This window comes from Pseudophryne corroboree, chromosome 4, assembly GCF_028390025.1.
Source record: "Pseudophryne corroboree isolate aPseCor3 chromosome 4, aPseCor3.hap2, whole genome shotgun sequence".
Lineage (NCBI taxonomy): Eukaryota > Metazoa > Chordata > Amphibia > Anura > Myobatrachidae > Pseudophryne > Pseudophryne corroboree.
The window spans coordinates 929,868,606-930,012,784 of NC_086447.1; the positions used below are offsets into that span (position 1 = coordinate 929,868,606).

Genomic DNA, 144,179 nt, shown 5'->3' on the forward strand with positions numbered 1-144,179 from the left:
CTAGCAACTGCTTAGTCATTTAACAACCAATCACAAAAAGTTGATCGCTTATATGGCCTCAGGCTTATGCAGCCTTCAGCTTATCTAAGCCGCTCATAACTTTATTGTGATTACATAAACCTTTTACTTAAGCTAGCTTATCACTAAATAAAACCACACCACACACTGAAATAAAGACACGGACACAGTAGCTGGAGTTAAAGGTCAGACGATGTTTATTAATCGCTGACCAACTCTTTAAACTAATAATTGAGGCCGAATTAGAATTGAATTGAATATATATTAACTTTAGTTTGGAGGATGGCAAACAGAAAACCGCTGCCAAACACCAGCACCCGTCACCTAGATGACAAACCACCAAACCAAGGAGGGGAGTACACATACCCCGCCTCCTTCCCGCATAACCCGCATTGTGCTGGCCTTACCCCTCTTTCTCTGGCAAACGTTCGGTTCCCGCAGGGGAACGTCTAAATGTCCAACCGCAAGAAAAGGACACACCTGCCGTCCATTTAAAGAGGGAGCCCCACAATGACCACTTATGCCTGTGTGACAGCTGGTTGGCAGCGATTTCCCGCCACCAAGGTTTTCCAAACCGCCACCGCCATCCGCAAACAGAACCTTAACCAACCAGAAACTAACTAGCTCTAACGAAAAAGACCGAAAATATCTTCCAGAAAAAACTGCACTCCTTCCGGAGAAAGGTGAACCCCATCGTCTCTATAGAACTGCCTGTTCCGCAGCACCAGCAGAGGATGCTTAATTGCCACTCCGCCTATGGCCTTGACAAACAGAGACACCGTCGAGTTCACCTTTTTGCGTGCTTTCTCCAGCGCCGAGAAACGCACCGCACCACGCCAATGGAAACGGGGCACCATTTCCGACCAGACAATGCATACCCCAGGCCAGTGACAACGTATCGCCACCACATCCGCCTTTATAGACAAAATCAAGTCTATGCCTTTAACTCGGCCCAGATCATTACCACCCAGATGAATGATAATACAACTGGGGCGACCCCAGCGGCGCTCCCTAGAAAAAAGGACGCGCAACAAATCACCCCATAACATGCCCCTAACACCTAACCATCTAAATTGCCGGGACCCAAAAATCTCAGTCGCCCTAGATGCCATGGGATGTTTCTCCGCCCAAAAAACATATGAATGACCAACCATCCATATGTGGTCTCCAAAATTGCTGACAGCTGTAAAAGAAAATATCCTAATGTCAGATTATGCACATAATCTGTAACTTAAACACAACGTAACCAATAAAACCCAAGTGAAGGAGAAAACTCAAAAAACCTCCCGTGGACCTTGGTAGAACAGCCAATTGAAATTAGGCCCCCTCGGAGGAAAAATGTTAAAAATTCGCTTCACACCCTCGATTCCTGAACGGTAAGCGTTCAAAAACCGACGAGTAAACACGTTTTTGGGTTAGCGCAACAGGCGCACTTATAACTTATCTATACGGACATAGGACTTATAGGAGGCCGACTTCCAGCGACCCAACTCCCGAATAGCCGCTGGTGATGAACCAGCGGCCGCCGCATGGGTAGCCGCCCCAATCCGAAAGGAATGAGTACCGAAGTCCGCCTCCTGCAAGCCCAACGCCGTCAAACATTTCTTGAACACCGATGAGAACTGAAACTTTGTCAGAGGGTCCAACTGCGCGTGCACCAGCAACTGGTTGCCCCCCGGAGGTCTTAACCGCACATACTCTTGCGTCAACCGCAGCGGGCAAACGCCCATACCTCCCTGAGCCTCCAAGGACAACCAGCGACCCCGACCTGTTTGATCTGTCTTGGACCGCACAATCCCACAGAGCAACAGGCCCTCCTGCAAGCGCACATTCTCGTAGAGCAGACCCGATTCCCGGGACGCCTTGCTGCTCGCCACTAGCTCGCTCACCCGAAAAGCCCCGAAAAAGGCCAGGGCATACGCGCTACTAAACAATGCCACCTCAAATTCAGAGGACGCAATCCGAGGTAGCACACGCAGCAATTCCGCTAGCAGCTGCAACGTTATAGGCCTACGTGAATCCGCAGGCGCCGGGTGCAACCTAGCCCAACCTTTCAGCGCTCTGGAAAGGACAAACGACCCCGTGGGGTCCGTTGTCCCGTGGAGTCGCGAGTGAAAGGCGATGCCCGCAAGGGCAGTAGCCATGGCCGCTTTTGACCTACCGTTTTGGTAATGCTCCCAAACAAAGGTCAACAGGGCGTCGGCCGAGGACTCACCTGCTACCCCGTACCTACTCTGAAAGGCTGACCAATCCCGCCATGCAGCATCATATGCTCGTAGCGTAGAGGGAGCCAGTGCACACCTGGCCAACGCCGTTAGACCGCTTCGACCATCTGCCAGACAGAAGGTGGGCACTGTAACCCCTCTGCCTCCGCTCCCGGAACCAACGTCCTGAATTTGTCAAACTGGAACCGGGACAATGCATCCGCAATTCCATTGTCAACTCCAGGTACGTGGCGAGCCCTAAAATTAATATTGCGCTGCAAACAAACCAACACTAAATGCCTTAGCAATCGCAGCGCCTGCGGAGATGAGGAACGCTGGTTATTAATCGCATGCACTACCCCTAAGTTGTCGCAAAGAAACAAAATGTCCCTATTTGCGAACCGTCCGGCCCATAACTCAAGCGCCACTAAGATCGGGAACAATTCCAGCAGAAGCAGGTTCTTGGTAAACCCACGCGTTACCCAAGATGCCGGCCAGGCCGCAGCGCACCATGAGCCAGCGAAGAACGCGCCGAAACCTCGACTGCCTGAAGCATCCGTGAACAACTGCAGCTGCTTACTGGAACAACAAGGAGCGGGCCACAACACTTCCCTGTTGAAGGACACCAGGAACGAGACCCAAATCCGCAAATCATCCTTGATCTCGCGGGAAAGGTACACGGAGTGATTCTGTCGAACCGTCCCCGCGGTGGCCCGCTCAAGTTTGCGACAGAAAATCCTACCCATGGGGATAATCCGACACGCAAAATTGAGAGAACCAAGCAAGGACTGCACCTGTTTAAGCCGAACCCTGCGTTTTCCTAAACAGTCTGTAATCAAACCCAATAGTTTCCGCACCTTATCCTCGGGCAAGCGACAGCACCCCCCTACCGTGTCAATCTCGATACCTAAATAGCTAAGACAAGTGCAAGGACCCTCGCACTTATCCTGCGCAACCGGTACCCCTAAAGCGCAGAATAACGACCTGGCCACCGAGAGAATGTCCCCACAGACCGAACTGTCTCCGGGGCCTACAAAAAGAAAGTCATCCAGGTAGTGAGCCACCCCCATCTGCCCGGAGGCGGTCTGGACGCACCAGTGCAAAAACGTGCTAAAGCACTCAAAGTAGGCGCAGGAGACAGAGCAACCCATGGGGAGACACCGATCGACGTAGAATTCGCCCCCTATTTTGAAACCCAGAAACCGCAGGGAATCTGGGTGTAGCGGGAGTAGCCGAAAGGCCGACTCCACGTCCAATTTTGCCAACAGACTCCCCGGACCACAATCCCGCACTAATCGCAGCGCGTCGTCAAACGACTGATATCGAACTCTGCATTGGGCTTCCGGGATAGCGTCGTTGACCGACAGCCCCGGCGGGTGCGACAAGTGCTGTATCAAACGAAACTTACCTATGGCCTTCTTGGGCACTACCCCTACTGGGGAAATGCACAAGGAGGGCAACGGGGAAAGGGCGTAGGGCCCAGCCATGCGCCCCAGCCCAATCTCCCCGTCAACCTTCCGCCGGACTTCCTGCGGGAATTCCCGAGCCGATCTCAAATTCTGGCGTGCAACCACATACACCGAATCCGGGATTGGCAAACGAAAACCGTGCTGAAAGCCCTGCAAGAGAAACGATGCCGCCGACTCATCGGGGTACAAGGTAAGCCAGCGCTGCAACTCGGGAACTATAATCGGGGAGAAGGCCTTACTTGCCAATTCCACCGGCCTCGGTGGAAGCGGCAGGCTTACCGCCTGTCGCCGCGGTGCATTCCTTGGCCGGGTGACTGGCTCCGCACAACCTGCATGAGTGGCGAAAACGACAGCCCGTTCCTTTGCCGCATTTGCCGTCGTTGTAGGCAAAGCACTTGCCTTTTCCCGTCAATCGAGAAGCCACCGCCCCGGCCGCCCCGGGCTTCTTGGCCGTGACGTCCGGGGTGGGTTTGACCTGCTGCGTGACCTCCAACCACACCTCAACATCCTTAAAACCCGCGGGCAGGGTGGGGTTGCCATCCTGATTGCGACGAAACTTCTCGTCGTAATCCCGCCACGCGGAACCCTTGGATTTTAAGTACATATCGTGTACTAAAAACAAATATTTCACCAAGTTGGCATACTCCGCGGGACGCGATTCCGTGTAGCAAGCCATGAACACCAAAAACCCACGCAGCCACTGGTGAAAATTGCGAAACGCATTTTCCCCAATACCACCCGGTTTCTTGGCCGCGTCAAAACCCTGCCGCATTTCCTCTGTAAGGGTGAATATGTCTACATACTTCCCCTTACGTATTTTTTCCCGCATGCGCTTACGAACCCCTCTTGTCACTGCCGTGTTGGCGCAATGTACCATCTCGCCGTAACGGGGAGGGTCGGAGGGGACCACCTGCGCAGGAGCGGCCACCTTGTGCGCCTCCTTGGCCATTCGCCGCGCGATGAGCCTAGCTAATTTACGCGGGCGCCGCGGAGAGCCGGATGATACGCTGCTAGAAGACGAGGAACTACAAGTTGAAACGTGTAAAGGAATATTTAGCTCACCGGAGTTTGAAGGACCCGGAACCGCGTCGTCCGCTGCACCCGCCTCCGCTGATGGCCGTACCTCCACGTTCGCAGTCGCGCTTGTCCGTGACCTTCGCCTCGTGACGGGCGTAGCCCCTGAATTAGACGGAACCTGCAAGGGAGAAAAAGAGGGGACAACCGGCACCGGGGGAACCAGAACATCATTAACACTTGTCCGCAAATGCGGAGGCGGAGAGCCCGTCCCCCCGTTCCGTGGCGGATGGCCGCCCAGCAGCTGCAGGGAGGGGGCCCCCGCCGAGGTGTACCCGATCGACTGCGTAAAGGCTGACCCGCTCACTGCACCGAAACTCGCGGGATAAGACGGCCGCCACGCCGTATGCGGCGGGCAGCCGCCCGCCCCCGCCCATCCGTATGACGCCGGAAGGAACTGAGGGGGCGCCGCGAGAGGGGGCCAACTCTGTGCCACCTGATACCCACCGCCCGGTGCTTGCCCTGACTGCAGGCCCGCAAAGGCCGGCAAGGGCACCGCGACTCGGGGGCCACCGACCGACCACGTGGACTGCACGCCGGCGCCCGCGCTGGCCCCGTGCGGGGAAAACTGTGTGCCGGACACCGTCATGAAGCCCATGGAAGGCATGCTGGCGGCTAAGGGGAATGCTGGAGCCGGAGGCCACGCAAAACCCCCGGGGAAGGACTGGCTCCCCGCGAAGCCTTGCTGCGCTGCTACCGAAAGCGCCCCGCCGGGCGTCATATAAGCCGCCGAGACGGATGTCTGTGTGGACCCAAACTGAAAAGGACCGGGAAGGGCGTGGAGAGGGGTTTGAAAACCGACGAGCGGGGGCGCCGTTAATGGCGTCGGGGCGTCTGACACCCAGGAGGAGCCCGAGCAGGCCACCGAGGCCGGGGGAAAACCCTGCCATGTGACTGCCGCCGGGGCGGGTGTGGCGGCCGCCGCTGCCACGTCCCCCGCCCCGGCGACACTAGGCCCAAACGGCCCAATATTATTTAAATTGAGGTGCGGTGTGCTAAACCCCCCGCTGGAGGGGGGTAGTATGGGGCCCTGTATTGTCCCGGGGACAGCGGGAGCCGCTACCCGCTGCCCTGGGCTCATATCCCCCAGCTGCATATTGACCCCCCCCTCGCCCCCCGCAGCTCTGCCGCGGCCGTCCGGCACAGCTTGTGCCCCCAGGACGCCGCCGAGAGCCGACCGCGGGGATGGAGGAGGAGGGCCGGAGGCACTTATGGAAGGAGGGAGGGAAGTCGTTTCGCCCGCGGGAGACGCCGGGGAGCACGGCCCAGCCGGACCGCGCGCACCCGTGCCACGTGCAGAGCGGCCGCCGGCCGCCGGAGGGGAAGTGCTGCAGACGCCCGAGGCAGGAGGGAGAGGAGAGGCCCGTCCCGCTGCGAGCGCCGGGACGCGCGGCCCGGCCGAGCCGCGCGCATCGGCACCACGTGACGAGCGGCCGCTGGCCGCCCGTCTCCGTGCGGCAGGGGAGCGGGCTGTAACTGCCCGTCCCCGCCGCCTGTCTGAAACAGGGGGAAGTCCTCTCTGTGGCGCAACGCTCGGGGAGCGGGAGCGGAAGGCGCTCCCCGCATCCGCGAGGCGCCGGGGGGGGGGAGCTGCACGTTTTGGACGAGGCATGGCAGAGGGGGGAGAATCTGCAAAAGTATACAATGACACGCATAGAGGGGGCACAGCACTGTATAATGCCCTAGAGAAGGCAAATGAAATTCAAAAAAAACAAAACAAAAACAATTTACAGGCAGTGAAAATAAGCAATAGTACTTATCCTTCCTGGGGCATAAACTGAAAGGCAAGAGGGAGTCTAGCAAGATGGCCACCCCCTATATACTAACCTAAGACCCTCCTCTTCATCCTGATGCACAACCCCTTAAACCAATAGGAAAAAACCAACCGGGAAAACTGATCTGCCTAGCAACTGCTTAGTCATTTAACAACCAATCACAAAAAGTTGATCGCTTATATGGCCTCAGGCTTATGCAGCCTTCAGCTTATCATAAATGCATGTGCGCTATATAAATGTGTGTGCGCTATATAAATGTGTGTGCGCTATATAAATGTGTGCGCTATATAAATGTATGTGCGCTATATAAAAGTGTGCACTATATAAATGTGTGCGCTATATAAATGTGTGCGCTATATAAATGTATGTGCGCTATATAAACGTGTGCGCTATATAAATGTGTGCGCTATATAAATGTGTGCGCTATATAAATGTGTGTGCACTATATAAATGTGTGTGCGCTATATAAATGTGTGTGCGCTATATAAATGTGTGCGCTATATAAATGTGTGCGCTATATTAATGTGGGTGCTATATTAATGTGTGTGCGCTATATAAATGTATGTGTATGCTATATAAATGTGTGTGCGCTATATAAATGTGTGCGCTATATAAATGTGTGTGCGCTATATAAATGTGTGCGCTATATAAATGTGTGCGCTATATAAATGAATGTGCGCTATATAAACGTGTGCGCTATATAAATGTGTGCGCTATATAAATGAATGTGCGCTATATAAACGTGTGCGCTATATAAATGTGTGCGCTATATAAATGTGTGTGCGCTATATAAATGTGTGTGCGCTATATAAATGTGTGTGCTATATAAATGTGTGCGCTATATAAATGTGTGTGCGCTATATAAATGTATGTGCGCTATATAAATGTGTGTGCGCTATATAAATGTGTGTGCGCTATATAAATGTGTGCGCTATATAAATGTGTGCGCGCTATATAAATGTGTGCGCTATATAAATGTGTGCGCTATATAAATGTGTGTGCGCTATATAAGTGTATGTGCGCTATATAAATGTGTGTGCGCTATATAAATGTGTGTGCGCTATATAAATGTGTGCGCTATATAAATGTGTGCGCTATATAAATGTATGTGCGCTATACAAACGTGTGCGCTATATAAATGTGTGCGCTATATAAATGCGTGTGCTTTATAAATGTGTGTGCGCTATATAAATGTGTGTGCGCTATATAAATGTGTGCGCTATATAAATGTGTGCGCTATATTAATGTGGGTGCTATATAAATGTGTGTGCGCTATATAAATGTGTGTGTGTGCTATATAAATGTGTGTGCGCTATATAAATGTGTGCGCTATATAAATGTGTGTGCGCTATATAAATGTGTGTGCGCTACATAAATGTGTGCGCTATATTAATGTGTGTGCGCTATATAAATGTGTGTGTGCGCTATATAAATGTGTGTGCTATATAATTGTGTGCGCTATATAAATGTATGTGCGCTATATAAATGTGTGTGCGCTATATAAATGTGTGTGCGCTATATAAATGTGTGCGCTATATAAATGTGTGTGCGCTATATAAATGTATGTGCGCTATATAAATGTATGTGCGCTATATAAATATGTGTGCGCTATATAAATGTGTGTGCGCTATATAAATGTGTGTGCGCTATATAAATGTGTGCGCTATATAAATGTGTGCGCTATATAAATGTATGTGCGCTATATAAACGTGTGCACTATATAAATGTGTGCGCTATATAAATGTGTGTGCGCTATATAAATGTGTGTGCGCTATATAAATGTGTGCGCTATATAAATGTGTGTGCTATATAAATGTATGTGCGCTATATAAACGTGTACACTATATAAATGCGTGTGCACTATATAAATGTGTGCGCTATATAAAGGTGTATGCGCTATATAACTGTGCGCTATATAAATGTGTGTGCGCTATATAAATGTGTGCGCTATATAAATGTGTGCGCTATATAAATGTATGTGCGCTATATAAATGTGTGTGCGCTATATAAATGTGTGCGCTATATAAATGTGTGCGCTATATAAATGTGTGTGCGCTATATAAATGTGTGCGCTATATAAATGTGTGCGCTATATAAATGTGTGTGCGCTATATAAATGTGTGTGCGCTATATAAATGTGTGCGCTATATAAATGTGTGTGCGCTATATAAATGTATGTGCGCTACATAAATGTGTGTGCGCTATATAAATGTGTGTGCGCTATATAAATGTGTGTGCTATATAAATGTATGTGCGCTATATAAATATGTGTGCGCTATATAAATGTGTGTGCGCTATATAAATGTGTGCGCTATATAAATGTGTGCGCTATATAAATGTATGTGCGCTATATAAACGTGTGCACTATATAAATGTGTGTGCGCTATATAAATGTATGTGCGCTATATAAATGTGTGTGCGCTATATAAATGTGTGTGCGCTATATAAATGTGTGCGCTATATAAATGTGTGCGCTATATAAATGTGTGTGCGCTATATAAGTGTATGTGCGCTATATAAATGTGTGTGCGCTATATAAATGTGTGTGCGCTATATAAATGTGTGCGCTATATAAATGTGTGCGCTATATAAATGTATGTGCGCTATATAAACGCGTGCGCTATATAAATGTGTGCGCTATATAAATGTGTGTGCTTTATAAATGTGTGTGCGCTATATAAATGTGTGTGCGCTATATAAATGTGTGCGCTATATAAATGTGTGCGCTATATTAATGTGGGTGCTATATAAATGTGTGTGCGCTATATAAATGTGTGTGTGTGCTATATAAATGTGTGTGCGCTATATAAATGTGTGCGCTATATAAATGTGTGTGCGCTATATAAATGTGTGTGCGCTATATAAATGTGTGCGCTATATTAATGTGTGTGCGCTATATAAATGTGTGTGTGCGCTATATAAATGTATGTGCGCTATATAAATGTGAGTGCTATATAATTGTGTGCGCTATATAAATGTATGTGCGCTATATAAATGTGTGTGCGCTATATAAATGTGTGTGCGCTATATAAATGTGTGCGCTATATAAATGTGTGCGCTATATAAATGTATGTGCGCTATATAAACGTGTGCACTATATAAATGTGTGCGCTATATAAATGTGTGCGCTATATAAATGTGTGTGCGCTATATAAATGTGTGTGCGCTATATAAATGTGTGCGCTATATAAATGTGTTTGCTATATAAATGTATGTGCGCTATATAAACGTGTACACTATATAAATGCGTGTGCACTATATAAATGTGTGCGCTATATAAAGGTGTATGCGCTATATAACTGTGCGCTATATAAATGTGTGTGCGCTATATAAATGTGTGCGCTATATAAATGTGTGCGCTATATAAGTGTGTGTGCGCTACATAAATGTATGTGCGCTATATAAATGTGTGTGCGCTATATAAATGTGTGTGCGCTATATAAATGTGTGCGCTATATAAATGTATGTGCGCTATATAAATGTGTGTGCGCTATATAAATGTGTGCGCTATATAAATGTGTGTGCGCTATATAAATGTGTGCGCTATATAAATGTGTGTGCGCTATATAAATGTATGTGCGCTATATAAATGTGTGTGCTGTCAAAGTCAGAAAAATATCTCTATACACACTGCCATATTTGCACCTCACACTGGTCCGCGCTGCGCATGCGTACGCTCTCCCGTACGTGCGCATACTCACAGTCGCGGGCACCCGCAGGCGCATGGTATGCGTATTTACGGTAGAGTTTATGCGATTGTAGCGTGCGACTCAATCATTACATATTTTCACTAATAATGTATTTTGTAGATCATGGTCCCTTTGATAGATTCTGAAAGTTTGGTTAATATAGAATGTTTATGAACAGAGGAATCCCTCTTTGTATGATACGAAGGGTCAGACAGGAGTAATACAGTGGTGTTTAGTATCCATCGGAAGAATATTTAATTAGAAATGTTCCGGTGTTGGTTTGAAACAGATCAATCGCTCGTGCGAATAGTTATGGACATAAGAAGTTTATGAACATTTACTTTATTTGCACTTTATTACCCATGCGGCGGGAAACCCAGTTTCCCTCCCACCTGAGCAGTTGGAAATAGTCACAGCCCACCTGTATGAATCAACCTATGACCTTTTGTTATAGTGCGAAGCCGAATTCCTGTGTCCAATGAACAATGAGATTGTAGGGACCATTGAATTGTATTGTGTGTGGGGCATAAATAGGCAGGCCGACCGTATCCAGCTCTCTCTCTTCAACGGTTCTCATTGCTGATAATCGGGAGCTGGATATCGAGGCGCATGCGATCGTTCCCCTTGTGCGTAAGCTTTCTCCGTAATCATATTGTCTTACTGTGAGCCATCTCTCTCTCTCTCTCTCTCTACTCTTTCTCTCGTATTTTCCTTTAATTGTATTGTATTGTATTTCCTGTGTAGTTTATCTGGTTAGTTGGTTTATGTTATATTGTAGTGTATCATTTGTACTGTGATTCCTTTTGCAAGTATAATAGTTATAATACATATAATAGGTTTCGGACCCTAAGCCCAGGTATCTGTGTATTCTTTTTAGTGTTAAGTATTCCCTGAGCGTCGGTGACGCTCAAGCAGCTTTGTAGTTAATCAGGTTACACCAGGTTGCACTTACACTCTGTCTCTACACTAAGGTATACTGTGTATCTCACTGTTAAAGGTATAGATATAAAGGTTTAAACGTTGTAAGCGTCTGCACCGCTGGTGATCTCCTCGTGGTCCCGAGCGTACGCTACGCTATAGCGAATCATCACGTTAGTCGGCAGCCAATAGCGTCCCTGCCTGTGATCACTGGGCCGTAAGCGAACGTGACGCTTGAGCGTCTCGACTACGGTTGAGCGATCGCTACACAACTTGCGTACCCTTACGGTACTTCTTACGTAGATAGCGTACAGTGTTCTTAGACCTCTTAAAGTGTTTTATATACGATAAATATTCAGCTTTATCAATTGGCGGCTCGCCCGTCCTTCACATATCTGCACTAGGTAGATCAGCAGACATTATCCCTCAGCAAAGGGCGGGAGGTTGTATCCATCGTAGTGCTGACAGGATAAGCGTCTGCTTCACTTAGGTAAAGAGTGCTGAAGGAATCCGGGAACCGGAGGTAAGAACAAAACGCTAGTGTCTTTTAAAACTGTTTATTTTCCTGTCTTGCGTACACACGCACGCACACATATATATATCTGCATTTCTTTTTCTTTTTCATTTTCGTATATCACTCTCCTGTCTGCCAGTTTTTATAGTTGATAGAAGTGCTAAAAGGGATTTGCCGTTATTTCATAGTTTAAAAGTAAAGATAATATAGTTAAAAGATAGACAAACACACAGTTTCGCCTGGGAGATAAGGCGAAGTCAGTGTGTTTGTGTGGTAGATGATCAAGGATCATCTACATTGATAAAAGTAGAAATTGTGTTACGGTGGATCTTTGCTTTGCGTATACGTGTCTCTAACAAAGACTTGCGTACGCAATCCAAAGGCCGACGCACGCAGCGTACGTTACGCAACGGAGCGTCCGGTTACGCCCACGTAGCTCAAGTCACGATAAGTTGATTTTTTTTACGCAAAGCGATAAATAACGCAAAGCGATAAATAACGCGAGGCGAGAAATAACGCAAGTCTATTTTTGGGTGTCCGAAATTTAGTTAACAGATCCTGCTCCTAATTGGTAACACACCTGATCTGAAGAAAAATTTCTGCGCAGAAATAGAAATAGAAACAAAAGTGTACATGTGATGAGTGAGTGTTTTTACAATTTTTAAAGGTTGAACCACAAGAAAAGTCGAGTACTCGTGAGGTACATGCGTGTAAGTGACGTGCACGGTGGCTAGGGAGGCATCTCTGGTTAAATATACAATTTTGAGCATTAGAGTATAACAAGACCAGGAGGTCATACTATAACAGACCAGGAGGTCATAACAGACCAGGAGGTCCAGGTACAGCCGACAAGGAAGTCCGCTATACAGTTCACAGGCACAACACCGAGAAGGGTTGGTGCAACACCCATATAGGCCATATAAGCTCTGGCTGAAGGAATTCGCAGTCGTAAGTTTCGATTCCATTGGTCTTTCCGTACATAAGCTTAGTTGTTTGTGTACTGAACGACTGGACCGCACGTAAGTGTGTGCAGTAGTTAGTAATCTGACCTAATACCATTAGAGTAAAGGGGTCACAAACGCTATCTGTACACTCTAACGTGATTTGTGTAATTTTTTTATTTTAAGGGAAGTTCGCTGCTCACTCAGGAACTATCCAGCAACCAATAGTTACTGGAAAGAGTAAGTGTTCTTCGGATAACCCTCGCAGGTTCCAGTAAATAGAGGTTCAGGTCGCAGGGGCCCTAGGTCGAGTACGCCAGCACCATATCGGTGTGATCAGGTCGTATTGGTCGGCGTGGGCGAGTGAGTGGGGTACTCGGTAAACCGCCACCGTCAGCCTATTGTTGGCATTTGGTTTTGCGTAAAGGGTTGGCTAAATAAAGCAACACTTTCGAACTATGGGGGCCACTTGTTCAGGTAGGGGACGATCAACCTCGGTTCGGGTTGATTCAGTGGTCCGACCAATTGGGTCGGCCAGGTATATAATGTGTGAGAAATATGGAAGTCACACAGAAACTTTATGTGATGAATGGGAGAGAATGACTGTACATGACGGGGAGAAATTCCCAAGAATAGGGAGCTTCAGCTCAGAAGTGTTACAAAATTTAAGGAGGAGGATATGTCTCATAAAATCAACAAAGAGACGAATCCAGCATTATGATTATTTACAGTTGTGGCAACAGGAAGGTGAGATACAGAGAGGTTTGGCTCAGGCGGCGGGATCTGGCTCTAACAGAAAACTGATTGCCACGGCCCCGCCGCCACCATACATATCAGGAGAGAAGTTGATTGCGGAGAAAGACGCACTAAGGTGTAACACAAAATCACTTAGTAACTGTGTAAATGTTAATGATAATGTTAACCCATTAACCCATGCAAGTATTAACCCGTGCAAGTTGTACCCTGTTTTGAACTTTCCTCAGGAGTGTGATCAAGAGGACGAATCGGCAACGATTTCAGCGCTCTCTCTAGCAGCCACCATAGCAGAGACCACAGTAGGCACAGCTCCACCCACGAGATTAGTAAAGGCCCCTAGCGGAGGGATAGGTGAGGTCGTATCAACTGGTAAGTACGGCACCATGCATTATGCTGAAACTATTTCACCACAGCCTGTAGAATCTACACAGAATGAGGTTGTTAGAATTACACCTGTCAGAGTAATAGCAGTGCCAAATGGGAAAACAGACGCATCAGGAGCCACTCCCATTAGGAACATTGCCATGTACACTCCATTTTCCCGAATGGAATTAAGGACCATAGTGTCTGAATTTCCTGACCCTAGAAAAGACTTAGTTGCCAGTCAAAAATACATCAGAGACTTAGGTAACACTGTAGAGCCCAACAATAAAGACTGGCAGATATTGCTGAGAGCATGTTTACCCTCAAATGTCGACGCAACTCAATTTTTAGCTGATTGCGGACTAGGTCATGATGTACCTCTTACAGATGTGTACAACCAAGATAATGTGAAAAGAATAAACTTGCAGCTAAAAGAGTATTTCCCAGCAGTAGCTAAATGGAATAAGATATTCTCCATTAAACAGAAGGAGTCAGAGACAGCTGCAGAGTATTTTCACAGAGCATTATTAGAAATGGCAAAATACACAGGTATAGAGGACATTAAAACAGACACAAACCATCGGGAAGTAGCAGTATCGGTACTGATGGATGGTTTAAAAGAGTCATTGAAGACTAGGGTACAGACCACGCAACCATGTTGGCGAGGTCTGTCTGTGGCTACTTTGAGAGAGGCTGCTATTGATCACGATAGAAACATCACCAGACACAGGGAACAACAAGGTGACAAATTAATGTCAGTAAGTATACAGGCTCTGACCACAAGGCAGCCTTTGTTTGTATCACCAAATCCTGTGGGTAAGTCAAGTATGGTTACTTGTTATTCTTGTCACAAACAGGGACACATGGCACGAGATTGTAGAGTAAAGAATCCACGAAACTCATACCAAACCCCTAGACAACGACACACGACATTGGGAGCAAGGTCCGCAGAAACGGAGTTATGAGCCACATACAGGGGAAACAAAAAGATATCCCCCAAACAGAGACTGGCATGCCTCTGGTAGTTCCCAACTATCTCCCTCACAAGTAGTTGCTGCCAGCGGGATTCAGGGAGGTCACCATACCCAATAGGGGTGTGGCCATACCTGTAATCTGCAGCCAGTAAAATTAATTGCCAATCTTGGAAGTGAACCCGAGATCGCAATTAATGTAGCTGGTAAAACTTTAAACTTTCTTGTAGACACAGGGGCGGCCAAGTCAGTGATAAATTCGACAGTGGGCATGAGAACCACTGGTAGGACAATTCCAGCCATGGGAGTAACAGGAGTAGTCCAGCACTACCCTGTTAGCAAACCAGCCGAGATTACAATAGGGCCTTTGCATACCAAGCATTCCTTTTTGCTGGCTGCATCGGCACCAACCAATCTCCTGGGAAGAGACTTACTGTGTAAAATGGGGTGCGTCATTTATTGTACTCCTGAAGGTGTATTCTTGGACATACCTGAGAAACACGCTCAGGAAGTGCGAGACATGTTAGACTCCCCATCAAAATTAATGTCACATACCATTATGACAAATAGGAATCCATCCCAAATAGAAGAGATGACATCTCAGATACCAGAGTCACTTTGGACAAAAGACGGACAAGACACTGGATTAATGGCAAACGTAGCTCCAGTAGTTGTACAAGTAAAAGATGGTAGGATAGCTCCAAAAATCCCACAGTACCCTCTGAAGCCAGAGGTGGAGTTAGGAGTTTACCCAGTAATAGAGCGCTTGCTACAACAGGGCATTCTGGTAAGAACGTCCAGCACTGCCAATAGTCCCATCTTCCCTGTTAAAAAGAGTGGGGGGAGGGGTTACAGGCTAGTGCAGGATCTAAGGGGGATTAACAAAATAGTTGAGAGTCAGTTCCCCGTAGTGCCAAATCCAGCTGTCATCCTAATGCAAATCCCTCCCACTGCCAAATTTTTCACTGTTATTGACCTCTGCTCCGCTTTCTTTTCGGTACCTCTGCACCCTGACAGCCAATATTTGTTTGCATTCACATACAGAGGAGTCCAATACACGTGGACTCGATTACCCCAAGGTTTCATAGATAGTCCAATTATATTTTCTCAGGCTTTGCATGATTGTTTACAGTCTTTCCAACCAGACAGTGGATCAGTATTGATACAGTATGTGGACGATTTATTACTGTGTTCAGATTCACTGGAAGCATCTCTGAAGGATACGAAACAGCTCCTGTTTCATCTTTCAGACACAGGACACAAGGTGTCCAAAGACAAGTTACAATTATGCCAAACTAAGGTAAAATATTTGGGACACTGTCTAACACAAGGACTGAGACACCTGACCGCTGATAGAATCCAAGCAATTAGAGACATGACTCTGCCACAAACCCAGCAACAGATCAGAACGTTTTTAGGAATGTGTGGGTATTGCCGTAATTGGATCCCAGGGTTTTCCATTTTGGCGTTACCTTTGCAGGAAATGGTCTCCTCAAACAAACCTGATAGGATTTCGCATACAGACGAGTCCGAAACAGCATTTGAGAGACTCAAACAGTGCCTAACGCAGGCACCAGCACTAGGTATGCCAGACTATGGGAAACCCTTTGAACTATACGGAACAGAAAGTGCTGGTTGCGCGGCAGGTGTACTAACCCAAAAACACGGTGATGCCAGCAGGCCAGTTGCATACTACAGCGCTCAGCTAGACACGGTAGCGCGATCCCTCCCCACATGCTTGCGAAGTGTTGCTGCGATAGCATTGCTAGTGACAAAAAGCGAAGACGTCGTGCTAGGCCACAACCTCACAATCCATACGCCACATGCAGTATCAGCCTTATTGAATTCTGCCCAAACCAGACACGTCTCATCAGCGAGATTTACAAGATGGGAATTGGCACTAATGGCCCCCGTAAACACCACCATAAGGAGATGCAGTGCATTAAATCCTGCAACGTATCTCCCAGGTGTGCCTGGTCAGGCACAAAGGGTGGAAGGTGAGAGTGATGGGGAAGGAGGATTTAACACAAAGGAAGATACACATGATTGTATGGAATATTTGACCCAAAATTTTACCGCAAGGCCTGACATCAGTGACAACCCACTGGAAGATGCAGAACTCACGTTCTACACGGACGGTAGTTGCCATAGACAGTCAGACTCGGGAGACTTGTGTACTGGATACGCAGTCGTAGATGACCAAGACACCATAGAAGCGGAACCGCTAGGCCCACCTCACTCAGCCCAGGTTGCTGAACTGGTCGCCCTAACCAGAGCATGTGAATTGGCTAAGGGTAAGTCAGCCAATATCTACACCGATTCTAGATACGCATTCGGGGTAGTCCATGATTTCGGAGCCCTATGGCGCCTCAGAAATTTCATGACGGCAGCTGGTACACCGGTAGCGCATGCAGCTCACATAAAAAGGCTTCTAACAGCGATACAGGAACCCGACAGAGTGGCTGTTATCAAATGTAAAGCACACACATATAGCCAAGACCCGGTATCACTTGGTAACAGCCGAGCAGACGAAGCTGCTAAGTTAGCAGCTGCTACCCCCATACAGACAGACACCACACAATTGATGGTATTTAATACCATTAACACACAGAAGTTGTGTGAAATGCAAAATTTGTGTTCCACACAGGAGAAGGCAGTCTGGAAGGCAAAGGGATGTGGCCAGGAGTCCTCAGGACTCTGGACGGATGGACATGGTAAACCAGTGGCCCCCAGAGCATATCTTCCATGTCTGGCTGAAGCAGCTCACGGGCTGACTCATCTAGGCAAGGAGGGAATGTGCAAATTGGTAAGAGCCTATTGGTGCGCCCCAGGATTCTCCTCTCATGCAGGTAAAAGAGCAATGTCATGCCTTACCTGTTTGAGAAAGAATATTGGAAAGGCAATACCTACAGAACCATCCCATATCCCACCTGCCGGCGGCCCTTTCCAGGTAATACAAATTGACTTTATACAATTACCCCCTTGTCGGAATTTGAAATATGTACTTGTTTGTATAGATGTTTTCTCAAATTGGGTCGAAGCATTTCCTGCAGCTACAAATACCGCTATGTTTACTGCTAAGAAAATTGTGCAGGAATTTGTATGTAGATATGGTATCCCTAGAATAATCGAAAGTGATAGGGGTACCCATTTTACAGGTGATGTCTTTCAAGGAATGTGTAAGTTGATGGGAATTGATAGCAAGCTGCACACTCCGTACCGTCCACAGGCGAGTGCGAAGGTCGAAAGAGTGAACAGCACTATTAAAAATAAATTGAGTAAAGTGATGGCAGAGACAGGATTGACATGGCCAGAAGCTTTACCCATTGTATTGTACAGTATCAGAACCACTCCCAGGTCCCCTCTTAATCTGTCCCCTTTTGAAATCTTGTTTGGTCGACAACCGCATGTCATGATTAACCCTCAGGATGATTTGAAATGTAACAATGAAGTAACTGTAAAGTACTTGATTAACATGAGTAAACAGTTAAGGAATCAAAATGATAATCTGAAGTTGGTGATTCCTGATCTACCTGATAGTAATTGTCATGACATTAAACCTGGGGATTATGTAATGATACGGAATTTTCTACGCTCAGGTTGCCTTATTGACAGATGGGAAGGACCATACCAGGTCTTATTGACTAGCACTACAGCACTGAAGGTTGCTGAGAGAGAGACTTGGGTCCATTCATCCCACTGCAAGAAGGTTGCTGATCCAGAGAAGTCCCGTGATAAGGAACAGACGGTAGAGGTTGTATCACTGGAGTGTCTGTTCCAGGAGGACTGAGGCGGCACCTGAGCCTTGAAGACCGAGAGCTGTTGTCGACTCCCCACTCCCTTTTATTGTTTTTCTCCACTTCCCATCCCCTCTCCCTCAAATTTATTTTTCCTCCTTCTCATTCTTCTCCATTTCCTCCTATAAGATGGACTTGCCCCAAGAGACTGTGATCCGGATTTTCCTGGTGACCATGATGTTGACCAGAGCAGTCTGTTCCGGTGAGAGTACCATGGAGGTCGATAGAGGTTCTGGAATGGGTTCTGATGATAAAGATGGAGGCGTAGTTTTCCAAGATCAACCTAACCAACAAGCAAAGGCGAGTATCAGAAAACGATCCGATAGCATTGACCATAGAAGAAATTGTGACGGATTGTTAACTGAAGAAAACTGTATCTGTAGGCTCTGTAACAATGTCATTGAAGATGGGTGCATTAAGAAATGCCAATCCAGTTTTAATATCCATATGGACCGGCATCCATTGAGTGACTATCACTCCTTAGTGGGTAATGTGTTAAACAAAACAGATTGTTGGGTATGCTCTCAAGTACCTCAAGGTCATAGCAAATCAGGGCTAGTACCATTTCCTTTAACGATAGGGGAGGTACTTGAGTTAAATGGTGGGAGACCGGTGGACAGGAGGTTTAATATCTCCAGCCCTCCTAGTTTGAAGCTCCACCAATACCATGTGGATAGGTCCCTATTATGTTTCAACATCTCCAATCCCAGAAAGCCGGGAAATTGGGAAGTGTCATAGAGTAACCACACCATGACCTTTTCGCATAGAGCAGATAGAATGCCTACAGATACAGAGCTTGTACGCCACATAGCCAGTAGAGGAAAATCTTTCCGGTATAGGTACACCTTAGGAAATAGGATTACGAGAGTTGGAGAAGTATCACCAGGATACTGTGCACATATCGTACAACCTGATACGTGTATTAAGCAGATGGAAGAATTAGGGTTAGGAGATTTCACCTGGAAGGTGTGTAATATGGTTATGTCCTTCTCCGTCCCATATGTTCTCCCCGATGATGCATATTTCATATGCGGGAGAAAGGCGTACAAGTGGCTTGCCCCAAACTCTGAAGGATTGTGTTATATTGGAAAAGTATTGCCTGAAGTAATGACTGTAACACATGATAAAATGAAAGACATACATCGTGGTGCCCAAGCTCCTTATACTCACACCCACTACGAGCACGTTGTTAAAAGGCACCTGATAGAGAAGACAGAGCATCCGGCCTCTGATCTGATAAGTGAATCCACCGGGATTCAATTCTTAATCGCGTTAGATTTCACCCGCACCGCTAGAGGAGTGCTAAATTATAAATACATATCGGCGCTCGCAAATTTGTTAGACAATATCACTGAAATGTATGATGACACGTTTAGATATACGGGAAGGGAACTTCAAGCTTATAAAACAGAACTGGTGCAGCATAGAATGGTTCTTAATTACCTCACAGCAGTGACAGGCGGATATTGTGTTACATTGGCAACACAGTACGGCATGAAGTGTTGCACGTATATCACAAATAGCACCGAGGATCCGGTCGAGGTCATAGACCAAAAGATGGACGATATTCTCCAATTGAAGTGGGAATTTCGCCGAAAACACAATCTCACTCTTGCTGCTGTAGGTAATGAGCTGACTGGTTGGGTGTCATGGTTGAACCCGCGAAATTGGTTCTCCGGTTTGGGAGACTGGGCTCAAGGAGTCATAATGGATGTTGGGAAGTTTCTCCTATGTATCTTAGGTGTTATCATGACGATCGGTTTGATATTTAGATGCGGTCAGGCTTTAATGAGGTGCAAACGTCGTACTAAGGTAATGAGTTTGAGGAGTGAGGAAACTGTAATTAACCTGGATTTGATTTATGACCCAATGATAGAAACAATGATGTGATGAAAATGCGATTATACGGTCCGTTTCTTTCACCTGTTTTTCTGGTTTTTCTCCAAGATAACAAGACCCCCTTGGACGAGGAAGTTGATGAGACGCTATACAGACAACGGATGGACCAAAGAAGGAGTTTTGACCACTTGAGATATGGACATTTGATGAACTTTGCCATGGATCCCCAGTTTCCCTAGAATTCTTAAAATTACGCTAGCCCAACATTTTTTTTTGTAAATCTAATGGCATTGACAAAGCTTATTGCTCACGCCTAATGAGCAAAACAGCGCAAAGAAGACGACTTTCAACTGATACCGAACAAAACTTCAACCGACAGATGTACATTAACCTGACATAGAATACCACCGCATTTACCGTAATTATGTCTTTTCTTCATTTCTACAACCCTCAGGTAATGACACACATAGTATAGGGAATACAGGCACAGATATCAGCAATCACATATTCCCCCATTCATGTATCATCAACTAAAATGTGCTCCCCATTTTGTTCAAAATCCGAAAAGAGCTCGGTAAAGTTTGACAGCCCATCCACAGACCCGTACCACGGGATAAGAAGGAATTCAAATGTATACTTCGCAATACCTCGAAGCTTGATTTACAACACGTACGGCACGATGATACATGACCCCCCAAACACGGATTCATACACACATGCTTCTGCTATCTCACTAGGTCATACCCTCTTCACACCTACTCCTCTCTCCTCCCTTACCCAACCATGGAAATGAATTAACCCCTGACATATATTTTTCTCCTTTTGAAATGTTTTAGAAGGTGGCAGTTATTATTGACTGCCAAAGGGTGGACTGTCAAAGTCAGAAAAATATCTCTATACACACTGCCATATTTGCACCTCACACTGGTTTGCGCTGCGCATGCGTACGCTCTCCCGTACGTGCGCATACTCACAGGGGTATATTCACTAAGATTCGTATTTTTCAGAATCATGTTCAAGTTCAATCACGACTGACATCGACAGTGTAAATCTGCAACTTTTTGAATTGATTACGACTCATTTACTAAGCAGTCGTATTCGTATTTTCCGTATCTTCCGATGTCGATGTCATTCGTGCTTTTTTGCTGCTGAATGCGGCCGCGTTTGCTATTTTGCGGCCGCGTTGTTGCGTTTTTTTTACGACTGCGTCACAAGTCTGTTACGGCAGTGATTTGGAATTTGCGGCCGCGTTTTTACTCCTAAGTTTCGTTTACGTCACGCGGCCGTGATTGGTTGTATTCGTGAAGGAGGAGTGTCTGTGCATGTTACTATAAAAACGCCCCAAACACTCCGCACCTCGTGGGTTTAGCTAGTGGAGAGGAGAGAGGAAGGTGTATTTGGAGTTGGTGAGTTTGGTGGAGTTTTTGGTGGATTTGGAGAGGAGTTTGGTGATTGTTGAGTGCTGTACTGTGTGTGTTAGTAGTCTTGTGATCTTTGTAGTATTGTTTTTTCCCAGTTTGTAAACTTTTTTGTCCTTGTTTTTTTTTTCCAGTCTTTTGTCATTGTTTGTGAGTGAGTGAGCGTGTGTGTTGGCTGTGTGGTGTGTAGTAGGAGTAGTGGAGGAGTGTGTTTTGTGTTTTCATTTTTGTGTGTTTTATGTTGTTTGTCATGTCCGACTCAGAGGTCAGTGTGGTGGCGGAGGTTAGTGAGGTGGAGGCTGGTAGTGAGGTGGAGGCTGGTAGTGAGGTGGAGGCTGGTAGTGAGGTGGAGGGGGGTAGTGAGAGGGAGGAGGTTAGTGAGGAGGAGGAGGAGGGGGTGCCTGTTGCTGGATTTTCCAGTGATAGTGATGGTGTTGTGGCACCGCAGCCACGCACCACTACCAAGACTGGCAGGAATATAAAGTTCAGCTATGCTGAAAACATGGCGTTGGTGCATGAGCTGATGAAGCACCATCGCCAATTGTTTGGTCAGGATGCTGCCAGGGTGTCCTCCCGCAGGAAGTCTGCCCTGTGGGGGCAAGTCATACTTGCTGTGAATAGTGAGGGTGTGGTGAGGCGGACAGAGGACACGTGCCGCAAGCGTTTCTATGATATTAAGCGGCGTGTCAAGGCCAAGATGGCCAAAGAGTCCAAATCTGCACGGAGAACCGGAGGTGGGCCACCTTTACGTGTAAGCTATCGGGACTGGGAGGAGCCTGTGCGGGCATTGATTCCTGGCGAAGTGGTGTCTGCTACTCATGTCCGGGATTCGGACCGACCCACGCAGGATGGTAAGTTTGTTTTGTAATATTGTTCTTAAAATGTCTGTAAAATTTAGTTAATTTCATTTTTAAAGTTTAAAGGATGATTTTTTTCTCACAAAACAGATTGCATGCCTATGCTCCCTTAAGGTGTGTTTGTGTTTTGAATGTTTTTTTTTCTTTTTTTGTTGCAATTTTTGGCGATAATGCTTGAACATGTGTGTTTGTTTAAAATCCACAAAAGGTTTTTGTTTTTTTAAAAAACAGAAAAGCGGGGAAATTTTTAAAACATTACATTTTAAAAATATTTGCAAGTACTCAATCTCTGCAATATCTGAGACCAAAAACTTATTTTAAATAAATTTATTGTGTGCCACATCAAGTACATTTTGATATTCAACTCAAAATCATGAATGTAGAAGCTCTTAAGCTTAAAAATTTGTTTTAAACAAAACCATATAGATGCTTACAGTACATTAATGGTTTTCAGTGGGTCATTTTTCCAAAAACATGGTAATAATGTTGGGGTCACTTTTTCCACAGTCACACAGACCAGCCGCCCAGACAGGCCTCACACAAGTCAGGATGATGCCGGTATTGCAGGTAAGTCTTCACTGTAGTCACATATTCTGAAAACACATAGAAGTACAAAATATTAAGTTTAAATTTTGCACCTAGGTTCTGCTTCTGGAAGCCGACCTCCTGTAAGGCGCCCATCACAGGGCTTGGGCCACTTACCCAGGAGGCCAACTAAGACACGGCGTCTTGGCTCTGATTCCGCACCTCCATCATCCCCACCCAGGCGAAGACTTTCGGCAGTGTCACCCCAGCCACCACTGGCACTATTGTCGAGTTCGCAGAGTGATGAGGCCAGATCACCTCAGTTATCTGGTGAGTAAAAACATAAATTAAACACATAAGCAATAATATACACAGTACACTTAAGATGTTGTTAGTTGGTTTGGAGTTTACATGTTTTCCTCAACAATCAATGTGATGTAACGTCTTCAATTGCTCAAGGTGCTTTAATAAAATTAGATAAGGTCTTAGTGGATGGTCTAGACAACCTATTTGTATGAAAACAACAGATTTGAGGATACATTAAGCACACACACGTTCACATTTTTAAAAAAATATGAATAAAATTAAATGTTGGACCGAAATAAAAAAACCATTAGAGTGTTCACACATCGCCCCTGTCCAGTATGTAGATGGCTTACTTGCTCCGCTCCTCTGGACTATACAGGTAAGTAGTCTATATCGTGGTGAGGGGAGGGAATCTAACAGTGTAATGGTGTGGAGGGAAGTTAGTTAAGTGAGGAATATGCAAATTTGGCAATGTTTGCGCCTGTGTTGGTTTTTTAAAATATAAAAATTATAAATTGTTAACGTTGAGAAAAACAAGTGCTAATAATGCAAAAATGTAGTATTAGGAATGTATTAATGTGTTGCATTAGCCAGGCCAAATTAAAAAAAATTACAACATTGCATGTTGCCTACCCCATACAGAGCACAACTTGATGTCCGCCGAGGACCAGCAGGGACCAGAACAAGAGCCATCCTTCACACTGCAACTTACAGCTGTTGATCCAAGCATGCCAATACAGTTGCAGGATATACCCCAACCATCCATCAGTCCCCAACTGGCACAAGCTCCGCCCCCAAGCCAAATTCCTGGCGATTTTTGGGCCAGTTGGACAAGCCAACAGGCCCAAAGCAATGCCACCCTGACCCAACATACACAACACCTTGCCAGTCTGCCCCATCATCTACCGCGTATTAGTCGCAACTCGGGCAGACTGATAGTACAAGTAGGGAGAATGGCTACCTCAATGGAGCAAATTAGGGCTGAAAACAGCCAAATGAATGCACATTTATCCCGCATTATAGATGAGCAACAGCGACATCAGCAGGCACTCGTTCAGATCATTCAACACAATCAAGTGGTGAATGAGGCCTTATCCAGGATTGTAGCCAGCCACACTGCTACAAACACTCAGCTGATTGCCAGTTTAAATAATTTGAGCAGCAATATTGCTATGATGGGAGCTCAGCAAGTTACCTCCAGCTCGGGGACCACGACCCCTGTTCAAACGCCAGTAACCTCCCCTGTCCGGCGTTCCTCAAGAGCACGTGCCAGTGAGCCAGCACCCAGCACACACAAGCGAAAAAAATAACACCAATCTTTTTGTGCAAATAAATACAAAAATTTGTTAAAAAAAAACATTCCTGTGTCCGTCTCCAAAATTTTTTAAGCTGGTCTGTATGTATGTAGTTATGTTTTTCAAGGGTAATGACTGTAAATGTTTTGTTAGCATCAACTAAGCACAATGGACACACCACTATAAACAACAAACAGTAAGTAACAGAACACACAATAGAAAGTAGAGCAAAGTGTTTAGTGAAGGATAATTACAGCATAATAAAACTTACCTGTAAAATATCGCAGGATCACTTCTTGACGTACCTGCCTCCCTACAATTGTACTCACACTGTCACCAGATGTATCTAACTCCTCTGCTTGCTGACTGCTTTCTCCCTCACCATGTGCCAGATGTTGACTTAAACACAGATTATGGAGAAAACAGCAGCAGAACACAATCCGAGTCACCTTTGAGGGACTATACAACAAAAGGCCACCAGATTTATCCAGACACCGAAAACGTGACTTCAGCACCCCAAAACATCTTTCTATCACATTCCGCGTAGCCTTATGTGCATGATTATAACTGTGTTCAGCAGGAGAATCAGGTTGGGACAATGGAGTAAGGAGCCAAGAGTAGCAGCCGTAACCCCCATCACCTGAAAAACATATATAGTCAACATTAGGACATATGTTAGATTATTCTATCACCTCCTCCAAAATCTAGGCTGTGGTTAAAAGACATACACACATAACATTTTCAACATACCCAACAGCCAGCCATCAGGCATTTGTCCCTCCTCAAATTTATCGAAGAGCGATGACTGACTGAGGATGAAGGAGTCATGGCAGGCACCAGGGTAACCTGCAACAACACTCATAATTTTTAAATTTGCATCACAGACCACCTGGACATTAGTTGATTGATCCATATGCCTATTAGTATATATATACTGGCGGCCCTTAGGTGATCTCAGCTGAACGTGTGTGCAATCTATGGCCCCCAGCACATTGGGCATGCCTGCAAGCTCATAGAAAGCTACCCTGACAGCACTCCACTCCGACTCCTCAGTAGGGAAGCAGATTGAGGCTTTAATGTGTGGCTCCAACACATCCAAAACCTGAGTGGACATTAAATAAGCTAAGGTGAGTGTCATGTTAGGTATTCTCTACAATACTGTGGTGTTTCAACTTACACAAGCAACACTTAGCCATAACCGCATATGTATTTTTAGACTCACCTGCATCAAAAATCTTGAAAAGGTGGGCTGTGAGATCCCAATGACGTCGCCTGCCACAGCCTGGAAGCTCCCAGTAGCCATAAAGTGTAACACAGCCAGGAGTTTGTGTAGGCCTGAGACAGAGCGAGAGCGTGCTGTCTCAGGGTCTATGCCCAGTTTGACAAGGTCATACAGGTGGAAAATGTTGTTTCTATTTAGGCGGAACATCTGTATGACCCTATCATCGGACAATGCATTTAAGTTTAAACGCCCTCTAAAAAAACGAGGCTGGCGCAGCCTCCGCGGTACCTGGACAACCTGTTGGCCATGTTCACTTACCTGGTCCTGATTCCTGGAAGCCTCATGGAGCAGTCTAACGTATCCCACAGCCAACAAAAAACCATTGCCACACACTACAGCCGCCATTTCAGAGTGAGAGTAGTTCAGAATGTGCCTGAAACACTTTTATAGGCCCAAAAAAACAGGTGTGAGTAATGGATAATTAAGTTCACATGTAAACGCGGTTTTCAAAGGCTGGCGCGTTTTTTTTTAGGAAAAAAATGCGATTCGTAATTTTTCGCGGCCGCGAAATCATTTTCGCGGCAGCAAATGCAATTACGAATGGTTAGTAAATGACCGAGATTCATATCTAAACAGGCGTAATTTGACCGATGGTGTATTCATTCGTAATTTTGAACTTGGACTAGCAAAAAAATACGAATGACCTCATCACTGCCGTGATTAGTGTTTAGTAAATGACCGAGATGACACTTTGAAGAAAAAACGCCATCTCGGTCAAAATCGGGAGCTTAGTAAATATACCCCACAGTCGCGGGCACCCGCAGGCGCATGGTATGCGTATTTACGGTAGAGTTTATGCGATTGTAGCGTGCGACTCAATCATTACATATTTTCACTAATAATGTATTTTGTAGATCATGGTCCCTTTGATAGATTCTGAAAGTTTGGTTAATATAGAATGTTTATGAACAGAGGAATCCCTCTTTGTATGATACGAAGGGTCAGACAGGAGTAATACAGTGGTGTTTAGTATCCATCGGAAGAATATTTAATTAGAAATGTTCCGGTGTTGGTTTGAAACAGATCAATCGCTCGTGCGAATAGTTATGGACATAAGAAGTTTATGAACATTTACTTTATTTGCACTTTATTACCCATGCGGCGGGAAACCCAGTTTCCCTCCCACCTGAGCAGTTGGAAATAGTCACAGCCCACCTGTATGAATCAACCTATGACCTTTTGTTATAGTGCGAAGCCGAATTCCTGTGTCCAATGAACAATGAGATTGTAGGGACCATTGAATTGTATTGTGTGTGGGGCATAAATAGGCAGGCCGACCGTATCCAGCTCTCTCTCTTCAACGGTTCTCATTGCTGATAATCGGGAGCTGGATATCGAGGCGCATGCGATCGTTCCCCTTGTGCGTAAGTTTTCTCCGTAATCATATTGTCTTACTGTGAGCCATCTCTCTCTCTCTCTCTCTCTACTCTTTCTCTCGTATTTTCCTTTAATTGTATTGTATTGTATTTCCTGTGTAGTTTATCTGGTTAGTTGGTTTATGTTATATTGTAGTGTATCATTTGTACTGTGATTCCTTTTGCAAGTATAATAGTTATAATACATATAATAGGTTTCGGACCCTAAGCCCAGGTATCTGTGTATTCTTTTTAGTGTTAAGTATTCCCTGAGCGTCGGTGACGCTCAAGCAGCTTTGTAGTTAATCAGGTTACACCAGGTTGCACTTACACTCTGTCTCTACACTAAGGTATACTGTGTATCTCACTGTTAAAGGTATAGATATAAAGGTTTAAACGTTGTAAGCGTCTGCACCGCTGGTGATCTCCTCGTGGTCCCGAGCGTACGCTACGCTATAGCGAATCATCACGTTAGTCGGCAGCCAATAGCGTCCCTGCCTGTGATCACTGGGCCGTAAGCGAACATGACGCTTGAGCGTCTCGACTACGGTTGAGCGATCGCTACACAACTTGCGTACCCTTACGGTACTTCTTACGTAGATAGCGTACAGTGTTCTTAGACCTCTTAAAGTGTTTTATATACGATAAATATTCAGCTTTATCAGTGCGCTATATAAATGTGTGCGCTATATAAATGTGTGCGCTATATAAATGTTTGTGCGCTATATAACTGTGTGCACTATATAAATGTGTGTGAGCTTTATAAATGTGTGTGTGCTATATAAATGTGTGTGCGCTATATAAATGTGTGTGTGTGCTATATAAATGTGTGTGTGCTATATAAATGTGTGTGCTATATAAATGTGTGCGCTATATAAATGTGTGCGAGCTTTATAAATGTATGTGCGCTATATAAATGTGTGTGCACTATATAAATGTTTGTGCACTATATAAAAGTGTGTGAGCTATATAAATGTGTGTGCTTTATAAATGTATGTGTGCTATATAAATGTGTGTGCTTTATAAATGAATGTGTGCTGTATAAATGTGTGTGCGCTATATAAATATGTGCGCTATATAAATGTGTGCGCTATATAAATGTATGTGCGCTATATAAACGTGTGCACTATATAAATGTGTGCGCTATATAAATGTGTGCGCTATATAAATGTGTGTGCGCTATATATATAAATGTGTGTGCGCTATATAAATGTGTGTGCTATATAAATGTATGTGCGCTATATAAACGTGTACACTATATAAATGCGTGTGCACTATATAAATGTGTGCGCTATATAAAGGTGTATGCGCTATATAACTGTGCGCTATATAAATGTGTGTGCGCTATATAAATGTGTGCGCTATATAAATGTGTGTGCGCTATATAAATGTATGTGCGCTATATAAATGTGTGTGCGCTATATAAATGTGTGTGCGCTATATAAATGTGTGCGCTATATAAATGTGTGCGCTATATAAATGTATGTGCGCTATATAAATGTGTGTGTGCTATATAAATGTGTGCGCTATATAAATGTGTGCGCTATATAAATGTGTGTGCGCTATATAAATGTGTGCGCTATATAAATGTATGTGCGCTATATAAATGTATGTGCGCTATATAAATGTGTGCGCTATATAAATGTGTGCGCTATATAAATGTTTGTGCGCTATATAACTGTGTGCACTATATAAATGTGTGTGAGCTTTATAAATGTGTGTGTGCTATATAAATGTGTGTGCGCTATATAAATGTGTGTGTGTGCTATATAAATGTGTGTGTGCTATATAAATGTGTGTGCTATATAAATGTGTGCGCTATATAAATGTGTGCGAGCTTTATAAATGTATGTGCGCTATAAAAATGTGTGTGAGCTATATAAATGTGTGTGCTTTATAAATGTATGTGCGCTATATAAATGTGTGTGCGCTATATAAATGTGTGTGCGCTATATAAATGTGTGCGCTATATAAATGTATGCGCTATATAAATGTATGTGCGCTATATAAATGTGTGTGCTATATAAATGTGTGCGCTATATAAATGTGTGCGCTATATAAATGTGTGTGCGCTATATAAATGTGTGCGCTATATAAATGTGTGTGCGCTATATAAATGTGTGTGCGCTATATAAATGTATGTGCGCTATATAAATGTGTGCGCTATATAAATGTTTGTGCGCTATATAACTGTGTGCACTATATAAATGTGTGTGAGCTTTATAAATGTGTGTGCGCTATATAAATGTGTGTGTGTGCTATATAAATGTGTGTGTGCTATATAAATGTGTGTGCTGTATAAATGTGTGCGCTATATAAATGTGTGCGAACTTTATAAATGTATGTGCGCTATATAAATGTGTGTGCACTATATAAATGTTTGTGCACTATATAAATGTATGTGTGCTATATAAATGTGTGTGCACTATATAAATGTGTGTGCACTATATAAATGTTTGTGCACTATATAAATGTATGTGTGCTATATAAATGTATGTGTGCTATATAAATGTGTGTGCTTTATAAATGTTTGTGTGCTATATAAATGTATGTGTGCTATATAAATGTATGTGTGCTATATAAATGTGTGTGCTTTATAAATGTTTGTGTGCTATATAAATGTATGTGTGCTATATAAATGTGTGTGCTTTATAAATGTTTGTGTGCTATATAAATGTGTGTGCGCTATATAAATGTGTGCGCTATATAAATGTGTGCGCTATATAAATGTGTGTGCGCTATATAAATGTGTGTGCGCTATATAAATGTGTGCGCTATATTAATGTGTGTGCGCTATATAAATGTGTGTGTGCGCTATATAAATGTATGTGCGCTATATAAATGTGTGTGCTATATAATTGTGTGCGCTATATAAATGTATGTGCGCTATATAAATGTGTGTGCGCTATATAAATGTGTGTGCGCTATATAAATGTGTGCGCTATATAAATGTGTGCGCTATATAAATGTATGTGCGCTATATAAACGTGTGCACTATATAAATGTGTGCGCTATATAAATGTGTGCGCTATATAAATGTGTGTGCGCTATATAAATGTGTGTGCGCTATATAAATGTGTGCGCTATATAAATGTGTTTGCTATATAAATGTATGTGCGCTATATAAACGTGTACACTATATAAATGTGTGTGCACTATATAAATGTGTGCGCTATATAAAGGTGTATGCGCTATATAACTGTGCGCTATATAAATGTGTGTGCGCTATATAAATGTGTGCGCTATATAAATGTGTGCGCTATATAAGTGTGTGTGCGCTACATAAATGTATGTGCGCTATATAAATGTGTGTGCGCTATATAAATGTGTGTGCGCTATATAAATGTGTGCGCTATATAAATGTATGTGCGCTATATAAATGTGTGTGCGCTATATAAATGTGTGCGCTATATAAATGTGTGTGCGCTATATAAATGTGTGCGCTATATAAATGTGTGTGCGCTATATAAATGTATGTGCGCTATATAAATGTGTGTGCGCTATATAAATGTGTGCGCTATATAAATGTGTGCGCTATATAAATGTTTGTGCGCTATATAACTGTGTGCACTATATAAATGTGTGTGAGCTTTATAAATGTGTGTGTGCTATATAAATGTGTGTGCGCTATATAAATGTGTGTGTGTGCTATATAAATGTGTGTGTGCTATATAAATGTGTGTGCTATATAAATGTGTGCGCTATATAAATGTGTGCGAGCTTTATAAATGTATGTGCGCTATATAAATGTGTGTGCACTATATAAATGTTTGTGCACTATATAAATGTGTGTGAGCTATATAAATGTGTGTGCTTTATAAATGTATGTGTGCTATATAAATGTGTGTGCTTTATAAATGAATGTGTGCTATATAAATGTGTGTGCACTATATAAATGTGTGTGCGCTATATAAATGTGTGCGCTATATAAATGTGTGCGCTATATAAATGTATGTGCGCTATATAAACATGTGCACTATATAAATGTGTGCGCTATATAAATGTGTGCGCTATATAAATGTGTGTGCGCTATATATATAAATGTGTGTGCGCTATATAAATGTGTGTGCTATATAAATGTATGTGCGCTATATAAACGTGTACACTATATAAATGCGTGTGCACTATATAAATGTGTGCGCTATATAAAGGTGTATGCGCTATATAACTGTGCGCTATATAAATGTGTGTGCGCTATATAAATGTGTGCGCTATATAAGTGTGTGTGCGCTATATAAATGTATGTGCGCTATATAAATGTGTGCGCTATATAAATGTGTGCGCTATATAAATGTGTGCGCTATATAAATGTGTGCGCTATATAAATGTATGTGCGCTATATAAATGTGTGTGTGCTATATAAATGTGTGCGCTATATAAATGTGTGCGCTATATAAATGTGTGTGCGCTATATAAATGTGTGCGCTATATAAATGTGTGTGCGCTATATAAATGTATGTGCGCTATATAAATGTATGTGCGCTATATAAATGTGTGCGCTATATAAATGTGTGCGCTATATAAATGTTTGTGCGCTATATAACTGTGTGCACTATATAAATGTGTGTGAGCTTTATAAATGTGTGTGTGCTATATAAATGTGTGTGCGCTATATAAATGTGTGTGTGTGCTATATAAATGTGTGTGTGCTATATAAATGTGTGTGCTATATAAATGTGTGCGCTATATAAATGTGTGCGAGCTTTATAAATGTATGTGCGCTATAAAAATGTGTGTGAGCTATATAAATGTGTGTGCTTTATAAATGTATGTGCGCTATATAAATGTGTGTGCGCTATATAAATGTGTGCGCTATATAAATGTATGCGCTATATAAATGTATGTGCGCTATATAAATGTGTGTGTGCTATATAAATGTGTGCGCTATATAAATGTGTGCGCTATATAAATGTGTGTGCGCTATATAAATGTGTGCGCTATATAAATGTGTGTGCGCTATATAAATGTATGTGCGCTATATAAATGTATGTGCGCTATATAAATGTGTGCGCTATATAAATGATTGTGCGCTATATAACTGTGTGCACTATATAAATGTGTGTGAGCTTTATAAATGTGTGTGTGCTATATAAATGTGTGTGCGCTATATAAATGTGTGTGTGTGCTATATAAATGTGTGTGTGCTATATAAATGTGTGTGCTATATAAATGTGTGCGCTATATAAATGTGTGCGAGCTTTATAAATGTATGTGCGCTATATAAATGTGTGTGCACTATATAAATGTTTGTGCACTATATAAATGTTTGTGCACTATATAAATGTATGTGTGCTATATAAATGTGTGTGCACTATATAAATGTGTGTGCACTATATAAATGTTTGTGCACTATATAAATGTATGTGTGCTATATAAATGTATGTGTGCTATATAAATGTGTGTGCTTTATAAATGTTTGTGTGCTATATAAATGTATGTGTGCTATATAAATGTGTGTGCTTTATAAATGTTTGTGTGCTATATAAATGTATGTGTGCTATATAAATGTGTGTGCTTTATAAATGTTTGTGTGCTATATAAATGTGTGTGCGCTATATAAATGTGTGCGCTATATAAATGTGCGCGCTATATAAATTACAATTTATAATTGTAATTACAGCCGCCATCTATTATACTGACTGTGCCAACAAAACAAAATCTACACCACATGTATATAATCATCTGTCCGCAATTATATATGTAACCTCCCTAGGAAACTGTCGTTGTTGTCGGGTTTCGCACCTCGCCGCGCTGTAGCAATGACGCCATCAGTATCAGTACATCAGATCATTCCTGATTGATTATGTCATGCGTGAATGCTTATAATAACGCATCTTATAGCATATGGTGGCGCTCCGACCATCAGGCCATCGCTACTCCCCTCGTCCACCCGCCATGTTGTCTGCGCTAACCATGCGGCCTATGGGGGTCATTCCGAGTTGTTCGCTCGCAAGCTGCTTTTAGCAGCTTTGCACACGCTAAGCCGCCGCCTACTGGGGGAGTGAATCTTAGCTTATCAAAATTGCGAACGAAAGATTAGCAGAATTGCGAATAGACCCTTCTTAGCAGTTTCTGAGTAGCTCCACACTTACTCGGCATCTGCGATCAGTTCAGTGCTTGTCGTTCCTGGTTTGACGTCACAAACACACCCAGCGTTCGCCCAGACACTCCTCCGTTTCTCCAGCCACTCCCGCGTTTTTCCCAGAAACGGTAGCGTTTTTTCAAACACTCCCATAAAACGGCCAGTTTCCGCCCAGAAACACCCACTTCCTGTCAATCACATTACGATCACCAGAACAAAGAAAAAACCTCGTAATGCCGTGAGTAAAAAACCTAACTGCATAGCAAATTTACTTGGCGCAGTCGCACTGCGGACATTGCGCATGCGCATTAGCGACTAATCGCTCCGTTGCGAGAAAAAAATAACGAGCGAACAACTCGGAATGACCCCCTATGGCCGACGTCAGCCGATAACAGCAGAGCACAGCAGGGAGGGATGCTCGCACCCATAAGATACAGCCCTTTCTGAGTGCATTCAGTAGAAGAACCTGGAGACAACCTTCACACTGCATACTGGAGGAGGACAGGTTACAACAGGCGACTCCGTCACCCTGGCCTGCTGTCATGTCCTGACGCTCAGAGGTTCAGTGCTGAGACATCTCCCAGCGAGGCTGCAGACCACTAGGGGACACCTGATTACTACTGTTCATTTCAGTCACTTGTAGTCTCCAGAATGTACATTACGATTAGCAAAAAATAAAAATTCCCTATCTGCAAAGCAGGCGGCTGTCATACGGTGCGCAGAGGATGGGAGATGGCTGTAACTAGTCACAGGGAGGCTGAATAATACATATTGAAGCAATGATGCACCGTCTGGTCCCTGCGACCAGGCAGCGCTGCTTTTATTTCATTTCCATCTGCTCCAATGTTACTGAGCAAGCCCCGTACTTAGGGCCCAATTCAAATTTCTACGCAAATGCAAGTGCGATTGTCTAGGCTACGGAGCTGGTGATGTCAGCAAGTGCCGCCGCCGTCCAGGACTGAAGAGTGACACCCACCGGAGCCACCGCAATCTCACTCGCAATAGCGCACACATTCGTAGCCTACATGCAAAAACGAGGAACATCACAGCTAAGGGCTGGTCTCTGGCTACGCAGACTGGGCACGGCAGTAGCGACTCAGACGCCATGTTTTTGCACGTACGAGCTCGCAGCCATTAGCAAATACACGTCCCGAAAACGGACATGACGTGCCTGTGTTTTCCCAACCACTCCCTGTAAACAGGTGTAGTATGGTATGCCGGCGGCTGGGCTCCCGGCGACCAGCATACCGGCACCAGGAGCCCGACCGCCGGCATACCGACAGCGTGGCAAGCGCAAATGAGCCCCTTGCGGGCACGGTGGCTCGCTACGCGCGCCACGCTATTTTATTCTCCCTCCAGGGGGGTCGTGGACCCCCACGAGGGAGAAAAAGTGTCGGTATGTCGGCTGTCGGGATTCCGGCGCCGGTATACTGTGCGCCAGGATCCTGACAGTCGGCATACTGAAGCCCACCCCTGTAAACTCCCCGGTAACAACTCCAAATGGTCGCTTCTTGTCAATCACGTTGTGATAAAATCCTCATTGCGAGCGGGATCGCAGCGGCACCTTCGCACATGTGCATTGCCATCGCAGCACATGCGCAGCCTGCTGACAATCGCTCCGTTACTTGATAATCAACCGTTGCGTACAAACTTGAGTTAGACTCAGCGCACACTACGACCCATATTTATCAAGCCTTGGAGAGTGATAAATTGCACGGTGATAGAGTACCAACCAATCAGCTCCTAACTGTCATTTTTCAAACACAGCCTGTAACATGACAGGAGCTTGTTGGTTGGTTGGCACTTTATCACGGTGCTATTTATCTCTCTCCAAGGCTTGATAAATGGGGGCCTACATTTGTTTTCATATTATTTGGTTAAAAAAAAACCAACACACATTGAGTTGGAGAAGCGCAGATGTCTCCAGCTACCGACAGACAACTGCATACTGTTTGTGAGTGCTGGGACCCTGTTATATACTAAGGGGGAGATTTATCAGATATTGGAGAGTGATAAAGTATCAGCCAATCAGCTCCTACCTGTCATGTTACAGGCTGTGTTTGAAAAATAATAGGAGTGTTAAAGCCGGAGAGCGTTACCGCGCATTCTGTACTCCATATTGGCTAACTTAGGGAGGTTTCAAACCCTAACCAAGATGGCCACCGACTGTACTGCTGCACACGCGTGGTGCCATCTTGGTAGAGTGCCACAGAGGGACACAAATGTGTTCCACTTAGCTCCAGAGAGACCCTGCGATTGCCACTAGTTACATCCACTGTGGTACCGCTTGCATCCTGCTGCGCTTCCCACATACAGTTACCGGTCAGTGACCTGTACACTCCGCTCCATGCTGAGAGTCTATGCATGCATAACAGGGAGTACGGCTGTACTAAACCACCCCTCCGGTTAAGCACTGGGCTGTTCGCTGACTCAGGGCGTCCGCTGGTGTTTGCCAATACTTTTCCATATCACCACCAATTGTACACATATGTTCCAACAAGGAGCTGATTGGTTGGTACTTTATCTCTCTCCAAGCCTTGATACATCTCCCCCTTGGAATGCTGGGAATCCCGGGCGGAGAGACCCTCACTAATGTCAAATCAAATAGATTCAGACTTTAAATGCATTCCTCGTTATGAATGAAGTTGCACAAACTACATTTCAGTTCTAAGTTTGTTCCAGAAAGTCAGGATCTCATGCACTTTGGCCCTCATTCCGAGTTGATCGCTCGCTAGCTGCTTTTAGCAGCAGTGCAAACGCTAGGCCGCCGCCCTCTGGAAGTGTATCTTTGCTTAGCAGAAGTGCGAACGAAAGGTTAGCAGAACTGCTCGAAAATATTTTCATGCAGTTTCCTGAGTAGCTCCAGACCTACTCCTACCTTGCGATCACCTCAGTCTGTTTTGTTCCTGTTTTGACGTCACAAACACGCCCTGCATTCGGCAAGCCACTCCCCCATTTCCCCAGGCACGCCTGCGTTTTTATATGACATGCCTGCGTTTTTTAGCACACTCCCGGAAAACGGTCAGTTACCTCCCTCTTTCCTGTCAATCACTCACCGATCAGCAGTGCGACTGAAATGCGCCGCAAGACCTTGTGTAAAACTGCATAGTTTTGTGTGAAAGTACTTCGCGTGTGCACACTGCGGTCCATACGCATGCGCAGAAATGCCACTTTTTAGCCTGATCGCTGTGCTGCGACCGAAAGCAGCTAGCGATCAACTCGGAATGAGGGCCTTTATGTGCAGAACTTCCGGCTACCATATATTCTCGGGGGCAGCGTCCATACTGTATATCTGTAGAGTCAGTGACAGATATTAATAGATATGCAATGACAACCCTTGGGTAATGTGTGCAGTGATTTCTGGTCCAGGATATACAGATGTCTCCCGTGACTGTGTCTGCTCTGATTGACAGGCGTTTTGGTTTGCATCTTTGATTGAGGGAACCAGGAGCGGCTGCGAGATTCTCTTTGATCCATCCCCGGCCGTTGATCCAGAACAATTTGCCTGCTCGATACTGTAAGGTCACCTCTAATTGTTCCCCTCCAGCCCTTTCCTTCTGTCTCACCCGGCCCGGCACTCAGAGAAGTCACCTCTTGCTATCTGTGTCAAGAGGAGCTTCGCTTGGTGCTAATTACTTTGTCTCACTAACCCAATTAGAGCGAAGCCGGAATTCTGAACTGCTGCTGATCAATCGACATGACAGTTTAAGGAATTGTGTATTTTGATCAATATTAGCTGATGGTTAACACAAGAACAAAAAGGTTTCCCGTGAGTAAGTGTTGTGTAGGCGCACAATGGTGCTTCAGCTGGAGCGCTGCTGGTAATTCGCAGCCGAGAAAACAAAGTTCCCTCTTCTTCAGGGTCAGGCGTAAATGCAGTTCCTCAAATGAAGATTTTTTTGCACTGTGCATGTGCGACTTCAGAATCTGCTTCTTACTGTATTTTACATCTCAAGTCTAATTTGCGACTACAGGGCTATGATCATAGGCAAACGCGGGGGGGGGTTGTTTCAGTTGCCCAGAAACCCCCGTTCTCTTGGCCAGTGGCTCAAATTATGACAACAACAGCAATACTATATAAAACAATATAATAGAAAACAATTACTTTAGCTGCCATTACATCATGCAGTTTAATGAAAGAGCAGAGCTGCTGCACATGCCCAGTGGTAGCAACTTCTTCTACCAAGTTTGCTGTGTGTGTGGATCTGAGCGCCCATTCAGTGCACTGGAGAGTAGCTACCAGGAAGAAGAGACAGGCCCCTTACCATGAGGTGGGAGAATGTGAGCTTAGAAAGTGCAGTACTGGTTCTTTTATGTTTGTGTATTTAATATTTAATTAAAAAGCCAAGGGAGGGAATCACAGCCTGGGGAATGAGTTACATACACAGGGGATGGAGTCACATCCAAGGGGAGGAGTCACAGCCAAGTGGGAAGGAGTCATAGCCAAGTGCAGGGAGTCACATCAACGGGGAAGGGAAGGAGTCACAACCACATCACAACTAAGGAGAATCACCACCAGGGGGAGGGAATCACAGCCAGGAGAAATGAGTCACAGCCAGTGGGAGGGAGCCACATACACAGGAAAGGGACTCACATCCAAGGGGAGGGATCACAGACAAGTGGGAGGGAGTCACATCAACAGGGGAGGGAAGGAGTTACAACCACATCACAACTAAGGTGAGAGAGTCACCACCAGGGGGAAGGAGTCACAGCCAGGGAAGGGAGTCACATCCAAGGGGAGGAGTCAGAGCCAAGTGGGAGGGAGTCATAGCCAAAGGCAGGGAGTCACATCAACGGGGGAGTCACAGCCAGGGAAGCGAGTCACATACACAGGGGAGGGTGTCACATCCAAGGGGAGGAGTCAGAGCCAAGTGGGAGGGAGTCATAGCCAAGGGCAGGGAGTCACATCAACAGGGGAGGGAAGGAGTCACAACCACATCACAACTAAGGTGAGAGAGTCACCACCAGGGGGAGGGAGTCACAGCCAGGAGGAGGGAGTCACATACACAGGGGAGGAGTCACAGCCAAGTGGGAGAGAGTCACACCCAAGGGCAGGGAGTCACATCAACAGTAGAGATGAGCGGGTTCGGATTTACTAGGTTCTCAAAACGCCATCTTATAGGTTCACGGATGTCACCTGTTTGAGATAAATGTGTTTTAAAAAGTGTCTACTGTAGATATTTTATAAGCAAATCTTATACTTCCTAAAGTTATTAATTGAGAATACTGATATTTCAGAATATCCCTAAAACTTGGAAAGTAATCTGCGCCCCCAGTCTGTCTGTGGTACTAGTCATATTTCTACTTCCATTCTGACTCCGGACTAATCTGAATTGTGTGAGGGATTCCAGTGTTGAATCCCCAATGGCCAAGTGCTCCCTGCTCTGGTAAACTTGTGCTTTCACCAGCAAACAAACTGGCTTAACCCAAACATAATGAATCAGTGGAGAGGGACAGCTGCAGCAGCGCCTCCACCAATTACACTGCACTGCTGCGGCTCCCTCCTCCCCCTCCTCCCCTGCCCAGGATCTGCCAGAAGCTGCTGCACCGAGGAGCCTGACTGCCAGCGGAGACAGTAAGTATCATCTATTCTTTCTTTCTTTCTTTCTTTCTTTCTTTCTTTATATTCTGTCTATCTGCCTTAATGTGTAACAAGGGCACGCTGTCTGCCGCTATGTGTAAAAAGGGGCACGCTGTCTGCCGTTATGTGTAAAAAGTGCACGCTGTCTGCCGTAATGTGTAAAAAGGGGACGCTGTCTGTCGTAATGTGTAAAAAAGAGGAATCTGTTCGCTGTAAGGTGTAAAAGGGTCTCTACCTGGTGTAGTGGTGCTACTGTGCGGCGTAATTTGAATAATGGAGACTACTGTGCACCGTTATATGAATTGGTATTATTTTATGGCCACACCCCTTCCCCACGAAGCCACGCCACTATGTATTTTGCACGTGCCTACGGCGCGCATTGCCCCTGTTTTGCATGCGGGGTGGGGCTCCGATGCCGTTTCTTGCACACAGTGCTAAAATGTCTAGTTACGGCACTGTTGCTAGGTATCCATTTCTCTGGCCCTGAGCAGGTCCCCCTCACCAGATCCTCTCCAGGGGTGAGGGGGTGGATTTGGATGGAATGAAGGGGGGGGGGGGGCAGAGCATTTTGTCGCACCTGAGCCCACCGCTCGCTAGTTCCGCCACTGTAATGAATAATGTATGAAACAACTGTGGTATGTGAGTAATGTGGATTTTCTTTCATGGTCAGCTTTCTAACCCTAACGGACAAAATCACAATTATTGATGGTTTATTTTTTCAATTATGAACATTAAATTAAGGAAAATAAAAAGATGAATTCAATTATCAAAATGGCTATGTACTGTATATATTGTAATACATTTTAGTAGTATTTAAAAGGCGAGTGACTGATACAGAGATAATGAAGTGCGTCTATGTATCCAATACGTGTCACGTGGAGCCCAGTCAAACAGGCAGCGATAGGATATTATTATATGATGTGCCTGCAGATATTAGTTGCCCAAAGGAAATGGTACTTGACTTTATTTTCCAGCCTTCCTTACATCTCAGGGTCAAAGGTACCGCCATCCAGACACAACAGGAAACAGTATATTATTGTCACGTGGCAGATTCAGTCTTTAGGAAAACTCCGGCACTTTCTAAGGAAAAAGGACAAGTGACACAGATGCGGTGACGAGCCTTCATGCCTCTGTGGGCCCTTATCAAATGCTTAGGTGAGTACAGAGAGCCAGGGCTGGGCTGACCGGCTAGCACACCAATAGTCATATAAGCACAGACTGGTGCTGGGCAGAAATGGTTGCACACAATTTCACTTGTGGTAGGCTAGGTCAGAGGGTAGGCTGGTAAGTTAGGGTGGTAGGCTAGGTCAGGGGTTAGGGTGGTAGGCTAGGTCAGGGGGTAGGCTGGTAGGGTAGGGTGGTAGGCTAGGTCAGGGGGTAGGCTGGTAAGGTAGGGTGGTAGGCTAGGTCAGGGGGTAGGGTAGGGTGGTAGGCTAGGTCAGGGGGTAGGCTGGTTGGGTAGGCTAGGTCAGGGGGTAGGCTGGTATGGTAGGGTGGTAGCAGTAGCGGATCTTGCTACGGGCACGCAGGATTTTTGCCTGGGGCGCTGCCCTCCAGTAGGCACCGCCACCATCCGGAGGGCGCCGCCGCTGTAGCAAGATCTGCTACTGGTGCCCCCCAGTCCTCGGTAGATGCGGTGCAGTGTGGTGCGCGATCAAGTCAACGCGCACTGCATGGCATTGTGGGAGTGGCAAATAGACACTAGGGGTCATGATTGACCTCTAGTGTCTATGCGGTGCTATGGGAGAGACGGCATGACGTCTCTCCCATAGATCAGAGGAGCGGCGCCGGAGGCCGGAGATGGAGGACAGCAGCGGTCGGGAATTAGGAGTGGGGATGGTGAGTATTAATTAATTTTATTTTATTTTATTTTTGTAAAAGGCACAACTCTACTGGGGGCACAAACGGGGGCACAACTCTACTGGTAGTGCGGTAGGCTAGGTCAGGGGGTAGGCTGGTAGGGTAGGGTGGTAGGCTAGGTCAGGGTGTAGACTGGTATGGTAGGGTGGTAGGCTAGGTCAGGGGGTAGGCTGGTAGGGTAGGGCGGTAGGCTACGTCAGGGGGTAGGGTGGTAGGCTAGGTCAGGGTGTAGACTGGTATGGTAGGGTGGTAGGCTAGGTCAGGGGATAGGCTGGTAGGGTAGGGTGATAGGCTAGGTCAGGGTGAAGACTGGAAGGGTTGGGTGGTAGGCTAGGAAGGGGGTAGGCTGGTAGGCTAGGTCAGGGTGTAGACTGGTAGGGTAGGGTGGTAGGCTAGGTCAGGGTGTAGACTGATAGGGTAGGGTGGTAGGCTAGGTCAGGGTGTAGACTGGTAGGGTAGGGTGGTAGGCTAGGAAGGGGGTAGGCTGGTAAGGCTGGTAGGCTAGGTCAGGGTGTAGACTGGTAGGGTAGGGTGGTAGGCTAGGTCAGGGTGTAGACTGGTATGGTAGGGTGGTAGTCTAGGTCAGGGGGTAGGGTAGGCTGGGGGTAGCATTGTGCTGCATACGCATGCGCACAACTGCCGTTTTTTAAACTGATCGATGCGCTGCGAACAAATGAAGCTAGCGATCAACTTGTGTGTTGTGGATTTGATAAAAGTCCCTTCCAAATGGTTTGGCGCCATTTCACACAGGGTGCCATGTTCAGTAGTGCCACCATTACTAATACTGCTGGAAATCGCAGCAGGGCCGTAACTCCCAGAGGCAACGGAGACGCCTGCCTCTGGGCTCCAAGCCCTAAAGAGGCACCTGCGGGGTTCATATTGAGATCAAAGTGTGACCGCTGCTCTTCCAACGGATCTCTGTGGTGCACCCACTGCTGCAAAGTTCATTGGTTCTGTCCCAGGAGCCCTGCTAACATCTGCAATAAGGGGGCAGGACGGCTCCTGCTTGGTATTGACCAACGTGCGCTGCAGCAAGTGATAATGAACCTGATGCTGCTGCTGGACTGTGAGATGGGACCCAACAGTGAACGCTGATCCTGCATGCTGCAGATGGCTGAATCTCATGAATTTGACCCTGTCTCACTGTCCATCATCACACAGCATAGCTGGAGCCCTGTCAATTCACTGTGGGCTCTGGTTCCTGTAGACCAGCTGAGAGCACTATATGTATAATTCCGTAAGTCATGTGTGCTTATATATACTGTACACACACAGTTTTCTCTTTTTTTAAGGTGGGGGGCACCAAACTCCAACTTGGTTGAATCTCTCAAGTTCGTTAGATACTAACATCCTTCTTAAGTATAACGTGTAAACTGCACAGTTAACTATTGATCAGAGATTATGATTGGAGATGTGCAACAGACTCTCACAAAAATATGGCAGAAAGCGCTGAAGAACTTTATGGGTGAACGCTCCTGTCCTGGCACTCAGGGAAAGGTTACACAGGACACTTTTGCTTTGCTCTAAAGCACAAATAAATAAAAAAGGTTTAATTTAAAACAAGATTTCATTCCAACCACTCCTGTCCCTCTTTTATTTAGTGTGACCTTGGACATTGATGACAAGGCTGCTTTCCCTGCCAAACTAATCAATAAGCTAAACAGACAGAAGATGAGTATTTACAATATGGGAAGCTGAACTCAAACACAGATAGGTTATCAGCCTGGCCCAGAGCAGACTTCCAAGCAAATATTTCATTAACATTTTTTTTCATGGCAACTTAAACGTAACAAATAAAATAAAAAAAAGTAAAAAAAAAGCTAAATGAAAAAAAGAGAAAATAAAAGTGAAAATAGCAAAGATGGGTGATGGAGACCACTGTAGGACCTTGCTGATTCGCCTTAGTAGTTACAATAAGTGCAGTATAATTGTTCTTGGTTACCTAGTGCTCTACGCTATACATGCTAGACCTATTGGGAATATTATGCAATTTGACTTTGTACCGCCTACATCGGATCAGGAGTAATTTGTCTTTTACAACAATTAAAATGATATCATCCCTGTATAATACACCCCCCAGTGCTGCGCTCCGTACACAGCTCACTCTGCAGCAAGCTACTGTATCTAGCAGGATTGCCTCGATAGCGGGTTTTCTGTATACAGATCACTTCGAAGAGAACGATGAGAAATGTGACTTCAGTTCAAGGCTCGCTGTAATCTCACATTATTTACTCATTGCATTAAATTGCAGTGATGACGATCTTTACCCAGCCAGACATACCTGTCCGAAACATCCACCAGCCCTTCAAGGTTCAGAGGAACACACTGCTTTCATTTGGGATTTTGAAATTAAAGGACAACTAAATCTCAAAACTGCAATCGCAACTTTGACGCCAATCAGTTACCAAGTGAAAAATAAATAATGTTTTTTTAACTGAAGTTTTCCCCCTCTTACACGGCACAGCCTGAAACTAATGGATAAGTGGCTTCTGAGTCGACCTTCAGTAACAACTGATAATTTAAATTACAGATGAGTGGAAAACCTGACAAACCCAAACTTTAGGGTTCCGAGTTGAACTGAATTCCAGCTTGGGTGTATAGGGTGGTCCATAAGTGTGGAAACACCCTTCTAATAAAAATAAATGAGTAAGAAAATATCAATCAAGTGTCTACACGGTATGCATTCAGCATCCCAGGAGACGGGATGTCGGCATTCATGTGACCGACGCCGGAATCCTAACATCACTCAGGAGACCGGCGTCAGAACACCTTCAGCCAACATCCCGTAGGTGAGTATCGGGGTATGGGTTAGTACCCGGGGAGGAGAGGGGTGTCAGGGAGAGGAACTAAGGGGGGGTTAGGGTTAGGCACTATGGGGTGGTTTGCCATAACCGTTACCCCTAGAGGGTTAGCCATGGCTGCCACCGCAGAATGGTTAGGTAAGGGTAGGGGACAGGGGAGGGGTAGAATACTTACCCCGGCCAGTGTTGGGATGCCGCTGCTGGTCATGTGACCAATGGCATCCCAACCACCAGGATAACATATCCAACCCGTCTACACATGTAATATGGAGAAAAAGCAGTTGAAATTAGTTACACCCAAGATGGCCACCATAATAGTGACATACCCTTAAACTTTTTCTCCCACTCCCATATCATATGTGTAGACACTGGATTAATATTTCCTTACCCTTTTTCCACACTTATGGACCGCCGACTGTTTGGGATTCAAGGTAGAACCAAGTCCAGGCTCAGGTCTTTCCACCAAGTTCAGATCTCAGATCTCAAAAATGGATCTAGCGTGTTTTGGATTGGCTGTAAGTCCCTCCCTTTTGATCCCAGGTGCCAAAATTGGTCAAAAATGACTGGAAATGAATGTTATTGATGTTAAAAAATACTATAGAAACAAAAACAGGTCCCCGTTACATGATTTTTGCGGGGTTTTTTTATACATTTTTAAAGAAAATACTTGAAGGTGGATTTGCCAAAACCAAAACACAGTGATGATTTAGAACTAAAAACCAAAACACGGGGCTCTTTCTCACTCGCAAAAGCAGCCTCATAGCATTCCAGAGCTTGGCCCTGGTAACTAACGCCATCTTTAGATGACATTAGTCATTGTAGCCTTTAGGCTACATGTTGCAGAAATTACCAGGAGAGGGATTCTTAGGATCCTTTCTAGGCAATGTTCATCAGCTCACATGTGGTCCGCAGACTGCTTATGTGCTGTCCCACTGCAGGGTTCTGAAGAAGACGGGATGTGATCACATTTTCGGAGCCCCTGTCCCTGCAGGTGGTTTTTAATACATTCCCGCAAACCTTAATTTAATATTGTCACACTTTTGATTATTGGGTCTAGAACCCGATAATAAATATCCCCCTTAATACTGAGAGGGGGGTTGATTTTGAAGCACACCGGATACACATCGTGGTAGATACTGTACCTCTGTGGAAAGCAGGAAAAATCTGAAGACACGCACTGCGCAAAAGTGTAAACTTCACACTCTAACCACCTGGTTGTAGGGTGGAACATGGCGGTACATGCACCTTATATTGGCTGGGTCAGACGCTCGGAAATATTGCTAGGACAGCTGGTTATTGCTGGTTTGATAAAGAAAACCAGTGGACATACTGGAAGGTTAGTAGGAGATAATGTATGATAACTAGAGATGAGCGGGTTCGGTTCCTCGGAATCCGAACCCGCCCGAACTTCAGTTTTTTTTACACGGGTCCGAGCGACTCGGATCTTCCCGCCTTGCTCGGTTAACCCGAGCGCGCCCGAACGTCATCATCACGCTGTCGGATTCTCGCGAGGCTCGGATTCTATCGCGAGACTCGGATTCTATATAAGGAGCCGCGCGTCGCCGCCATTTTCACACGTGCATTGAGATTCATAGGGAGAGGACGTGGCTGGCGTCCTCTCCGTTTATAGAGATTCGAGAAGAGAGTGAGACAGAGAGAGACACAGTAGTAATTTTGGGGAGCATTAGGAGGAGTACTACTACTACTAGTACTTGCTGAAGTGATAGAGATAGTGTGACTGTATTATCTGACTTGTGGGGGAGACACTGACAGTGGGGAGCAGTTAGAGTCTGAGAGCAGGACTCAGGACTCAGGAGTACATATAACGTACAGTGCACACTTTTGCTGCCAGAGTGCCACACTGCCATTGTTTGTGACCACACTGACCACCAGTATAATATATATTGTGATTGTCTGCTTAGGACTCAGGAGTACTACTTGCAAGTTGCTGATAGTGTGACCAGTGACCTGACCACCAGTTTAATAATCACCACCAGTTTATGAGTTTTATATATATATATATATATATATATATATATATATAATTGTATATAATATATATATAATATTGTATACCACCTAGCACCTACCCGTGTTTTTTTTTTTTTCTTTCTTCTTTATACATACTACTATAGTAGCTTACTGTAGCAGTCTGCGGTGCTGCTGAGCTGACAGTGTCCAGCAGGTCCGTCATCAGTCATTACATAATAAATATATATACCTGTCCGGCTGCAGTACTAGTGATATTATATAATTATATATATATATATATATATATATATTGATTTCATCTCATTATCATCCAGTCTATATTATCAGCAGACACAGTACGTTAGTCCACGGCTGTAGCTACCTCTGTGTCGGCACTCGGCAGTCCATCCATAATTGTATACCACCTACCCGTGGTTTTTTCTTTCTGCTTTATACATACTACTATAGTAGCTTACTGTAGCAGTCTGCGGTGCTGCTGAGCTGACAGTGTCCAGCAGGTCCGTCATCAGTCATTACATAATAAATATATATACCTGTCCGGCTGCAGTACTAGTGATATTATATAATTATATATATATATATATATATATATTGATTTCATCTCATTATCATCCAGTCTATATTATCAGCAGACACAGTGCGTTAGTCCACGGCTGTAGCTACCTCTGTGTCGGCACTCGGCAGTCCATCCATAATTGTATACCACCTACCCGTGGTTTTTTTCTTTTCTTTCTTCTTTATACATACTACTATAGTAGCTTACTGCAGCAGTCTGCGGTGCTGCTGAGCTGACAGTGTCCAGCAGGTCCGTCATCAGTCATTACATAATAAATATATCTACCTGTCCGGCTGCAGTACTAGTGATATTATATATATATATATTGATTTCATCTCATTATCATCCAGTCTATATTAGCAGCAGACACAGTACGGTAGTCCACGGCTGTAGCTACCTCTGTGTCGGCAGTCGCTCGTCCATCCATAATTGTATACCACCTACCCGTGGTTTTTTTTTTTTCTTTCTTCTTTATACATACTACTATAGTAGCTTACTGTAGCAGTCTGCGGTGCTGCTGAGCTGACAGTGTCCAGCAGGTCCGTCATCAGTCATTACATAATAAATATATCTACCTGTCCGGCTGCAGTACTAGTGATATTATATATATATATATATATATATATATATATATATATATATTGATTTCATCTCATTATCATCCAGTCTATATTAGCAGCAGACACAGTACGGTAGTCCACGGCTGTAGCTACCTCTGTGTCGGCAGTCGCTCGTCCATCCATAAGTATACTAGTATCCATCCATCTCCATTGTTTACCTGAGGTGCCTTTTAGTTGTGCCTATTAAAATATGGAGAACAAAAATGTTGAGGTTCCAAAATTAGGGAAAGATCAAGATCCACTTCCACCTCGTGCTGAAGCTGCTGCCACTAGTCATGGCCGAGACGATGAAATGCCAGCAACGTCGTCTGCCAAGGCCGATGCCCAATGTCATAGTACAGAGCATGTAAAATCCAAAACACCAAATATCAGTAAAAAAAGGACTCCAAAATCTAAAATAAAATTGTCGGAGGAGAAGCGTAAACTTGCCAATATGCCATTTACCACACGGAGTGGCAAAGAACGGCTGAGGCCCTGGCCTATGTTCATGGCTAGTGGTTCAGCTTCACATGAGGATGGAAGCACTCAGCCTCTCGCTAGAAAAATGAAAAGACTCAAGCTGGCAAAAGCACCGCAAAGAACTGTGCGTTCTTCGAAATCCCAAATCCACAAGGAGAGTCCAATTGTGTCGGTTGCGATGCCTGACCTTCCCAACACTGGACGTGAAGAGCATGCGCCTTCCACCATTTGCACGCCCCCTGCAAGTGCTGGAAGGAGCACCCGCAGTCCAGTTCCTGATAGTCAGATTGAAGATGTCAGTGTTGAAGTACACCAGGATGAGGAGGATATGGGTGTTGCTGGCGCTGGGGAGGAAATTGACAAGGAGGATTCTGATGGTGAGGTGGTTTGTTTAAGTCAGGCACCCGGGGAGACACCTGTTGTCCGTGGGAGGAATATGGCCGTTGACATGCCTGGTGAAAATACCAAAAAAAATCAGCTCTTCGGTGTGGAAGTATTTCAACAGAAATGCGGACAACATTTGTCAAGCCGTGTGTTGCCTTTGTCAAGCTGTAATAAGTAGGGGTAAGGACGTTAACCACCTCGGAACATCCTCCCTTATACGACACCTGCAGCGCATTCATAATAAGTCAGTGACAAGTTCAAAAACTTTGGGCGACAGCGGAAGCAGTCCACTGACCAGTAAATCCCTTCCTCTTGTAACCAAGCTCATGCAAACCACCCCACCAACTCCCTCAGTGTCAATTTCCTCCTTCCCCAGGAATGCCAATAGTCCTGCAGGCCATGTCACTGGCAATTCTGACGATTCCTCTCCTGCCTGGGATTCCTCCGATGCATCCTTGCGTGTAACGCCTACTGCTGCTGGCGCTGCTGTTGTTGCTGCTGGGAGTCGATGGTCATCCCAGAGGGGAAATCGTAAGACCACTTTTACTACTTCCACCAAGCAATTGACTGTCCAACAGTCCTTTGCGAGGAAGATGAAATATCACAGCAGTCATCCTGCTGCAAAGCGGATAACTGAGGCCTTGGCATCCTGGGTGGTGAGAAACGTGGTTCCGGTATCCATCATTACTGCAGAGCCAACTAGAGACTTGTTGGAGGTACTGTGTCCCCAGTACCAAATACCATCTAGGTTCCATTTCTCTAGGCAGGCGATACCGAAAATGTACACAGACCTCAGAAAAAGAGTCACCAGTGTCCTAAAAAATGCAGCTGTACCCAATGTCCACTTAACCACGGACATGTGGACAAGTGGAGCAGGGCAGGGTCAGGACTATATGACTGTGACAGCCCACTGGGTAGATGTATGGACTCCCGCCGCAAGAACAGCAGCGGCGGCACCAGTAGCAGCATCTCGCAAACGCCAACTCTTTCCTAGGCAGGCTACGCTTTGTATCACCGGTTTCCAGAATACGCACACAGCTGAAAACCTCTTACGGCAACTGAGGAAGATCATCGCGGAATGGCTTACCCCAATTGGACTCTCCTGTGGATTTGTGGCATCGGACAATGCCAGCAATATTGTGTGTGCATTAAATATGGGCAAATTCCAGCACGTCCCATGTTTTGCACATACCTTGAATTTGGTGGTGCAGAATTTTTTTAAAAACGACAGGGGCGTGCAAGAGATGCTGTCGGTGGCCAGAAGAATTGCGGGACACTTTCGGCGTACAGGCACCACGTACAGAAGACTGGAGCAACACCAAAAACGCCTCAACCTGCCCTGCCATCATCTGAAGCAAGAAGTGGTAACGAGGTGGAATTCAACCCTATATATGCTTCAGAGGTTGGAGGAGCAGCAAAAGGCCATTCAAGCCTATACAATTCAGCACGATATAGGAGGTGGAATGCACCTGTCTCAAGCGCAGTGGAGAATGATTTCAACGTTCTGCAAGGTTCTGCTGCCCTTTGAACTTGCCACACGTGAAGTCAGTTCAGACACTGCCAGCCTGAGTCAGGTCATTCCCCTCATCAGGCTTTTGCAGAAGAAGCTGGAGACATTGAAGGAGGAGCTAACACGGAGCGATTCCGCTAGGCATGTGGGACTTGTGGATGGAGCCCTTAATTCGCTTAACAAGGATTCACGGGTGGTCAATCTGTTGAAATCAGAGCACTACATTTTGGCCACCGTGCTCGATCCTAGATTTAAAACCTACCTCGGATCTCTCTTTCCGGCAGACACAAGTCTGCTGGGGTTCAAAGACCTGCTGGTGAGAAAATTGTCAAGTCAAGCGGAACGCGACCTGCCAACATCTCCTCCTTCACATTCTCCCGCAACTGGGGGTGCGAGGAAAAGGCTCAGAATTCCGAGCCCACCCGCTGGCGGTGATGCAGGGCAGTCTGGAGCGACTGCTGATGCTGACATCTGGTCCGGACTGAAGGACTTGTCAACGATTACGGACATGTCGTCTACTGTCACTGCATATGATTCTCTCCCCATTGAAAGAATGGTGGAGGATTATATGAGTGACCGCATCCAAGTAGGCACGTCACACAGTCCGTACTTATACTGGCAGGAAAAAGAGGCAATTTGGAGGCCCTTGCACAAACTGGCTTTATTCTACCTAAGTTGCCCTCCCACAAGTGTGTACTCCGAAAGAGTGTTTAGTGCCGCCGCTCACCTTGTCAGCAATCGGCGTACGAGGTTACTTCCAGAAAATGTGGAGAAGATGATGTTCATTAAAATGAATTATAATCAATTCCTCCGTGGAGACATTGACCAGCAGCAATTGCCTCCACAAAGTACACAGGGAGCTGAGATGGTGGATTCCAGTGGGGACGAATTGATAATCTGTGAGGAGGGGGATGTACACGGTGATATATCGGAGGATGATGATGAGGTGGACATCTTGCCTCTGTAGAGCCAGTTTGTGCAAGGAGAGATTAATTGCTTCTTTTTTGGTGGGGGTCCAAACCAACCCGTCATTTCAGTCACAGTCGTGTGGCAGACCCTGTCACTGAAATGATGGGTTGGTTAAAGTGTGCATGTCCTGTTTATACAACATAAGGGTGGGTGGGAGGGCCCAAGGACAATTCCATCTTGCACCTCTTTTTTCTTTAATTTTTCTTTGCGTCATGTGCTGTTTGGGGAGTGTTTTTTGGAAGGGCCATCCTGCGTGACACTGCAGTGCCACTCCTAGATGGGCCCGGTGTTTGTGTCGGCCACTAGGGTCGCTTATCTTACTCACATTCAGCATCCCAGGAGACGGGATGTCGGCATTCATGTGACCGACGCCGGAATCCTAACATCACTCAGGAGACCGGCGTCAGAACACCTTCAGCCAACATCCCGTAGGTGAGTATCGGGGTATGGGTTAGTACCCGGGGAGGAGAGGGGTGTCAGGGAGAGGAACTAAGGGGGGGTTAGGGTTAGGCACTATGGGGTGGTTTGCCATAACCGTTACCCCTAGAGGGTTAGCCATGGCTGCCACCGCAGAATGGTTAGGTAAGGGTAGGGGACAGGGGAGGGGTAGAATACTTACCCCGGCCAGTGTTGGGATGCCGCTGCTGGTCATGTGACCAATGGCATCCCAACCACCAGGATAACATATCCAACCCGTCTACACATGTAATATGGAGAAAAAGCAGTTGAAATTAGTTACACCCAAGATGGCCGCCATAATAGTGACATACCCTTAAACTTTTTCTCCCACTCCCATATCATATGTGTAGACACTGGATTAATATTTCCTTACCCTTTTTCCACACTTATGGACCGCCGACTGTTTGGGATTCAAGGTAGAACCAAGTCCAGGCTCAGGTCTTTCCACCAAGTTCAGATCTCAGATCTCAAAAATGGATCTAGCGTGTTTTGGATTGGCTGTAAGTCCCTCCCTTTTGATCCCAGGTGCCAAAATTGGTCAAAAATGACTGGAAATGAATGTTATTGATGTTAAAAAATACTATAGAAACAAAAACAGGTCCCCGTTACATGATTTTTGCGGGGTTTTTTTATACATTTTTAAAGAAAATACTTGAAGGTGGATTTGCCAAAACCAAAACACAGTGATGATTTAGAACTAAAAACCAAAACACGGGGCTCTTTCTCACTCGCAAAAGCAGCCTCATAGCATTCCAGAGCTTGGCCCTGGTAACTAACGCCATCTTTAGATGACATTAGTCATTGTAGCCTTTAGGCTACATGTTGCAGAAATTACCAGGAGAGGGATTCTTAGGATCCTTTCTAGGCAATGTTCATCAGCTCACATGTGGTCCGCAGACTGCTTATGTGCTGTCCCACTGCAGGGTTCTGAAGAAGACGGGATGTGATCACATTTTCGGAGCCCCTGTCCCTGCAGGTGGTTTTTAATACATTCCCGCAAACCTTAATTTAATATTGTCACACTTTTGATTATTGGGTCTAGAACCCGATAATAAATATCCCCCTTAATACTGAGAGGGGGGTTGATTTTGAAGCACACCGGATACACATCGTGGTAGATACTGTACCTCTGTGGAAAGCAGGAAAAATCTGAAGACACGCACTGCGCAAAAGTGTAAACTTCACACTCTAACCACCTGGTTGTAGGGTGGAACATGGCGGTACATGCACCTTATATTGGCTGGGTCAGACGCTCGGAAATATTGCTAGGACAGCTGGTTATTGCTGGTTTGATAAAGAAAACCAGTGGACATACTGGAAGGTTAGTAGGAGATAATGTATGATAACTAGAGATGAGCGGGTTCGGTTCCTCGGAATCCGAACCCGCCCGAACTTCAGTTTTTTTTACACGGGTCCGAGCGACTCGGATCTTCCCGCCTTGCTCGGTTAACCCGAGCGCGCCCGAACGTCATCATCACGCTGTCGGATTCTCGCGAGGCTCGGATTCTATCGCGAGACTCGGATTCTATATAAGGAGCCGCGCGTCGCCGCCATTTTCACACGTGCATTGAGATTCATAGGGAGAGGACGTGGCTGGCGTCCTCTCCGTTTATAGAGATTCGAGAAGAGAGTGAGACAGAGAGAGACACAGTAGTAATTTTGGGGAGCATTAGGAGGAGTACTACTACTACTAGTACTTGCTGAAGTGATAGAGATAGTGTGACTGTATTATCTGACTTGTGGGGGAGACACTGACAGTGGGGAGCAGTTAGAGTCTGAGAGCAGGACTCAGGACTCAGGAGTACATATAACGTACAGTGCACACTTTTGCTGCCAGAGTGCCACACTGCCATTGTTTGTGACCACACTGACCACCAGTATAATATATATTGTGATTGTCTGCTTAGGACTCAGGAGTACTACTTGCAAGTTGCTGATAGTGTGACCAGTGACCTGACCACCAGTTTAATAATCACCACCAGTTTATGAGTTTTATATATATATATATATATATATATATATATATATATATAATTGTATATAATATATATATATAATATTGTATACCACCTAGCACCTACCCGTGTTTTTTTTTTTTTCTTTCTTCTTTATACATACTACTATAGTAGCTTACTGTAGCAGTCTGCGGTGCTGCTGAGCTGACAGTGTCCAGCAGGTCCGTCATCAGTCATTACATAATAAATATATATACCTGTCCGGCTGCAGTACTAGTGATATTATATAATTATATATATATATATATATATATATATATTGATTTCATCTCATTATCATCCAGTCTATATTATCAGCAGACACAGTACGTTAGTCCACGGCTGTAGCTACCTCTGTGTCGGCACTCGGCAGTCCATCCATAATTGTATACCACCTACCCGTGGTTTTTTCTTTCTGCTTTATACATACTACTATAGTAGCTTACTGTAGCAGTCTGCGGTGCTGCTGAGCTGACAGTGTCCAGCAGGTCCGTCATCAGTCATTACATAATAAATATATATACCTGTCCGGCTGCAGTACTAGTGATATTATATAATTATATATATATATATATATATATATTGATTTCATCTCATTATCATCCAGTCTATATTATCAGCAGACACAGTGCGTTAGTCCACGGCTGTAGCTACCTCTGTGTCGGCACTCGGCAGTCCATCCATAATTGTATACCACCTACCCGTGGTTTTTTTCTTTTCTTTCTTCTTTATACATACTACTATAGTAGCTTACTGCAGCAGTCTGCGGTGCTGCTGAGCTGACAGTGTCCAGCAGGTCCGTCATCAGTCATTACATAATAAATATATCTACCTGTCCGGCTGCAGTACTAGTGATATTATATATATATATATATTGATTTCATCTCATTATCATCCAGTCTATATTAGCAGCAGACACAGTACGGTAGTCCACGGCTGTAGCTACCTCTGTGTCGGCAGTCGCTCGTCCATCCATAATTGTATACCACCTACCCGTGGTTTTTTTTTTTTCTTTCTTCTTTATACATACTACTATAGTAGCTTACTGTAGCAGTCTGCGGTGCTGCTGAGCTGACAGTGTCCAGCAGGTCCGTCATCAGTCATTACATAATAAATATATCTACCTGTCCGGCTGCAGTACTAGTGATATTATATATATATATATATATATATATATATATATATATTGATTTCATCTCATTATCATCCAGTCTATATTAGCAGCAGACACAGTACGGTAGTCCACGGCTGTAGCTACCTCTGTGTCGGCAGTCGCTCGTCCATCCATAAGTATACTAGTATCCATCCATCTCCATTGTTTACCTGAGGTGCCTTTTAGTTGTGCCTATTAAAATATGGAGAACAAAAATGTTGAGGTTCCAAAATTAGGGAAAGATCAAGATCCACTTCCACCTCGTGCTGAAGCTGCTGCCACTAGTCATGGCCGAGACGATGAAATGCCAGCAACGTCGTCTGCCAAGGCCGATGCCCAATGTCATAGTACAGAGCATGTAAAATCCAAAACACCAAATATCAGTAAAAAAAGGACTCCAAAATCTAAAATAAAATTGTCGGAGGAGAAGCGTAAACTTGCCAATATGCCATTTACCACACGGAGTGGCAAAGAACGGCTGAGGCCCTGGCCTATGTTCATGGCTAGTGGTTCAGCTTCACATGAGGATGGAAGCACTCAGCCTCTCGCTAGAAAAATGAAAAGACTCAAGCTGGCAAAAGCACCGCAAAGAACTGTGCGTTCTTCGAAATCCCAAATCCACAAGGAGAGTCCAATTGTGTCGGTTGCGATGCCTGACCTTCCCAACACTGGACGTGAAGAGCATGCGCCTTCCACCATTTGCACGCCCCCTGCAAGTGCTGGAAGGAGCACCCGCAGTCCAGTTCCTGATAGTCAGATTGAAGATGTCAGTGTTGAAGTACACCAGGATGAGGAGGATATGGGTGTTGCTGGCGCTGGGGAGGAAATTGACAAGGAGGATTCTGATGGTGAGGTGGTTTGTTTAAGTCAGGCACCCGGGGAGACACCTGTTGTCCGTGGGAGGAATATGGCCGTTGACATGCCTGGTGAAAATACCAAAAAAATCAGCTCTTCGGTGTGGAAGTATTTCAACAGAAATGCGGACAACATTTGTCAAGCCGTGTGTTGCCTTTGTCAAGCTGTAATAAGTAGGGGTAAGGACGTTAACCACCTCGGAACATCCTCCCTTATACGACACCTGCAGCGCATTCATAATAAGTCAGTGACAAGTTCAAAAACTTTGGGCGACAGCGGAAGCAGTCCACTGACCAGTAAATCCCTTCCTCTTGTAACCAAGCTCATGCAAACCACCCCACCAACTCCCTCAGTGTCAATTTCCTCCTTCCCCAGGAATGCCAATAGTCCTGCAGGCCATGTCACTGGCAATTCTGACGATTCCTCTCCTGCCTGGGATTCCTCCGATGCATCCTTGCGTGTAACGCCTACTGCTGCTGGCGCTGCTGTTGTTGCTGCTGGGAGTCGATGGTCATCCCAGAGGGGAAATCGTAAGACCACTTTTACTACTTCCACCAAGCAATTGACTGTCCAACAGTCCTTTGCGAGGAAGATGAAATATCACAGCAGTCATCCTGCTGCAAAGCGGATAACTGAGGCCTTGGCATCCTGGGTGGTGAGAAACGTGGTTCCGGTATCCATCATTACTGCAGAGCCAACTAGAGACTTGTTGGAGGTACTGTGTCCCCAGTACCAAATACCATCTAGGTTCCATTTCTCTAGGCAGGCGATACCGAAAATGTACACAGACCTCAGAAAAAGAGTCACCAGTGTCCTAAAAAATGCAGCTGTACCCAATGTCCACTTAACCACGGACATGTGGACAAGTGGAGCAGGGCAGGGTCAGGACTATATGACTGTGACAGCCCACTGGGTAGATGTATGGACTCCCGCCGCAAGAACAGCAGCGGCGGCACCAGTAGCAGCATCTCGCAAACGCCAACTCTTTCCTAGGCAGGCTACGCTTTGTATCACCGGTTTCCAGAATACGCACACAGCTGAAAACCTCTTACGGCAACTGAGGAAGATCATCGCGGAATGGCTTACCCCAATTGGACTCTCCTGTGGATTTGTGGCATCGGACAATGCCAGCAATATTGTGTGTGCATTAAATATGGGCAAATTCCAGCACGTCCCATGTTTTGCACATACCTTGAATTTGGTGGTGCAGAATTTTTTTAAAAACGACAGGGGCGTGCAAGAGATGCTGTCGGTGGCCAGAAGAATTGCGGGACACTTTCGGCGTACAGGCACCACGTACAGAAGACTGGAGCAACACCAAAAACGCCTCAACCTGCCCTGCCATCATCTGAAGCAAGAAGTGGTAACGAGGTGGAATTCAACCCTATATATGCTTCAGAGGTTGGAGGAGCAGCAAAAGGCCATTCAAGCCTATACAATTCAGCACGATATAGGAGGTGGAATGCACCTGTCTCAAGCGCAGTGGAGAATGATTTCAACGTTCTGCAAGGTTCTGCTGCCCTTTGAACTTGCCACACGTGAAGTCAGTTCAGACACTGCCAGCCTGAGTCAGGTCATTCCCCTCATCAGGCTTTTGCAGAAGAAGCTGGAGACATTGAAGGAGGAGCTAACACGGAGCGATTCCGCTAGGCATGTGGGACTTGTGGATGGAGCCCTTAATTCGCTTAACAAGGATTCACGGGTGGTCAATCTGTTGAAATCAGAGCACTACATTTTGGCCACCGTGCTCGATCCTAGATTTAAAACCTACCTTGGATCTCTCTTTCCGGCAGACACAAGTCTGCTGGGGTTCAAAGACCTGCTGGTGAGAAAATTGTCAAGTCAAGCGGAACGCGACCTGCCAACATCTCCTCCTTCACATTCTCCCGCAACTGGGGGTGCGAGGAAAAGGCTCAGAATTCCGAGCCCACCCGCTGGCGGTGATGCAGGGCAGTCTGGAGCGACTGCTGATGCTGACATCTGGTCCGGACTGAAGGACCTGTCAACGATTACGGACATGTCGTCTACTGTCACTGCATATGATTCTCTCCCCATTGAAAGAATGGTGGAGGATTATATGAGTGACCGCATCCAAGTAGGCACGTCACACAGTCCGTACTTATACTGGCAGGAAAAAGAGGCAATTTGGAGGCCCTTGCACAAACTGGCTTTATTCTACCTAAGTTGCCCTCCCACAAGTGTGTACTCCGAAAGAGTGTTTAGTGCCGCCGCTCACCTTGTCAGCAATCGGCGTACGAGGTTACTTCCAGAAAATGTGGAGAAGATGATGTTCATTAAAATGAATTATAATCAATTCCTCCGTGGAGACATTGACCAGCAGCAATTGCCTCCACAAAGTACACAGGGAGCTGAGATGGTGGATTCCAGTGGGGACGAATTGATAATCTGTGAGGAGGGGGATGTACACGGTGATATATCGGAGGATGATGATGAGGTGGACATCTTGCCTCTGTAGAGCCAGTTTGTGCAAGGAGAGATTAATTGCTTCTTTTTTGGTGGGGGTCCAAACCAACCCGTCATTTCAGTCACAGTCGTGTGGCAGACCCTGTCACTGAAATGATGGGTTGGTTAAAGTGTGCATGTCCTGTTTATACAACATAAGGGTGGGTGGGAGGGCCCAAGGACAATTCCATCTTGCACCTCTTTTTTCTTTAATTTTTCTTTGCGTCATGTGCTGTTTGGGGAGTGTTTTTTGGAAGGGCCATCCTGCGTGACACTGCAGTGCCACTCCTAGATGGGCCCGGTGTTTGTGTCGGCCACTAGGGTCGCTTATCTTACTCACACAGCTACCTCATTGCGCCTCTTTTTTTCTTTGCGTCATGTGCTGTTTGGGGAGTGTTTTTTGGAAGGGCCATCCTGCGTGACACTGCAGTGCCACTCCTAGATGGGCCCGGTGTTTGTGTCGGCCACTAGGGTCGCTTATCTTACTCACACAGCTACCTCATTGCGCCTCTTTTTTTCTTTGCGTCATGTGCTGTTTGGGGAGTGTTTTTTGGAAGGGCCATCCTGCGTGACACTGCAGTGCCACTCCTAGATGGGCCCGGTGTTTGTGTCGGCCACTAGGGTCGCTTAGCTTACTCACACAGCTACCTCATTGCGCCTCTTTTTTTCTTTGTGTCATGTGCTGTTTGGGGAGTGTTTTTTGGAAGGGCCATCCTGCGTGACACTGCAGTGCCACTCCTAGATGGGCCCGGTGTTTGTGTCGGCCACTAGGGTCGCTTAGCTTACTCACACAGCTACCTCATTGCGCCTCTTTTTTTCTTTGCGTCATGTGCTGTTTGGGGAGTGTTTTTTGGAAGGGCCATCCTGCGTGACACTGCAGTGCCACTCCTAGATGGGCCCGGTGTTTGTGTCGGCCACTAGGGTCGCTTAGCTTACTCACACAGCTACCTCATTGCGCCTCTTTTTTTCTTTGCGTCATGTGCTGTTTGGGGAGTGTTTTTTGGAAGGGCCATCCTGCGTGACACTGCAGTGCCACTCCTAGATGGGCCCGGTGTTTGTGTCGGCCACTAGGGTCGCTTAGCTTACTCACACAGCTACCTCATTGCGCCTCTTTTTTTCTTTGCGTCATGTGCTGTTTGGGGAGTGTTTTTTGGAAGGGCCATCCTGCGTGACACTGCAGTGCCACTCCTAGATGGGCCCGGTGTTTGTGTCGGCCACTAGGGTCGCTTAGCTTACTCACACAGCTACCTCATTGCGCCTCTTTTTTTCTTTGCGTCATGTGCTGTTTGGGGAGTGTTTTTTGGAAGGGCCATCCTGCGTGACACTGCAGTGCCACTCCTAGATGGGCCCGGTGTTTGTGTCGGCCACTAGGGTCGCTTATCTTACTCACACAGCTACCTCATTGCGCCTCTTTTTTTCTTTGCGTCATGTGCTGTTTGGGGAGTGTTTTTTGGAAGGGCCATCCTGCGTGACACTGCAGTGCCACTCCTAGATGGGCCCGGTGTTTGTGTCGGCCACTAGGGTCGCTTATCTTACTCACACAGCTACCTCATTGCGCCTCTTTTTTTCTTTGCGTCATGTGCTGTTTGTGGAGTGTTTTTTGGAAGGGCCATCCTGCGTGACACTGCAGTGCCACTCCTAGATGGGCCCGGTGTTTGTGTCGGCTACTAGGGTCGCTTAGCTTACTCACACAGCTACCTCATTGCGCCTCTTTTTTTCTTTGCGTCATGTGCTGTTTGGGGAGTGTTTTTTGGAAGGGCCATCCTGCGTGACACTGCAGTGCCACTCCTAGATGGGCCCGGTGTTTGTGTCGGCCACTAGGGTCGCTTAGCTTACTCACACAGCTACCTCATTGCGCCTCTTTTTTTCTTTGCGTCATGTGCTGTTTGGGGAGTGTTTTTTGGAAGGGCCATCCTGCGTGACACTGCAGTGCCACTCCTAGATGGGCCCGGTGTTTGTGTCGGCCACTAGGGTCGCTTATCTTACTCACACAGCTACCTCGGTGCAAATTTTAGGACTAAAAATAATATTGTGAGGTGTGAGGTATTCAGAATAGACTGAAAATGAGTGGAAATTATGGTTTTTGAGGTTAATAATACTTTGGGATCAAAATGACCCCCAAATTCTACGATTTAAGCTGTTTTTTAGGGTTTTTTGAAAAAAACACCCGAGTCCAAAACACACCCGAATCCGACAAAAAAAATTCGGTGAGGTTTTGCCAAAACGCGGTCGAACCCAAAACACGGCCGCGGAACCGAACCCAAAACCAAAACACAAAACCCGAAAAATTTCAAGTGCACATCTCTAATGATAACCATTGCATTGTAATTGCGATCATTAATACATCCTCCGGTATTAGTCATATTTTATAATTACAGGAGATAAAATGTTTGATAAGAGAGTATATAGACAGAAACAAGCCAACACGGCGGGAGGGGAAGAGATGAACATTCCCCTGTAACTCCAGGAAATGTCTGCACAATTCCATTGGCTCCTGCAGCCCCAAATTGTTCACATCTGAGTCCATGACCCCAGTGTCTCAGATATGGAGGGGTGGTCTGGATTGTGTGTGAATGGGGTAAGAGGTGAGATGGGTGATGAAATGCATTGTGGAAATATGAGTTTTCTCCAGCAGTTTCAGGTTGGTTTTATTGTCGTATGACTATGGCAGCATACAGGGAGGGACTGGGGGCTTTTAAGCAGCCCGGGCAGTGTATTGTTCAGCGCAGGAGCACACGAAAAAGGCGGCGTGCTTCGAGTCAATGGGACCTGGACAATTTTGCTACACTGCCTCTGTAGTACACAGTATGAAGATCAGTGGTGAAGGTGGTCAGCCCGTCATTGTAATAAATTTACATAACTCTCAGAATCAGGCTCGAAGAGAGTATAATACAGATGTAGGTATAAACAGGGCGCAAACCCTTGTGTTTCAGCACCCCTCTTATAATAGTCAAGGCTAGCTTATCAAAAGTCTTTTCCAACCACCTCCCACTCACCGCCCAGGAACGCCCGTCACTTTTCCACAACATTTCTGATACCGTCTGTCCCAATCACAACTGTGGCTTTGTGCTGTAGTACACTCCAGAGGACTTTGTAAACATTTTTCACTAAATTAAACCCGAACTTGTGAAACTACGATAATTTGGTAGTGCAAATTAATGTGTAAAAAGGGGTCTCTACCTGGTGTAATGTGTGTAAGTGGCGCTACTGTGTGGCGTAATTTGAATAATGGAAACTACTGTGCAGTGTAATATGAATTGGTATTATTTTGTGTCCACACCCCTTCCCTATGAAGCCACGCCCCTATATTTTAGCCACTGGCCCTAATTTAAATATTGGGGGGGGGGGGGGGCACCGATGCATTTTCTTGTACAGAGTGCTAAAATGTCTAGTTACGGCACTGCACCCGTTATACAGTACTTTCCTGGCTCAAGACTAAAAAAATTTCACCCAAGCGAAGTTGCAAAAAAATCCTCCAACCTGCAAAACTCAGTGCAAATTGATGTTATGGGGTACAAAGAAAAAAAAAATGTATGTAGGTTTAGGTTGCACACAACGTGGCATTGTGCGTCCACAGGTTTGTACGATGTGTGTGTGTTGAATGTGAGGGAGGGGGGGTGTTACATTACAAATATGTGTCAGTGATTTGCAGTTCATTATCAGCAAATACAGATCTGCCAATCTTGAAAGGCTCATTAGTTTACTGGTAACGATCTGCACATCTGCTGATTGTTCCCATACAATAGCAATCTGCAGTTCCAATTGATTTGTGAAATTAAACATATTGGACAACCTGATTTAATAATCCCAATCGATTTTTGGTCGAACTCTGCGATCTGTGATCCCCATATACATTGCAGATTTACTTACACAATCATCTGCCAAACGCCAAATTGTCCCAATTGATTGTTGATGTATGGGGGCCTTCAGATATGGTGGTCAATCACTGAGCCGGGATTACAGCTTCTACATCACGCTATGTTGGATCATTTCTATAATGTATTGCAATAACTGATACTTGCAGGCTTGCAGTCTGTAAAATAAAACTAGAATATTAAATTCACGTCTTCACCCGCGTCCTGGAACAGATGCTTCTGCTGTATCTTGACCTTTTGAAAAATGAAACATCCAGACCCAACGCAGGATGTAATAGTCTTAAGCATCAGAAATATTTATTATTTCTGTACAAGTAATCCCCAAAAAATAATCCCGGGAGCAATTCTCCAGGAATATCTGGAAGTCACCCCTGTATTTCAGCACATTCTATAACCCAGATGTTGGTCTAACGCGCCAGCAATCTGTACTGCAATTGCGGACGTCTGTTTAATAATGACCACTCCGCAGCTGTAATCTTTAAACCGCCTTTACTGACTAAAGCAACATATGCAGTTTATGTGGGATCCTCACTAATACTACTGTATGACATTATAACTCTTTACTCAGCAAATTATAGACCCATTCCCTTGTGCCGTACTTAAATAAATAATCTACTGCAGCTTTTCCTCTCTCAGTCTTTTCATTTAAAATAACACGCTTTAGCGGACGCTTACATGTGAATCACTGGTCATATTAATAAATACACTTATTTAAATACTGTTTGTGTAATGTTGAGTCTTACACAGGATTGTGTGAGCGGGGAGGCTTACAGGAGGGCGACGTGTGAACGCGCTGCTCTGATCACAATTTGCTGCGGAGTCATGTGCTCGCCATCGGCCGCACTGAGCTTTGTGACGCAGCGAGTTATCTGAAGATGTTAAATGATTTGTAATTCTGTTACATTTAAAATGATTACGCAATATTCTTGGATAAAGTAACCCTGGCCGCTGGATATGTTTTAAAATAATGTTCTATTGAAAACTAAACTAAGATTCAATAAACAGACGTAGGTGGTCATTCCGAGTTGATCGCAGCCAGCAACTTTTTGCTGCTGCTGTGATCAACTAGTCCACGCCAATGGGGGAGTGTATTTTAGCTTAGCAGGGGTGCGATCGCTTGTGCAGTCCTGCTAAGCTAAAAAAATGTTCAAGCCGAAGTAGAGCAGCCCTGGACATACTTACCCTGTGCGACGATCTCTGCGATACTGGAGCCGGCTCTGATGTCAGACATCCGCCCTCCGTTCTGCTGGACACGCCTGCCTTTTACTCACCACTCCCCGAAAAACGGTCTCCAATGCACCGGATCCGCCCAGGTACGCCTTCTTTCTGTCAATCTTCTTTGCGGTCCACTCTGCGACCGCTTCCTTCTCTAGATGCGACGTAACCCAGCTACCCCTGTCGCCGGGCAACGTCGCGCACTGCAACCCCCGCACATGCGCATTCCGCACCCGTTGGCACCGCAGCGATAAACCGCTGCGTGCGAACGGGTCGGAATGACCCCCATAGCTTGTATATTTCTCAGTGCTGGCTGGTAAGGAGGTAAAAGGGATACAGAGATATGGGTGGAAAGGACGATAAACTCTCTACAACCGGAGAAAATGTTCATGACATAAGCTACCGTAGGTGTAAATATAATCGGTGATTCTAATTCAGCGCAGTGTCCCCTCTTTAATAAATTCCCCCATAACAGGGTAATTAAGTATACAGATCAATAAAAACAAAGATGGTTATTCAGAAATGATCGCAGATCTAGCGTCCGCTGCAAGAACTGCCTCCATCTACTCACATGCTGGGGGCCGTCCAGCACAGGGCTAGGCCGCCCAGCAAGTGTGTTGCGCCCAGTGGTGTAAGTAGAATTTTTTCTTAGTGGTACTAATAGTAAAAAATGGGTGTGGTCACGTGTCATGAGGGGGCGTGGTCACGTAAAACTAGGGGAGTGGCTACATGATAATAGGGGCATGGCCACATTATGCCACACACCAAAATGCCCCTTACACATTATGCCAAACACCGTAATGCCCATTACACATTATTCCACACACCATAATGCTTATTACACATTATGTCACACAACGTAATGCTTATTACACATTATTCCACACACCATAATGCCCATTACACATTATGCCAAACACCATAATGCTTATTACACATTATGTCACACAACGTAATGCCCATTACACATTATTCCACACACTGTAACACCCATTACACATTATGCCACACACCGTAATGCTTATTACACATTATGCCAAACACCGTAATGCCCATTACACATTATTCCACACACCCTAACACCCATTACACATTATTACACACACCGTAATGCCTATTACACATTATGCCACACACCATAATGCTTATTACACATTATTCCACATACCATAATGCCTATTACACATTATGCCACACACCATAATGCCCATTACACATTATACCAAACACCAAAATGCTTATTACACATTATGCCACACACTATAATGCTTATTACAAATTATTTCACACTCCGTAATGCCCATTACACATTATGCCAGACACCGTAATGCCCATTACACATTATGCCACACACCGTAATGCTTATTACACATTAAGCCACACACAGTAATGCTTATTACACATTATTTCACACACCGTAATGCTTATTACACATTATGCCAAACACCGTAATGCTTATTACACATTATGCCAGACACTAACACCCATTACACATTATGCCACACACATAATGCTTATTACACATTATGCCACACACCGTAATGCTTATTACACGTTATGCCAAACACCATAATGCCCATTACACATTATTCCACTCACCATAATGCCCGTTACACATTATGCCACACACTGTAATGCCCATTACACATTATGCCATCTGCTGTGCCTCCTTTCGTGTGGCCAGATTCAGAGGCAGTGCCAAAGGTGCCTCAAATGCTGCTAGAGGAAATCGAGGTAAGTCCCGTAAACTAGTGGCTACTGGATCTCTGGACCAGGCCTCCGGATCTTCATCCACTAAGCCCTCCGCATGATGGTTGGCCCCAGCAGCAAGGCAACTTTCAGGTAGGTGCTCGCCTTCAACACTTCGCCCATGTGTGGGCAAAGTCCTGACGGGATCCTTGGGTGAGATTTCTCATATCCCAAGGATACCGGTTGGAATTTCAAATACTACCTCCTCTCAGATACTTCAGGTCAGGCTTACCAGCTTCATCTGTAGCAAGAGTTATCTTACAAGAAGCCATTCACAAACTGCTTCTAACAGGAGTTATTGTTCCGGTACCTCCTCCACTGCACAACAAGGGATTTTACTCAAGTCTATTTGTGGTTCCGAAGCTTGACGGCTCGGTATGGCCAATCTTGAACCTCAAATCTCTGAACCCATATGTTTGTGTGTTCAAATTCAAGATGGAATCTCTAAGGGCTGTGATCTCTGGTATGGAGGAGGGGGAGTTTCTGGTATCCCTGGATATCAAGGATGCATACCTACATGTCTTGATATGGCCTCCTCATCAGGCTGTACTGAACCATCACTAACAGTTTCAGGCCTTACCCTTTGGTCTCTCCACAGCTCCAAGGGTGTTTACAAATGTCATGGCAGAGATGATGCTGCAATTGTGCATGATGGGAGTCAACATAGTCCCCTACTTGGACGATCTCCTGATAAAGGTGGTGTCCAGGGAGCTTCTGCTACACAGCATCAACTTGGCGACTCGTCTTCCTACAGAACATGGGTGGATCCTAAATCTCCAAAAAGTCTCACCTGGAACCGTCACAGAGAATTCAGGTCCTGGGGATGATACTGGACACGGTAGCTCAGAATGCATTCCTCCCCATGGACAAGGCCTTGACAATCCAGACTATGGTCCGCTCGGTGCTCAGACCTCACAAGGTCTCGATTCATCTTTGCATCCGTCTACTGGGCAAGATGGTGGCCTCATATGAAGCGATCCAGTAAGGCAAGTTCCATGCCCGCCCGTTTCAACTGGATCTCCTGGACAAGTGGTCAAGGTCTCACCTGCAGATGCACCAGTGTATAACCCTGTCATCGAAGGCACGGATCTCCCTGTTATGGTGGCTCCAGATCTCTCACATGGTGGAGGGTCGGAGCTTCAGTACCCAATCTTGGGTCCTGCTGACAATGGATGCCAGCCTCCAGGGTTGGGGGGCTGTGACCCAGGGAGCTCAGTTTCAGGGAAGGTGGTCGAGTCTGGAATCTTCACTACCAATCAACGTCCTGGAACTCAGGGCAATTTACAATGCTCTCCTACAGGCCTCCTCTCTTCTCCGAAATCAGACCATACAAGTGCAGTCGGACAACGCCACGGCGGTGGCGTACATAAACCGACAGGGTGGAACAAGAAGCAGGGCCTCGATGCGAGAGGTGTCAAGAATACTCTTCTGGGCTGAAGCCAATGCAAGGGCCATCTCAGCATATTCATTCCAGGAGTGGACAACTGGGAAGCGGACTTCCTCAGCAGGCACGACCTCCATCCGGGGGAATGGGGCCTTCACCCTCAGGTGTTTTGACAGCTGGTTCACCAGTTGGACTGTCCGCAGATGGCTTCTCGTCTCAATGAGAAGCTCCATCGTTACTGTTCCAGAATGAGGGATCCGCAGGCGTTGGCTGTGGACACTCTGATGGCACCGTGGACTTACCAGTTTGTGTACCTGTTTCCTCCAATCCCTCTCAAGAGTTCTAAAAAGACTCAAAAGGGAAAGCATTCAGGCAGTTCTAATTGCCCCAGATTGTCCTCGACGGGCCTGGTATTCACACCTCCTGACCATGTCTCTGGAGGAGCCCTGGCCTCTGCTGCTCCTCAAGGACCTTCTTCAACAAGGGCCGTTCATCTATCCAGACTTACTGCGGCTATGTTTGACAGCTTGGAGGTTGAGAGGGAGATTCTAGCCAGAAAGGGACTTCCCTCCAGGGTTATTTCAACTATGGTACAGGCCCGTAAAGTAGTCACGTAAAAACATTACCACCGTATCTGGAAGAAGTATGTTTCTTGGTGTGAAGGTACAAAATTTTCTCCTGTGGAGTTTCAACTTGGCTGTTTTCTGCTTTTCCTGCAAGCAGGCGTAGATATGGGCCTACGGTTAGGCTCCATCAAAGTTCAGATTTCGTCTCTCTCCATCTTCTTCCAGAAACAGCTGGCAGTACTTCTGAAAGTACAGACTTTCCTGAAGGGTGTTCTTCGCATTCAACCACCCTTTGTCCCTCCCACGGCTCTGTAGGTTCATAATGTGGTACTGACGGACCGGTCGGACTGGTTTGAGCCCTTACACAGGGTGGAATTGAAATATCTTACTTGGAAGACGGTCATGTTGCTGGATTTAGCCTCAGCAAGATGTGTGTCAGAGTTGGGGGCCTAATCCTGTAAAAGCCCATATTTGATATTTTACGAGGATAGGGCGGAGCTCAGGACTTGCCCACAGTTTTTGCCAAAAGTGGTATTGGCCTTTCACATTATTCAACCGATAGTGGTTCCAGTATTGTCTAACACATTGGTTGCTCCAAAGTCCTTGGATGTTGTGAGGGCTTTGAAGATTTACGTCAGGAGGACTGCTCGAAACAGGAAGACTAACTCGCTTTTTGTCCTTTATGATGCTACCAAGGTTGGATGTCCTGCTTCTAAGCAGTCCATTGCTCGTTGTCTTAGGTTGACCATTCAACTGGCATATTCTTCTGCGGCATTGCCTTTGCCGACTTCTATTCAGGCACACTCCACAAGGTCGGTGGGTTCTTCCTGGACGGCTGCCCGGGGCGTCTCGGCCTTACAGTTGTGCCGAGCAGCTACTTGGTCTGGTTCGAACACGTTCGTGAAGTTCTATAAGTTCGATACCTTGGCCAGTGAAGACCTTCAGTTTGGTCAGGCGGTTTTGCAGGGGTCTCAGCACTCTCCCACCCGTTCTAGGAGCTTTGGGACTTCTCCATGGTACTAATGTCATCCCAGGTTCCTCTAGGACGTATGAGAAAATAGGAATTTAATACCTACCAGTAATTTGTTTTCTCCTAGTCCGTAGGGTATACTGGGCGCCCGCCTCAGTGCTTCGTGTTACTGCTTACCTGGGTGTAAGTGTTCTTGTTTGGATCTGCTGTTGCTGTCTCTGTTCCAGTTGGTTAGCGTTGCTATCCTTTGTTGTAGTTAGCGTTGCTTTCCTCTGTTCTGGTTAGCGCTGCTATCTTTACTGTTATTGTGTGTTGGTTCGTTACCTCACCGCTTTCGTGTTTATTCCTTCTCTCAAAGTATGTCCGTCTCCTCGGACACAGTTTCCTAGACTGAGCCTGCTAGGAGGGGCATAGAGGGAGGAGCCAGCCCACATTAATGTTTTCTTAAAGTGCCAGGCTCCATTGGTCCCGATCTATACCCCATGGTACTAATGTCATCCCAGTATCGCCTATGGACTAGGAGAAAAGGAATTACCGATAGGTATTAAATTCTTATTTTTCTCACCATCCTGTCGCAGTTTGGCAACGCACGTCTGTGTGTCATTCGATAATCGGCTGCTGTGCGATTTCGCACAACAGTGATCAGGTCTGAATCGAGCCCCCTATGCGATTGTACCCTTCTGGGATGCGATCGCATGGTAACGGGTTGCGCACGTGCACTGACCTGGTGGACCCGGCCGATGCATGCGAACGCAGCGGCTGCGTCCTTCTCTGAATCAGGCTCAGAATTCAGTGGTGTATTGCGTCCAATTAACACAGTATATAAATTCCACCGCTGTGTATCCCATAGAGAAAGTGCTGCGAGTATTTCTTTGCCAGAGGATGAGGCTTCAGAAGGGCAGGTACTGTAAGTGCCCTTACTTGGTAGTTTCTTGAGCCTTAAGCATAATAATCATTTACTGCAAAATCTGCTGATTCCTCCATTAATGTCGGTATCTCTTGGCATAGACAGGAATATATAAAACACAAACACTGGAACGCAGCGCTGATTTCATTAAACTCCAATGAGGCTATTTTTTAGAAATTACACTCACATCATATAAAATATAAATCGGAATATCCACCATTTACCTCTAGATGAAATAGATGCAGGTAGGGTGGAAGGTCTCTCTGCACCCTAGCAAAGCTTTAGCCTAGCGCCCCTAACCTGCATTCCCCACTACCACTACCTCTTAGAGGGGAGATGCGGATGGCCCCGAGGTGGCTGGGGTGAATGGCGTCATCATATACAGGGTATACGTTTAATTTGCCGGCTGTCTGGATCCTGGCGTTCAGGATAGCGACGCCGGAATCCCAACAGCCATCAATGGCGGCAGCCAGAATACCGGCGCAACAGGACTATTTTGGCCCTTGTGCACGCACGATTAAGTGGGAGCACATGCACAGTCGTCTGATCATCGTCTGATTTGCGATTTTGCAATTGTGCAACTGAAGCATAAGGCTCATATAACGCTTTGTCCCTGACGCTATAACTGTGTGTGTAGTAACTTATCTGGTGCGTCCGTCTTGGTGCAGACATGCTCAGCAGATGCTCTGCTACAGGCTACGACGGAGAGATAGATGATCGCAGCCAGTATAACTTTGTACTTCTAACCATATCACTTTCTGAGTCACCTACTTTTAAATTGCTTCAATCCTTATTGCAGCAGACACAACACAAACCTCTACAAACGCCGCTCACAGTTGGATTTAAATATGTAATGAGTAACAAGCGGTATTAATATTTTAGTGGAAATACTGTCATACTGTATGTAGCAATAAAGCAGAAAACCTTAACATCATAACCCTCTGCTCTGGAAGCCTGGCGCATCATTTGTATCAGGCGCTGCGAAGTTCAGCTGCTGCGCACCTGCCGGCCTCTCTGCTCCATCGCCTTTACGTGTTAAATGTTTTCATTATACTTTCCTCATGTTTAATAGGAGACACATTGAGGCCTCAGTAACATTCTCCGTCTCGCGTCCTTTCATTACAGGCTATGGGGGTCATTCCGAGTTGTTCGCTCGTTATTTTTTTGTCGCAACGGAGCAAATAGTCGCTACTGCGCATGCGCAATGTCCGCAGTGCGACTGCGCCAAGTAAATTTGCTATGCAATTAGGAATTTTACTCACGGCATTACGAGGTTTTTTCTTCGTTCTGGTGATCGTAATGTGATTGACAGGAAGTGGGTGTTTCTGGGCGGAAACTGGGCGTTTTATGGGAGTGTGTGAAAAAACGCTACCGTTTCTGGGAAAAACGCGGGAGTGGCTGGAGAAACGGGGGAGTGTCTGGGCGAACGCTGGGTGTGTTTGTGACGTCAAACCAGGAACGACAAGCACTGAACTGATCGCAGATGCCGAGTAAGTTTGAAGCTACTCAGAAACTGCTAAGAAGTGTCTATTCGCAATTCTGCTAATCTTTCGTTCGCAATTTTACTATGCTAAGATTCACTCCCAGTAGGCGGCGGCTTAGCGTGTGCAAAGCTGCTAAAAGCAGCTTGCGAGCGAACAACTCGGAATGACCCCCCTATATACATTATACAGGATTGTAGCTGAATGATGTGCAGGTAGACGGGGTGATGGGGTGGGGGAAGGGGGGGGCAGTAATGTATCTGCAATTTATTAGCACTGATCAAACTGATCAAGTGTTAGAGAACAGACACATGATGCTCATCTGATGATCCTATTGGAGGGCGACTGTTATACATAAGGGGATAAAACACTGAGTTATACACAGTATCTCACATAGGCCTATCCTGAAATCTCTACAACATTAACACTCACCACCTGTACAAACACCACAAAACTCACACCTACCCTACACTACTACCTTACACAACTGCACACACACCCAGGGGCGTCAGAACGTTTTTAGGTTGGGGGGGGCAAGATATAGTCTCATTTTGGCGCCCCTAAATTGCTGAATCGCTAAAGGTCAGATCCACCTGAAATACACTGAGAAGGCCAGATCCACACTAAGGGGGTCATTCAGATCTGATCGCTGCTGTATGTTTTCACTCAGTGGGCAATCAGGTATTAACGGCGCAGTGGCGTTGGACAGCAACAAAGTGTGTCGCTGGTCATCGAGGGGATGATGCGAAAAATCCGTTGGCACGGGCGTTTGCAAGGTGATTGACAGGAAGTGGCAGTTTGTGGGTGGAAACTGACCGTTTACTGGAAGTGTCCGGAAAACCGCAGGTGTGCCCAAGCGTTTTCAGGGAGGGTGTCTGGTGTCAGCTCCGGCCCGATCAGCCTGATGTGATCGCACTATAGGAGTAAGTCGTAGGCTGCGCAGAGACTGCACAAAGTGGATTTTAGTGGATTTTAGCAGCTCGGCGTACACATGCAGTCGAACACTTGCACGGCAAATATACACTACCCCTGGAGGTGGCGACTATTTGAACACAGAATAGCAAAATAAGCAGCTCAGCTCTCCCATGCCACTCTAGTTTCCCACCATGTGCCCCATGTAGCAGGGAGAGTAGGTCAAGCACTAGCAGTGACCAGTGCAGTGCTGGCGTCATGGTGACTGATAGTAGTGGCCATGGGAGTTACAGGGAGGGTGAAGGCAGGGACATAGACGGGGAGTTACAGGGAGGGTGAGGGCATGGGCGCTGACAGGGAGTTAGAAGGAGCGTGAGGAGCACTGAGGGGGGAGTTACAGGGAGGGTGAGGGCAGAGATGCTGACGGGGCGTTACATCATGGCGGGTGAGGCAGGGACACTGATGGGTAGTTACATGGCGGGTGAGGGCAGGGACACAGACGGGGAGTTACAGGGAGGGTGAGGGCATGGGTGCTGACAGGGAGTTCGAAGGAGCATGAGGAGCACTGAGGGTCGAGTTACAGGAAGGATGAGGACTGGGACGCTGAGGGGAGAGTTACAGGGAGGGTGAGAGTAGGGATGCTGAGGGGGGAGTTAGAAGGAGGATGAGTGCACACTGAGGGGGGAGCTACATGGAGGGTGAGGGCAGGGATGCTGACGGGGAGTTACAGGGAGGGTGAGGGCATGGGTGCTGATGGGGTGTTAAAGGGAGGGTCAAGGCAGGGGCACTGAGGGGGGAGTTACAGGGAGGGTAAGGGCAGGGGCACCGAGGATGGACTTACAGGGAGTGAGGGAAGGGGCATATAAAAATAGCATTATTAGAACAAATGAAATACTCTAAATCCAAGTGTGGATTAAACATTCACATACAGATTATAACATACGGAGAGCCACTACCCCCCCCCCCCCCGACTGCTGATTACCATATATTTGGAGTGTAAGTAGCGCCTCCTCTCTTCTTTAGGAAGAGGCAGCAGCCTGTCACACATGGGATTCTGTCTGTGTGCTACAGCTATCACTTTGATTTAGAGCAGCCCACTGGGGAGGCGGAGCTCGGGAGTCGGAGAGTACCTAGAGCTGCCTGAGATAGTGTGGTCTTCCTGGGCGGGTGAGCGGCACATCTCTTCATGCCGCCATCGCCACTGCTGCTCTGCCTGTGGTAAGTGAGACAGGCTCTGGCAGCAGCGGCAGCAACAGGCAGAACTATGCGGCTCCCTCAGTAAGGAGGCAGAGAGGGGGGAGCTGCTTTTCATGAGGCATTTCCCAGCAAGGAGGTGTGACAGGGAGATAGAAAGTGTCAGGGAAATAGTGGCTTACAAAAAGACATTGGGTGACAGAAAAATAGTGGGTGACGGTTAGGGAGACAGGGAGATACTAGGTGATGGAGACACTGGGTGACAGGGTGAGAGGGTGACAGGGAGAGAGAGCTACAGGGAGATAATGGGTGACATGGTGAGGGTGACAGGGGGATAGTGGGTGACATGGTGAGGGTGACAGGTGGATAGTGGGTGACATGGTGTGGGTGACAGGTGGATAGTGGGTGACATAGTGAGGGTGGCAGGTGGATAGTGGGTGACATGGTGAGGGTGACAGGGGGATAGTGGGTGACAGTGAGGGTGACAGTTGGATAGTGGGTGACATGGTGAGGGTGACATGGGGATAGTGGGTGACATGGTGGGGGTGAGAGGTGGATAGTGGGTGACAGGGGGATAGTGGGTGACATGGTGAGGGTGACAGGGGGATAGTGGGTGACATGGTGAGGGTGACAGGTGGATAGTGGGTGACAGTGAGGGTGACAGTTGGATAGTGGGTGACATGGTGAGGGTGACATGGGGATAGTGGGTGACATGGTGGGGGTGAGAGGTGGATAGTGGGTGACATGCTGAGGGTGACAGGGGGATAGTGGGTGACATGGTGAGGGTGACAGGTGGATAGTGGGTGACAGTGAGGGTGACAGTTGAATAGTGGGTGACATGGTGAGGGTGACAAGGGGATAGTGGGTGACATGGTGGGGGTGAGAGGTGGATAGTGGGTGACATGCTGAGGGTGACAGGGGAATAGTGGGTGACATGGTGAGGGTGAGAGGTGGATAGTGGGTGACATGGTGAGGGTGACAGGGGGATTGTGGGTGACATGGTGAGGGTGACAGGGGATAGTGGGTGACATGGTGAGGGTGACAGTGGGTGACATGAGGGTGACGGGGGGATAGTGGGTGACATGGTGAGGGTGACAGGGGTATAGTGGGTGACAGGGGGATAGTGGGTGACATTATGAGGGTGAGAGGTGGATAGTGGGTGACATGCTGAGGGTGACAGGGGAATAGTGGGTGACATGGTGAGGGTGAGAGGTGGATAGTGGGTGACATGGTGAGGGTGACATGGGGATAGTCGGTGACATGGTGAGGGTGATGGGGGGATAGTGGGTGACATGGTGAGGGTGACGGGGATAGTGGGTGACATGAGGGTGACGGGGGGATAGTGGGTGACATGGTGAGGGTGACGGGGGGATAGTGGGTGACATGGTGAGGGTGACAGGTGGATAGTGGGTATAAGGTGGATAGTGGGTGACATGGTGAGGGTGACAGGGGGATAGTGGGTGACATTATGAGGGTGAGAGGTGGATAGTGGGTGACATGCTGAGGGTGACAGGGGAATAGTGGGTGACATGGTGAGGGTGAGAGGTGGATAGTAGGTGACATGGTGAGGGTGACAGGGTGATAGTCGGTGACATGGTGAGGGTGATGGGGGGATAGTGGGTGACATGGTGAGGGTGACGGGGATAGTGGGTGACATGAGGGTGACGGGGGATAGTGGGTGACATGGTGAGGGTGACGGGGGGATAGTGGGTGACATGGTGAGGGTGACAGGGGGATAGTGGGTGACATGGTGAGGGTGATGGGGGATAGTGGGTGACATGGTGAGGGTGACGGGGATAGTGGTGAAATGAGGGTGACGGGGATAGTGGGTGACATGAGGGTGACCGGGGATAGTGGGTGACATGGTGAGGGTGACGGGGGGGATAGTGGGTGACATGGTGAGGGTGACGGGGGGATAGTGGGTGACATGGTGAGGGTGACAGGGCGATAGTGGGTGACATGGTGAGGGTGACAGGTGGATAGTGGGTGACATAGTGAGGGTGACAGGTGGATAGTGGGTGACATGGTGAGGGTGACAGGGGGATAGTGGGTGACATGGTAAGGGTGACAAGGGGATAGTGGGTGACATGGTGAGGGTGACAGAGGGATAGTGGGTGACATGGTGAGGGTGAGAGGTGGATAGTGGGTGACAGTGAAGGTGACAGAGGGATAGTGGGTGACAGGGGGATAGTGGGTGACATGATGAGGGTGAGAGGTGTATAGTGGGTGACATGCTGAGGGTGACAGGTGAATAGTGGGTGACATGGTGAGGGTGAGAGGTGGATAGTGGGTGACATGGTGAGGGTGACAGGGGGATAGTGGGTGACATGGTGAGGGTTACAGGGGATAGTGGGTGACATGGTGAGGGTGACGGGGGATAGTGGGTGACATGAGGGTGACGGGGGGATAGTGGGTGACATGGTGAGGGTGACGGGGGGATAGTGGGTGACATGGTGAGGGTGACAGGTGGATAGTGGGTATAAGGTGGATAGTGGGTGACATGGTGAGGGTGACAGGGGTATAGTGGGTGACAGGGGGATAGTGGGTGACATTATGAGGGTGAGAGGTGGATAGTGGGTGACATGCTGAGGGTGACAGGGGAATAGTGGGTGACATGGTGAGGGTGAGAGGTGGATAGTAGGTGACATGGTGAGGGTGACAGGGGGATAGTCGGTGACATGGTGAGGGTGATGGGGGGATAGTGGGTGACATGGTGAGGGTGACGGGGATAGTGGGTGACATGAGGGTGACGGGGGGATAGTGGGTGACATGGTGAGGGTGACGGGGGGATAGTGGGTGACATGGTGAGGGTGACAGGTGGATAGTGGGTATAAGGTGGATAGTGGGTGACATGGTGAGGGTGACAGGGGGATAGTGGGTGACAGGGGGATAGTGGGTGACATTATGAGGGTGAGAGGTGGATAGTGGGTGACATGCTGAGGGTGACAGGGGAATAGTGGGTGACATGGTGATGGTGAGAGGTGGATAGTAGGTGACATGGTGAGGGTGACAGGGGGATAGTCGGTGACATGGTGAGGGTGATGGGGGGATAGTGGGTGACATGGTGAGGGTGACGGGGATAGTGGGTGACATGAGGGTGACGGGGGATAGTGGGTGACATGGTGAGGGTGACGGGGGGATAGTGGGTGACATGGTGAGGGTGACAGGGGGATAGTGGGTGACATGGTGAGGGTGATGGGGGGATAGTGGGTGAAATGAGGGTGACGGGGATAGTGGGTGACATGAGGGTGACCGGGGATAGTGGGTGACATGGTGAGGGTGACGGGGGGGATAGTGGGTGACATGGTGAGGGTGACGGGGGGATAGTGGGCGACATGGTGAGGGTGACAGGGCGATAGTGGGTGACATGGTGAGGGTGACAGGTGGATAGTGGGTGACATAGTGAGGGTGACAGGTGGATAGTGGGTGACATAGTGAGGGTGACAGGGGGATAGTGGGTGACATGGTGAGGGTGACAGGGCGATAGTGGGTGACATGGTGAGGGTGACAGGTGGATAGTGGGTGACATGGTGAGGGTGACAGGTGGATAGTGGGTGACATGGTGAGGGTGACAGGTGGATAGTGGGTGACATGGTGAGGGTGACAGGTGGATAGTGGGTGACATAGTGAGGGTGACAGGTGGATAGTGGGTGACATGGTGAGGGTGACAGGGGGATAGTGGGTGACATGGTGAGGGTGACAGGGCGATAGTGGGTGACATGGTGAGAGTGACAGGTGGATAGTGGGTGACATGGTGAGGGTGATGGGGGGATAGTGGGTGAAATGAGGGTGACGGGGATAGTGGGTGACATGAGGGTGACCGGGGATAGTGGGTGACATGGTGAGGGTGACGGGGGGGATAGTGGGTGACATGGTGAGGGTGACGGGGGGATAGTGGGCGACATGGTGAGGGTGACAGGGCGATAGTGGGTGACATGGTGAGGGTGACAGGTGGATAGTGGGTGACATAGTGAGGGTGACAGGTGGATAGTGGGTGACATAGTGAGGGTGACAGGGGGATAGTGGGTGACATGGTGAGGGTGACAGGGCGATAGTGGGTGACATGGTGAGGGTGACAGGTGGATAGTGGGTGACATGGTGAGGGTGACAGGTGGATAGTGGGTGACATAGTGAGGGTGACAGGTGGATAGTGGGTGACATGGTGAGGGTGACAGGGGGATAGTGGGTGACATGGTGAGGGTGACAGGGCGATAGTGGGTGACATGGTGAGAGTGACAGGTGGATAGTGGGTGACATGGTGAGGGTGACAGGTGGATAGTGGGTGACATAGTGAGGGTGACAGGTGGATAGTGGGTGACATGGTGAGGGTGACAGGGGGATAGTGAATGATAAACCCCCCCCCCCCCCCCTCTGCACGGTGACAGGGGCAGGGGATGCCTCCCAGCAGCACTGACAGCCTCCTCCCCCACCCCCCCCCCCGTTCACAGAGCACAGAGGATGCCTCCAGTGGCACAGCCAGCCTCCTCTACCCCTAGTCACAGGGGATGCTTCCAGCGGCGTCTAAGGCAGCTTCCTCCCCCTCCCCCGCTGTCACAGGGGATGATGCCTCCAGCCGTCTCTTCCCTCTCTCCCCCACGCTGTCCCCGGCGATGCCTCCAGCCGCACAGTCCACAGCCAGCCTCCTCACCCTCTCCGTTCCCGCTCACCTGTCCGGCTCCAGGCTGTATCCATCGCGCGCGGAGAGATCCCCTCCTCCCTCAAGCTGACGGCCAGGATGCTCGCACCTCGCAGAGCAGAACTCAAGGAGGCGGAGCTCCTCTGGCTGCAGGGATGCTGCTGCTGCTGTGTGACTAGCAGCGCAGCGGCAGCTATAACAAACAAAAAAATGCCTGAAAATGACGGGGGAGGGGTCCGCACTGGGCGCGGGACGTTCACTACACGGAGCGGAGGATGTAATGTGCGGTCTTTCACCTGACCGCACATCGCTCCTCCGCTCCTCCTCTATCCTGATCGGCGCCTCTCTATGTTTGGGGGGGGGGCGAGCTGCCCCCTTGCCCCCCCAGTTCCGACGCCTCTGTGTGACACACCTACCCTACACACCTACCCTACACTACTACCTTACACACCTACTCACACATTTACCCTACACTACTACCTTACACAACTACACCATACTTACTGACATTCTGGCTGCTCTCTGCGGGAGAGAGCAGCCAGGTCGGCTCAACAGGCGGGCCAGGGAGCGCTGTGACGTAAGGAGGGGGTAGACTGGAGGCGGGTTGGGGCGGAGCAAGGGCGGGACGGGGTGGGGTTACGGTGACACCTCCTATAAGCCACGCCCCCACTCTGTAATGCCGCGATCAACGGCATTACACTGCAGGGGGACGTGGCTATGATGACGCGATTCAGCAAGAATCGCGTCATCGACTGCCCGGACCGCCCACTTTACACACAAAGTGGGCAGATGGGCAGGGGAACCCCTCAAATCGGGAGACTTGCCTGCTCTTCCGGGGGGCCGGGAGGGTCACCCAATTTTCGGGAGCCTCCCAGCCATTCCGGGAGAGTAGGCAAGTATGAACTACATATATAAAAGTAAGAAATGGATCACCAGCGCTCCATAAATAACCCACGTCACCACATTTATTCACCACTTAATAGTGAATAAGGAAAAGCAATACCGTTTTATGGATATTTGTCATTCACATCAACAGCAGATGATGATTCAGAAACTTTTTCTTTTTCTTCATTTTCTCCATTTCTTACTTTTATATATGTTATTTGTCCTTTTAGTGCTATGGGGATGCACTTTTAGATTTTGATTATAGCTGCACCATAAATCATTCTTCCACAGATTGTCTCTCAAACATCTTTTACTGCCCAAGTATGAACTACACACACACACACACACACACACACACACACACACACACACACACACACACACACCAACCCTACACACCTACTCACACACCTACCCTGCACTACTACCTTACACTACTACACACACACCTACCCTACACACCTACCCTACACTACTACCTTACACAACTACACACACACACACACACACACACACACACACCTACCCTACACTACTACCTTACACTACTACACACACACCTACCCTACACACCTACCCTGCACTACTACCTTACACAACTACCCACACACCTACCCTACACTACTACCTTACACTACTACACACACACCTACCCTACACACCTACCCTACACTACTACCTTACACAACTACACACACACACACACACACACACACCTACCCTACACTACTACCTTACACTACTACACACACACCTACCCTACACACCTACCCTGCACTACTACCTTACACAACTACCCACACACCTACCCTACACTACTACCTTACACTACTACACACACACCTACCCTACACACCTACCCTACACTACTACCTTACACAACTACACACACACACACACACACACACACACACACACCTACCCTACACTACTACCTTACACTACTACACACACACCTACCCTACACACCTACCCTGCACTACTACCTTACACAACTACCCACACACCTACCCTACACTACTACCTTACACTACTACACTCACACCTACCCTACACACCTACCCTACACTACTACCTTACACAACTACACACACACACACACACACACACACCTACCCTACACTACTACCTTACACTACTACACACACACCTACCCTACACACCTACCCTGCACTACTACCTTACACAACTACCCACACACCTACCCTACACTACTACCTTACACTACTACACACACACCTACCCTACACACCTACCCTACACTACTACCCTACACAACTACACACACACACACACACACACACACACACACCTACCCTACACTACTACCTTACACTACTACACACACACCTACCCTACACACCTACCCTACACTACTACCTTACACAACTACACACACACACACACACACACACACACACACACACCTACCCTACACTACTACCTTACACAACTACCCACACACCTACCCTACACACCTACCCTACACTACTACCTTACACAACTACACACACGCCTACCCTACACACCTACCCTACACTACTACCTTACACAACTACACACACACCTACCCTACACTACTACCTTACACAACTATACACACACACACCTACCCAACACACTTACCCACACACCTACCCTACACTACTACCTTACACAACTACCCACACACCTACCCTACTCTACTACCTTACACAACTACACACACACCTACCCTACACACCTACTCACACACCTACCCTGCACTACTACCTTACACAACTACCCACACACCTACCCTACACTACTACCTTACACTACTACACACACACCTACCCTACACTACTACCTTACACTACTACACACACACCTACCCTACACACCTACCCTACACTACTACCTTACACAACTACACACACACACACCTACCCTACACAACTACCCACACACCTACCCTACACACCTACCCTACACTACTACCTTACACAACTACACACACGCCTACCCTACACACCTACCCTACACTACTACCTTACACAACTACACACACACACACACACACACACACACACCTACCCTACACTACTACCTTACACAACTATACACACACACCTACCCAACACACTTACCCACACACCTACCCTACACTACTACCTTACACAACTACCCACACACCTTCCCTACTCTACTACCTTACACAACTACACACACACCTACCCTACACACCTACCCTACACTACTACCTTACACAACTACACACACACACACACACACACACACACCTACCCTACACACCTACCCTACACTACTACCTTACACAACTATACACACAAACACACCTACCCAACACACTTACCCACACACCTACCCTAAACTACTACCTTACACAACTACACACACACACTTACCCTACACACCTACCCACACACCTACCCACACACCTACCCACACACACACACACACACACACACACACACACCCTACACTACTACCTTACACAACTACACACACACCTACCCTACACACCTACCCTACACTACTAACTTACACAACTACACACACACACCTACCCTACACACCTACCCACACACCTACCCCACACAACTACCTTGCACAATTACCCTCACACCTACCCTATACTACTACCTTACACAACTACACACACACACCTACCCTACACACCTACCTACACACCTACCCTACAACCTACCCTACACAACTACCTTGCACAACTACCCACACACCTACCCTACACAACTACAAACACACCTACCCTACACAACTATCCACATACCTACCCTACACAACTACCCACACACCTACCCTAAACACCTGCCCACATACCTACTGTATACACCTACCCACACATCTATCCTACACACCTACCCACACACCTACCCTACACATCTACCTGCACTCCTAGACACACATTTACCATACACACCTAACCACACACATCTACCTACACACCTATCCTACACAACTACCCACACACCTACCCTACACAACTACTTACACACCTACCCTACACATATACCCACACACCTACCCACACATCTTACCTACACAACTACTCACACACCCATCCTACACATCTACTTACACAACTACCCACACATCTACCTACACACCTATCCTACACAACTATTTACACACCTACCCACACACATACCCACACAACTACCCTACACAACTACTTACACACCTACCCTACACACATACCCACACACCTACTCTACACAACTACTTACACACCTACCTTACACACATACCCACACACCTACCCACACACCTATCCTACACAAGTACTTACACACCTACCCACACACCTACACTACACAACTACCAACACACCTACCCCACACACATATTCACAAAACTACCCTACACAACTACTTACACACCTACCCTACACACATACCCACACTCCTAACCTACACACCTACTCAAACACCCACCCTAACATCTACCTACACACCTACCCACACACCTATCCTACACATCTACCTACACACCTATCCTACACACCTACCCAACACAACTACCCTACACAAATACCTACACACCTACCCAACACAACTACTTACACACCTAGCCTACACACCTATTCTACACAACTACTTACACACCTACCCACACACCTACCTTACATACCTACCCACACACCTACCTTACACACCTACCCACACACCTACCTTACACACCTACCCTACACATCTACCTACACACCTAACCACAAACCTACCCTACACATCAACCTACACACCTAACCACACACCTAACCTACACATCTACCTACATACCTGTCCTACAGACCTACCCTGTACAACTACTTACACACCTACCCTACACACATACCCACACACCTAACCTACACACCTACTCACACACCTACCATACATATCTACCTAAACATCTACCTACACACCTAACCACACACCTACCCTACACAAATACCCAAACACCTACCCTACACAACTACTTACACACCTACCCTACACAACTACTTACACACCCACCCTACACACATACCCACACACCCATCCTACACACCTACCCTACACAATTACCCACACACCTACCCTACACAACTACTTACACACCTACCCACACACCTACCTTAAACACCTGCCCACACACCTAACCTACACATCTACCTACACATCTACCTACACACCTAGACACACATCTACCTACACACCTATCCTACACAACTATCCACACACTTATCCTACACACCTACCCAGCATTCCTACCCTACACACGTATCCTACACAACAACCCACACATCTGTCCTACACATCTACCTACACATCTGCCCTACATACCTAACCACACACCTACCCTATACAACTACCCACACACCTACCCACACACCTACCCTACACAACTACTCACACACCTACCCTACACAACTACTGACACACCTACCCTACACATCTACCTACACACCCAGACGCACATCTACCCTACACATCTACCCTACACACATACCCACACACCTACCCCACACAACTACCTACACACCTACCCACACCCCTATCTTACATGTAACACTCAGGAACTAAGTGCTATTCTACACACATACCCACACACCTACCCTACACACCTACCTTATCCCCAGATGTTTCTCACAGACAGATTGTTTCTCCTGCATCTTTCCAACGCAATCTGTACTTACCCGTCCACTAAGTCAATAGCTATATTTTTTTTTTTATTTTTTTAATTTCTTTATTTCAGTTGAAGCATAACAAAGAGAATCTCACATTAAGGTATATCAAAGCATACAGTCTTTTGAGAGTATAGTAGAGATGTCCATTCATCAAACAGTGAGAGTATGGCAATAGTATGAATTAATATAGGGATCAATACATATATACAGCATCGTCACAGAGAGGTTACTCTCAATTAATGAAAATGAGTTGCTTGAGCCCGGATCCACGCCCACACCAGTATCCGTATCAATTCCCCCTCAGTGCAAGGTAGTGTGGCCTCCCTCCCCCTCAACTTGGTTTGGTGAACTAATAATTAGTCAGTATTAAATGAAACTGGGGGGTCCTGTCCATGAACTCTAGTCTCGTACCACAAAGTGTTATGAAAACATCTCCACACTTGTTCTTTTAATGGGCGAGATAAAGTTTCTATGTAACTTTCCCATGTCTCAAAAAATTTCATGGTAAACCGTTCCTTTTGTAAAGAGGCTTCCAGCCATTCCATTCTAAAAATATGAAAAATCTTCCCTGAGAAGAGGGATATTGACGGGGCCGTGGGTTGTAACCACATCTGTAAGATGCATTTTTTAGCTGCTGCGGAAATTATCATTAACAATTTTTTGACACCTTGTGCTATCCCAAGACCCTCCGGCATTATACCAAATATTGCCCACTCAGGGGTAAGCGGTAAATAGTTAACTAAGTGTTGGGTAGTGTATCTCCATATCTGGACCCAAAATCTCCGGATTATGGGGCATCCCCATAGGCAATGAAACAGCTCGGCCCGTTGTGTACCACATCTAGGGCATGATGAGTCTTCTAATAGTCCCATCAGGTGTCTACGGTGTGGCGACAGATACGTTCTATGCCAGACATTCAAAAAGAGTTCGACATAGGACGCAGCAGGTATTAATTTAACAGATAGCTCAAAGGTCCTCAACAGTTTTGTCATGGTAAGAGACGGAAAATAGTCTCTCCACTGTGCCAGTCCCGTCGTCATGTCATCGTATTGTAAAGGTGTGTGCAGGAATGAATAATGAATAGAGATTGCTCTGGAAGGGGGGTTCCCAACCAATAATAGTTTATCCAATGGGTTGTCATAGTCCTGTGGGGACAGTAGCCTAGAGTTAACCGCCACATAATGTTGAGCTTGTAGATACGCTAAGGGGAATCTATTTAATATCGGGAAGAGTGACGCTGCCTGTGTAAACGTAAGTGGTTTTCGCAGTTCGCTATGTGTAATTTGACGTATGGACGTAATACCATGCTTTTCCAAGAGAGTAAAAGGATGGCCTGCGTTCCCATCCTGGAAACTGGGGTTGCGGACTAAGGGGAGGAAAAGAGACACATGAGGGTTTAGAGAGCATTTGCGCCGTAGGGAATGCCAAACTCTCCAAGTGGACATTAGCAGTGGGTTCGCGCTAACCGGAGTGGGTATCTCTCCTTCATGTAAATGCAGAAAAGAAATAATACTGCCGCCATTTAGGAAGGCAGTTTCCAAAGTTGTATTGGAGTATAGATCTCCACCATGTAGCCAGTCTCTTAAGTAACGTAAGTGGGAGGCATAACTGTACTCCAATACATTGGGGAGATTTACACCTCCATTGTGTCTACGCTGCTGTAGTTTCACCAAGCTAATACGCGCTCGCTTACCGTTCCAAATGAAAGTACGCATGATTTTATTAATTTCCGTCGTAGTACTTCTAGACAGCAAAATAGGAAGGGATTGTAATGGGTATAGAAGTCTAGGGAATAAGATCATTTTTACCAAGTTCACTCTGCCCAAGTACGAAATTTTAAGATGTTTCCAACGTTCTGTATCCTCCCTCATACTACGCACAATTTGTTTCAGATTAAGGCTGTATAAGTTGTTCAAATTTTTGGGGATCTGTACCCCTAAATAAGTAATTGCTTTGGTAGCCCAACCAACTGGGGTCTCCCGGAACCAAGCCGGCCGCGCATAACCCGGCCTCAAATATAGGGCCGTGGATTTTTCAAAGTTGGCTTCAAACCCTGATACCAGTCCAAATTCTCTAATACGTTCCATCAGCGGTCCCATGTCCTTCCTTGGCTCTGACAAGAACAAGAGGACGTCATCTGCAAATGCCGATATTTTTACCTCCTCCGCGCCAATGTTTATGCCCTTGAAGTGGGGTGAGTTCTGGAGGACGCGTAACATGGGATCTAACGCTAAGTTCAAGAGCAAAGGCGAAAGTGGGCAACCCTGTCTTGTCCCCCTGGTAAGTTCAATGTTGTCCCCCTTAGTCCCATTAATTAATAATGAAGTGTACGGTCGGTTATAGAAAAATTTTATCAAGCATTGAAATGTCCGTCCAAAGCCCCTTCTTTCTAATATGTCGTAAAGGTAGGGCCAAGAGACCATATCAAATGCTATAGTTGCATCTAGGCTCAGGAGCATATTCGGAGTGTCAGTCTGGAGGCTCGCCGCCATAACTGCAGCTATGGCAGTACGAATCCCCTTCACCGAGTGTCTGCCCTTAGTGAAACCCAGTTGGTGGTCCGTGAGCATAGACGCTAAAAAGGACTGGAGTCTGTCCGCCATTATCTTAGCCAAAATTTTGAAGTCAACGTTCAAGAGTGTAATAGGTCGGTAAGAGGATGGTAGGGAATGATCTTTATTGGGTTTTGGTATCAGGGTTGTATGAGCCTGGTTGAAAGTGGGATATAAGGGAGACTCTACTTGAATATGTCTGTATAAGGCATGTAATGCCGGGACCGCATCGTGATGCAGGAATTTATAATACTCAGCTGAATAGCCATCTGGTCCTGGCGCCTTGTTTAAGTGCATAGAGGAGATAGCTTTAGCAATTTCTTCCTCTGTGATTGCCCTCTCTAAATCTTCCCGCTGTAGGGGTGTTATACAAGGGAGATTAGCCTCATCTAGTAGTTTGGCCGATAAAGCCGGGTCATGCGGGGCCGGCGTGTAAAGTTGACGAAAATAGTCCTGAAACGTCCTCACAACGTCTGTATTTTGAGTGTGTAAGATATTAGTGCGATTGTCACGTATCACAGAAATGTGGCCACGTCGCTTAAAGCTTTTGGTCATGTTTGCTAGTAAAGTCCCCGTTTTGTTTCCCCAGCGGAAATATTTTTGTGTAGTGTAGTCAAGTTTCTGCTGAGCTTGCGCTACTAGGAAACTGTCATACAGGCGACGAGAGCCAACATAGGTGCTGTGAGTGAGGGAGTTAGGATTTGTGATATATTCTGCTAAGTGTAACTGCATCGTGTGTAACAGGTCATCGTGTTGCGCCTTATTTATCCGATTTCTGTTTGCTACATATGACATAATGTGCCCCCTCATCACTGCTTTAGATGTTTCCCAAAACAAGACAGGGTTGTCCCAGTGTTCCAGATTATCGTCTGAGAACTCTGCCCATTTCAATTTGAGAAACCGCTTGAACTGTTCCGAGTGGTAGAGGTATGAGGGGAATCGCCAGAAGAGAGGGCGTGAGCCCATGGAGTGGGTACTAAGTGTAACCGACACCGGGGCATGGTCAGAAACGGCAATGTCACCCATCCGGGCATCCGTAGTATGTGAGAGCAAGGGCGTGGACAGCAGTATATAATCTATGCGGGAGAAGGACCCATGGACCACCGAGTGAAACGAGTAAGACCTGTCAGTGGGGTTAAACAATCTCCATGGATCAACTAAGGAGTGATCCGCTAGTAATCGAGAGATCTGTCCCCACTGGGGGGCCATTCGGTTAACTGGGACCGGGCTTTTATCAGCCGAAGGGTCCGAGATCGTATTGAAATCGCCGCCTATGATAAGTTCGTGATTGTTTCTACTATGAAGAAGTTGTGAGATACGTTGGTAAAAAGCCGGTTGTTCAGTATTGGGAGCATACAGATTGAGCAGAGTGAACCTAGCATCATAAATTTGAACGTCCATGAGAATATAGCGTCCCTCCGAGTCTAGGTCTGTGTGCAGGATAGTGTAGGGAAGTCGTCGGGCAAAAGCTATTGCCACTCCGCGCGATTTGGTACGGTATGGCGCAGAGATACAGTCGCCTATCCACCCGTCACGTAGTGTGGAATCTTCCCCCCTCTTCCAATGCGTTTCCTGGAGAAATACAATGTCAGGTTTAAGCTTTTTAAGGGCGGAGGTCACTTTTTTGCGTTTTATCGGGGTGTTAAGACCCCCCACATTCCATGAGGTGATCGCAATGGAGCAGGGTAGTTGTCGGTAAGAGTTACTTGGCCCAGGGCTATAAGCTGTCATCCTATACCAGTCAATGGTTGCGTACTAACGTAGGTGTATCCAATAAACATGGGGGTATCCCTGTCCCAGCAAGCAGGGTGAACCCCAAGGGTGTATAGCAGGCATGGATCCGGGCCCAATACATGAAGTAAGACCGCATACAGTGCGTCAATCCAAGAAACAGTCATCCTCAACTGAAAATTTTCACAATTTTTCCCTTCCAAACAAACGATGCGCCAGCCCCTGAAATTTATTTCAGGGGGCAGCAAGAATAAACATAAGTATAACCAAACATAAAAAAACAAACACCATAACAGTTGGTAAAATAATATACATAAGATAGAATCAAGCGTGTTAATTAACACAAATATAGGAGAGCGTACCATCTTAGTTTCCAAAAGAGCCAGAGAGGTTCATTATTGTGACCGGGTAGGGGAGTTTCCAGATTGACGAGGCGGCTGTAAGTGAGCCCGGGCCTCAGTCGGGTTATCAAAAATAAATGTCTGCCCATTTTCGGTGATTTTTAGTTTAGCCGGGTACAACAACGCAAAGCGTTTGTTATGATCGACCAAGAATTTACAGAGCGGGGAGAATTCTTTACGTTTCTGGGCCACCGCGACCGAGAAGTCCTGAAAAATGAGAATACGGTGATCCTCTACAACTAAGTCACGGTTCCGTTTAAAAGCAGCCAAGATCCTCTCTTTGTCGCGGTAGTCCAGGAACTCAGCAATTACTGGGCGGGGCCTCCTATCAGGACCCTCACGTTCCGGGCCTAGCCTATGAGCTCGCTCAATACGTGGAACGTCTATGTCGCTATGGAGATTGAGCGCCTCGACCAGGTGTATACCTACAAAATCTATCAAGGCTGACCCCCTAACCTGTTCAGGGATACCCACAAAACGAAGGTTATTCCGCCTGTGACGATTTTCCAAGTCATCTACTTTGTCGACAAGCGCTTGATAGGAAGCTATAGTGGGTGCGTTAGACGACTGTATGGCATGTAGTTCATCTTCAACATCACTGACCCGTTGTTCCAATGCACCCAGCCTATTAGAGTGGTCAGACAGTGAAGTCAGAGCTGAATCTAGAGATGTTTGTAATTTGTCTAGCCGTTTGTCAATATTGGGCATGAGTTGGTCAAATTTAACCTCAAATTTGGGAAGGAAACTCTGGAGTTTCTCATCTATCATAGGCATAAGCAATTCAAATTTCTCCTCAATTTTAGGCATTAAGGCATCAAGCAATGCTGACGCCACGTCTGGGGATGATGTGAGAGGTCTCCCCCTCTCCCCAGTGGGATGTACGGGGGAGGAGCCATCTTGTGGTGAAGGTGGCGGTGGGCCAGGCTTCGCTGGTGTTTTTTTGGGGTTAACCATAGTACGAGTGGTTCTGGGCGGGAGTGAGGACAATGATTTGTTAAGAAACTTGTCCATTCACCAGACCAGACTATAAATAATCTAAGCGTCAAAATATCAAGGGGTAAGGCAGTTCCAGCCCAGGATTGATATAACCAGGAGATAAGAGGCCGCTCTCCAAAGAAATCTACAAGTTTACATCCTTGGGGTCAAACAATGAACGCTAGAATGAGAATTACCCGAGGCTTAACACCACATAATGTATGCAGAGATAATGGTATAATGGTATAATAATTTGAGTAATAGCTAAGAGCCGATCGTGAAGTACAAGGAACGATTGCAGTTAGATCATACACCCCCAGTTCCAAAACCCCACACAGTTAAGAGTAGAAGAAATATATAAATCAAAAGAAAGTAGGGCTGTAGCAGATATGAAAAAAAAAAAAAAATTAAATAAAGAAAAGTTACACTATCCAACCACAAGTTGGAGCTGTTGCTATGTATAGTAGATTTTCAGGGCTCCTGAATATGATAAGGCTCAGAGTATGTGAATAAATGAGGGAAGTCCAGTAGAAAACTAGGGCAATGAAGTGTGAAAAGTCAGCACAATAAAGGTGAATGACCTCTTCGCCTTGGGGAGCTGCCGGGGGTTTGGGTAAAAAAGGCAAGGTCCAGTTAAAGGCAGATCTTCTTAGTAACAGGCATCTAGCAGTCCTCTGCAATCGCAAAATCAACTGTTCATGGGAAAGTTTTGCAGCTAAATACAGAGCCGTAGTCTCACCCGGTTGTAATTTATAGGTGTGAGCACGATAAGTCCCCAGTGTCAGGAGAGTATGGGTGTAAGTTATGAGCAAGGAGGGGGGAGAAAATCAAAGTAGAGGGGGTAATTGGAGTGAGCTGGGAAGGACGGCGTTGGGGGGTTGGGAAACACAATAGGGGGGAACGGAACAGAGATGAGGGGGGGATAAGGGATCAGGGTCTGTTAGTAAAAGAGAAAGGGAGAAAGTGGGGCAGACACACAATATTAGTACCTGAGGGAGAGGGAGTACACCATCTAGTGTAGTTAAGCAGGGTCTCCACTGGTGCCGTCAACGATGCCGCAGGAGTCACAAGGTGAAGAAGGTTCCAGGGACCTCGCACGGTCAGTCTGGTATGCAGTCCCTGTAGGAGCAATTTCACCAAGGCGGAAGGGTCACGGTCAGTGGCTGTGTAGCAGCAGGATTCGTCCGTGTCGAGTCTCCCGTTTCACGGATGTTGCGGGACGTAGGGCTCAGGCACGTCTCTGAGAACGGCAGCAGTTCCCCGTTGTCGCTTGCAGGCAATAGCGGGAGCAAGGTCAGTGAGCAGCTGTTAGACAATACGTTCCACGGTGTGCATCCGCGACTCCTCGCTCCGATGGGGGCTCCCCGCCTCAGCACAGATGACAAGTCAGGGACGCAGGATTGGTGAGCGGCGGTCAGTCGGGCGCCGTGGACAGCGCGCTCCGAGTCCCAGCAGGGATCACACACAGGAGCGGACGGGCGTCCACGACTCCTCGCGTCTCGTTCCGATGCGGGCTCCCCGCCTCCACACAGAAACCAGCCCAGGGGCACGGGATCAGTCGGGTGCCGTGGGCAGCGTACTTCGAGCCCCAGCGAGGGTCACAGTTAAGAGCGGATGTGCGTCCACGCCTCGCTCCGACGGGGGTTCCTTGCCTCAGCCCAGTGAACAGTGCAGGGATGGGTGTATGTAGAGAGGTGGCGGTTAACCGCGGGTAGTGTCCACAGCTAACAGCGGGGGTTATGGATGAAGGTCCGTTCGCGCCATCAGCACGTTGTAGGTATGGCGGCCATCAGATCCGACGGCCTGACTCCGGGGTATTGTATGAGTCTTCTACACAATATTGGTATCCCTCTGATCAGGGCAAGTTCGGCTGTCAGATAGTATGTTTTCCCTTCATTGGGTCCCGTATAAGGGAAGGATCGTGAGGGATTTCTCATGTAGCATGGAGGAGCCACATTAAAAAGCGGCCATGCTAGCTGGCCCCGCCCCCGGAAGTCTATATTTTTTTTTGTTGAAGGTGGCAGGTGGGAAATGTTATTGTGGGCCCTGTACCTATAGTCTTATATATTACACATTGCCGCCTACCGTATACAGTATACATTCGCTTCAAAGCCTGCAAAGTTGAGAATTGCAACCAATCAGATGCTATCATTTTATAGAATGTAACTGATAGCCAGAAACTGACCAGTCGCTATGGGCAACACCCCCACTTTTCCTCTTTAGATAGTATGATACATCTCCCCCTATGTAATGTGCTGAGCCATAGCTGGAGTGCAATACACACACATGTGCTAATCCACATCTGGTGCAAACAGTTGGGGTCTAAAAGGCAAAGACCCACATTTAAGAAATAGAAGACTATTCTCTGGAAACTTCTAGTTTGGGAGCAGTCACCTGATTGCAGCACATCAGAGCCGCTGTGTTTAGAGGGTACGCTATTTACCTTCCCTTCCGATGATGATGCTTGTGTCTGGACAACACAATGAAGATGCAATCTTGTTAGATAGTGGTGCGCCACTGCACCATCTCCTTACTGCTCATACATGCTGGGCACTAGGAACCAGAGAGGTCTATCCTCCAATCTGATGTGTTACTGCACGTGTTGCAGCCATCTTGTAGATCTCACTTTAGAGACTGTGGGGTAAATTTACTAAGGTGGGAGATTTTTAGAACTGGTGATGTTGCCCATGGCAACCAATCAGATTCTACTTACCATTTATTTAGCTGCTTCTAGCAGATAATAGATATAATCTGATTGGTTGCTATGGGCAACATCACCAGTTCTAAAAATCTCCCACCTTAGTAAATTTACCCCTGTAAGTAGTGACATGGCAGGGGACAGAATTCTCCTGCTTAGCACGTGCGAGACCGCAGGGATTGCCTGTATATATAGCTGTTCCAGCATCCCTGCACCGCTGCCCATCTGCTGTATACACTCTCCAGCTGGTGGCTGTATAGGACCCCACTTTACTCAAGCTCCAGTTCATAACCAGTGTATAACAGTGAGTACGGCTGTACCTGCTATCTATCAATAACCGAACACCACTGGTTTAGTAAGTGGACTGTTCATAGGGGGCGATTCACACCTGATCGTAGCTGTGCTAAATTTAGCACAGCTGCGATCATCCACACTGACATGCGGGGGGACGCCCAGCTCAGTTTAGACTATGTGGGTGGCGCCTCTTGATGGGATAAACATTATAAAGTGAAAATGCGCGCACAACGCACGCACCGCAAAAAAAGGTGTGATCTCACAAGGAAGGGGCATACTATGCCCCACACAGTAATGCTCCTGACACCATATTAAGCGCCAGACAGTAATACCCGACACCATATTATGCCCCACACAGTAATACCCAACACCATATTATGCCCCATGGAGATAGAGGACAGTATCTCACCAGTGTCGTTTTTAGCGGCGGGCCAGCCGTGCCGTCGCACAGGGCGCCCTCCGATGCACTTTTGATGTTCCTCACTGCTCTGGGTGCTCCCCCTCCTCCCTGTTATTAGTACTCCACTCGGGGGGGCGGAGTTTCACAAAATAACTCATTTGCGGCGTGACGTCACGACGCAGCGCGTCATTTCACGAAACTCCGACCCCGATCGAAGAACTATGACAGGGATGTGGGGAAGAAGGGGGAGCAATTGGCGGGCTGACAAGCATTACACACCCCTGGCCTGGCATTACACACCCCTGGCATTACACACCCCTGGCCTGGCATTAAGCACCCCTGGCAATACACACCCCTGGTCTGGCATTACACACCATTGGTCTGGCAATATGCACCCCTGGCTTGGCATTACACACCCCTGGCTTGGCATTAAACACCCCTGGCTTGGCATTACACACCCTTTGCCTGGAATTACGCACCCCTGGCATTACACACCCCTGGCCTGGCATTACACACCCCTAGCAACTAACATTACACACTCCTGGCAACTACTAGCATTACTCCTGAGCCCTGACAATGATCATTACCTCAGGCAATAAACATTACACACCCCTGGCAACTAGAATTACACACCCCTGGCATTACACACCCCTGGCCTGGCATTGCACACCCCTAGCAACTAGCTTTACGCACCCCTGGTATTAATTACACACCCCTGTCCTGGCGTTACATACCCCTGGCAACTACTAGCATTACCCCTGAGCCCTGACAACGAGCATTACCCCAGGCAACAAGCATTACACACCCCTGGCAACTATCATTATCCCTGGCAACTAGCATTATACACCCCTGGCAATGAACATTACCCCTGGCAACAAGCATTACACACCCCTGGCAACTAGCATTACACACCCCTGGCAAATAGCATTACCCCTGGCAACGAGCATTACACACCCCTGACAATGAGCATGACACCTGTCCTGGAGCATGAAACCCGTGGCAATGAGCATGGATCCCAGAGCATGAAACCTGTGGCAACGATCATGGATAACAGAGCATGACACCCAGAGCGTGAAACCCTTGGCAACGAACAGGTAATTTTAAAAGTATTTAGAAGCTTTACTGTACGGAATAATGTATCACGGGCATTGCGCTGTGTGGCATAATATGGTGCAGGGGGCATAGTATGGTGCAGGGGCATTACTGTGTGGGGCTTAATATGGCGGAATGTTTTTTCCCCCCCTGTGGTAGCCGTGATCTGTTGGTGCACGGTGAAAAACTGGGGTGTAAGGTAGTCTACTCTTTTCCTGCGAGGCCACGCCCATTTTTAGCCACTGACACCAACAAACAAAACAGAAAATAAACAGCAGATGACCCGGACACGGCACAAAAGCCGCAGCGCGGAGAAGGGCATGTTTGCACATTTCATTTTGAAATATCGTCCATAAAAGCTTCTTCTTTTCTGCCTCTCCCGCCTTTGTCTCTGCTCTTGTAAATCCACTTTTATCTTCGCTCGGCCCTTTTCCTCCCCTGATTACTTCTTAAGGACGGCGGTTAGCTCCTTGTGTGATTTACATTCTCCCATTTGTTTACCTTATCTTTCATTTCCCTTTCAATTTTCCTTCCCTATTCAGCTCCAACAAACAGCAGGAAACGAGAACCTTTCTTTCTAAGAATCAGATCACGCTCGGCTCCCTGCGGCATATGGATATCTTCCTTTCAAGAGGCTGCGGCGGACAGGTGAGCATCTGTTGCTTGGTGCTCTCCTGAATGGGCAACGGCTTAAGAAGAGAGCTTAACTATTCTCCTGTAAAAACGTAATCATATTTCCTATCATGTACACATTCACCTTGGCGCTGGCTGCACGCTGTGCGCCCACACCTCTGGCACCGTCATTCTGTGCCAAACTCCGCATTTGCTTCAAACAAAAAACAAACAAACACCTTATTAATTCCAGATTCAAAAGTAATTTCAGTCAAAGGCTACAGAAAAGCCCAGAGACGCCCCTGCCCAGCGGCGGAACTGGAGTAAGTGGAGGGCACAGGTGAAAAATGATGCTTTGCCCCTGACCCCTTACTCACCCCCCCCCCCCCCCCACACACACACACACACCCAATCCGTCCCACCCCAGGTTCACAATATGACAGATGGCAGTGAGGAAGAGGGAGGGAGGGAGAGAGAGAGAGAGGGGGAGGGAGGGGGGAGGGAGGGAGAGAGAGAGGGGGAGGGAGGGAGAGAGAGAGAGAGGGGGAGGGAGGGAGAGAGAGAGGGGGAGGGAGGGAGAGAGAGAGGGGGAGGGAGAGAGAGAGGGAGGGAGGGAGAGAGAGAGGGGGAGAGGGAGGGAGAGAGAGAGGGGTAGGGAGGGAGAGAGAGAGAGGGGGAGAGAGGAAGGCAGAAGGAGAGAGGGGGAGAGAGGAAGGCAGAAGGAGAGAGGGAGAGAGGGAGGGAAAAAGAAGGAGAGATAGAGAGCGAGGGGGATGGGAAGGAAGGGAGAGAGAGAAGGGTGAGATGGAGGGAGAGAGAGAAAAGGAGGTGGAGAGAGAGGGAGGAGATGGAGGGAAGGAGAGAGGGGGAGAGAGGCAGGCAGGAGAGAGGGAGGGAAAAAGAGGGAGAGATAGAGAGCGAGGGGGATGGGAAGGGAGGGAGAGAGAGAAGGGTGAGATGGAGAGAGAGAGAGAGAGAGAGAGGGAGGAGATGGAGGGAAGGAGAGAGTGGAGAGAGGAAGGGAAAGAGAGTGGGAGGGAGAGGGAAAGAGGGAGGAGAGGTTGGGATGGAGAATGAGGGCGGGATGTACTAAGGGAAAAATGTGGTAAAACTCCCATTTTCGGGGGTTTGAGCGCATTTTCAAATGTACTAAGACCCAGCCGCCGCATTTTCGCCGCACAGGGTATTGCCATCTTTGGATGGTGATACCCTATAGAAGCCTATGGGCTTCTTATCGCGGGTTGCCGCAACCTGCCACCTCTGCTACCCCCTGCTGCAGATGCCTCCCCCCAGCATACCTTCATACAGGAATCCTGGACCTGGAAGGTAAACTCCTCCCCTTATATACGCAGCCGGAGGTGCTTCCGGCTGCAGGGGGGAGGAGGAGGTGCCGTGGACAGCCTGCTGCTACTTCCCGGCATGGGGGGAGTGTGGCAAGCCCAGGGAGGTGACGGGGACCACCTCACAGGTATTGCGGGCGGCCTCTGTCCCCGCATTGCAATGTTGATTGCATATGTTAGTACATATGTGATCAACATCGCTGCAATGGGTGGTGATGTATGTTAATAAATCCCGCCCTGAGAGAGAGAAGAGGAGGAGGAAGGGATGGAGGGAGGAGAAGAGAGATAGAGAGAAAGAGGGAGAGAGAGAGGGGGGTGGAGCGAGGGAGGGAAAGAGCGAGAGAGCGATATGGTGAGATGGAGGGAGAGAGTGAGAAGAAGGTGGAGAAAGAGAAGGGGGAAATAGAGGGAATTAGAGAGAAGGAGGAAAGAGGGAGCAAATGAGAGGAGGGAGGGGAGAGTGGAGGAGATGGAGGGATGGTGAAAGAGAGGGAGGGAGAGGAAGGGAGGGGGTGGAAAGAGAGAAAGAGTGCAGAAAGAGAGGGGAGACAGAGAGAAAGAGGAAAGAGAGAAAGAGATGAAGAGAGAGAGAGGAAGAGAGATAGAGAAGGATGAGAGGAAGAGAGAGAGAAGGGGAAAGAGAGAGAGGGAGAGAGAGAGGTGTTTTTTTGCATGCATGAGCTTACAGCTGACGGCAGATACACGCCCCGATAACAGCCATGACACGCCTGCGTTTTTGCAGTCACTCCTTGTTAGCGCCTCTGAACGATCACTTCCTGTCAATAACATCACCATGCACCATTTTAGCCTTTCTGGGTATGTTATGTGATGTCGGCCATGCACCATTTTAGCCTTTCTGGGTATGTTATGTGATGTCGGCCATGCACCATGTTAGTTGCCCTTCTTTGTACAGTCTCTAATGTATTTATATCCTCTAATATATTTATGTCCGCATTGCGATTGCCTAGTTATATGTTTAATGTTCCTATAGAGGGGGAGAGGAGCAGGAGTAAGGCAGAGGAGAGGCAGGCGGAGGCAGAGATAGGGGAGAAAGAGGTGCAGTTGGGAGGAGATGAGAATGAGGCCCCTGTGACGGAAGTACCTTAGCACTAAGGGGTGTGTTCTATGGGAGTCTGGCTGTATGTACATCAGGGAGCAGGAAAAAATAACTTTGTAACAGTATGGTGCAGGCAGCCGATCGGGCGTTATAAGAGAGGAGAGGGCCCATGCACTGGCTCCGTGTGGGCCCCACCTCTATGGCAGAAAGAAGAACATAGCTTTATGCATGCACTGGCCTCCGGGGACATGGCGCAGACGCCTTGTTCCTGGGAACATCTCTATTACGCATGTGCAAATCACAGGAAAAATGGCCAAATCCCCGGTGATTTATGTCTGCAACGCCGGCTGCCACCGTGGGACTCCGGAGGGGTAAACATAATTCTATGGGTGCAGGGAGTGCAGTGTGTGGGCCACTCAGGACCCAGGACCCCATGTGTACCGCACACTTTGCACCCATGGGATACACCTGTGCTGCCAATGCATTTGACACATTATGCAGCTAAAATGAAGAAATAATGAATAGTCCCCACATGGATGGTTAGAATATGCAGAGCAGTGGCGGGCTGGGCAGGGGGCCACCTGCACCCCAGGCTGAAACAATTTTGACACTTTGGGGCCACAGGCAGTCTATGACCTCGTTATGCCTACACTTGGCTGTAAGTCGGGAAGCAGACAGAGGATTCCTGCTTAGGTATTAAAATCCACTGATAGCGGCTGCGCAGAATTCCTGCCCCCCGGCCGACAGTCACGGCAGATTAGCAGGGGCAGTACAGGTTGTACGAGTCAGATGAGTACATAGGCTGCTGCTGCTGCAGTAACCCAGACTTCTAGTACTTGTCCTGTCCCCTTGTTCCTGTTGCGTTGGACCAGCCCCTCAGCTCAGCGGCCTCCTAACCTCCTGATGCAGGCCAAGTAAGCGGGCCCTTTACCCCCTCCTCTTTTTCTGTCACTGTAGGGGCCATGCAGATTATTGCAGTATGCATGGTAGTGATGAGCGAGGTTCGGTTTTACTCGGTTTTACTCGGTTTTACTCGGTTCTCAAAACGGCATCTTATTGGCTATCCAAAACACGTGACATCCGTGAGCCAATAAGATGCCGTTTTGAGAACCGAGTAAAACCGAGTAAAACCGAGTAAAACCGAATCCGCTCATCACTAATGCATGGCCTGCCTTCTTACATGACCTAGACCTTGTCCCACACCATGGTCACAGTGACGATGGGAGGAAGCGGATTGTAGCTGAAAAACAGTAGAACCTTCTGTCATCAGCGCATCATGGTGCTGACGATTATGGTAGGGGTTCAAGAATGAGCAGTAGCCTATGGTTGGTACTGCAGGGGCAACGGTGGGGTTGGCTGGTGAGAACTAGGGTAGGTAGGTGGTTGTGTATTTCTCTGTGTGTGGGGGATCAGATTTGGGTATGAAGTAGAGAAGGTCCCATCTGAGTTCTGAGAAGGTCTCATCACAGGTCTGATGTAATTACACTAATATTAAAATAAGACCAGTGGTAATAATAGTTTATTATTTCTTTTAACAATATTATTATCATTTTACTCTGAAACACTTGGTGTATACAGATGGAGCCACGGTTATCTTGGCTTCTCTGCTGCACCTAGGCGCACCATGGTGTATTAGCATAAACCTTTCATCTATTGTTCTCAGCTGCAATACAATACAGAGAGAACAATACAGCAGGGGATTAAGTCATTACAGCAGGGGATTAAGAGGGTCATTCCGAGTTTATCGCTCGCTAGCAACTTTTTGCAGCGCTGCGATCAGATAGTCGCCGCCTATAGGGGAGTGTAATTTAGATGTGCAAGTGTGCGATCGCATGTGCAGCCGAGCGGTACAAAAAAGTTTTCTGCAGTTTCTGAGTTGCCCAGAACTTACTCAGCCGCTGCGATCACTTCAGCCTGTCCGGTCCCGGAATTGACGTCAGACACCCGCCCTGCACACGCTTGGACACACCTGCGTTTTTCCAGACACTCCCAGAAAACGGTCAGTTGACACCCACAAACGCCTTCTTCTTGTCAATCTCCTTGCGATCGGCTGTGCAAATGGATTCTTCGTTAAATCCATCGCTCAGTAACGATCCGCTTTGTACCCATACGATGCGCCTGCGCATTGTGGTGCATACGCATCGCAGTAGTGACCTGATCGCTGCACTGCGAAAAATCCTAGCGTGCGATCAGGTCGGAATGACCCCCTAAGTATGACTGCCCTGGCTCTATCTGTATGTATGCATCTTCTTCATATTAGTACCCTCACTTCTCCCAACTCATCCTACCAGGCAGCGTCTGACCCTGTGCAGTCCCCGTCCCCTTGTGTCAGGAAACCAATGCAAACCAAACAGAAATCGTGGCGCTGTCATTTCGCTAAAGAGGATTTTGCGCGGACTCTCTGCGATTTGAACTGTGTATGGTAATAAGCCTCACTGAGCTTCCTAACGTCAGAGGTCAGATAATACATAAATTACTTTACCTAAACCTTAGTAAACTTGTCTAAAATATAAACACAGCAATGTGGCGGTCAGGAAGGGTCAGCTTTATGTAATAAATGTACGGCGGTGGGAGAAAGAACGCCCGACCATTCAGCGTCCATATGACTCACGCAAATAACACCACAACTTGCAAGCACCAAGTATCTCTTTATCAGCGGCCAGTGAGAGATTACAAATACTTGCAAGGGCCAACTATCTCTTTAAACAAGTGGGATTACCCAACACCCATACCAAGGTATCCGAAAGACATGTGCCGCAGACACTTTTCGGGTTTTGTGTTTTGGTTTTGGTTCTGGTTCCATGCTCATGTTTTGGATCTGAATTGGTTTTGCCAAAACCACCCTTTTTGGGTTTGGGTTTTGGATCTGGATGTTTTTTGAAAAAAACATAAAAACAGCTAAAATCACAGAATTTGGGGGTAATTTTGATCCTACGGTATTATTTACCGCAATAAGCTAAGCGACACAAGTGTGCGGCACAAACACCTGGCCCATCTAGGAGTGGCACTGCAGTGGCAGACAGGATGGCACTTTTAAAAACTAGTCCCCAAACAGCACATGATGCAAAGAAAAAAAGAGGTGCAAGATGGAATTGTCTTCGGCCCTCCCACCCATCCTTATGTTGTTTAAACAGGACATGCACACTTTAATAAACCCATCATTTCAGCGACATGTGGTCCCCCTGGAAAAAACTTGCCAACTTCTCCGAATTATAGCTAGCTACAAACATACCACCTCCTCCTTTGATGACTTTTCACATTATGAGAAGAGGCAAGAGGGAGAGGACAGTGGCCCTCATTCCGAGTTGTTCGCTCGGTATTTTTCATCGCATCGCAGAGAAAATCCGCTTAGTACGCATGCGCAATGTTCGCACTGCGACTGCGCCAAGTAACTTTACTATGAAGAAAGTATTTTTACTCACGGCTTTTTCTTCGCTCCGGCGATCGTAATGTGATTGACAGGAAATGGGTGTTACTGGGCGGAAACACGGCGTTTCAGGGGCGTGTGGCTGAAAACGCTACCGTTTCCGGAAAAAACGCAGGAGTGGCCGGGGAAATGGTGGGAGTGCCTGGGCGAACGCTGGGTGTGTTTGTGACGTCAACCAGGAACGACAAGCACTGAAATGATCGCACAGGCAGAGTAAGTCTGGAGCTACTCAGAAACTGCTAAGTAGTTAGTAATCGCAATATTGCGAATACATCGGTCGCAATTTTAAGAAGCTAAGATTCACTCCCAGTAGGCGGCGGCTTAGCGTGTGTAACTCTGCTAAATTCGCCTTGCGACCGATCAACTCGGAATGAGGGCCAGTGTCAAGAAGGTGATTAAAAATTAGAGAGTCACACGCAATCAGGAACACCACACAGGCTTTCACCTCCACTCCTATATTGGTGTGGAATAGAAAGGACTTCAACCAAGCAAATATTTAATTATTAATTACCACATTACTGGACAAACTGAAAAACTAGGGGCCAAAGCCTCCAAATTTGTAGCCCCTTCTCCATTTTCAGGGATTAAGATAATCTCGGATTTAATGCTGGGATGCAAATAAACTGGTGTATACCACAGGATCAAGATTGGATATATTCCCCTCCACGGAGTCTGGAGACTTATTTTGTGAAAAACTCGTGGGTTTCTTTTTTTACATTTTATTATTCCATTTTTATTTACATATTTTGTGACAGATGCCTTATTTTTGTTTTTTCACAGCTCCCAGTTACACGCATGTGAGCATAATCGTGTGTCCCAGTTACACGCATGTGAGCATACCTGTGTGTCTTGTTTATTTTATTCATATGTTATTTTTAAATAAAGCAGCCCCTTTAAGGTGGGTACACACTATTAGATATATCTGCAGATCAATTGATCTGCAGATATATCTATGTACGGATCGGGCAGTGTGCTGTGCATTACACACAGCCCGATCCGTCGGGGGACTGACGTCATGAACTGGGCGGGCGCTCGCGCCCGCCCCAGTTCACCTGTCAATCACCGCCGGACGCCGCAGCATGTGTACGGGCGGTCGGACGACCGCCCCGTACAACACACAGCGACGGGCCAATATATCGTTAGATATATTGGCTGTCGGCTGTGCTGCGCGGCCGACGCGATACGTCTGTGAACAACGGAGTTCACAGACGTATCGCCTGTACACACTGGCCGACGGTCCCCGCGATGTATCGGCCGTTCAAGAGAACGGCCGATACATCGACCAGTGTGTACGGGCCTTTAGATGTTTTATCGGGTGTGGTATGGTATGCCGGCGGTCGGGCTCTCCCGGCGACCAGCATACCGGCGTCGGGAGCCCCGACCGCCGGCTTACCGACAGTGTGGTGAGCGCAAATGAGCCCCTTGCGGGCCTCGCAGCGCGCCACGCTATTTTATTCTCCCTCCAGGGGGGTCGTGGACCCCCACGAGGGAGAATAAGTGTTGGTATACTGTGCGCCGGGATCCCGACAGCCGGCATACCGAAGACCACCCATTTTAGAAGCTACCTCCTGAGTCCCCACAGTAGCCCCGGATGGGGCATGTAGAGTTCGGGTGGGTTCTGTAAAGTACATAAGCACGTGGAATTTTTTTGTTATTGAGCCCCTGCCCTAGTGGAGCTTACCATTCACACAGTCGAAACTCATTTCATACTATAAGTAGGACTGTGAGAGGAAGCAATTGCTAACCTCTGTGCCCACAGCATGCCTCAGCCTGGCAAGCCAGACATCTTCCTGGCTGTAAGCTACCATGAGACTCCATACTGAGCCTTATTCAGTAACTGTTTGTGCCTTACAGGAGCTCCTGGCCCATCTAGTGCTGCAGTGCAATGGAAAGCTGATGGCAAAGCAAGATCACTGAAACTCTGTTCTTCTAACACCGAGAGATCTTGTGATAACCCTACACAGCACTTAGGAAAAGAAGATCCCTGTACAACAAATGCACATCTTCTAAATAAATAATCCCAAAATGTGGAACATTAATAATAAATCAAAATTAAGGTTGACTAATTGGAGCCACTCATTTGAGTGAGTCCCTAACATGAAATAATTGAGAAGAACCTCTCTCTAATGCTCCGGCAGAAAATATCACTTTTACCTGTTCGGTAGTTGCGCTGGATTATGATTCAGTCTCTTCTGAGTCACACTGACTTTGGCCACAAATGTGGGTCCTCCCCACTTTATGTAAAAACACTTCATCAAAATAGCAATTTCCATTTCCACCTATGTGGCTGTGTTTTCACAAATCTATTTGTGATGTTGAAGCTTGTTTCATATCTGCTCTAGGCTTTCATTTACACCTAGGATTAAGTACAGCAGCACCCCTGGAATTATACGGCAGCACCCCTGGATTTATACAGAATAGGCAGCACCCCTGGAGAATTACACAGCACAGCAGACAGACAACAACACCCCTGGACTTAAATGGCAGTGGGGCAGCACCCCTGGACTGATAGCGCAGAAGGGCAGTACCCCATATAGGGAAACACCCCTGGAATGATGTGGCAAAGAAAAGACGTGCAAGATGGAATTGTCCTTGGGCCCTCCCACCCACCCTTATGTTGTATAAACAGGACATGCACACTTTAACAAACCAATCATTTCAGCGACAGCGTCTGCCACACGACTGTGGCTGAAATGATTGCTTTGTTTGGGCCCTCACCAAAAAATAAGCAATTAATCTGTCCTTGCACAAACTGGCTCTACAGTGGCAAGATGTCGTCGTCCTCAGATCTCCCCTCTTCAGTGTTTACATCCTTATCCTCAAAGTGAAATAATATTCAACAAACAAACCACATCATTTAGGTGTCACTGGACTGCTTACACTATTACCCAAAGATTCTGAACTTGAAAATGACTTATGATGAATGTGCTGCAGGTGACGTATAAGGGAGGATGTTCCTAGTTGGTTAAAGTCCTTACCCTACTTATTATGGATTGACAAAGGCAACAGATGGCTTGACACCTGTTGTCCGGATTTGTGGAAATATAATTCCACACTGAAGAGGTGGCTTTTTTGGTATTTTGCCCAGGCATGATAATGGGCTTTTTCATCCCATGGCCAACAACTGTCTCCACTAGTGTCTTATTCAAACAAACCACATCCCCATCAGAATCCTCATCGTCAACTTCCTTCGCAGCGCCAGCTACACCCATATCCTCCTCACCCTTGTGTACTTCTACAGTGACATCCTCAATCTCAATATCAGCAACTGGACTGGCCGTGCTCCTCCCAGCACTTGCAGAGGGTGTGCAAATGATGGTAGGAGCCGCCTCTTCCCATAAAGTGTTGTGAAGGTCAGGCCTAGACATTACAACCACGGACAGTGCCAGCACCCCTGTATTTTCACAACACCCCTGTAAATTTTACAACATACAAGACAAGGCCAGTGTACATTTATTTTCACTGCACCCCTGTATTTTTATAGCATACAGGACCAGTGTACTTTTATTTTAACAACAGCACCCCTGTATTTTTACAGCATACAGGACCAGTGTACTTTTATTTTAACAAGAGCACCATTGTATTAGAGCATGCAGGACCAGTGTACTTTTATTTTTAACAGCAGCACCCCTGTATTTTTGCAGCATACAGGATCAGTGTACTTTTATTTTAACAACAGCACCCCTCTATTTTTACAGCATACAGTACCAGTGTACTTTTATTTTAACGGCACCCCTGTATTTTTACATCATACAGGACCAGTGTACATTGTTTTTTCACTGCACCCCAGAATTTTTACAGCATACAAGATAGGGCCAGTGTAATTTTATTTTAACAACAGCACCCCAGAATTTTTACAGCATACAAGACGCCCTGTCTTTTGATTTTTTTGTACATTGATTTTCTACTGCCCCCTAGAAGTATTACAGCATACAAGACAGGGACAGTGTACATTTATTTTACTGCACCCCAGAATTTTTGCAGCATACAAGACAGAGCCAGTGTACATTTATTTTACTGCACCCCTGAATGTTTACAAAATACAAGACAGGGCTAGTGTACATTTATTTTAACAACAGCACCCCTGAATATTGACAGCATACAAGACAGGGCCAGACAGAGGTCTGTCTCCATCACTCTCCAAGTCCAGAGTGAAAATGGGCTGGCAACGCCGCGGTCTGTTTATATGGAATCAAAAACCCATGAGAACCCAACAGCGGGATGATGATGTTTTGCCTTGTTCTGGTTTGATGTTTCGGGGATTCGGTTTCTCTGAGAACCGAACCCGCTCATCTCTAGTATCTGACCCCCATACCAATACACTAACAAGCGTATTGAAGGGAGGCGCAAACCCCAGACTACAGCAAGCTGGACTGCCACTCTTTCACATCAGTAATAAGGCCAACAGACAAGACACGTAAGGGAAGGGACAGGGACAGTCAGTAGAAAAAAGAGACAGAACTAGATTCGCCCACACACTAGGGGCCTAATTCAGACCTGATCGCAGCAGCAAAATCTTTCTCTAATGGGTAAAACCATGTGCAGTGCAGGTGGGGCAGATGTAACATGTGCAGAGAGCGTTCGATTTGGGTGGGTTATTTTGTTTCTGTGCAGAGTAAATACAGGCTGCTTTATTATTACACTGCAATCTAGATTTCAGTTTGAACACACCCCACCCAAATCTAACTCTCTCTGCACATGTTACATCTGCCCCATCTGTAGTCAAGCATGGTTTTGCCCATTAGAGAAAATGTTTGCTGCTGCAATCAAGTCTGAATTGGGCCCTAATGCCCCTTTCACATCGAGCCTCTGACCAGGGATGTTGCTGGGGGAACCCGGGTCTTGAATGGGTCCACCAGGGTTTTGTATCCTTGTTCTTTGACCCTAGTTGCGACCTGGATTACATTTCAAAGCTGCTGATTGGCTGTTTGCAGGGCAGACTCGGGCGCAGCCTTAACAGGGACGATATAGGAATAACCTGGGTCCAAGGTGCCGTGTGAAAGAGGTCCGAGTGGCTGTGGCACGGTTTGAATCCATGTTTAATTTTGGCGGTTCGGACCAGGGATTTCATTGTGAAAGGGGTATAAGTAAATGATGATCATGCAGCCCTAAAGACATAGTAGACCACACCAATAGCTTAAACCTAGCCAGCAACTATTTATTAACCCTATCTGTCCCTGACTTGCAGTTTTATATCTGTCCGGCGTATTCGTTCCCCCCATTATTCTTCCATCTTGCTGCCCTGAAGCATTATAGATGTAACGGGAAGTTGATCAAAACATTTTATTCTGCAATTTGTAAAATAATCCGAGCGCACATTATATAAGCGGGCAGAGAAGAGACATCTCTATCCAACAATACCTTCTCCTGTGCAGACATTAAATATAATGGATCAAAGGTAATTGTAAAGATGTTTTATGCTAATGTCTGCCAGATCTTTCTAAAGAAAACCTCTTGTGTTTGCATGTGAACTAAGGAGTCTTTCCAAACAAAGCAACGCAGCTTCCAAATCTTTGATCTTCTCCCTGCTCCCTCTTTATTTGCTGAGTGAGGAACCAACTAATACATATTGTTAAGATCATACAATTACTTTTAAATTGCACTTGCACAGAGTCCCGGCATTAACGTCCCAAGGTTTAATGTTTTTAACCTCTTCACGGCCTTATATTTCTTTGTGCAGCAATGAGCCCTTCAGGACGTATTTCCAGGTGTGCGCACAGGAAAATGCAGCCGAAATCCGCTATGTTTTTCACGCGGGTTTGATGACTGTGGATTTCACGCAGGTTTCTACGAACTGGATCCTCTTTGGAAGGAAAAACCTAAAAGAAAACTCAATAGGCAGCGCATGGCGGCAAAAGGCAGAAGAAGAAGTAGGAAACTCAACACAATAGTAGGAACCCCCCCCCCCCCCCCCAGAAAGCAGCCGTTTTGGGGGATGCCTGCCAATATTAAGCATTACTGAGATGTATAAAGGAAGTTCTGCAGCAGATACCAGAAGTATATTTTGCAATTCCTCCTTTTCTGATTGCAAAGATTGGTGTCTGTCGGGGCTGCTAAATTGTCCGGAATGCTTAGCACCATAGCTACCATCATCTTTACATGGCGTTAGCCCATTAGGCTACAATTTGGGATATTTTTCTGGAGAGAAAGTTTCCCCCCTCTTCTTAATTTTCACTTTTTAAAGTTCATGGCGGATTGTGATAAATAGGCCCCTAATAGTGAGTAACAGCTGCCAGATAAAAGTCACAGCACCAAAACTCTTCATTGCTATACAGTAGCGCCGACATATTACTCAGCGCTGTAGAGAGAAGAATGAATCGCGTATGTCAGTACTCATCACATCAATAAGCATTGCTGCTAGTGCTATATGAATGCTGCTTTGTGCAGGGTTCCTCTGTACCATAGTTCTGCATTTACACAAATACCAGTGATGCCGTCCTTGTCCATCAAGTAAATGTAGTTAACAGCTAAATGAATGTCAGATAATATGAAGAAGGTGGATTTTTGTTATGAGCCGCCAATGCGGGTGTAGGGATTCCTTGACCCCTCCTCAAGTGTGGCAGGGTACTGTCATGAGCCGCTGCTGTGACTCATCTCTCCGGGATATCACGTCACTGCCTGCTCCTGATTAGCTATTCCCTGCTGGTTGCTAGGCAACCCAGGCGCCGGGCGGCCATGCGGAGAGCTGGGACTGCTATTAACTGCTGTCTTGTGTGTAAACATGCAGCACTGCAGCAGCCCCTGGTTGTTCCTTAAGTGTCCTTTCTCCCCTGTCATTGCTGATTGGGTGGAGGATCCCTTATAAGCCTGTCACTCCTGTTATATGTATATAGAGGTTTAAGTCCAGGTGGCAACCTAAGTACCGGTGTACATGTCATGTACTAAGGGAACAGCGGGCAGCTCTTATTGGCAGAAGACCATTTCACCCGCGCTAGGGACCTCACACAATTAGCACTAGAGTTCCTAACAATTATTTGTTTCAACTAATCTATCATTAGATAGTGACGTGCTTTAGAATGTAAAATGCATAAGATGAACAATATTCTTACTAAAAAGCGGTGTGATCACAGCAAGCAGTATCTGTTGGGAAAATGGGAAAAAGGCATCAAAACTGTAACTGTGTTCTAATTAGAGATGTGCCGTTTCAGTTTTAAGAGATCCAAGTTGAACCGAGTTGCGATTCGGAGATACCCTCAGTTTGGAACTTGGATTTAAAATTAGAATCTTGGGTTATGGATTGCATGTAAGATCCTCATGATTTCAGGTGCCGTTGCAGAGAGGAGAGTATGGTCAAAATTGACTGAAAATGAATGTCATTGATCTTAATAATATTGTAGGAACAAAAATTAGAGATATGCAGTTTGGTTTCCTTGGAAACTTAAACCACCCAAACTTCTGGTATCTGAGTACTTCTGAGCCCAGCTAGGCTCGGATCTGAAAATGAGGCAAAACTTAATCTTCCCGGTTTTGGATTCGATGAAAGTTGCTCCCTCATGGTTTGAGCACCATTTCATACAGAACACCGGAGGGAAGGGGTGTGGGGTGGGCTGCAATATGATTAAGGGCCACTGTGGGCTACTGTGACTGTCAATAAACAACTAATATGACTGTGATTAAGGGCAGTGGGATACTGTGTCACCCTCAGACTCAGTGTCATCAGTGAAGGGCTATAGGCTACAGCACTGTGACTGTGTCAGTGTTAGGAAAATCATCATCCTTACAAAATAAAATAAATAAAATGTCTGTGTTCAGGACAGTTTCAGTCATTGTACTTAAAAAATAACATTCAGTAGGTGCCACCATTACTTACTAATAGCGATGTGAGTCGATATACTGTAGATCAATTGATAGAAGAGCAGGAGCAGCAACCTAGTACTAGTGCTGTGGCTGCTGGAAGTCATGATAGTGTTACAACAGCTACTAAAGGTGGTTGAGGGCAGTGACGGAACTTGCGCCGGTGCAGGCAGTGCATTGCACCGAGGCCCGTTGCTGTAAAGGAGCCCACAGCCGGTAGCAGTATAATGAGTCAGACTGACTCATTATACGCTGCCAGTCGCAATACAGAATTTTATGGATTTATTGCAGACTCCAGTGATGCTGTGACAAGTGTCTTCTGTAACCGAGGAACAACAATGCACCATATCTAATGTACAGTATGGGTTGGGGCTGGGAGGCCGCCGGGTCACATGACCGCATCCCTACAGTACACATGAATTCAAAGAGGTAATTATAGCAAAGTCTTTATTTCAAGTTTTGCTATTGTACACCACTCCAAATAAATTGCTCTTACATAATGCAAAAGTGACCTTATGGAGCGCATGTAGAAACTATGCCATGCTTCAGGCATTAAAAAGTTCTATGCAGACATACTGAAATGGGAACTTCTGTCAATCACCCTTTTGGTAACATACCATGACAGGATGTTATGGGGTGCGAGATTAACGTATGGGACAAACCAAAACCTTCTAGCACATTGCCCCAAAATTTGCCCAATGTAATAGCCTGTGAGTTTTCAAATTAAAGACGAATACAGTGTGCGATGTACTGTATGCGGGCTACTGCAGACCGCAAGGATAATTGAGGTCACTCTTGTGGGTGACCTCAACCCTGCGGTCTGCGGTAGACCGCAGGTTCCCACCAATGGGATTTTATTTCCCGATTATAGCCTATGGGCTCCTCTTGACTGACAGGCAAGGAGTGTGCAGCCAATCAGGAGAGCGATATGACGTGGCACTCCCTGATTGGCTGGCGGGTCTCTAAGTGATAGAAGTGATAGCCCATGGATGGTGGAGACAGCCCTTGGGTGCCTGGATGAAGTGGGGACCCCTTTATTGGGGTGGTCCCCACTCCCCAGGAAAACCCGGCCCGGAGTGACTAGATGGGGAGGGTAATGCCATGGCCGCACGGACCTATATAAATGTGTCCCCCGGCTGTGGCACTGTCTACTTTACTATTGGAGCCCAGTGCTGGTTTCAAAAATACGGGGGACCCATACGTCCTTCGCCCCATATTTTTGGAACCAGGACCGGTCCAAGAGCCCGGGGCTGGTTTTTAAAATACGGCGGATCCCTACTTAATTTTTACCCTGTGTTTTAGCAACCAGGTCCGGCTCAAACAGCCCGGGGCTGGTAATCCTATGGGAGGGGGGCACGATTGCACATTTTTTAAAAACTTTTGAAACTGTTTCTTTACTTTTACAGACAGAAGCATACGTGGGTCTCACTGAAATGTACTTGCTTCCATCAACCAGAAGCTGGTCTATTTATTGGAGAGATTTTGGTAATGTTTTAGGTGCGAGTCGCATCCTATTACATTGTCCGCGTTGTACGTCTGCGATTGCAAAACATCTGAATGCGAGTTTTGCCGTTGCGGATTTTGGGATTGCAGGAAATGTGAATTTGCATGTTCCCGCACCCCATTACATCGGTCGAGTTTGCAAAATGTGTGAGTTTACCACTAAACTAGCACATTTCTGCAAACTCACACCCCATTACAGATGGGAGCCAAACACATTGGGGTGACCCCTTAGGGAACTGTAACACTGGGAAATGACTTTAGTTATAGAGAAGATATATGTTTGAGCACCATAAAACATTCCATTATGCTCTCTGTTAGAATGTAAGCTCTTGCGTCATATCTTACATCATACATCTTATTTGTGCTTGGCAAGTTACAACACTTGCTTATTATTTATATATTACCTATTATAGCTTATGTGCAGCGTTATGCTTCATGTCTTGCATTTAAGTGACTTGAATGTCCTGTATTTTGCCTCTTGGTCCTCTATGTTTTTATAAGTGCTGCAGAATTCTGTGGCACCATGCTGTATAAATAAGTTATATAAATAACAATTATAATCCGTGCTGTTCATATAACAGGTCACTCTTTCTAAACACAAGTGTTTTTTGTCTCTATAATTAAGTACATTAGGTCACATCACAAAGTGGGCGTTAATGTGCAACGCGCTACTCGGCAAAATAACTACTTCAACTGCTAGAATAATATTCTACAATGTAATATCTGGGCCTGATTCTCATCTTTGCGCTAATGCTGCCGCAAATGCCATCGCCTACGCAGTTAAAATGGCAAATATGAGAATGCTATTTTAAGCATTTTCCACGTGTATGAGCCTGAGATGAACTGTGTATTGTGCACACTGCAACATTGGCGAAACATCGGCAATCATCGGTAACTCGCGTAAGGCCTGGGAGAGAACTCAGTAATTCTTTTTGCATCTGTTTTTGGCTACCACCCGGTCTCCTTCCATATTCGTAAATGCCTTGCAACGGTCTTCTCAGGTACTTGCAATTAAGGGCCTAATTCAGACATTATAGCAGCAGTACAATGGGCAGAAGCATGTGCACTGCAGGGGGGGGGGGGGGGGGGGGCAGATGTAACATGTGCAGAGAGAGTTAGATTCGGGTGGGTTATATTGTTTCTGTGCAGGGTAAATACTGGCTGCTTTATTTTTACACTGCAATTTAGATTTCAGTTTTAACAAACCCCACCCAAATCTAACTCTCTCTGCACATGTTACATCTGCCCCACCTGCAGTGCAGCATGGTTTTTCCCATTAGAGAAAAATTAAGCTGCTGCGATCAGGTCTGAATTAGGACCTAAGTACGCAACTGCGTGACCATTTGCAAATGCAGGTCACACATGCGCTGTAAGAATTTCTGAGGATATTCATGCATGGGCAGTTCCAAAGCAATCGGCCATTTGATAAAACATCAGCACTGCGTAGAAATCAGAATCAGCCCCTCTGTTCACCGTGGAGTTGTGCAGTTCTGTTTTTCAGAAATCCGAACCCACCCAAATTTTGCAATTTAATTGACTCAACCCGGTTCTTATCTTCCTGCAGTACATAGGGGCAGGGGTTAAAGTGAGCCGGAACGGGGCGGAACTGCGTTCCGTCAGTTCCACTTGGAGACGGAACGCAGTTCCGCCTCCCCCGGCTCACCTAACCCGATGTCCCGGTGCTGCAGGGAGATGCCGGGCGGCCGCTGTTATCAGCGGCGCCCGGCTCTCCCCGCACAGCGGCAGCCGGAGGCAGGAGCTCAGTACTGAGCTCCTGCCTCCGGCTCGGTCAGTACGCGCTATGGGAGAGACGTCATGACGCCTCTCCCATAGTGCCGAGGAGCGGGCGCCAAGAGAGGACTGCGGCGGGAGCGCGGCTTGGTAAGTATGGTGCCTCTCCCCCCCCCCCCCCGTATGTGCACTACTAGCGGCGCTGTTATTGGGGGGCTATACTACTGGGGGCAAACTACTGGGTGGCTATACTACAGAGGGGCAAACTACTGGGGGGCTATACTACAGAGGGACCAAACTACAGGGGGGCTATACTACAGAGGGACCAAACTACTGGGGGGCTATACTACAGAGGGGCCAAACTACTGGGGGGCTATACTACAGAGGGGCAAACTACTGGGGGCTATACTACAGAGGGGCAAACTACTGGGGGGCTATACTACTAGGGGCAAACTACTGGGAGGTTATACTACAGAGGGGCAAACTACTGGGAGGTTATACTAAAGAGGCAAACTACTGGGGGGCTATACTACAGAGGCAAACTACTGGGGGGGCTATACTACAGAGGGGTAAACTACTGGGGAGCAATACTACAGAGGCAAACTACTGGGGGGCTATACTACAGAGGGGTAAACTACTGGGGGGCTATACTACAGAGGCAAACTACTGAGGGGCTATACTACAGAGGGGCAAACTACTGGGGGGCTATACTACAGAGGCAAACTACTGGGGGGCTATACTATAGAGGGGTAAACTACTGGGGGCTATACTACAGAGGGGCAAACTACTGGGGGGCTATTCTACTGGGTCAAACTACTGGGGGGCTATACTACAGAGGGGTAAACTACTGGGGAGCGATACTACAGAGGCAAACTACTGAGGGGCTATACTACAGAGGGGCAAACTACTGGGGGGCTATACTACAGAGGGGCAAACTACTGGGGGCTATACTACAGAGGGGCAAACTACTGAGGGGCTATACTACAGAGGGGCTATACTACTGGGGGGCTATACTACAGAGGGGCTATACTACTGGGGGGCTATACTACATAGGGGCAAACTACTGGGGGGCTATACTACTGAAGGGCAAACTACTGGGGGGCTATACTACAGAGGCAAACTACTGAGGGGCTATACTACAAGGGGCAAACTACTGGGGGGCTATACTACAGAGGCAAACTACTGAGGGGCTATACTACAGAGGGGCAAACTACTGGGGGGCTATACTACAGAGGGGCAAACTACTGGGGGGCTATACCACAGAGGGGCAAACTACTGGGGGGCTATACTGCAGAGGGGCAAACCACTGGGGGGCTATACTACAGAGGGGCAAACTACTGAGGGGCTATACTACAGAGGGGAAAACTACTGGGGGCTATACTACAGAGGCAAACTACTGGGGGCTATACCACAGAGAGGCTATACTACTGGGGGGCTATACTACAGAGGGGCAAACTACTGGGGGGCTATACTACAGAGGGGCTATACTACTGGGGGGCTATACTACAGAGGGGCAAACTACTGGGGGGCTATACTACAGAGGGGCAAACTACTGGGGGGCTATACTACAGAGGGGCAAACTACTGGGGGGCTATACTACAGAGGGGCAAACTACTGGGGGGCTATACTACAGAGGGGCAAACTACTGGGGGGCTATACTACAGAGGCAAACTACTGAGGGGCTATACTACAAGGGGCAAACTACTGGGGGGCTATACTACAGAGGCAAACTACTGAGGGGCTATACTACAGAGGGGCAAACTACTGGGGGGCTATACTACAGAGGGGCAAACTACTGGGGGGCTATACTACAGAGGGGCTATACTACAGAGGGGCAAACTACTGGGGGCTATACTACAGAGGGGCTATACTACAGAGGGGCTATACTACAGAGGGGCAAACTACTGGGGGCTATACTACAGAGGGGCTATACTACTGGGGGGCTATACTACAGAGGGGCAAACTACTGGGGGGCTATACTACAGAGGGGCAAACTACTTGGGGGCTATACTACAGAGGGGCAAACTACTGGGGGGCTATACTACAGAGGGGCAAACTACTGGGGGGCTATACTACAGAGGGGCAAACTACTGGGGGGCTATACTACAGAGGCAAACTACTGAGGGGCTATACTACAGAGGGGCAAACTACTGGGGGCTATACTACAGAGGCAAACTACTGGGGGCTATACTACAGAGGCAAACTACTGGGGGCTATACTACAGAGGGGCAAACTACTGGGGGGCTATACTGCAGAGGGGCAAACCACTGGGGGGCTATACTACAGAGGGGCAAACTACTGAGGGGCTATACTACAGAGGGGAAAACTACTGGGGGCTATACTACAGAGGCAAACTACTGGGGGCTATACCACAGAGAGGCTATACTACTGGGGGGCTATACTACAGAGGGGCAAACTACTGGGGGGCTATACTACAGAGGGGCTATACTACTGGGGGGCTATACTACAGAGGGGCAAACTACTGGGGGGCTATACTACAGAGGGGCAAACTACTGGGGGGCTATACTACAGAGGGGCAAACTACTGGGGGGCTATACTACAGAGGGGCAAACTACTGGGGGGCTATACTACAGAGGGGCAAACTACTGGGGGGCTATACTACTGGGGCAAACTACTGAGGGGCTATACTACAGAGGGGCAAACTACTGGGGGCTATACTACAGAGGCAAACTACTGGGGGCAATACTACAGAGGCAAACTACTGGGGGCTATACTACAGAGGCAAACTACTGGGGGCTATACTACAGAGGCAAACTACTGGGGGCTATACTACAGAGGGGCAAACTACTGAGGGGCTATACTACAGAGGGGCAAACTACTGGGGGGCTATACTACAGAGGCAAACTACTGGGGGCTAAACTACAGAGGCAAACTACTGGGGGGCTATACTACAGAGGCAAACTACTGAGGGGCTATACTACAGAGGGGCAAACTACTGGGGGCTATACTACAGAGGCAAACTACTGGGGACTATACTACAGAGGCAAACTACTGGGGGCTATACTACAGAGGCGAACTACTGGGGGCTATACTACAGAGGCAAACTACTGGGGGCTATACTACAGAGGGGCAAACTACTGAGGGGCTATACTAGAGGGGCAAACTACTGGGGGGCTATACTACAGAGGCAAACTACTGGGGGCTATACTACAGAGGGGCAAACTACTGGGGGGCTATACTACAGAGGCAAACTACTGGGAACTATACTACAGAGGCAAACTACTGGGGGCTATACTACAGAGGGGCAAACTACTGAGGGGCTATACTACAGAGGGGCAAACTACTGAGGGGCTATACTAAAGAGGGGTAAACTACTGGGGGGCTATACTACAGAGGGGCAAACTACTGAGGGGCTATACTACAGAGGGGCAAACTACTGGGGGGCTATACTACAGAGGCAAACTACTGAGGGGCTATACTACAGAGGGGCAAACTACTGGGGGGCTATACTACAGAGGCAAACTACTGGGGGCTATACTACAGAGGCAAACTACTGGGGGGCTATACTACAGAGGGGCAAACTACTGGGGGGCTATACTACAGAGGGGCAAACTACTGGTGGGCTATACTACAGAGGGGCAAACTACTGGGGGGCTATACTACTGGGGCAAACTACATAGGGGAAAACTACTGGGGGGCTATACTACAGAGGCAAACTACTGAGGGGCTATACTACAGAGGGGCAAACTACTGGGGGGCTATACTACAGAGGCAAACTACTGGGGGGCTATACTACAGAGGCAAACTACTGGGGGGCTATACTACAGAGGCAAACTACTGAGGGGCTATACTACAGAGGGGGCAAACTACTGGGGCAAACTACAGAGGGGCAAACTACTGGGGGGCTATACTACAGAGGCAAAGTACTGGGGGCTTTACTACTGGGGCAAACTACAGAGGGTCAGACTACTAGGGAGGGGGCTTTAATACTGGGGACAAACTACAAAGGGGCAAACTACTGGGGGCATTACTACAAGGGGGCAAACTGCTGGGGGCATTACTAACGGGGCTAAACTACATGGGGCAAAACTACTGGGGCCATTACCACTGGGAGGCTAAACTAAAGGGGGGGGGGAGTAAATTACTGGGGTCATAACTGCAGGGGCATGACTACTGGGGCTAAACTACAGGGGGCTAAACGACTGGGGGCATTACTACAGGCAACATTACTACTGGGGGCAATACTACACAGGGGCATTACCATTAAGGGCATTACTGATGGGGTGCACTGCTAATGAGGGCATTGTAAAGGGGACACGTCATAAGGGGCACCACTCCTGTGGACATAAGGGGCACTACTATTGCGGGTATTGCATAAGGGGCACTACTACTGTGGGCATAGTATAAGGGGTGCTACTGCTGTGGGCATAGTATAAGGGGTGCTACTACTGTGGGCATAGTATAAGGGGCACTACTACTGTGGGCATAGTATAAGGGGTGCTACTGCTGTGGGCATAGTATAAGGGGCACTACTACTGTGGGCATAGTATAAGGGGTGCTACTACTGTGGGCATAGTATAAGGGGTACTACTACTGTGGGCATAGTATAAGGGGCACTACTACTGTGGGCATAGTATAAGGGGCACTACTACTGTGGGCATAGTATAAGGGGCACTACTACTGTGGGCATAGTATAAGGGGCACTACTACTGTGGGCATAGTATAAGGGGCACTACTACTGTGGGCATAGTATAAGGGGCACTACTACTGTGGGCATAGTATAAGGGGCGCTACTGCTGTGGGCATAGTATAAGGGGCGCTACTGCTGTGGGCATAGTATAAGGGGCACTACTACCGTGGGCATAGTATAAGGGGCACTACTGCTGTGGGCATAGTATAAAGGGCGCTACTACTGTAGGCATAGTATAAGGGGTGCTACTGCTGTGGGCATTACTGTATGGGCTGACAAAGAAGCTGAGCTCCCGGTCCGCCCTCCGTCGCTCCGCCCCTACCATCGCCGCCGCACTGGAAACCCTGGTTCCAGACTCCCAGCTGCAGCGGATCTGGGACCAGGCTGGCTTTATAATCCCTGCCGCCGCATCGCGCTCCTGTGACCGCGGCGCTACTAGTTCAAATCTGTCGCTGATTGGCTGCCGGTCCGCAGCAGTTTTGAAATATTAGCACCGTGGTCACAGGAGCTCGATGCGGCGGCAGGGATAATAAAGCCAGCCTGGTTCCCGATCCACTGCAGCCGCCCTCAGCCTCCTCTGCCGCCCCGCCCTCGGACCTCTGCATGCCCACAGCCTCCTCCTCCGCACTATCTCCGAGGCCCACAGCCTCCTCCATTCCACGCCTACTACAGCCTACTCATCCACCGCACCACAGACCACTGCCGCTGCTAAACAGGTAATCTAACCCTGCTGCCTTTCTCTCTCTCTAGTGCCTACTGTATGCCCCTGCTGTCACTCTCCATGTCCCTGCTGTCATTTTCCTTGTCCCTGCTGTCACTCTCCCTGTCACTCTGTCACTCTATAATGTGAATCATACCATGTGCTATAATGTGAATGGCGGCTCATACCGTGTGCTATAATGTGAATTTCGGCTCATACCGTGTGCTGTAATGTGAATTTCGGCTTATACTGTGTGGTGTAATGTGAATTTCGGCTCATACCGTGTGCTATAATGTGAATTTCGGCTCATACCGTGTGCTATAATGTGAATTTCGGCTTACAGTATACTGTGGGCTGTAATGTGAATTTCGGCTTATACTGTGTGGTGTAATGTGAATTTCGGCTCATACTGTGTGCTATAATGTGAAAGGGGTCCTGTTATTGTGGTGTATAAGGGGTATATGGTGTGGTAAACTACACTGAAGGGCACACCCCCTTTTGCGTGGCCATACCCCCTTTTCAGGAGCGCGCACGCCATCGGCGAGCACATAATTACAACCTTCACTTTTCCATACCCCCACTTCAAAATTTACACTTGGGTGCTACTACTGTGGGTATTATTACTAGTGTGTGACCACGCCCCTTTCTTTTTGAGACCACCCCCCCTTTTTGCCGCGCCCTTTGTTACATGGGCGCCGTGGGGAGGGGGGTGAGTTCCACCACCTCTCTAGGACCACTTTAAGCACTGCATAGGGGGTCATTCCAAGTTGTTCGCTAGCTGCATTCGTTCGCTGTGCAGCGATGAGGTAAAAAAAATAAGATTTTACTCACCGGTAAATCTATTTCTCGTAGTCCGTAGTGGATGCTGGGACTCCGTAAGGACCATGGGGATTAGCGGCTCCGCAGGAGACTGGGCACAACTAAAGAAAGCTTTAGGACTACCTGGTGTGCACTGGCTCCTCCCACTAAGACCCTCCTCCAGACCTCAGTTAGGATACTGTGCCCGGAAGAGCTGACACAAATAGGAAGGATTTTGAATCCCGGGTAAGACTCATACCAGCCACACCAATCACACCGTATAACTCGTGATACTATACCCAGTTAACAGTATGAAATATAACTGAGCCTCTCAACAGATGGCTCAACAATAACCCTTTAGTTAGGCAATAACTATAAACAAGTATTGCAGACAATCCGCACTTGGGATGGGCGCCCAGCATCCACTACGGACTACGAGAAATAGATTTACCGGTGAGTAAAATCTTATTTTCTCTGACGTCCTAAGTGGATGCTGGGACTCCGTAAGGACCATGGGGATTATACCAAAGCTCCCAAACGGGCGGGAGAGTGCGGATGACTGCAGCACCGAATGAGCAAACTCTAGGTCCTCCTCAGCCAGGGTATCAAACTTGTAGACTGTTGCAAAAATGTTTGAACCCGACCAAGTAACAGCTCGGCAAAGTTGTAAAGCCGAGACCCCTCGGGCAGCCGCCCAAGAAGAGCCCACTTTCCTCGTGGAATGGGCTTTTACAGATTTAGGGTGCGGCAGTCCAGCCGCAGCATGTGCAAGTTGAATCGTGCTACAGATCCAGCGAGCAATAGTCTGCTTAGAAGCAGGAGCACCCAGCTTGTTGGGTGCATACAGGATAAATAGCGAGTCAGTTTTCCTGACTCCAGCCGTCCTGGAAACATATACTTTTCAGGGCCCTGACTACGTCCAGTAACTTGGAATCCTCCAAGTCCCAAGTAGCCGCAGGCACCACAATAGGTTGGTTCACATGAAAAACTGATACCACCTTAGGAAGGAATTGGGAACGAGTCCTCAATTCCGCCTTATCCATATAAAATACAGATAAGGGCTTTTGTATGACAAAGCCGCCAATTCTGATACACGCCTGGCCGACGCCACGGCCCACAGCATGACCACTTTCCACGTGAGGTATTGTAGCTCCACGGATTTAAGTGGCTCAACCCAATGCGACTTCAGGAAATCCAACACCACGTTGAGATCCCACGGTGCCACTTGAGGCACAAACGGGGGCTGACTATGCAGCACTCCCTTAACAAAAGTCCGAACTTCAGGCAGTGAAACCAGTTCTATTTTGGAAGAAAATCAATAGAGCCGAAATCTGGACCTTCATGGAACCCAATTTTAGGCCCATAGTCACCTCTGACTGTGGGAAGTGCAGAAATCGACCTAGCTGAAATTTCTCCTTTGGGGCCTTCCTGGCCTCACAGCACGCAACATATTTCCACCATATGCGGTGATAATGGTTTGCGTTCACTTCTTTCCTAGCTTTAAATAGCGTAGGGATAACTTCCTCCGGAATGCCCTTTTCCTTCAGGATCCGGCGTTCAACCGCCATGCCGTCAAACGCAGCCGCGGTACGTCTTGGAACAGACAGGCCCCCTGCTGCAGCAGGTCCTGTCTGAGCGGCAGAGGCCATGGGTCCTCTGAGATCATTTCTTGGAGTTCTGGTTACCAAGCTCTTCTTGGCCAACCCGGAACAATGAGTATAGTTCTTACTCCTCTCCTTCTTATTATTCTCATTACCCTGGGTAAGAGAGGCAGAGAAGGGAACACATACACCGACTGGTACACCCACGGTGTTACCAGAGCGTCCACAGCTATCGCCTGAGGGTCCCTTGACCTGGCGCAATATCTTTGTAGCTTTTTGTTGAGGCGGGACGCCATCATGTCCACCTGTGGCCTTTCCCAACGGTGTACAATCATTTGGAAAACTTCTTGATGAAGTCCCCACTCTCCCGGGTGGAGGTCGTGTCTTCTGAGAAAGTCTGCTTCTCAGTTGTCCACTCCGGGAATGAACACTGCTGACAGTGCTAACACATGATTTTCCGCCCATCAGAGAATCCTTGTGGCTTCTGCCATCGCCATCCTGCTTCTTGTGCCGCCCTGTCGGTTTACATGAGCGACCGCCGTGATGTTGTCTGACTGGATCAGCACAGGCCGGTGTTGAAGCAGGGGTCTAGCCTGACTTAGGGCATTGTAAAAGGCCCTTAGTTCCAGAATATTTATGTGTAGGGAAGTCTCCAGACTTTTCCATAGCCTTGGAAGTTTCTTCCCTGTGTGACTGCCCCCCAGCCTCGAAGGCTGGTATCCGTGGTCACCAGGACTCCTTGCATGGCACCTGGCGAATTGAATTTCTTCGTAAGAAGCTACCATCCTTCCCAGGGCTCGCGTGCATTGATGCACCGACACCTGTATACGTATTAGGAGGTCTCTGTCTAGAGACGACAACTCCTTGGACTTCTCCTCCGGGAGAAACCCTTTTTATCCTGTTCTGTGTCCGGAACCATACCCAGGAACAGTAGACGCGTCGTAGGAACCAGCTGCGACTTTGGAATATTCAGAATCCAGCCGTGCTGTTGTAGCACTTCCCGAGATAGTGCTACTCCGCCGAACAACTGCTCCCTGGACCTCGCCTTTATAAGGAGATCGTCCAAGTACGGGATAATTATTTCGGCCATTACCTTGGTAAATACCTCGGTGCCGGGGACAGACCAACGGCAACGTCTGGAATTGGTAATGACAATCCTGTACCACAATTTTGAGGTACTCCTGGTGAAGAGGGTAAATAGGGACATGCAGGTAAGCATCCTTGATGTCCAGTGATACCATGAAATTCTCCAGGCTTGCAATAATCGCCCTGAGCGATTCCATTTTGAACTTGAACCTTCGTATATAAGTGTTCAAGGCTTTCAAATTTAGAATGGGTCTCACCGAACCGTCTGGTTTCGGTACCACAACATTTTGGAATAGTAACCCCGGCCTTGTTGAAGGAGGGGTACCTTGATTTCACCTGCTGGAAGTACAGCTTGTGAATTGCCGCCAGTACTACCTTTCTCCGAGGGCAGCAGGCAAGGCTGATGTGAGGTAACGGCGAGGGGGAGTCGCCTCGAACTCCAGCCTGTATCCCTGTGATACTATTTGCAGAACCTAGGGATCCACCTGTGGGCAAGCCCACTGGTCCCTGAAGTTCCCGAGACGCGCCCCTACCGCACCTGTCTCCACCTGTGGAGCCCCAACGTCATGCGTTCATCTGATGGGGGAACAAAACACTGGCTGCTTTTTCTCCCCAAAAATAAAACCCCTTTTTTGTGGTACTTGGGTTCATGTCAGAAATGCGTAACACATTTTTCATTGCCGAGATCATGTAACGGATGTTCCTAGTGGATTGTGTATATGTCTTAACCTCGTCGACACTGGAGTCAGACTCCGTGTCGACATCTGTGTCTGCCGTCTGAGGTAACGGGCGCTTTTTTAAGCCCCTGATGGCCTTTGAGACGCCTGGGCAGGCGCGGGCTGAGAAGCCGGCTGTCCCACAGCTGTTTTACGTCATCCAGCCTTCTATGTAAGGAGTTGACATTGTCGGTTAATACCTTCCACCTATCCATCCACTCTGGTGTCGGCCCCACAGGGGGCGACATCCCATTTATCGGCCTCTGCTCCACCTCCACGTAACCTTCCTCATCCCACATGTCGACACAGCCGTACCGACACACAACACACACACAGGGAATGCTCTGACTGAGGACAGGACCCCACAAAGTCCTTTGGGGAGACAGAGAGAGAGTATGCCAGCACACACCATAGCGCTATATAATGCAGGGATTAACACTATAACTGAGTGATTTTTCCCCCAATAGCTGCTTGTATAAACAATATTGCGCCTAAATTTAGTGCCCCCCCTCTCTTTTTAACCCTTTGAGCCTGAAAACTACAGGGGAGAGCCTGGGGAGCTGTCTTCCAGCTGCACTGTGAAGAGTAAATGGCGCCAGTGTGCTGAGGGAGATAGCTACGCCCCTTTTTCGCTGACTTTTCTTCCGCTTTTTTATGGATTCTGGCAGGGGTATTTATCACATATATAGCCTCTGGGGCTATATATTGTGATGATTTTGCCAGGCAAGGTGTTTATATTGCTGCTCAGGGCGCCCCCCCCAGCGCCCTGCACCCATCAGTGACCGGAGTGTGAGGTGTGCATTAGGAGCAATGGCGCACAGCTGCAGTGCTGTGCGCTACCTTGGTGAAGACTGAAGTCTTCTGCCGACGATTTTCCGGAACACTTCTTGCTTCTGGCTCTGTAAGGGGGCCGGCGGCGCGGCTCCGGGACCGAACATCAATGGCCAGTTCCATGCGGTCGATCCCTCTGGAGCTAATGGTGTCCAGTAGCCTAAGAAGCCCAAACTACCACCTGTTAGGTAGGTTCGCTTCTTCTCCCCTTAGTCCCTCGCTGCAGTGAGTCTGTTGCCAGCAGATCTCACTGTAAAATAAAAAAACCTAAAATATACTTTCTTTCTAGGAGCTCAGGAGAGCCCCTAGTGTGCATCCAGCTCAGCCGGGCACAAGAATCTAACTGAGGTCTGGAGGAGGGTCTTAGTGGGAGGAGCCAGTGCACACCAGGTAGTCCTAAAGCTTTCTTTAGTTGTGCCCAGTCTCCTGCGGAGCCGCTAATCCCCATGGTCCTTACGGAGTCCCAGCATCCACTTAGGACGTCAGAGAAATGGCATTTCTGCGCATGCGTATGCGGCGCAATGCGCACGCGCAAAGTAATATTACAATGAAAGATGTCGATTCACACAGGGTCTGGGGAAGCTTTTCAGTTGCACTGCTGGCTGCAGAGTGATTGACAGGAAAGGGGCGTTTCTGGGTGTCAACTGACCGTTTTCAGGGAGTGATCAAGAAAACGCAGGCGTGGCTGCCCGAACGCAGGGCGTGTTTGTGACGTCAAATCAGGAACTAAACAGTCTGAAGTGATTGCAAACACTGAGTAGGTCTGGAGCTACTCTGAAACTGCACAAAATTATTTTGCAGCCGCTCTGCGATCCTTTCGTTCGCACTTCTGCTAAGCTAACATACACTCCCAGTGGGCGGCGGCCCAGCATTTGCACGGCTGCTAAAAACTGCTAGCGAGCGAACAACTTGGAATGACCACCATAATTCGGATTTTAAATCCAAATTTTGGATCGCAAAAATGACAGCAGTTTTTATCCCTTTTCAGGGAATCCTAAAGCCCAAGATTCGGTTTATTAATCCGAATTCCGAACCGAAACACTTGAGGATGGTTTTGTAAAACTAAAACTGAAACGTGACGATGAAATTAGAGGCAAAACCCTCCACGCGCATCTCTAATTAACCACTAGCCCATTGGAAATTAGACAAAAGAAACTGAGATTTAAAATATATATACATGTGTAAAAATAAAAAAATAGACTTTCACACTCGGCCAGAAATGATCAGAACTGTAAGTTTTCGTTAAATTAAATGATATTAAAAACTTCCTGTAAAGCCAAAAAACAAAACAAAAAAAAACCCATGAGAACTTTTTCCAGGGCACGGAAGTATAAGCACTTTGTTTCTCGGCGCATTACTGTGATTCTTACATTCTGGGAACAAGGAACTCGCTGTGGCCCGGGTTATTATTTAACAAGTCACTGTTCATTAGTTTCCATTTCAGTGGCAACTTGCTTTGACAAATAAAGAGAGTTTTCTCACAAGCGAACTTTAGGCTGCGGCAAATGAAAGGAAAACAGACAACAGGAAAATAAAAAAATTCTGCAACAAGATCTTTCCAGACACATTTTATATGAACCGATTTTCAATTAAAATTATAATGAAATAAATTATACAGCACTTAACCTTTTTGAAGACACTTAGTGGCGTATCCTTGCTTAACATTATTCTACTGCTACGTTTGAGAGCCTCGTCAATGCCACCGAAAGTTTTCTGGGTAAAAAAAACTCCTGGTTGTACTCATCCTTTTTCCTTGATCTGTGTGCACCTTCACTGGGATAATGACAGCACAATAAATATAATAATAAAATACAGAAAATGAGTTCTCGGTAAAAAAGGTGACCCATTCATAAAAGAATTCTAGAATAAAATGGAAAGGGTAAAAGTTTTGCCTATTTTGTGCTGTGTGTATAAGAACATTTGCGACCACTGTTTTCTCTGCCTCTTCCCCGATCTCTGCGGATTAATAGTCTCCTAATTGAAAAAACACAATAGCTCCTGATTTTATCAAAACAACAAAATGTCGAGGTAAAGCGACAAAGTGGAAACATCAGACGTTCTCGACAAAAACAAACTTTTACAATGATTTCATTAGTGCGGAGTGAAATGGCTGGGGCGTATTTTCTGAGTCGTCCGCACTGCAGTGTGTGTGCGAGACGTGACTGAGACGTCTTAATAATCGCTATGCGTTTGTAAATGGTGTAGAGCAGAGGTTCTCAAACTCGATCCTCGTGGGCCCACACAGTGCATGTTTTGCAGGTAACCCAGCAGGTGCACGGTGTACTATTAATTACTCACTGACACATTTTAAAAGGTCCACAGGTGGAGCTAATTATTTCACTTGCGATTCTGTGAGGAGACCTGCAAAACAAGTACTGTGTGGGCCCACGAGGACCAAGTTTGAGAACCTCTGGTGTAGAGCGTGTGGGGGAGATGGGATCTCACAATCACAATGTGGTTTTGTTCGTAGTTGGGGCAGACTTGCCTACCCTCCCGGAATGGTGGGCAAACCTCCCGCTTTCCCCCTCGGCCGACCGCATCAGTGAACAAGTAGGCGGGCCGAGGGGGTCCGATGACGCGATTCGCGCTGAATCGCGTCATCGTAGCTCCGCCCCCGCTATGCAGAGCCTCGTTTCTCGGCACAGCACAGCGGGGGGTGGAGTTACGATGACGCGACCCGTATGCAACGCCCCCGGACCGCCCATCCTGCTGCTGGCCATGCCCCCAAACCGCCCATCCTGCTGCCGGCCATGCCCCCATTCACCTACAACGCTGCCTCCTCCCGGAGGAGGAGGCAGGAAAGTAGGTAAGTATGAGTTGGGGGGAACCGAATACAATCCTGAGATGACCTAATAAATAGGGCAAGTTTATTCTTCTACTCTTGTTATCTGGGATTCGTGTCTTTGTCTTTTCCCATATCATAGCAATAAGGATTGTTTTTTCAGGGGGAATAAGGGCCACCCCAGGGATCGGCAACATGGAAAGAGATTGGGTTCACATTACTGCCGGACTACTCTGGCTGGGCATCTGTGCATGGGTGGACGTCCGCATGTGCAATGAAAAAATCTTGAGATAGGCATCGCAAGCAGCTGCAGCCAACCGGAGAGGGATTGCAAGATCCCTCTCCGGCTGAGCTGCCCTATTGTAGTTAATGGGCAAATGACATCTGTAGGTGTTAGCCCAGGCATGCAAAATCTGTAAAGCTACACTTTCTTGTTGCATGCAGCTCCTGTAAGGGATACTTAATTCTGTCCTTAAACATCTTGAAACACCAGTCTCTCTCTCTCTCTCTCTCTCTCTCTCTCTCTTATGGACAAAATAACTTGACAAAAGACCGCTAATTACCTATATGTACTTTTCTTGTAAATGGCACTTATGGTTCAGCCGTGTGTGCTGTGGGGCTTATTTACTAAGGAACAACTTCATTTAGAGTTGGGTGTAAGTCAATTTGTGGGGTGTAAATATCTGCATATTTATGCTGTGCATGTCTACCAAGAGGCGTCCTTATTTAGATTTGGAGAGGCGGAACGGGGATGTGCAAATGCGGAGAACAGTAATGATGTGTGCATTCTTCTTAGGTGCAAACAGAGTGTAATAATACATGATGGTGATGCACAGTGCTGTGGAAACTTGTGCGACATCTAAATAAAAGATGATAGCAACAATACCCATGATGCCACCACCTACACTATCTAGTTACGTCTGTTTGGCACACCTCGGGAGGGAGTAGCTGTGCCCTGCCAGGGCGTTTCTTTGAAAGAAAAATCCAGTTAATAAGGCAGCACGCTGTGTAGACACAGCTCCACAGCGTGCTGCAATGCAACACCTCACATTCACCCACCCCTGTGAATCAACTGGAATGTCCTAGTCGTGGGACTGCTGGCCAGTCCTACCAAATCTGTACCGTCCAGCAAAAAGTGGTATGGTTGGTAAGTACTAGAGATGAGCGCCTGAAATTTTTCGGGTTTTGTGTTTTGGTTTTGGGTTCGGTTCCGCGGCCGTGTTTTGGGTTCGAACGCGTTTTGGCAAAACCTCACCGAATTTTTTTTGTCGGATTCGGGTGTGTTTTGGATTCGGGTGTTTTTTTCAAAAAACACTAAAAAACAGCTTAAATCATAGAATTTGGGGGTCATTTTGATCCCAAAGTATTATTAACCTCAAAAACCATAATTTACACTCATTTTCAGTCTATTCTGAATACCTCACACCTCACAATATTATTTTTAGTCCTAAAATTTGCACCGAGGTCGCTGTGTGAGTAAGATAAGCGACCCTAGTGGCCGACACAAACACCGGGCCCATCTAGGAGTGGCACTGCAGTGTCACGCAGGATGTCCCTTCCAAAAAACCCTCCCCAAACAGCACATGACGCAAAGAAAAAAAGAGGCGCAATGAGGTAGCTGTGTGAGTAAGATTAGCGACCCTAGTGGCCGACACAAACACCGGGCCCATCTAGGAGTGGCACTGCAGTGTCACGCAGGATGTCCCTTCCAAAAAACCCTCCCCAAACAGCACATGACGCAAAGAAAAAAAGAGGCGCAATGAGGTAGCTGACTGTGTGAGTAAGATTAGCGACCCTAGTGGCCGACACAAACACCGGGCCCATCTAGGAGTGGCACTGCAGTGTCACGCAGGATGTCCCTTCCAAAAAACCCTCCCCAATCAGCACATGATGCAAAGAAAAAGAAAAGAAAAAAGAGGTGCAAGATGGAATTGTCCTTGGGCCCTCCCACCCACCCTTATGTTGTATAAACAAAACAGGACATGCACACTTTAACCAACCCATCATTTCAGTGACAGGGTCTGCCACACGACTGTGACTGATATGACGGGTTGGTTTGGACCCCCCCCAAAAAAGAAGCAATTAATCTCTCCTTGCACAAACTGGCTCTACAGAGGCAAGATGTCCACCTCATCTTCACCCTCCGATATATCACCGTGTACATCCCCCTCCTCACAGATTATCAATTCGTCCCCACTGGAATCCACCATCTCAGCTCCCTGTGTACTTTGTGGAGGCAATTGCTGCTGGTCAATGTCTCCGCGGAGGAATTGATTATAATTCATTTTAATGAACATCATCTTCTCCACATTTTCTGGATGTAACCTCGTACGCCGATTGCTGACAAGGTGAGCGGCGGCACTAAACACTCTTTCGGAGTACACACTTGTGGGAGGGCAACTTAGGTAGAATAAAGCCAGTTTGTGCAAGGGCCTCCAAATTGCCTCTTTTTCCTGCCAGTATAAGTACGGACTGTGTGACGTGCCTACTTGGATGCGGTCACTCATATAATCCTCCACCATTCTATCAATGTTGAGAGAATCATATGCAGTGACAGTAGACGACATGTCCGTAATCGTTGTCAGGTCCTTCAGTCCGGACCAGATGTCAGCATCAGCAGTCGCTCCAGACTGCCCTGCATCACCGCCAGCGGGTGGGCTCGGAATTCTGAGCCTTTTCCTCGCACCCCCAGTTGCGGGAGAATGTGAAGGAGGAGATGTTGACAGGTCGCGTTCCGCTTGACTTGACAATTTTGTCACCAGCAGGTCTTTCAACCCCAGCAGACCTGTGTCTGCCGGAAAGAGAGATCCAAGGTAGGCTTTAAATCTAGGATCGAGCACGGTGGCCAAAATGTAGTGCTCTGATTTCAACAGATTGACCACCCGTGAATCCTTGTTAAGCGAATTAAGGGCTGCATCCACAAGTCCCACATGCCTAGCGGAATCGCTCCCTTTTAGCTCCTTCTTCAATGCCTCCAGCTTCTTCTGCAAAAGCCTGATGAGGGGAATGACCTGACTCAGGCTGGCAGTGTCTGAACTGACTTCACGTGTGGCAAGTTCAAAGGGCATCAGAACCTTGCACAACGTTGAAATCATTCTCCACTGCACTTGAGACAGGTGCATTCCACCTACTATATCGTGCTCAATTGTATAGGCTTGAATGGCCTTTTGCTGCTCCTCCAACCTCTGAAGCATATAGAGGGTTGAATTCCACCTCGTTACCACTTCTTGCTTCAGATGATGGCAGGGCAGGTTCAGTAGTTTTTGGTGGTGCTCCAGTCTTCTGTACGTGGTGCCTGTACGCCGAAAGTGTCCCGCAATTTTTCTGGCCACCGACAGCATCTCTTGCACGCCCCTGTCGTTTTTTAAAAAATTCTGCCCCACCAAATTCAAGGTATGTGCAAAACATGGGACGTGCTGGAATTTGCCCATATTTAATGCACACACAATATTGCTGGCGTTGTCCGATGCCACAAATCCACAGGAGAGTCCAATTGGGGTAAGCCATTCCGCGATGATCTTCCTCAGTTTCCGTAAGAGGTTTTCAGCTGTGTGCGTATTCTGGAAACCGGTGATACAAAGCGTAGCCTGCCTAGGAAAGAGTTGGCGTTTGCGAGATGCTGCTACTGGTGCCGCCGCTGCTGTTCTTGCGGCGGGAGTCCATACATCTACCCAGTGGGCTGTCACAGTCATATAGTCCTGACCCTGCCCTGCTCCACTTGTCCACATGTCCGTGGTTAAGTGGACATTGGGTACAACTGCATTTTTTAGGACACTGGTGAGTCTTTTTCTGACGTCCGTGTACATTCTCGGTATCGCCTGCCTAGAGAAGTGGAACCTAGATGGTATTTGGTAACGGGGGCACACTGCCTCAATAAATTGTCTAGTTCCCTGTGAACTAACGGCGGATACCGGACGCACGTCTAACACCAACATAGTTGTCAAGGACTCAGTTATCCGCTTTGCAGTAGGATGACTGCTGTGATATTTCATCTTCCTCGCAAAGGACTGTTGAACAGTCAATTGCTTACTGGAAGTAGTACAAGTGGGCTTACGACTTCCCCTCTGGGATGACCATCGACTCCCAGCGGCAACAACAGCAGCGCCAGCAGCAGTAGGCGTTACACGCAAGGATGCATCGGAGGAATCCCAGGCAGGAGAGGACTCGTCAGAATTGCCAGTGACATGGCCTGCAGGACTATTGGCATTCCTGGGGAAGGAGGAAATTGACACTGAGGGAGTTGGTGGGGTGGTTTGCGTGAGCTTGGTTACAAGAGGAAGGGATTTACTGGTCAGTGGACTGCTTCCGCTGTCACCCAAAGTTTTTGAACTTGTCACTGACTTATTATGAATGCGCTGCAGGTGACGTATAAGGGAGGATGTTCCGAGGTGGTTAACGTCCTTACCCCTACTTATTACAGCTTGACAAAGGGAACACACGGCTTGACACCTGTTGTCCGCATTTCTGGTGAAATACCTCCACACCGAAGAGCTGATTTTTTTGGTATTTTCACCTGGCATGTCAACGGCCATATTCCTCCCACGGACAACAGGTGTCTCCCCGGGTGCCTGACTTAAACAAACCACCTCACCATCAGAATCCTCCTGGTCAATTTCCTCCCCAGCGCCAGCAACACCCATATCCTCCTCATCCTGGTGTACTTCAACACTGACATCTTCAATCTGACTATTAGGAACTGGACTGCGGGTGCTCCTTCCAGCACTTGCAGGGGGCGTGCAAATGGTGGAAGGCGCATGCTCTTCACGTCCAGTGTTGGGAAGGTCAGGCATCGCAACCGACACAATTGGACTCTCCTTGTGGATTTGGGATTTCGAAGAATGCACAGTTCTTTGCTGTGCTGCTTTTGCCAGCTTGAGTCTTTTCATTTTTCTAGCGAGAGGCTGAGTGCTTCCATCCTCATGTGAAGCTGAACCACTAGCCATGAACATAGGCCAGGGCCTCAGCCGTTCCTTGCCACTCCGTGTGGTAAATGGCATATTGGCAAGTTTACGCTTCTCCTCCAACAATTTTATTTTAGGTTTTGGAGTCCTTTTTTTACTGATATTTGGTGTTTTGGATTTGACATGCTCTGTACTATGACATTGGGCATCGGCCTTGGCAGACGACGTTGCTGGCATTTCATCGTCTCGGCCATGACTAGTGGCAGCAGCTTCAGCACGAGGTGGAAGTGGATCTTGATCTTTCCCTAATTTTGGAACCTCAACATTTTTGTTCTCCATATTTTAATAGGCACAACTAAAAGGCACCTCAGGTAAACAATGGAGATGGATGGATTGGATACTAGTATACAATTATGGACGGGCTGCCGAGTGCCGACACAGAGGTAGCCACAGCCGTGAACTACCGCACTGTACTGTGTCTGCTGCTAAAATATAGACTGGTTGATAAAGAGATAGTATACTCGTAACTAGTATGTATGTATAAAGAAAGAAAAAAAAACCACGGTTAGGTGGTATATACAATTATGGACGGGCTGCCGAGTTCCGACACAGAGGTAGCCACAGCCGTGAACTACCGCACTGTACTGTGTCTGCTGCTAATATATAGACTGGTTGATAAAGAGATAGTATACTTGTAACTAGTATGTATGTATAAAGAAAGAAAAAAAAACCACGGTTAGGTGGTATATACAATTATGGACGGGCTGCCGAGTGCCGACACAGAGGTAGCCACAGCCGTGAACTACCGCACTGTACTGTGTCTGCTGCTAATATAGACTGGTTGATAAAGAGATAGTATACTCGTAACTAGTATGTATGTATAAAGAAAGAAAAAAAAACCACGGTTAGGTGGTATATACAATTATGGACGGGCTGCCGAGTGCCGACACAGAGGTAGCCACAGCCGTGAACTACCGCACTGTACTGTGTCTGCTGCTAATATAGACTGGTTGATAAAGAGATAGTATACTCGTAACTAGTATGTATGTATAAAGAAAGAAAAAAAAACCACGGTTAGGTGGTATATACAATTATGGACGGGCTGCCGAGTGCCGACACAGAGGTAGCCACAGCCGTGAACTACCGCACTGTACTGTGTCTGCTGCTAATATATAGACTGGTTGATAAAGAGATAGTATACTCGTAACTAGTATGTATGTATAAAGAAAGAAAAAAAAACCACGGTTAGGTGGTATATACAATTATGGACGGGCTGCCGAGTGCCGACACAGAGGTAGCCACAGCCGTGAACTACCGCACTGTACTGTGTCTGCTGCTAATATATAGACTGGTTGATAAAGAGATAGTATACTCGTAACTAGTATGTATGTATAAAGAAAGAAAAAAAAACCACGGTTAGATGGTATATACAATTATGGACGGGCTGCCGAGTGCCGACACAGAGGTAGCCACAGCCGTGAACTACCGCACTGTACTGTGTCTGCTGCTAATATATAGACTGGTTGATAAAGAGATAGTATACTCGTAACTAGTATGTATGTATAAAGAAAGAAAAAAAAACCACGGTTAGGTGGTATATACAATTATGGACGGGCTGCCGAGTGCCGACACAGAGGTAGCCACAGCCGTGAACTACCGCACTGTACTGTGTCTGCTGCTAATATAGACTGGTTGATAAAGAGATAGTATACTCGTAACTAGTATGTATGTATAAAGAAAGAAAAAAAAACCACGGTTAGGTGGTATATACAATTATGGACGGGCTGCCGAGTGCCGACACAGAGGTAGCCACAGCCGTGAACTACCGCACTGTACTGTGTCTGCTGCTAATATATAGACTGGTTGATAAAGAGATAGTATACTCGTAACTAGTATGTATGTATAAAGAAAGAAAAAAAAACCACGGTTAGGTGGTATATACAATTATGGACGGGCTGCCGAGTGCCGACACAGAGGTAGCCACAGCCGTGAACTACCGCACTGTACTGTGTCTGCTGCTAATATATAGACTGGTTGATAAAGAGATAGTATGCTCGTAACTAGTATGTATGTATAAAGAAAGAAAAAAAAACCACGGTTAGGTGGTATATACAATTATGGACGGGCTGCCGAGTGCCGACACAGAGGTAGCCACAGCCGTGAACTACCGCACTGTACTGTGTCTGCTGCTAATATATAGACTGGTTGATAAAGAGATAGTATACTCGTAACTAGTATGTATGTATAAAGAAAGAAAAAAAAACCACGGTTAGGTGGTATATACAATTATGGACGGGCTGCCGAGTGCCGACACAGAGGTAGCCACAGCCGTGAACTACCGCACTGTACTGTGTCTGCTGCTAATATATAGACTGGTTGATAAAGAGATAGTATACTCGTAACTAGTATGTATGTATAAAGAAAGAAAAAAAAACCACGGTTAGGTGGTATATACAATTATGGACGGGCTGCCGAGTGCCGACACAGAGGTAGCCACAGCCGTGAACTACCGCACTGTACTGTGTCTGCTGCTAATATAGACTGGTTGATAAAGAGATAGTATACTACTAATATTATATATACTGGTGGTCAAGTCACTGGTCACTAGTCACACTGGCAGTGGCACTCCTGCAGCAAAAGTGTGCACTGTTTAATTTTAATATAATATTATGTACTCCTGGCTCCTGCTATAACCTATAACTGGCACTGCAGTAGTGCTCCCCAGTCTCCCCCACAATTATAAGCTGTGTGAGCTGAGCAGTCAGACAGATATATAATATATATAGATGATGCAGCACACTGGCCTGAGCCTGAGCAGTGCACACAGATATGGTATGTGACTGACTGAGTCACTGTGTGTATCGCTTTTTTCAGGCAGAGAACGGATATATTAAATAAACTGCACTGTGTGTCTGGTGGTCACTCACTATATAATATATTATGTACTCCTGGCTCCTGCTATAACCTATAACTAACTGGCACTGCAGTAGTGCTCCCCAGTCTCCCCCACAATTATAAGCTGTGTGAGCTGAGCAGTCAGACAGATATATATAATATTATTTATAGATAATAGATGATGCAGCACACTGGCCTGAGCCTGAGCAGTGCACACAGATATGGTATGTGACTGAGTCACTGTGTGCTGTGTATCGCTTTTTTCAGGCAGAGAACGGATTATAAATAAAACTGGTGGTCACTGGTCACTATCAGCAAAACTCTGCACTGTACTGAGTACTCCTAATGCTCCCCAAAATTAGTAAATCAAGTGTCTCTCTAATCTATTCTAAACGGAGAGGACGCCAGCCACGTCCTCTCCCTATCAATCTCAATGCACGTGTGAAAATGGCGGCGACGCGCGGCTCCTTATATAGAATCCGAGTCTCGCGATAGAATCCGAGCCTCGCGAGAATCCGACAGCGTCATGATGACGTTCGGGCGCGCTCGGGTTAACCGAGCAAGGCGGGAAGATCCGAGTCGCTCGGACCCGTGAAAAAAAAACATGAAGTTCTGGCGGGTTCGGATTCAGAGAAACCGAACCCGCTCATCTCTAGTAAGTACACTTGGTTAGTGAAAACTCATGATACATAATTTACCACATTGCCCTTCAGAATGAAAACTCATTGAGACAGGGAATTGTAGTCGCCCGTGGTTATTATGGCATGAATTTTCTTCTACTTTGCTCTTTTCTGTAGGTTGTAAACTTGTAAAAGGCTTCATACGTTGGTGCCAATGTGGCATCTGCCCAATGGGAATCCGAGCAGGGTGCCCTGTACAAAGTGTCTGCCAATAAGAGTCTCTGGGTGAAGGGTCTGAGCATAGGTGTGCGCAGGGGGGGTGCCTGGTGCGCACAGGCACCCCCTAATGTCTGGCACCCCGATCTCACATGCCTGATGCAGCGATCGCCGAGCAGGCTGATTACTGTCCCCTCTGCGCTGCACCCTGTCAGGCCTGCATTGCTGACTAGACGCCTGGGTTAATCAAGGATGCCACCGCCCACCCGTCACACCCGCCACATGCTCACCTCTCTCCTTCTATGCTATGCCAACTCCAGACACTGATGAGGATCAGCATGCAGCCAGCGTTCCTCTTAGGAAGACAAATTCAATACTGGCAGGCGTCTGGCAGCAGCATTGACACGTCACTCGTTTTTCCAGCAGCAGCAGTACTAGTCTGCGACTGTCAGTGAGTGACTGATTTGTAGTAAGCTGCTGCAGCTTGCAGGGGAAAGAGAGGGGCAGCCAGACCAGGCTGAGGAGGAGTAGTGCAATTGCAGTGAGTGCCATCATGGTTGTTTGTTTGGTGCACACCACAACATCTGACAATGTATCTGCTTTATTAGGATTGGTACAAGGGTGGATATTTTATATTGCGTTGATGTCAATAGATGGTGCTAGACACGCCCAAAAGGAGGTGCTAGACACACCCCTCCAACGGTGCACCCCCTAATAAAATGTGCTGCGCACGCCTATGGGTCTGAGCTATGATGGGCATCACTAAGTTCCCTATGGTATCTCTATGGGGGATCTGAGCCATCAGATCTCTGCACTAGGGTTGGCAGTGTGGTCTTTGCACTTTGCAAAGTATTATTCGGTATAATAATTATGGGGCAGAGTGCTGGCATAACCATTCAGGGGCAGAAGAGGTTGGCACAGCCAGTACATTTCCCTGTGTCTTTCACGCTCTCTCTCTCTTTTATTTTATTTTGAGAATGTGGAACAAAACAGCATTTAGCAAGAATTTGGTAGATTATTAAGTCATCTTATCTCAGCTTCCAATCTCTTTGTAAATAAGTCAAGGTTTTCTGTAACCTTGTGAAAATGCTCCAAATCTAATGGAAAAGAAAATAATCAGAGGTGGCCTCTGACTGTGTACAGTGACAGCATTCCAAATTCTATCGGGATTATTATTTTCTTCTAAATTTTAGAACCTCTCAGATAGTAAAAACAATGTGTTATGTTAGATCAGTGCTCAGGAATTTTATGAATGATACTACTGTAGATGGTTATGGTGGCAGATACTGGTATTTGATAAATTGTCTCAAATTATCACCACAGCAAATGAAACGGCCATCACCTAACAATATCACCCCAGCAAATAAAACAACCATCACCTAGCAATATCACCCCAGCAAATAAAACAACCATCACCTAACAATATCACCCCAGCAAATAAAACAACCATCACCTAACAATATCACCCCAGCAAATAAAACGGCCATCACCTAACAATATCACCCCAGCAAATAAAACAACCATCACCTAACAATATCACCCCAGCAAATAAAACGGCCATAACCTAACAATATCACCCCAGCAAATAAAACAACCATCACCTAGCAATATCACCCCAGCAAATAAAACAACCATCACCTAACAATATCACCCCAGCAAATAAAACAACCATCACCTAGCAATATCACCCCAGCAAATAAAACAACCATCACCTAACAATATCACCCCAGCAAATAAAACAACCATCACCTAACAATATCACCCCAGCAAATAAAACAACCATCACCTAGCAATATCACCCCAGCAAATAAAACAACCATCACCTAGCAATATCACCCCAGCAAATAAAACAACCATCACCTAGCAATATCACCCCAGCAAATGAAACGCCCATCACCTAGCAATATCACCCCAGCAAATGAAACGGTCATCACCTAGCAATATCACCCCAGCAAATGAAACGCCCATCACCTAGCAATATCACCCCAGCAAATGAAACGCCCATCACCTAACAATATCACCCCAGCAAATAAAACAACCATCACCTAGCAATATCACCCCAGCAAATGAAATGGTCATCACCTAGCAATATCACCCCAGCAAATGAAACGGCCATCACCTAGCAGTATCACCCCAGTAAATGAAACGGTCATCACCTAGCAATATCACCCCAGCAAATGAAAAGGTCATCACCTAGCAGTATCACCCCAGCAAATGAAACGCCCATCACCTAGCAATATCACCCCAGCAAATGAAACGCCCATCACCTAGCAATATCACCCCAGCAAATAAAACAACCATCACCTAGCAATTTCACCCCAGCAAATGAAACGCCCATCACCTAGCAATATCACCCCAGCAAATAAAACAACCATCACCTAACAATATCACCCCAGTAAATGAAATGGTCATCACCTAGCAATATCACCCAAGCAAATGAAACGCCCATCATCCAGAAAACTCACCCCAGTAAATGAAATGGCCATCACCTAGCAATATCACCCCAGCAAATGAAATGGCCATCACCTAACAATATCACCCCAGTAAATGAAATGGTCATCACCTAGCAATATCACCCCAGCAAATGAAACAGTCGTCACCTAGCAATATCACCCCAGCAAATGAAATGACCATCACCTAGAATTATCACCCCAGCAAATGAAACGGTCATCACCTAGCAATATCACCCCAGCAAATGAAATGGCCATCACCTAACAATATCACCCCAATAAATGAAATGGTCATCACCTAGCAATATCACCCCAGCAAATGAAACGGTCGTCACCTAGCAATATCACCCCAGCAAATGAAATGGCCATCACCTAGAATTATAACCCCAGCAAATGAAACGGTCATCACCTAGCAATATCACCCCAGCAAATGAAACGATCATCACCTAGTATTATCACCCCAGCAAATGAAACGGTCATCACCTAGCATATCACCCCAGCAAATGAAACGGTCATCACCTAGTATTGTCACCCCAGCAAATGAAACGGTCATCACCTAGCAATATCACCCCAGCAAATGAAACAATCATCACCTAGCAATTTCACCCAGCAAATGAAGCGATCATCACTTAGTATTGTCACCCCAGCAAATGAAACGGTCATCACCTATTGTTGTCACCCCAGCAAATGAAATGGCCATCACCTAGTAATATCACCCCAGCAGATGAAACGGTCATCACCTAGCAGTATCACCCCAGCAAATGAAATGGCCATCACCTAGTAATATCACCCCAGCAGATGAAACGGTCATCACCTAGCAGTATCACCCCAGCAGATGAAACGGTCATCACCTAGTAATATCACCCCAGCAGATGAAACGGTCATCACCTAGCAGTATCACCCCAGCAAATGAAACGGTTATCACCTAGCAATGCACTTTAAAATGTTGTAACTACTAAATATATGGTTATGTGTTAAATCGTGTTGAGTGTTATCACCATTGGGAAAATAGACCCCTTTGCTGTTTGTTTTGTTTTTTTAATCATTTTACTCCACTGCTCAGTATGTAGACATAGCGAATAAGCATTATTCATTCAAAATCTACATTTGTTTCCATAAATTCATTCTATACAGGTATGGGAAAGAGAACTGACTGTTGCATCTAAACCATTACAACAATTTGTTTACTTTCTAGATGTAAATAATACATTCACTTTGCTAGAAAATTACATTATTAATGTCCGGAAAGAAAAATATATCTTAATATTGAGACTTAAAACTGCATTTTGATTGCAACAGTCTCCCACAGTGGCTGTGAATTATCATTTAAATTACCAATGTTCTGCTCAAAAAAAAAATTGCTGTGACCCACTAAAAAGTTGGGCAAAATCGAAAATTATGTTCAGTCAATGCTAATTTGTGTCCCAGGAAAATGCTTCTAATTTAAAATAAATAGTTCCATTTTACTGTCCTGCGTTCTTTATATTTAATAACAATCGGAATAATAATAATTTATAGACTTGGTTCCACTTTCTCAATAGGCCTGCAAGATTTAGATAGACCGTTTAAGAACGCCCCGGATGGATTATTCCTACATCCAAACATCAATTTAACTGTTCAAACACAATGTTTCAAATATTTTTCACGTTCTCCTTTCTGTATACAGCTGTGGTACATTGCCCACATCCCACATTTATGCATATCACTAAATAATGACAGGGTGAGGGGTGGTATTTTTGGAAACAAAAATACAATAAAAACAATTTAAAGCAAAACTTAGGTCTAATTTCTGGCAGACTCATGTTCAGTTTGCCTTAGGAAGGTATAATGTATGCTTACCAACTCTCTCTTTCTACCTTGATGCCCTATAAAGCTAGCAATCTCCATTAAGTTGGGAGAAAATCATCAAATAACCTCAGGGTAATCCAACCTTCCCTGATCCTCAACACTGCTATGGGAGGACACCTCAGTCCAGTCACCACCCCGTCCTTCCCCGACATGCAGGGCCATCTTTTCATATGGGCTCAATGGGCAGTTACCCAAGGGCTCCAGGATTATATCTGAGGATCCCCTTTTTCCAGGAGTACTAAATTTGTGAAAATCAGCCCTGGGGAACCGAAGATATCCGACTTCAAAGCAGTGGTCCCCATCTGAGCCAGTTAATTGCTCTTCCCAGCCAGATATCTTGAGTTCTGTTTGACCTAAAGTTTTTCACAGGGTATACTCCAAAGGCTGGGGCTCTCCCCTTTCAGAGGACACTGGCAGCTTGTCTCTGCTATGCCCAGAACCAGAGATATCAGCCTTCCAGCAGCTGGTCCCTGCCCACGCCTGGTATTTAGTTTTATATTCTCGTCACTGGATTGCTCTGGCTCCTGAACTCTGATCCCAAGACCCCAGTACCTCCTGAAACGTGGGAATCTCTATTATTTTTTCAATTGAAAGCTAAGAAATCTATTTACAGGAACTGGAGATATCTGCAATCAAGTAAGCTGCCCTCCCACCAGAAAATTATGAATATTAAGCCCACTCCACTACCGATCCCTATCCTGCATATTAAAAACCCCCTACCACCCTGGAAGTCATGTACTGGGACACCTTCATTCAGCCCAATGCCCCCTTCTACTAGTGTTCTTCCTACCACCCCATCTCCCACCATCTGTGCAATAAAGGAGTAATTAACAGAAATTACTGCTCCAGGTCCTACATGCTGAGCAGAAGATAGAACACCCCTTACCGCCCGCAGACATTAAAGCTGCCACTGATAGCATCCCCCACCCCTACCACTGGAGGATGGGTAGGGGCCCCAGTTCATTGTTTTGCCCAGAGGCCTACACTGTTGTTAAGATGGCCCTGCCGACAGGTATCGCTCGACCAGACTTCACATCTCACTTGTACTAGTGTATGGAGGTCTGCTCCTTCCCCATACGTCCCCATTCCACCACACCCATCCCATTACTACCTTCCCCAATTCTGCTACTACTATGCTATTTCAACTGTGCCTGTTGGTGTTTTCATTTTTTAGCCAATTTTCCTGTATAAAAAAAATCAAAAATAACTTTTAAAAAATCCTGCTAAGAAATTTTTGAACCATTTGTGACTGTTCCAGTAGATGCACTGACACAACGAAAGAGTCTCCACCATTTATCAAAAGTACGACAAAAAGTAGCCAGGTCATGGATTGAACAGGACGTCAAAGATACAACACAGTGATTCTGGCCCATAATAAATAATTGCCCCAGAAACAGATAAGCAAACCAACAGAGTTTTGGAGAATGGCCTGTTCTAGATATACTGCATTGACAGGTATTGCATACTCCTTCCATTTCCGTATGGATGCGTCGATAGTGCTCAGGTGGATATTAAAAGTATTTAACATCTTATTTTTTTTTTTTATAACATTCACCTGATTGGAGCTTCCTATAAACTTTTATCTAAATTCCTTTGAACGTTCTTTAATATTCATGATAAAATGCTTGGAAATGCACTAAACAATTGTCCGACATATCACAGGTTGATTGATTTTTCTGTGCATTGAAAAACTTTAATTGTACACAAGATTTTATTTCAGGACTTGAAAAAATAAAATTGCTAAATGGGTTTTTATAAGTAACTACTGTATCAGAGATCTGTTAAAGGTTAGACTTTTTTCTTCCACTTGAAAATGTGAAAGAGTCGACATTAGTTGTGAGTCCAGGCAGGGGACATAGATCAGGAGTACGCATAAGTCTCAATGACTAAGGATTGCACATGGATAGTATAGTGACAAATCCAGGATTGCACACAGGTAACAGAATGTCAGATACTGAGGATTGCACACTGGTAACAGAATGTCAGATACTGAGGATTGCACACAGGTAGCAGAATGTCAGATACTGAGGATTGCACACAGGTAACAGAATGTCAGATACTGAGGATTGCACACAGGTAACAGAATGTCAGATACTGAGGATTGCACACAGGTAACAGAATGTCAGATTCTGAGGATTGCACACAGGTAACAGAATGTCAGATACTGAGGATTGCACACAGGTAGCAGAATGTCAGATACTGAGGATTGCACACAGGTAACAGAATGTCAGATTCTGAGGATTGCACACAGGTAGCAGAATGTCAGATTCTGAGGATTGCACACAGGTAACAGAATGTCAGATTCTGAGGATTGCACACAGGTAACAGAATGTCAGATTCTGAGGATTGCACACAGGTAGCAGAATGTCAGATACTGAGGATTGCACACAGGTAACAGAATGTCAGATACTGAGGATTGCACACAGGTAACAGAATGTTAGATACTGAGGATTGCACACAGGTAACAGAATGTCAGATACTGAGGATTGCATACAGGTAACAGAATGTCAGATACTGAGGATTGCACACAGGTAACAGAATGTCAGATACTGAGGATTGCACACAGGTAACAGAATGTCAGATACTGAGGATTGCACACAGGTAACAGAATGTCAGATACTGAGGATTGCACACAGGTAACAGAATGTCAGATTCTGAGGATTGCACACAGGTAATAGAATGTCAGATTCTGAGGATTGCACACAGGTAACAGAATGTCAGATACTGAGGATTGCACATAGGTAACAGAATGTCAGATTCTGAGGATTGCACTCAGGTAACAGAATGTCAGATACTGAGGATTGCACACAGGTAACAGAATGTCAGATACTGAGGATTGCACACAGGTAGCAGAATGTCAGATACTGAGGATTGCACACAGGTAACAGAATGTCAGATACTGAGGATTGCACACAGGTAACAGAATGTCAGATACTGAGGATTGCACACAGGTAACAGAATGTCAGATACTGAGGATTGCACACAGGTAACAGAATGTCAGATACTGAGGATTGCACACAGGTAACAGAATGTCAGATTCTGAGGATTGCACACAGGTAACAGAATGTCAGATTCTGAGGATTGCACACAGGTAACAGAATGTCAGATACTGAGGATTGCACACAGGTAACAGAATGTCAGATACTGAGGATTGCACACAGGTAACAGAATGTCAGATACTGAGGATTGCACACAGGTAACAGAATGTCAGATACTGAGGATTGCACACAGGTAACAGAATGTCAGATACTGAGGATTGCACACAGGTAACAGAATGTCAGATACTGAGGATTGCACACAGGTAACAGAATGTCAGATTCTGAGGATTGCACACAGGTAGCAGAATGTCAGATACTGAGGATTGCACACTGGGAAAAGGATGCTAGGAATCCAGGATTGCACACTTGGAACATGGTGCAAGGAACTCAGGATTGCACACAATGGAAACGGGTGTCAACATTGTCAACCATGTTGATATCATCAATGTTGACCTTCTGTTGACATACTAAATGCCAACATCATGGCTGCATACCTGTTTTGTTGATTCGTGTCGGTAGCATAGCCGTGATGTTTAGTGTGTAGATACACATACTTGATGCTAAATATGCTATATGCTAAATTTGCTTGGCTTGCTGTAAGTTTAGTCTAGCACAGGATCAGTAGATGTGACTATATAACATGCAATACAGTATATATCCAAAGAAAATGGTTACACAGGTTTAGATGGAACACCTGTGAGCATTGCATGGTTGCCACCCAGTTACAACCCAAAAATGCCCATTTCATGGAAGCATCGGTGGATCAATCTGAAAATAACTCCCTGTGTGTAAAGGATACGACTGCAGTGTGAGAGGTTCTGGGTTTGAGTCACGGATATGACATTACTGTGAAATGTGTGTTATACTAGATAAAGGAGGATATAGGTGAAGGTGCACATATCCTCCAGTAGGTATAGGAGCCTGCCTGTCAACCTACCTGCCTCACACATGGCAGAAGAAGATCGGACACTGACAAGGGGGTCCGCAGCGTGCCAATGATACTGACAGCAAACTACTTCTTACTCACAAGCAAACATCTACCTGGGAACAAGGAGCAATTCACAGGTGAAATCATTGGCAGGTTGCGTGCCCCCCTCTGAAAATGTTGGCTGTGCAATCTCTAACACTTTTGAGCTCATAGACTGGAAAAAGTCTGTGATATAAGTTGTTGGGACCACAATAATTTAACGCAGTTCAGCCAAGACATCCACAATATCTGTCTGAGAGGGTGTCCAGTGTCTATTAAGCTCTAAACTCACATACAATGCTAGTCCAGTCCCTAGATTTGGTGTTGAGGCTCCTACAACTCTCTGGCACAGATACTGTATGCGGAGGGCCTTCAGTTTGGCCCTCTCAGTTCCCAATTTCCACCATCTTAGAAATTGGGAACTGAGAACCTACAGTTCTCAGTTCCCAATTGGTGCACCTACAATTTCATGGACGTCTGGGTAGGTTTTATAGCCCTCTGGTGTACAGTTTGAGCCATCTCATCTGCCAAAGTTTAGTTTGGTGCGCACTTCTGAGTGTTCTCATGCCATTTGTGGCTCCGCAGCCTAATTTATCTGACGGTTTATACTCAGAACATAGTAAAATCATGATTTTCGACAAGTTGTGTTTAAAAATTGCTGCTTTCCAGAGATTTTGTATGGTTTTTGCTCTTGGTGAGTCCAGGGGTGTGTAACTTGGCAGTTTGACCCAATTGCTCCTAGATAAATTCCCCCTTAGTGCCATTTTGTTTAGACATTTTTTCTATATGAAAGTTTTAAGAAAAAGAAAAGAAAGTAGATGAACTTTGAGTTCATTGTTTTTCCTCATTAGAACTTTGATCTTCCATGAAGAGTTTTGATTCCCTTTTCAGTAACTTCCTCTCAACTTTAAATTGACAGATGGTCTCCTGAGAATCCTGGTCTACGCTCTGCTTCTGTGATGCCGCTGGAGCAAAGGTGACTTGCTGTCCAGACAGACCAGGAAATAAGTGGCCGTCTGACACACAGAATGCGTGTATTACAAACAACAATAAAGTAAATGTAAAAGCAGCAAATAAACAAAGCTGTCCTCTGACCTTTGTCATGTCTTGCCATAGTTCTGTTGCCTTTATACCTTGTCACAGGTCATAGGGTGACGGCTGTATTGCTGTTAATTCATCGCTTATGCAATATCACATGTTTTCCAAATGCTTTGTAGGGGAGATTCCCCGGGTTGGAGCGAAGACGAGAGATGTTACTGTATCACTTGTTCCAGGACTTATAAGTGATCTTGGCACTTTAGCAGTGGTGCAACTGTGTGGGACACAACTCACACATAACGGAATCTCCTCTTTAGTGTATGTTGGTTTGGAATGTGAGTTGCTAGAACTAAGGAGAGATTTATTAAAGCTGGGGAGAGATAAAGTGGAGAGAGATAAAGTACCAACCAATCAGCTCATGTCATGTTCCAGGCTGTGTTTGAACAAATGTTAGTTAGGAGCTTATTAGTTGGTACTTTATCTCTCTCCATTTCCCCTGCAAGTAAGGTGACATTTATCTCTTTATCTCTCTCACCAGTCCCCTGCAAGTAAGGTGGCATTGAAACCGCCCCGGTTAAAGGACAAGGGCCAACCACTCACTGACCTCCTGGGGGAACAGACAGAGAAGCCCATCCCAGAATACAATATGACATGGACTGGTATACGGTGCCAAGACTATTTCCATTACAGGACTTTACATGGGACCAAGTTAATGACACTACCTGGAACAGGTCTTTAAGGCAGTGACGTAGGTGAACGTGGTGCCCCGGCATAGCTCCACCATTAAGGGGGTGCCTACTTTGTGATTAGGAATGATTGGTTGTGTAGAGTAAACACTGAACAGGTGAGAGTAGGGGAAGAGCTAGTTGCACCCCAAATTCATGTCCCTCTGGTTCTACGAACAGCACAAATCCATGTTGGGGGGGCACCTGGGTGAGGACAAAACCCGGGAAAGAGTCCAGCTTAGGTTTTATGGACCTGGGATACATATGGCCATGAAAAGTATTGTCAGGCTTGTTCCATTTGCCAGGGAACCTGCCTTAAACCCTCATACCGAACCTCTCTTGTCCCACTGCCATTGATACAGGTGCCCTTTGAACGTATCGGTATGGATTTGGTTGGGCTCCTAGAGAAGTCGGCTCGAGGCCACCAGTATGTATTGTATTGTATGTCCAGGCTGATAAGGAATATGTGTCAGTTGCTAGGGGTGAAAATTCAAAAACGGATGGACTGGTGGAGAGGTTCAATCAGACCCTGAAGCATATGATCCTAAAGGCAGTGGCACAGGAAAAGAACTATTGGGACAGAAGTATTGTGATACACTTCTTCCTTACCTGCTGTTCACTGTCAGAGAGGTACCCCAAGCCTCAACAGGGTTTTGCCCTTTTGAGCTACTGGATGGGAGGCAACCCCAGGGCATTTAGTATTTTCTAAAAGAGAGTTGGGAACAACAGGGCCTAGAGAAGCCAACAAAGTTTAGTTTATTTCTCAAATGTACAAGAGGTTGGGGAAGATAAGCCCTTTAATGCACCAACATATAGTCAATTTTTTGCATGATTTACCCACCATAACCCTGCATATCCTTACTGTAGGAATTTATCTAGCCGACTTCTCTAGGGGCCCAACCAAATCCATACCAATACTGTAAATTTTGACACCTCACAGCTCACAATATGGTTTTCATCTGTTTCAGGCCGCAGCAAGCCGGTTGGTTACTAACCGACAGAGCAGAAACACAAACACGTGGCAGTTTATAATAGAGATGAGCGCCGGAAATTTTTCGGGTTTTGTGTTTTGGTTTTGGGTTCGGTTCCGCGGCCGTGTTTTGGGTTCGACCGCGTTTTGGCAAAACCTAACCGAATTTTTTTTGTCGGATTCGGGTGTGTTTTGGATTCGGGTGTTTTTTTCCAAAAAACCTAAAAAACAGCTTAAATCATAGAATTTGGGGGTCATTTTGATCCCAAAGTATTATTAACCTCAAAAACCATCATTTCCACTCATTTTCAGTCTATTCTGAATACCTCACACCTCACAATATTATTTTTAGTCCTAAAATTTGCACCGAGGTCGCTGGATGACTAAGCTAAGTGACCCTAGTGGCCGACACAAACACCTGGCCCATCTAGGAGTGGCACTGCAGTGTCACGCAGGATGTCCCTTCCAAAAAACCCTCCCCAAACAGCACGTGACGCAAAGAAAAAAAGAGGCGCAATGAGGTAGCTGTGTGAGTAAGATAAGCGACCCTAGTGGCCGACACAAACACCGGGCCCATCTAGGAGTGTCACTGCAGTGTCACGCAGGATGTCCCTTCCAAAAAACCCTCCCCAAACAGCACATGACGCAAAGAAAAAAAGAGGCGCAATGAGGTAGCTGTGTGAGTAAGATAAGCGACCCTAGTGGCCGACACAAACACCGGGCCCATCTAGGAGTGTCACTGCAGTGTCACGCAGGATGTCCCTTCCAAAAAACCCTCCCCAAACAGCACATGACGCAAAGAAAAAAAGAGGCGCAATGAGGTAGCTGTGTGAGTAAGATAAGCGACCCTAGTGGCCGACACAAACACCGGGCCCATCTAGGAGTGTCACTGCAGTGTCACGCAGGATGTCCCTTCCAAAAAACCCTCCCCAAACAGCACATGACGCAAAGAAAAAAAGAGGCGCAATGAGGTAGCTGTGTGAGTAAGATAAGCGACCCTAGTGGCCGACACAAACACCGGGCCCATCTAGGAGTGTCACTGCAGTGTCACGCAGGATGTCCCTTCCAAAAAACCCTCCCCAAACAGCACATGACGCAAAGAAAAAAAGAGGCGCAATGAGGTAGCTGTGTGAGTAAGATAAGCGACCCTAGTGGCCGACACAAACACCGGGCCCATCTAGGAGTGTCACTGCAGTGTCACGCAGGATGTCCCTTCCAAAACCCCCCCCCCAAACAGCACATGACGCAAAGAAAAAAAGAGGCGCAATGAGGTAGCTGTGTGAGTAAGATAAGCGACCCTAGTGGCCGACACAAACACCGGGCCCATCTAGGAGTGGCACTGCAGTGTCACGCAGGATGTCCCTTCCAAAAAACCCTCCCCAAACAGCACATGACGCAAAGAAAAAAAGAGGCGCAATGAGGTAGCTGTGTGAGTAAGATAAGCGACCCTAGTGGCCGACACAAACACCGGGCCCATCTAGGAGTGGCACTGCAGTGTCACGCAGGATGTCCCTTCCAAAAAACCCTCCCCAAACAGCACATGACGCAAAGAAAAAAAGAGGCGCAATGAGGTAGCTGTGTGAGTAAGATAAGCGACCCTAGTGGCCGACACAAACACCGGGCCCATCTAGGAGTGGCACTGCAGTGTCACGCAGGATGGCCCTTCCAAAAAACACTCCCCAAACAGCACATGACGCAAAGAAAAAAAGAGGCGCAATGAGGTAGCTGTGTGAGTAAGATAAGCGACCCTAGTGGCCGACACAAACACCGGGCCCATCTAGGAGTGGCACTGCAGTGTCACGCAGGATGGCCCTTCCAAAAAACCCTCCCCAAACAGCACATGACGCAAAGAAAAAAAGAGGCGCAATGAGGTAGCTGTGTGAGTAAGATAAGCGACCCTAGTGGCCGACACAAACACCGGGCCCATCTAGGAGTGGCACTGCAGTGTCACACAGGATGTCCCTTCCAAAAAACCCTCCCCAAACAGCACATGACGCAAAGAAAAAAAGAGGCGCAATGAGGTAGCTGTGTGAGTAAGATAAGCGACCCTAGTGGCCGACACAAACACCGGGCCCATCTAGGAGTGGCACTGCAGTGTCACGCAGGATGTCCCTTCCAAAAAACCCTCCCCAAACAGCACATGACGCAAAGAAAAAAAGAGGCGCAATGAGGTAGCTGTGTGAGTAAGATAAGCGACCCTAGCTGCCGAC

General features: G+C 46.9%; 1 long non-coding RNA gene across 3 annotated transcripts; it reads right to left on the minus strand.

Moving 5' to 3' along the window:
• Positions 1–37,735: 37,735 nt before the first annotated feature.
• Positions 37,736–76,608, minus strand: LOC134911907 (uncharacterized). 3 transcript variants are annotated; one of them, XR_010176956.1, is made up of 4 exons: positions 76,498–76,608; positions 60,975–61,137; positions 40,014–40,109; positions 37,736–38,585 (listed from the first exon to the last, which is right to left on the minus strand). It is a non-coding gene; the product is annotated as an uncharacterized LOC134911907 (long non-coding RNA). The 3 variants fall into 3 exon arrangements; XR_010176954.1 differs by lacking the exon at positions 40,014–40,109; XR_010176955.1 differs by lacking the exon at positions 37,736–38,585 and having other exon boundaries at positions 39,807–40,109.
• Positions 76,609–144,179: the final 67,571 nt, after the last annotated feature.